General features: G+C 32.8%; 16 protein-coding genes and 1 long non-coding RNA gene across 22 annotated transcripts; 5 read left to right on the forward strand and 12 right to left on the reverse strand.

The window, feature by feature from the left end:
• Nucleotides 1–212: 212 nt before the first annotated feature.
• AAE1 (acyl activating enzyme 1) lies at nucleotides 213–2,218 on the forward strand. Its single transcript, XM_020374588.3, has 2 exons — nucleotides 213–475; nucleotides 653–2,218. The coding sequence occupies exons 1-2, from the start codon at nucleotides 251–253 to the stop codon at nucleotides 2,108–2,110; spliced, it is 1,683 nt and encodes a 560-aa protein (XP_020230177.1). The 5' UTR covers nucleotides 213–250; the 3' UTR covers nucleotides 2,111–2,218.
• A 962-nt stretch (nucleotides 2,219–3,180) lies between these two features.
• Nucleotides 3,181–3,848, reverse strand: LOC109810837 (ethylene-responsive transcription factor ERF020). The gene has a single exon (XM_020374410.3). The coding sequence runs from the start codon at nucleotides 3,777–3,779 to the stop codon at nucleotides 3,243–3,245; it is 537 nt and encodes a 178-aa protein (XP_020229999.1). The 5' UTR covers nucleotides 3,780–3,848; the 3' UTR covers nucleotides 3,181–3,242.
• A 4,771-nt stretch (nucleotides 3,849–8,619) lies between these two features.
• On the reverse strand, nucleotides 8,620–10,931 carry LOC109810931 (Rieske (2Fe-2S) domain-containing protein). Its single transcript, XM_020374543.3, has 3 exons — nucleotides 10,504–10,931; nucleotides 9,149–9,406; nucleotides 8,620–9,040 (listed from the first exon to the last, which is right to left on the reverse strand). The coding sequence occupies exons 1-3, from the start codon at nucleotides 10,861–10,863 to the stop codon at nucleotides 8,852–8,854; spliced, it is 807 nt and encodes a 268-aa protein (XP_020230132.1). The 5' UTR covers nucleotides 10,864–10,931; the 3' UTR covers nucleotides 8,620–8,851.
• A 3,719-nt stretch (nucleotides 10,932–14,650) lies between these two features.
• Nucleotides 14,651–17,081, forward strand: LOC109810938 (uncharacterized). Its single transcript, XM_020374551.3, has 3 exons — nucleotides 14,651–14,973; nucleotides 15,292–15,514; nucleotides 16,410–17,081. Exons 1-3 carry the CDS (start codon nucleotides 14,815–14,817, stop codon nucleotides 16,787–16,789), a joined length of 762 nt encoding a protein of 253 aa, XP_020230140.1. The 5' UTR covers nucleotides 14,651–14,814; the 3' UTR covers nucleotides 16,790–17,081.
• Nucleotides 14,791–27,018, reverse strand: DET1 (light-mediated development protein 1 / deetiolated1 (DET1)). Of its 3 annotated transcripts, none has more exons than XM_020374445.3 (12): nucleotides 26,858–27,018; nucleotides 25,667–25,770; nucleotides 24,636–25,063; nucleotides 24,288–24,516; nucleotides 23,392–23,535; nucleotides 22,477–22,545; nucleotides 22,261–22,317; nucleotides 21,413–21,499; nucleotides 21,161–21,325; nucleotides 20,927–21,022; nucleotides 19,144–19,243; nucleotides 14,791–18,765 (listed from the first exon to the last, which is right to left on the reverse strand). In XM_020374445.3, the coding sequence occupies exons 2-12, from the start codon at nucleotides 25,736–25,738 to the stop codon at nucleotides 18,626–18,628; spliced, it is 1,587 nt and encodes a 528-aa protein (XP_020230034.1). In that variant the 5' UTR covers nucleotides 25,739–25,770; nucleotides 26,858–27,018; the 3' UTR covers nucleotides 14,791–18,625. The 3 variants fall into 3 exon arrangements, with proteins under 3 accessions (XP_020230034.1, XP_020230033.1, XP_020230032.1); XM_020374444.3 differs by having other exon boundaries at nucleotides 21,413–21,493; nucleotides 23,392–23,565; XM_020374443.3 differs by having other exon boundaries at nucleotides 23,392–23,565.
• A 1,613-nt stretch (nucleotides 27,019–28,631) lies between these two features.
• LOC109810843 (alpha/beta-Hydrolases superfamily protein) lies at nucleotides 28,632–36,128 on the reverse strand. Its single transcript, XM_020374417.3, has 13 exons — nucleotides 35,684–36,128; nucleotides 35,233–35,367; nucleotides 34,817–34,843; nucleotides 33,783–33,873; nucleotides 33,306–33,349; nucleotides 32,843–32,941; nucleotides 32,225–32,282; nucleotides 32,089–32,141; nucleotides 31,136–31,237; nucleotides 30,422–30,487; nucleotides 29,487–29,608; nucleotides 29,026–29,197; nucleotides 28,632–28,887 (listed from the first exon to the last, which is right to left on the reverse strand). The coding sequence occupies exons 1-13, from the start codon at nucleotides 36,077–36,079 to the stop codon at nucleotides 28,831–28,833; spliced, it is 1,422 nt and encodes a 473-aa protein (XP_020230006.2). The 5' UTR covers nucleotides 36,080–36,128; the 3' UTR covers nucleotides 28,632–28,830.
• A 21-nt stretch (nucleotides 36,129–36,149) lies between these two features.
• LOC145953025 (uncharacterized) lies at nucleotides 36,150–37,479 on the forward strand. The gene is made up of 2 exons (XR_014430545.1): nucleotides 36,150–36,287; nucleotides 36,769–37,479. It is a non-coding gene; the product is annotated as an uncharacterized LOC145953025 (long non-coding RNA).
• Nucleotides 37,480–39,189: 1,710 nt separating this feature from the next.
• Nucleotides 39,190–46,245, reverse strand: LOC109810895 (uncharacterized). Of its 2 annotated transcripts, none has more exons than XM_083067104.1 (9): nucleotides 45,828–46,245; nucleotides 45,559–45,734; nucleotides 44,327–45,472; nucleotides 44,032–44,107; nucleotides 43,634–43,928; nucleotides 43,336–43,457; nucleotides 41,627–42,002; nucleotides 41,328–41,449; nucleotides 39,190–39,989 (listed from the first exon to the last, which is right to left on the reverse strand). In XM_083067104.1, exons 3-9 carry the CDS (start codon nucleotides 44,426–44,428, stop codon nucleotides 39,649–39,651), a joined length of 1,434 nt encoding a protein of 477 aa, XP_082923230.1. In that variant the 5' UTR covers nucleotides 44,429–45,472; nucleotides 45,559–45,734; nucleotides 45,828–46,245; the 3' UTR covers nucleotides 39,190–39,648. The 2 variants fall into 2 exon arrangements, with proteins under 2 accessions (XP_082923230.1, XP_082923231.1); XM_083067105.1 differs by lacking the exon at nucleotides 39,190–39,989 and adding an exon at nucleotides 40,035–41,038.
• Nucleotides 46,246–57,664: 11,419 nt separating this feature from the next.
• LOC109810887 (Tetratricopeptide repeat (TPR)-like superfamily protein) lies at nucleotides 57,665–60,201 on the forward strand. Its single transcript, XM_020374489.3, has one exon. It carries the CDS (start codon nucleotides 57,772–57,774, stop codon nucleotides 59,953–59,955), a length of 2,184 nt encoding a protein of 727 aa, XP_020230078.2. The 5' UTR covers nucleotides 57,665–57,771; the 3' UTR covers nucleotides 59,956–60,201.
• Nucleotides 60,202–61,897: 1,696 nt separating this feature from the next.
• Nucleotides 61,898–68,548, reverse strand: FKBP53 (FK506 BINDING PROTEIN 53). 2 transcript variants are annotated; one of them, XM_083066958.1, is made up of 11 exons: nucleotides 68,258–68,548; nucleotides 68,025–68,098; nucleotides 67,403–67,638; nucleotides 67,149–67,261; nucleotides 66,457–66,790; nucleotides 66,101–66,292; nucleotides 64,826–65,066; nucleotides 64,615–64,702; nucleotides 64,491–64,532; nucleotides 62,441–62,507; nucleotides 61,898–62,214 (listed from the first exon to the last, which is right to left on the reverse strand). In XM_083066958.1, the coding sequence occupies exons 1-11, from the start codon at nucleotides 68,268–68,270 to the stop codon at nucleotides 62,133–62,135; spliced, it is 1,482 nt and encodes a 493-aa protein (XP_082923084.1). In that variant the 5' UTR covers nucleotides 68,271–68,548; the 3' UTR covers nucleotides 61,898–62,132. The 2 variants fall into 2 exon arrangements, with proteins under 2 accessions (XP_082923084.1, XP_020230014.2); XM_020374425.3 differs by having other exon boundaries at nucleotides 62,441–62,489; nucleotides 68,258–68,537.
• Nucleotides 68,549–69,030: 482 nt separating this feature from the next.
• Nucleotides 69,031–71,173, reverse strand: LOC109810850 (Nuclear transport factor 2 (NTF2) family protein). Of its 2 annotated transcripts, none has more exons than XM_020374426.3 (5): nucleotides 70,747–71,171; nucleotides 70,490–70,604; nucleotides 70,288–70,369; nucleotides 69,945–69,996; nucleotides 69,031–69,255 (listed from the first exon to the last, which is right to left on the reverse strand). In XM_020374426.3, exons 1-5 carry the CDS (start codon nucleotides 71,092–71,094, stop codon nucleotides 69,193–69,195), a joined length of 660 nt encoding a protein of 219 aa, XP_020230015.1. In that variant the 5' UTR covers nucleotides 71,095–71,171; the 3' UTR covers nucleotides 69,031–69,192. The 2 variants fall into 2 exon arrangements, with proteins under 2 accessions (XP_020230015.1, XP_020230016.1); XM_020374427.3 differs by lacking the exon at nucleotides 69,031–69,255 and adding an exon at nucleotides 69,262–69,728 and having other exon boundaries at nucleotides 70,747–71,173.
• A 221-nt stretch (nucleotides 71,174–71,394) lies between these two features.
• LOC109810851 (Integrase-type DNA-binding superfamily protein) lies at nucleotides 71,395–72,959 on the reverse strand. Its single transcript, XM_020374428.3, has one exon. It carries the CDS (start codon nucleotides 72,579–72,581, stop codon nucleotides 72,048–72,050), a length of 534 nt encoding a protein of 177 aa, XP_020230017.1. The 5' UTR covers nucleotides 72,582–72,959; the 3' UTR covers nucleotides 71,395–72,047.
• A 13,329-nt stretch (nucleotides 72,960–86,288) lies between these two features.
• On the reverse strand, nucleotides 86,289–87,839 carry LOC109810897 (retrovirus-related Pol polyprotein from transposon RE2). Its single transcript, XM_083067540.1, has one exon. The coding sequence runs from the start codon at nucleotides 87,837–87,839 to the stop codon at nucleotides 86,289–86,291; it is 1,551 nt and encodes a 516-aa protein (XP_082923666.1).
• A 364-nt stretch (nucleotides 87,840–88,203) lies between these two features.
• Nucleotides 88,204–88,983, reverse strand: LOC145953563 (uncharacterized). The gene has a single exon (XM_083067541.1). It carries the CDS (start codon nucleotides 88,981–88,983, stop codon nucleotides 88,204–88,206), a length of 780 nt encoding a protein of 259 aa, XP_082923667.1.
• A 4,526-nt stretch (nucleotides 88,984–93,509) lies between these two features.
• On the forward strand, nucleotides 93,510–94,383 carry LOC109810945 (ethylene-responsive transcription factor ERF022). Its single transcript, XM_020374560.3, has one exon. It carries the CDS (start codon nucleotides 93,614–93,616, stop codon nucleotides 94,235–94,237), a length of 624 nt encoding a protein of 207 aa, XP_020230149.1. The 5' UTR covers nucleotides 93,510–93,613; the 3' UTR covers nucleotides 94,238–94,383.
• A 2,598-nt stretch (nucleotides 94,384–96,981) lies between these two features.
• On the reverse strand, nucleotides 96,982–99,999 carry LOC109810885 (cytochrome c). Its single transcript, XM_020374485.3, has 3 exons — nucleotides 99,681–99,999; nucleotides 97,946–98,079; nucleotides 96,982–97,349 (listed from the first exon to the last, which is right to left on the reverse strand). The coding sequence occupies exons 1-3, from the start codon at nucleotides 99,790–99,792 to the stop codon at nucleotides 97,254–97,256; spliced, it is 342 nt and encodes a 113-aa protein (XP_020230074.1). The 5' UTR covers nucleotides 99,793–99,999; the 3' UTR covers nucleotides 96,982–97,253.
• Nucleotides 100,000–101,508: 1,509 nt separating this feature from the next.
• Nucleotides 101,509–114,315, reverse strand: LOC109810865 (esterase/lipase/thioesterase family protein). The gene is made up of 13 exons (XM_020374448.3): nucleotides 114,110–114,315; nucleotides 113,928–114,012; nucleotides 113,778–113,848; nucleotides 111,868–111,982; nucleotides 111,712–111,791; nucleotides 110,497–110,581; nucleotides 110,328–110,408; nucleotides 109,443–109,537; nucleotides 109,246–109,296; nucleotides 108,866–108,946; nucleotides 107,842–107,914; nucleotides 107,668–107,745; nucleotides 101,509–101,901 (listed from the first exon to the last, which is right to left on the reverse strand). The coding sequence occupies exons 1-13, from the start codon at nucleotides 114,223–114,225 to the stop codon at nucleotides 101,863–101,865; spliced, it is 1,050 nt and encodes a 349-aa protein (XP_020230037.1). The 5' UTR covers nucleotides 114,226–114,315; the 3' UTR covers nucleotides 101,509–101,862.
• Nucleotides 114,316–117,178: the final 2,863 nt, after the last annotated feature.

Below are 117,178 nucleotides of genomic sequence, written 5' to 3' on the forward strand. Positions count from 1 at the left end.
ATGTGAACTATGAGACCATATACAATATCTTGTGTTATTCTCATTCTAATTTGTATCCACCAACGATTGATTAGTTGTTAAAAGTCATTAAATAAGGGATGAATTTGAAATAGAAATGAAATTTATATTTTGAATAGTAAAAAGATAAATGAATAATAATGAAAGTGTAGAGTTTGTTGTCCTTATATATTGATCGGGGAAGATAAAGATAAGTGAATAATATATAGTTTTTGTGTAAACATACATATGCATGTATGAGCACAGGAAAGAGGTGAAGATGGAGGGAAGTATCCGCTGCTCCGCCAACTACGTTCCTCTCACTCCGATCACCTTCTTGGAGCGCGCCGCCGTGGTGTACCAGGAAAGAGTTTCTGTGGTCTTCGGTGACGTCACCTACACGTGGGCACAGACACACCAACGCTGCATCAAACTCGCTTCTTCCATTTCTCAACTAGGAGTTTCTCCTCGCGATGTGGTTTGTCTTTCTTTCTATGCCCTTTTCATCAATTAGTGTTCTAGTGCTTTCGATTGGATCAAAATTAAACATTTTTATGTATGGATTGGTACTTATGGTTTGTTCCCTTTTTGTTAGCATATTGGTACATGATAATGTAATTATGTGATGCTTTGTGCTTGTTATGAATTTGACCAGGTTGCTGTATTGGCCCCTAATGTTCCAGCTATGTATGAGCTACATTTTGCTGTTCCCATGTCAGGGGCTGTGCTTTGCACGCTAAATACACGTCATGATTCTGCAATGGTTTCATTGTTGTTAAAACATTCTGAGGCCAAGCTTTTTTTTGTTGATTACCAATTACTTGATGTTGCTAAAGGGGCACTAGAAATCCTCTCAAAAACCGCCTCCAAGATTCCCCTTTTGGTGTCAATTTTTGAGTGTGGTCACCCATCACCTTCCACTGCTAAAGGAACCTTGATATATGAGGATCTTATAGCTAACGGGGATGTTCAATTCGAGGTGAGGAGGCCAAGAGATGAATGGGATCCGATCTCACTCAATTACACTTCTGGAACTACATCGAACCCCAAGGGGGTAATCTACAGCCATAGAGGTGCCTATCTTAATGCTCTGGCTACAGTTCTTCTTAATGAGATGAGGTGTATGCCGGTATATTTATGGTGTGTTCCCATGTTTCATTGCAATGGTTGGTGCCTCCCTTGGGGCATTGCTGCTCAGGGTGGCACAAATGTTTGCCAAAGAAATGTAACTGCTGAAGGGATATTTGATAATATTTTTAGGCACAAGGTTACCCACATGGGCGGTGCACCAACTGTTTTAAACATGATCATTAACTCACCCCCTAATGTCCGGAAGCCACTTCCCGGAAGGGTGGGGGTGATGACGGGTGCTGCACCTCCGCCACCAGATGTGATTTTTAGGATGGAAGAGCTAGGATTTGATGTGACTCATTCATATGGTTTGACAGAAACCTATGGTCCAGGATCAATTTGCACCTGGAAACCAGAATGGAACAATCTGTCTAAAGATGCACAAGCAAAACTCAAGGCCCGTCAAGGAGTGCCCCATGTTGGAATGGAAGAGCTGGATGTTAAGGATCCTCAAACAATGAAGAGTGTACCAGCTGATGCAAAAACCATGGGTGAGGTTATGTTCAGGGGCAACGTAGTGATGAATGGATATCTGAAGGACTTGAAAGCAACCCAAGAAGCATTTAAAGGTGGATGGTTTAGGACTGGTGATTTGGGAGTAAAGCATCCTGATGGATACATAGAGCTTAAGGATAGGTCAAAGGATATCATCATCTCAGGGGGAGAAAATATTAGCACAATTGAGCTTGAAGGAGTGATTTTTAGTCATCCAGCAGTTCTCGAGGCAGCTGTTGTTGGGAGACCTGATGATTATTGGGGAGAGACACCTTGTGCATTTGTGAAGCTCAAGGAAGGGTGCAGTGCTACGCCACACGAGATAATACAATTTTGTCAGAATCGTTTGCCTCGGTTTATGGCTCCTCGAACTGTAGTTTTTGCTGATCTGCCAAAGACTTCAACCGGCAAGACACAGAAATTTGTTCTGAGGGAGAGGGCAAAGGCTTTGGGAAGTTTGTCTAAGAAGAACACTAGCATGTTATAAACTGCATTTATTCTGAAATTTGAATGCAATGTTCTTAATGTTATGTGCTTTCAGGTTGTTATTTCATTTCCGCTTGCAAATAAAATAAAATTTGTGTATTTGCCTGAATAGACACTTCTTTAAAGTCATTTGAAGTATCACTTATCTTTTCTTCTCAACTTGAAGTTTGAGTAGATTTATAAAAAAAACTAAAGAATTAGTGGAAACTCCAAAACTGGTCCTTCAGATTTTTGTAACTAAATTAGTTTATCAAAAAAAAAAAAAAAAAAATTCAAACTCATCTTCTGGTGATATAAATTTGGTCTTCCATAAAAGCAAATTAATGTGGTGCTGTTTGTTGCACATCTGTAAAGGACTGGTTTAGTGATAAAATTGTTAAGAGGATTAATTAAATGCGAATACTGTAATCTTTGAAAGGCCCACTGTAATCTTTTAAGGTCCTCATGTTCTGGAACTCCATGTTGGCTGTGATCGTGATTGCATTCAAGAGCCTATCACCGAGAAGCCTGTAACAATGATAGGTCTCTGTTACTGATAAATTGACATGTATGCTTCTTTATTGATTGCTTCATGCGGCAAGGACAAAATGTACTTTTGGAGCTCTTTATAAATTGTGAATAAGAATTTAAGAGTGACATTGGCTTGCGAAGATAATTCCATTCCATATCAATTTTGTTTACTCTTTTACGTTTGACCTACCCACTTGCAAAAGATTTTATTTATGTATGCAATGCTCATTTGCCTTTTTATATGTATCACACTGATTGATTAAAGAAGAGTTTAGCTATTCCGCTGATCAGACGGTGTGATGCTTTCCATATTTTATGATCTTACGTTGACTTTTTTATATTTAGAAGGATAAAATAGTATTTTTGATCGTGACTTTATAGTTAAGTAAAAATCGAATTCTAGTCTTAGTTAAAAAGGACAAATGCTAAATCATCTACTGCGCAACTTTTCACAGGAAAATGAAAGCAACGTTCATAACAGGAAATGGGTGTCAAATCGACCAATTTCATTTTTTTTTCTGTTTTTAGAAGTTGTAACCAACTAATCTATGCACATGATAGTTAAACAAGAAGAGTAGTATATGTATATAATATATATAGTTGAAACTAGAAAGCTTGAAGAGCTAAAGATAATCTTGAATGGAAACGCTCAAATTCTCCCCTTCGCTACAATCTTGAAAACTTGTTTGCCATGTCCCAGACTCATCATTCCCGAATCCATCCCACCATAACACATCACAATGATCAGCACCTGCTCCAAAGTGATCATCACCATTAACAATTTTGTTCTGACTCTCGAAAGTGTCTTCGACGGCCATGGATGAGGTTTTGTCGGCAACAATGTTTCTGGCGTCCACATCCATGGCAACATCGGAAGCCACCTTCTGAACAGACCTCGGAGACATGTCCCTGAGTTGAACACGGTACGAGGAGAAAGTGTCGGGGAAGTTAAGTTTGTCCAACGAAGAGGGCCTCCTGAGATAATAAACGGCGACGTCGTGAGCCACCGCCGCAGCCTCCGGCGTGGCGTAGGTTCCGAGCCACAGACGCTCCTGCGAGCCGGGAACGCGAATCTCGGAGACCCACTTGCCCCATTTCCGACGGCGAACGCCCTTGAACTTGTTTCTGGTGGTTGCATGCATCTTTGAAGTCCAACTCATATTTTGGATAATCTTAGTGAGTCTGTGTGTATTGTCTTAGAAGAGAACTCAGAAGCGTGTGCTTTTATAGGTTTGAAGAATGTCAAAGTCAGAAGTGAAATGGGTTCGTAAATATTGAAAGAGGCAAAGGTGGGTGGAAGAGAAGAAAGTCAAAATTTTCAAAGGTCAAAATTTAAATTAGTATGCAATGCACTGCACTGCACCAACCAATAATATAAAAAACAAAGCAAAACTTTGTGATTGCATTTAAGTCTTACCAAGTTGCAGGGACAACCAAATACCAACAAATTACCAATATCACGTGTTAATCCACAAGGACAATGCATTTACAAAGAGCCTTTAATTAACAAAGATTAATAACTCGTCTATATATTATTATTTCACATAATATATTTTTTATTTTTTATTTTTAAAATAAATTTATTTTTAGTCTCTTAAATATATTTGACTTAGATTCATTTAGTTTATGTTTTTAATTATAAAAATATTGCATAATTTTTTAGGCAAAAAAACCTACGCAATAAAAGTTTTTTTTTATATCATTATATAATTACAAATTGTTTAACATATTACAATAACTACCTTAATTAAAAATTATCTATTTTTAGTTAATTAACTTACACACTAATGATCATTAAACTTATTTTTTAGTTGTTGATATGATGATTGTTTTTTCATTTAACAAAAATTATTAGAGAGTAATATTAATATTAATATAATTTTGTCATAATTAATTTGAATAAAAGATTATTTATTCATGACCCTGATAATATTTTGATAAATCTTGTTATGTTATTATTATTATTGAAACGGAATCTTCCATTTGTCGACGACAAGTTGAAGAGGAATTTCCATTAGATGACTATAGTTTAGTTTTGTATTTATGAATTCCAGACGCAGTTGAAGGGAATGAAAGTCACGCGCCTGCGCGGTGCCTGAGATTGTTGCGGGGTGAGATAACTCGCGCGTGGATACAAATATCGTATTACGTCGTAAGTGACGTTATGAAGTAATATTAAAGTTTAATGCTGCCTTATAAATGTGTAACGTGTTCAACCCTTCTAAAGACCTCTTCTTGTTCTACTTCTTTGGTATGACTAGATTTATAATAATAATAAGCACGTGCTCACTGTACATGATATTTAATAATAAAAATATGCTAAAGTGTGACAATATTAATTTATAATCTCGGTCTAGTCATCTATTTCTTTACAACTTTTTCATAATATAACGGTAACATTATTTTTATTCATCAAATTCTTCTAGTAAATATTTAGTCTTTTTTCTTTTCTTTTTTTTTTTTAAATGAGAAGTCTATTTGGAAGAACGTGAGCAAAATATTTCATGATTTTAGATAATTCAATTGTGGATCGGAAAACGTAATTTGCCAAATCAAGGGAAGTTTACAATTACATGTCCATATATATGTTATTTCACGGCATACTCATTTATGTTTTGCTCTAGCGCCATTAATCACACACTATTCCAAGGATAATTAATAAAAGTTTTGACTTTTTACAGATCCATTTTCATGCAAAGATTCGTCTCTTTCATTTCTTTCCTCTATCTAAAGATTCAACATAATATTAATTACCATCCTTTCGAGTTTTAATGAAAGAAAAAAACCGTAATTAATAGAGAATAATTATCTGCTAAGTTGGTAAAACGATTGTGATGGTATATGACTAGCTAGCTACGAGGCATCATGTTGAGAGTCATAGTTGCTACCACTAGAGCCACTTGTGTTGAGTGTTAAGACTAATGAAGAGAATGGTTGAAGTGTTCAATCCGAGGATAAGAACCACATCTAACAACAAATATCAAAAGTGCATTATGCCTTCCAGTGGGAACTTGGACCACATCTGCACAAAGTGTTCATTTGTTCTTTCATTGTTCGCAGTTGCCACTTATTTTCATATTTCATTTAAAGCCTACCCAACAACCAAGCATAAATATTGATTACTTGCGCTTCATGGATTCTATTTGCTCGACTTTCGACGATTCTAAATCCTCTTGTTAGTAGAATGTATTATTCAATAAAGTGATAAGATTATTAATTTATATAATACTTGAAATTATAGAATCTCCTCACTTAATTCATTATATATACTAGTAGAGAAGAGACCCGAAATGTCTTTGTATATTTTAATTAAATAAAAAAGAATAAAAGAAGTTATGTAATTAGTGAGTGAAAAAGTTCCTTTAAAAAAGTATAAAAGAAAGACAAATAAACATTTATAAGAATAAAACCGTTTTAATAAAAAGGAGACTAAAATAAGTTATAATTCTAATATAAATTTAAATATATATTTCAAGAGGGATTCTTTTTTCCATATTTTATATTATTTTATCTATATGTAATCATATTTATTTTATATCAAGCCTAGCTAATATTAATATTTGTTGACTATTAAAAAAAATTTAAGTTTCACGTCAACTAGAGATAAGACAATTAAGTAATATATAAGTGGAGAGCAACCCTCACCTTACAAGCTGATTTTATAGTGTTGAGTTAGGCTTAAATTTACTATTCTAAGATGATATCAGAGCTATCATATATTCAGATCATTTAAAAGGATCACTTATCGTTTATCCACGTAGGCATGGCAATCTAACCCGCCCCCGTGAGTACCTGCCCGAACCCGCCCCGATTTGGATGAGAAAAACTCGTGTTTATCGGGTTCGGGTTCGGGTTTTCCTCGATTGATAAAATCGGGGGCGGGGGGCGGGAGCGGAGATGTTAATACCCACCCCGCCCCCGCCCCCATACCTGCCCCGCTTAATAATATAATTAAATTTTTATTTATATATATATATAAATCAAAATAAAAAATATTTATATGTAAAAATTTATATTATTTTACTTTTCTTTTATTTTTTTTTAAATTGTTCATATTTATTTAAAAGAAAAAAAGAAGAAAAGAAATAGGAGCGGCGGCGGGGGCGGGGAGGGGAAACTCGAACACCGCCGGGGGCGGGAATGAGGACCCAGATTTTATCCCCGGCAGGTATCGGGAACGGGGGCGGGGGCGGTTTAAATTTTCGGGGGCGGGGGCGGGAAACGTAAAACCCGCCTCCGCCCCGCCCCGTTGCCATGCCTATATCCACGTACCAAGCCCAATAGTATTGGACGTAAGAGAGTGTATTGGAAAAAACTCAAATCCCACGTCGACTATAAATAAAAACAATTAAAGAATATATAAGTGAAGAACAACCATCACCTTACAAATCAATTTTGTAGGATTGAGTTAGACTCAAATCCATTATTCTAAGATTGGCAAAACTCTCTCTCCAATTATATACATATTTAACTTGAATTTGATATTATTGATAAAACTATAATAATTTTGTACCAATTCATCTACATGTTTAATGATATATGTCTAATTTACTTATTAACTATTCAATAAATAAATTGTTTAATAATATATTTAAAATATATATATTTATGAGTATTAGCAAATACATTAAACTATGAAAAAACACATGCAAGTAAAAAGTATTTTAAATTTTAGTTTATTGTAAATGAATTTATAATTTAATATCTAAATATGCAATCAATAAATAAAAGTCAAAGGAAAAATAAGCCCAATTTAATGAGCTAACTCAATCCATCATTTATCCCGTTGGATTGATGAGTAAATTCTTCATATTGAAAATTTAAAAAATACAACTCAATTCTATTTACACAACCCATTCGGTTAAACCCTTTTTAACGTCCTATTTACATTATCAATGTATGTCATTTTTATCATTTATAAAAACATTTGTAAGAAAATATAATGTATTTGGACAGTAAACCAATTAATTTTGATAGACTCTATCTTCAATTTACCGGACCTGATAACATTTTATTTTCCAAATACATTCTCTCTGCTACTATCTCAAATTTATTAAGATACAAAGATAAGGGTTTCACTATTCACTACTATCAGATAGATTTCCCTCACAATTTTGTGTACTTTAACAAACTTCACCTATTAGTAAAGTGCAGTCGTATATATTTTCAAAAACATGTTAAAAAATTATTGCTCAGTCTTCCCGTGTCAATATAATTATTTCTTCCAACAAACGGTGACTCGAAAACAAGGACCGTTTGTCAATATTTTTCGAAATTGTTTTGAAAATGTTTCGAAAAATTTCGTTTAGAAAATACGGATTTGAGCAGCCAAACAAATTTGATTTTGTTCAAATTTCAAAATGAAAATTTCTCCAATGTCTAATTGAGTTACAAATTCACGAATGAAGTACCTAAAAAATTTAAGCTGCCTGAAGAAATCTTTATAATACATATCTAGCACACCTCATACAAACAAGAACTCATTGGGCATTTAAGCGTGAATAACGCACAGAGCCACAGACTAACCTATAATGTGCTGAAATTAACTTTTTACTCAAAAAATAAAAATGGGAGCAACATAGATCGAATTCTGAACTACTTAGATAATAGACTAATAGTGACATCCAATACCATAACATAATCTTCAATGCTAAAAGCTTAAACTGATAGTACTGAAAACACAGACAATTTCATATTATATCTCTATATCATAACACAAGTTGTAGGTCCAAGCAGAATTGGATTTGTTCTTCTTAAATAAGATTTTAGATTTGTGTTTTGTTGATAAAAAAATGTGATATGAAGAAAAGACCTTACTAAAAAGTGATCAATCAAAATCAACAATGGAAATAGATCATCAAGACTGTTAGATACTTCGCACCAAAACATGATAAGTCAAGAATATCACAACACAAACCAAACAAGAACTTGATAATCAGCTATCCTATGAGAAGAGATACCGTGGTTGAGCATCCTAATTGAAAAGCCATAAGAAAAAAATGAAGACCAAATTTTGGAATGTCATTGTCAAATGTGAACTTAAAAAATGTGTATGGTATACAGAGTAACATGAAAACACAAAACCAAAGGTTGTAAATTTGCCACGATCTAAACTCACGATATACAATATTAGATACAGAGAATCCAAAGAGGAAATGTAATTACTAAGAGGTCATATTATGGTGCTGAGGATCAGAGGAATGTTTTCATGCTGAAATAACAGAGATGATACCTAATTGAAAGCATTGGTCACTGAGTATAAGAAGTCCAAGAAACCTGTTCCCTTTAAAAGACCCTTACCTGTTAAAAGCTCAAAATCTAACAAAAGAAGGAAACCAATAACAGCTGCTTTCCCGTTTATTATTTCGTTCTTCCCAGTAAAACCAAATCCCTCTAGTTCCTCATCAACCACCATTTTAACCTAATCACATCATATAACAAGTCAAGACAAACAGCAGGATGTAAATTATGCAATGTAATAGCATTGTTCCAAAACTAATTATCAGAATGTTAACGGTTGTTTTGTTACCTCATCAACATTGACATCAGTTGCTGTAAAACCAGGTTGTGCCTTCCCACTAAAGACAATTTCAGCAGAAGCATCAGATTTCACACCTCTCATGCTGATATAAATATTCTGTTCATCTGTTTTCACTGGATAGGTAAAGAGTTTCCTCAAAGCGGGTGTGAGAACTCTCAGAACAGGATTTTTTGGGTACCATTCCTTGATCTCTCCTGTTCGCAGATCAAATGTGCTGTCAGTTGTTGGGCAAACTATACATCCATCCTGCATAAGGAAAGGAATTGTAAAAGATCTTCCCATTTTCAGTCAAGCTAGACTAGTGAACTCATTTATTATTGAACTTTCAAATATGGTAAACAATTACCCACTTAACCCAATGGCCATTTGATTCAGCATAATGCTACAAGAGGAAAACCTCAATAAAAAAAATAAAAAAATAAAAAAATAAACCGTGTTGATAATAAAGCAACACACTGGAAGCAGAAGAAGAACTATCTCACTATCTCACGTTTAATGTTATCACCACATTGCCAGGGCACAGAATTGAAATCGCAATTTCCAAGCAAGTTATATTTTAATATATTACATAAAAAACGGATTTTTTTAATATTTTATTTTATCATAAGTTCATTGCTGAATGAGGCTAATAATATTTTTCGTGAGAAATGGGAAAGTAGATATAATAAAAACTGAAAAATCTAGTTTTTTTTTTTTTTCATGACATGGGTATCTCTTAGCCCATAAGACTAGCTTTTAGTACTATTATTATTGCTGATTCGACGAGTGTTTGCACATGGTGAGTATCAAACATGGATTCCCGCTAAATACAACATCTCCACAATGGTGAGTATCAAACATGGGTTCCCCTCCATAATTTGTGAGTGCAGGGTACCTAAACACTACATCAACCCATCGAATTACTGAAAAATCTAATTTAATCAATCAGTTTGGGGACATACCATAACTATTAACTGCCGGTTTCAGCATGCTTTCATGAGATTGCAAAACCCCTGTTATTTTAACGTTTACATCAACATTCTTTATAAGGAGACACAAAGCAATATCTTTTAAACAATTAAAGAAGTTAATGTAATATTCAAGGAGTAATGGTGTAATGTTTTTCAAACAATAAGGGGTAAGTGCAGTTATTTCTAAAATATCCGTAATCTTGCCAAATCTCACAAGTGACGGTGTAATTTACTTAATACCAAATTCCTAAATATCCGTTCCCCAATTCACAATGCAACAGTTATTTCTTTTTCCCTGTTTCCTCGTATAAAAGACAATCCTATCTAAATGTGGAAATGTTTGTGAATGAAAAGCGAAACCTAGTTTGGTAGTTTAAGGAAGTGAAGAGTAACCTGGGTGAGTTTGGCATTGAGCAAGCCTTCAGAATAGGCACCTTCAGCAGGGGACCTATTCTCAATGGCGAAAACTTGATCTTTGTACCATAGCAGCAGTATGGTCTCTCCCTCCTGAATTATGACGCGCCGCTCCCCTCTCGGCAGCGCCGACAGAGGAACCACCGGAACCCAGCTGTCACCGGGAGCCGAGGAGCCCTCCGCCACCGAAACTTGGGCTGCCCTGCAGCGGAGTGGCGGGTAGCGGTGGGAGAGCAGTGAGTTGGGGGCAGAGTGGCAGAGAAAGAAGGGTTTGGAAGGGAGAGAGAAACGGAGAATGTGGGTTTTGGGGCATGAAAGGGGCAAAGGGTTGGTGGCCATGGAAGCTGTGAGTTGTGAGTGAGTGAGTGATGGTGCATTGCAGTTGGCATTGCCATTGCCATTGCCATTGGCCTTGCATGTGTGGATGCATCAAGTCCACACAAGAGGATAATGAATCTCACTTTTTTAGCCACATCTTTAATCTCTAATCTCTAATCCCTAATCTCTAATCTCTAATCCTGATCTAATATATAACTAAAGCCTAAAAATTTAAATTTATTTTAAAAATTTGAGATTTTTAATTAAGACATCCATAAATGAATCATTCATCCCAAATATTAAATGATAATTTTAAATATAATCAAATCAAATCTAAATAATCTCAAATAGATAAATATAATCCAAAATCATCTTAAACTTCAAATACAATCTAAAATCATAAAAATTACAGATCACAATCCAACATTAAATTATTATTGTCTCATATTAGACTGCACCATGACCCAATAATTATTGTATTTTTTCAAAAAAAAAATTAATCACGGGTTGGTGGGCTAGCCCGGCTCACCACGGGTTCAACCCACGTGAGCCGGGTTCAAATTTGACCCGCATTGAAATTTTCAAATTTTTTTTAACCCAACCCGGCTCAAACTCGTGGTGAGCCGGGTTGACTCACCGGGCCAAGCCCATTTTAACAACTCTAATTTTTCGTTATAATTTCGTGTAAAAAGCCCTTTAATTTGATTTTCACAATCGAATACAAATAAACTTTTAAATAAGATTCAAATTCTTCTAAAATCATGTAAATTCTTTTTATTCGAACCAATAACATAAGGGGGAGGAGAGACGGAGGCATGGAGATTTTGCAAAATTATAAATAATAAGAGTTTAGAGAAGAAATTGAGATTATGAAGTGAAAAAATTAAGTTTAGAAAATGCCGCTAAGATTTAAAATATATAAGGTATTTACAAGTTTTAACCCTTATGACATAGTGCAAACTAGTATTTATAAAAAATAAGTTCTAACTACTCACAATTACCAGTAACTATCAATAAATCTTAAGTATTAATAATTTTTATCTTTAATCTTGATCGTTGATGATGTCCATGATTTTAATTATCTAAATTATCGAATTCTCATCATAATTTTGTCATAGTAAAATTATTTGAAAAATAATATTCTGACATTGAAAATAATACACAAATAATATAAAAATAATAGAATCTTCAAATGCAAGTTCCGAAACTCATTCCGGAAATTAAAATATTAATTTAAATTATAAAATATTAAATTAAATAATTATTTTATAATAAATTTATTAAAAAATATTAATAATTTTCGGAGGATGATTCAGACTCTGTTTTTTTGGAGAATGTATCGTTATTCAAATAATATCTTCTAGTACTTAGTGAAAATATTTTTAGAATATTAATTTTTTGATATTATCAAAAATAGATTATTATAACAACCTTCAAACTAAACCAAAAAAAAAATTAAAATTGAGAAATAAAAACCTAACCTAAAAATTTTAGAGTAAAAACATGTTAAAAAAAATGATGAATTTATGGTATGGAATAAAGTCCGAAGGACCCAGTGATCCAGCGACCATCTGAAAGGGTCATTACGCCTTTCGTTTATGACCATGGATACTTAGAATTTACCTTGCTAATTAAATTTCAGTATTTGTTTATTGGACTAAAAACAAAACTTACATGTTTAAAATAATCCGAAATTAACTTTAATTGTTTATCTCCATAATACATTTTAGAGAATAAAGTATATTTTGTAAAGTATATTTATAGTTGTTAATTATTAAATTAATATTTAAAAATTGTTATAAAATTAAATACATGTATAATAAATTTAAAAATTATTTATAATATTTCCTGTTAAGTTTTTAATCAATGATTATTATCATTCTTTATTCTCTAAAATGAAGTTTTCTAACTTAGGACCAAAAGTTATGTAAGGACAACTTTATCTTCTTAAACTAATTTCTAACTTGACTTAAACCGACGAGGCTAATTTTATTTTTGAATGTTAAAAGTGAAAAGAAAAAAAAAGCGAGAATTTTAATCAACCCATTGATTATGACCTACATATAAAAAAGTAATATTATACAATTTTATTTATGAGTTAATCACTTATATATTGTTAATATAAATTTTTTTTACATTAATAATTAATTATATTTTTTAATAGTATCATGTCAGTTGCTTATTTAATAAAATAAAAATAAAATAAAATAATTTAAATTTTTTGATTAATTATCGGTGTAAAAATTTTTACACTGAAAATGTAGGGATGATTAACTCTTTACTTATTTTTATTATTATTATTATCATTGTTTGGGTCGGTGAGGCAGGGACCACTCTTTAATTATTGTTCCATTTTCTTCTTGATATTTATGTATTTTGACTACGACAACACTGCATATTAAAAAACTTTTTTTTTCTTTTTCTTTTTCTGTTTGGTGGCACTGAAATACAAAGAAAATGGAGAATAAAAAAATAGAAGAGAGATAATTTGTGTTTTTGGCAAGAGAGAAAACAAGGAGAAATAAAAAAAAGAAAAGTCTCTCACATTTTTATTTCCTCACCAAATTAGACTGAAATTTAACACTATTTACAATAATCAACAAAAATAATCAATTTTTTATATAAAAAAGTTTAAATTAACACAAAACACTACTTCATGTAAAATTAGAATTAATTATTAGTCCTTTAGAATATTTTTTAGTAAATTTACTGTTCATCTATTGTATTCTGATGCAAATATAGTTTTCACTCTAAATTTCATTTATTATATAAATAATGCTTTCATTTATTATTTTAGGATATTTTTAAAGTAAGAGCATTAAATTAAATAAAGTTAAATTGTTTAATTTTTAGGGAATATTCTATTTCTATCCTAACAAAGATCTGATTAAAGTGGGGTGCATTAACGATCTATTCCTGATCACGCGCAATTCCTTTTCCACTGTAACAGTGGATTAACCATTAAAAATAAAGAGTTAAATTACAAGTTTTTTTTAATAATTTTTTTACTAAAAATAAAGAGTTAATTTTGATAAAAAAAAATCTCTAATTAATAAACACTTTAAACTTATATATAACAAAGGCTAATGCAACAAGATGAGAGATAGGTCTTTGTTTTCTGAGAAATTTGTTTATATATTTTCAACCAAGGAACAAAATAGAAAAAGGTGCCGATGAAAACTTGAAATGATGAAAATACCAAACAAATTATTGGGTTAACCTGTTTTTGGAGTTTCGAAAATAGAAGAGTGGTCTTTTCTTTCTTTTGATTTTTGAAGTTGAGATTAGTAGAGCAGATATTTTGGTTTATTAATTGACGGTTGATACTTGATGATAACTCTCAATAGCAGCACCACACGTTAAATTGTGGCACTTTCCACAATCAATTTAAAGCCACCCCTTTACAATTATATCGATGAATACTATTTCAAGAAAATGCGTAAATGAAGAAGATATTTTCTTCCTTAAATACTTTTACCGATTTTAGAGGGAATCAAAAGCAAGAAAATAGAATAATTTATAGCCCAAGAAACAACGTCTGAGAATCACTAAACTAGTTCAAGTTATTTGGCTAATAATAATTAATTTAACAAAAATTTATTTCAATTGTCACGGACGTATTATTCTACCTCTAAATTAATAAATACAAATTAAAGTCTGACAAATAATTACGTAGAAATTTATTAAGTATGGAATTAGAGTAACCTAACGTGATGCATGTCTATTATTAATATTTGATCATCCACATGTCACTGATGGCAAAACCTATCCCTATCCCTATATATACTTCTGCGAGGATGTTCATTTTGTTGTAAGAAGAGCTCTTTGTTTTTTTTTATCTCTTCTTCCACCAACTTTCGGATTTTTCTTTGGTTAATAAATAAAATCTTCCGTGAGTTGTCTTTCGAAACGAGTGACATAGAAAGTATTGTGTTCTTGAAGAGTTAAAAAAAAAAAAAAAAAAAAAAGGGCATGGACAGCCTCGAAGAAAATGTGTTTATGTTCATGGATGAACAATATTATTATTCCAATGAATCAAATGTGGAAGAGCTATGGTGGGAAAACAACACCGACTCTGAGCACTCACCCGATACAACTTTGTATTGGGAATCTCAGGTCACACTGCTTCAGGTACGTACCTACTCTTCATCATTCAATATTTCATAAACTTGTTTCATTTATTTTGCTTTCTTCTTATTCACACAATTAATCTTGATTAAGGGATACAACATTGAATGAATTTGTTTTCAATCTGCGTCATCAATCCAGATATTCATTCTGATGATTAGCTATATATATAGATTTCATTACTTGGTTTGATGTGTCAGATTCAATTTTAGTCATGAATTATTTGTCTTTAATTCCAATATGTTGAAATGGAAAGGATTTTATCATGTGTATGTCTAATGTTTTGGTGACTAAAAGAAATTTGATTTGATTTGTGTTAAGGAAATATTGGAGAGGTACCATTTAAATGGGTCAAAACTGAGACTAGACGTTGGTCGAATCATAAAAGAGGTTAAAGATTCGGATTATTGCAGCTGCTTGAACCCTTTCTCTTCCGATTGCACCACCTGTTTGAGAAGACAAGTCGTTTCTGGCCTCTCCGACAGAGGATTCAGCACCAACCTTTGCATTTCTAAATGGGGTACCACTAAAAAGTTTCCAGGAGGTACATAATTTTTATTCATAAGAGTAACATTAATTATACAAAGTTAATACTCATGCATTATCTGTGTAAAAACTTTCACATTATCAATCAACCAAAGATCATTGTTGTTATAACTTTTGAAATATATATGGTGGTTTATGAAAGACTAATCAAATGACTTCATATCATCTGTATCCTGTGTTGGTTACTTACTAATTTAGTCTATAAAAAATTCAATTGTTTAACATCTTAATTTAAAATAATTAGGGTCAAGAGTATTTATGCATGTGTTTTCTTATCATCTCCTGAGAGATTGAGATTTTAAAATATTAGACATAATATTGATCTAAAACTGTTAAACACATTAAAAACAACATATTTTGATCAAGTGGAAGCAGAAAAGAAGAATTATAAAAAATTAACTTTCAATTATTACTATCTACTATGAACTCAAATCTTGTATCAAAATCCTTTTGGAATAATTTCAAACTCTCACTCTTAATATACGATTACTCAAAGGAAGAGTAACATATTTTTAAAAAGTTTTGACCATCACAAAATTCAACGAAAAGTTCTTTGTTTACAAGATAGTGGGTATATCCCTTCAAAATCTAAATTGATAATGGATCCCATTAAAATAAACTTCCTTGTAAAAATAGGAGTATTTTCAAATCCAAAATATTTTTTCTCAACTAAAGGGCATATGTGTAGAAGTGTAGAAGGAAGTAACCAACATAAAACACCCAAATACAATTATATAATTCTGTTCCTCGGGTTACACTCTTTGAATATAGGATTTTCTAGAAGCAATTCTTTTGTACCAGAAAACTATCCATGCATGAACTATATGTATATACCAAAATTTAATGTTGTTTTGAGAGAAAGCCTAACAAATTTAATTTGATATGTTTTTTAGGGTGTCACGAATATATTGAGGTGATTGCGAGCACATCAACAAGGAAGAAGAAAATCCATTTTCTGGTGGAATTGGAATTGAGGGAGCAGTTTCAGATAGCAAAAGCGAGTGAGAATTACCAGAAACTTGTGTCCTGTTTGCCTGAATTCTACATCGGAAAACCGGAGTACTTAACTGCCATTGTTCGAGTAATGTGCAATGCTGCAAAAAAATCAATGAAGGAAAAGAAAATGCACGTGGGGCCGTGGAGGAAGAGCAGCTTCATGCAGATGAAGTGGTCAGGGTTCAATCAAACATACAACAATGGAGGTCACTTTGCAAAAGCAAGTGAATCTTACCTCAGAATTTCAGGGGCTCATACACCAGTCATAGTCACCTGAAAAACAAAATGAGAAAAATTACTTCAATTCCAACACTAAATTTTGAGCTTAGGCTTCTATATGTATATATATATATAGTAGTAGGAGTTGATGCCCCTGTGGTCAGCGGAGCAATATATATATTAGATCAATTCAGTGTCCTTTACTATAGGTCCAAGATCATGGTGTAATATATTCGCCTAGCATAGAATAATATCATATATATATATATTTGTAAATATCCTTGTTGAGTCATGAATGTATTCAAGGTCAAATGTTAATACTTAAAAGCATCCACCATCAAATTTTGTTATCTTTTTCTTGTTTGTCAACAGGATTTTGCAGAAATCTTCAATTCCAGATAGAACTTGAAGTATCCAAGGATGCTTACCAGCTTTCAGAACGTGATTTTGGCAAATTAATTATGCCCAAAGAACAAAAAACTAATAAAATGCATGCAGTTAATAAAAGAATCGCATGAAATTTGAAACCGTCCCCTATAAATCTGTATGTACGCACACGATAACAAAAGGTGATAGCTTTCTCATAAAAGTTTCTGTTAAAAATAACCTTCTCATAAAATGATAAATCATAAAAGCGAGGCAGTTTTCAAATTTTAATTTCAGATAATCTCATCATTGAAATCATGAATCAACAACTCAGAATCTCTGAATTCATTATCTAAATCTCATCTTCAATATATTGTACTCTGCCACTGATGCAAAGAATCAACATAGCATTGGATTCTTTTAGTAGATCCAAAATAGTCCTAATACTATCTTAGATAATGAATTATATATTTTATAAGACTTCACTTATAGTAGATCAAATCTCTGACTTCACTTATAGATTTTTATAAGACTTGAGTTTTTTCAATAATAAAAAATAAATAATTATATTTTTTTTTTCTTGTTCTAATTAATCATAAAGAATAACATTGATCAGATTTTTATTGGATTTAGTAAAAACCTTTCGCTGTACTATCAACCGCAAAATAACTTGTTTTGATTTAATTTGGCAACAATTCCCATGGTATGAAGGAATAAACTCGAATTCAATCTTAGAGATTTATTTCTCGTACAATATGAATACTAAGATCTTACTCTTTCTCTTGTTTTCAATTCAATTTTCTCTTTCTCCTCTCTGAATTCTAAACATGTGAGATTGCAGTTAACCTAAATTTGATCATGATTAAAATCTCATTTCAAAATTGTAATAATGAAGCTAGGATCGATTGAATTTCATTTATGTTTTTATTGATATTCCTTCTGATAATGCTAAAATAAACTTTTCCCTCCTAAGTCTTCTGAAATGATTGATGAACAATAACCAGACGTCGAGACCTAAAGAAAAGAAATAAAAAATAAAAAAATAAAAAACTGAGCAATATCTTATATTATAATTAAATGAGAACTTAATTTTGTCTCCAGTGCTATGCCTAAGTCACCCATTATATGGTCATTCCTTACAAAATTTATGCCAACAATTCCACATACATAAAAATAAAAATCAATTAATTAAAATTTTGTACTTAATTACTGTTATTGACTGAAAATTGTAAAAGATTGACACCGCATAAAAATTAAATTCTTTTTTTAAAGGAAAAAATTAATTCTTAAACATTGTAAAAGCTCAAGTTTAATTGAGAGTACATATAAATTAAATTCAAAAAAATTAAATGAGCAAAATTTAAGCGTCGATTGGCACAGCAATCATCAGAATGTAATTGACAACACATTTTGCAAGTACCCGACTGAATATACACCTCTTGATTCGCCAAAGACGGTTAACAGTAGAAGACAAAAGTAAATCTACGCTAATCTTTCTTACTTAAATCTATAAATGATAAATCTACGCTCATCTTCGAAAGTGAATATTTACAACTGAAGGCTGCAAGAACAATGTCTGTTGAACGGAGAGAGCAAGGGGCAAAATTGGATGAAAAAGAAACGAAGAGATCTTTTTTGCACGACCATCCATACTACCAGCTTCAGGACCTAAATAATAAATTTGAAGCATGTAAGATATTCTGTTTAAGTTCAAGTTCAAAAAGCAGATCAGAGTTGTATGGGTAACTTGTCAGAACTAGCATAAGAAAACTATTATTACTAAGTGCCTGAGGTAACCATTGATGAGAATATCATTTAAGTGTAAATTCTCACAAATCTATATAGTTGGTCACCCAAGAAGTTGTACTTTATAAAAGAAACTCTTGTTGATTTTTCTCGGAAACAGTTTACCGCATGCATTTCACTCTCACCCATCCTCCACATTAGAAAACCCAGATCCCATCCCTCATTTACTCTCTAAAGTGAAGGAACCTTGTCATTTTGATGTTTAGAAAGCAACAAGCTTGAAAAAGAGAAAAACCGCACCTGGTTTGATCTTAAATTTGAGAGAATATGGATGCCTCCTTAAAATGAACTTGATTGGATGGTCAGTTGATTGCCTATGTCTATCAGTGGCAGAAATCAGCTGCAATGATGGGGGAAGAAATAAAAAGTACTCAGGTGAAAAATCTTGAATTTTGTGTGGACTATAAAGGAGAGATAGAAAAGTAAATTAAACGACTGAGAACTTTCTTCCATTGTTTAGCAGAGATCTTGCAGATATATCTGCATATACGTGTATGTTTAATGTACGTATGCACGACAAACCCCTTTTACATGGGGCGCCGTCAACAACAAGGAGCATGTCAAAATTGCTCCCCTTCAATCTCTTCTTTGCACACGAATAACCATATAAAATCATTCTTCTAACAGTAATTCAGTTTCAGAGTAAAATACTACACATCTAGTCATCCCTCTTTTTCCAATGAAACTGATTTCTCTACCAGTCATCAGCCTTTAGATCATTGTTCTAATCAGTGGCAGATCCAAGACCCTAAGTTAGTGAAGACAATTTTTTTTTAAAATAAAAATTAATAATAATAATTATCATATATACAAAGAACAAAACATGAATGTCAAAAACAATCATTAATAAGTTGAAAATATTAAATTAGGAAAGCAAAATATAATATTTTTAAACTAAACTAATAATCTAATTGAAGTGAGGGAGTGCATCTTTCAACTCTCATTATAATGTAGTTTGTTACTGGTTCCCACTATATCCTTTTTAGACACCAGTTGTCAGTCAATGTCAGTGTTGCGAAGGTTGCCCCCACCTCCACCTAATGATCTGTTTGGGAAGGATGAAATAGAAGAGAAAAGGAAGAAATTATGAAGAAGTGTGTGTTTGAGAAGAGGAAAGAAGAGGAAAGTGCAAAGAAATTAATGTGGGTCCTACTAAAAAAAAACTTTCCCTCTAAATGTAGAAAAGCTGTACAAAAATGGCCACTTGATCCTTGACGTATATGGGTGGTGTCTTATATATATATACATAAAATAAAAATTAAATATGAAATAATTTTTATAATAATTTAATATATAAAATAAATTTATGTTGAAAATAAATAAAATAATATAATAATTTTATTATTTAATTATAAAACTATTTATATTTTTAAAATAAAAATATTTTAAAATAATATAACTATAATAAATAAATATAATAAAAAATATTTATTATATTTAAATAAAATTATTTATAAAAATATATTTGTTTATTTATTTGGAAATTTATTATTATTATTATTTTTAGACAAAATTATCTATAAAAAAAAGTCAACTTCCACTTTATTTCTCTTTTATTTCCTTCCTCACACTTCTCTTCTTTCCTTTTCAATTCTTTTCCCTTCGTTTCTTACCCTTTTTACCAAACGTGTAAAGAAACTCAGCTTCAAATTTCTTTCTAGATATCTAAAACGACAACATTGAAGAAATGGGCGTTCAGATTGACATGATACCCTCCCAACCAAGTCCCAACAGGACGAAAAGACAGGCCTTAAGCAGTAAGTTCGACTGATGTTATGTCCCGGCTGCAAAGGAGGACCCCAATTTGATTCCCCATTCCTGCCTACTTATTATGTACTAACACTAATCTAGCAGCTGGAACTCCACTTTAACCAGTATTTACCCCTCGTTGTCCCAAATATATTGAATTCAATAAAAGAACCTCTGGTTACTGCATGGAAAATAGACAAGCAGACAAACATCTATAAAAAAGTTCTGGTCACTGCATGGAAAATAGACAAGCAAATAAACATCTATAGTAAACCTTATCATCAAACCGGAAAAGAGATTGGTCAAAGTAAGGAGAAGGACTCTGTGACTGACAGCTGAAAGGCAAAGAGGCAAGCATCTTCTTCACAAACTGCAAAACAACAAACAAAATTTATACGCACAACACATTAGCACACCATGTAAATTGTCCTTTTGATTTTCCTTTTATCTAGGGAGAGGGGGCAAGCACCAAGCAATTATAAGGATACAACTAACAGCACCATTTTACCTGTGAAGAGCTGCTCGCCTTATCTTTTATGCTACGTAGCTGTTCCAGTGCATGAATATTATTTGAATGAGAAGATATAAAATTCATATACATTGAATTCCTTGATGTTGCATGGAAGTGGTCACAGAACTGCTCAAACAACAGATAAAGCTCGTCTGCTGAATTCTGATAAAATGTAAAATGAGTCAAAAAACACCAAGACACTAACACAGAAAACCCAAGAAAATAAAACAGGACGAAAAACAAATTCACCTGATAAAAAGATACAATTTCAGTTGTATCCATGTTATAAACAGCAACAAAAGCTGGGTGGTGATCAGCGTTTCGTGACACCTGAGGCTTGAAACCATAAAAAATTAACACATTTGTCATATTACTTCAATAGAGAACATAATGATTCCACTCCAGTCTCGAGGTAGAAATTTTCTGAATGCTTAATCAGATAAAGGCTTAAAAATAAGCCCTGTCCCATTTTTACTAGCTGGACCAAATTGAAAGATATCAAAAAACATTCTTGGACCCACCTAACAGCTGTAAACCTTTTAAGAGTTAGTCCCTAACATGGTATGACTGCATGAGATCTCCATGCCCTAGGGTTTAGGGTAGAAAAAAAAAGTTATACTCACGAGCATGCATGTTTTTTCGTTGAACATAATTTAAAGCTAGTATCCAAACATACAACTAGTGATCAAGTGTTCAATCTTTGGTGCCCCCATTCTGATAACTAAATTAAATTTCAGCAATAGGTTGGTGAAACTAAGCTTTGAGGGGCAATTTAAAAGATAATTACTATTAAAGTTATCAGCTTCAAGCTTTAATCCTTGACACTAATTATTTTCAATAAGACAGGTGACCCTAGTTTCAACCAAGGTTCTCCATATAGTGAGGCCTACAGAGAAACTAGGACTCTACTTCAAGGAGCACATCCAAATACTCAAGTTATAGGAAATGACAATGCTTTGCCTTCTGATCTTATGTTTGGGCTACGGCCTATTCCTGAGGTTCTTGTAATTTTCATTTTATACTTACTTTAGGGACTGTGAATGGTATAATTAAAAGGAAAACAAAAATTAAACAAAAAAGACACACAGAGAACTCACCCCTCCATCTACACTACCAAACTTGATTAGCAAATGGTGTCGGTCCAGAAATTGCACCTGCCCATGAGTTGAATAGATGTAACTTGTTACATAATTCCTTATTGTAAGCCCAGGAAAAAAACTAAAGGTTTACACCATTAGTGAAATGTTCTTGAGATGACAAAGCTGTGACAAAAAAGTCATTTAAGATGCATAAAGCTTCCTAAAAGACCCTACCTTCCAGATAATCAAATCAACATAATCTTGAAAGTGGAAGTAAAAATTCTTCCTAAGCCTTTGGATCCTCTGCAGATGAAAAAAAAAATTAATCAAAACAATTTATCATTACATATTAAAAATAAAAATTCGAAAGATACAGAGCTCAGGCCATATACGTAACAACTGCCAAAAATATTGTATACCCACAACTTAAAAAACAGTAATCAGGAAAAATGGCAGGGGTAAACATTTGACAGGGTACATATATGCATGACTACACACTCATACTCATACATGAAGACCATTTATTTTGTCATTACAAAATGCATTGCTGCAATATATTAGCCTGCCATTTCAGATTTTAAAATATTTCCTTTTCCATGCATATACCCATGCTTGACAATCTCCTAATAATGATAGGATATGTCGAAAGGCAAACAACGGAAAATTACAACGTAGGAAGAGTAAAACTGTTTCTAGTTCAGGAATCATTAAGCATATAAGTGGTTAATTAAGTCAATAGGTGATTATAACCACTCCTTGAACATAATTAACTGGCTCTGTGGCTAATTATTTTTAAATTGGAAATATTTATACCAATAAATAATAATTCCTTCATTTCAATTTCTCATTTTAAATTATTGCAGTGTTTGTGTTTAACAGTGACTGTTGGACAACAAACCCCATGCATTCCCATTCCCCACACAAGTATATGCCTGTGAAGACACAGAAATATGCATGTACAGAAACAAATAATGTCCGTAGTTTGCTGTGGAGAACAAAAGAAAAGAAACCAAGATTATGAAATAGGGGCTATGTTCCTATGTCCTTCCAAGATAATACAAGAACTGTACACATTAAGCAAAAATAAGAGCCATATAAAATTCAGAAAGAAATATTGTAATGCAATAAGAAGTGAATTAGAATACCAACCAAGGTATCATCTCTTTCTTCATTCCATAGTCCCCGGAATATGAATGAAAGTAATCGCTGCTTTATACCACTAAGAAAAGAATGCCCCAGATTAGGCTGGTCTTGATGTATGTGATTTTCAATGTGGTTCCCAGGCAACTGATGCTGTTTATTTTTGTCAGACAATGCCATGCCCTGTCAGGATGATTTTGATTGGCCTTTCTTTTTGTGAGTTTAGTTCTTTAAAATTTTAAATATGCCACAAAAACTATCAGAATTATCAATATCGATCTTCTTGGATGGCTACATAATTGATAAAGGATAATTGGGATGTGGTGTCAATAAAAGATGCTCACAAAATTATTAGTTTGAACTTTGAACCACTGAAACAGAATCGAAAAGCATTCCTAAGGTGTTAACCACCCCACTGATTTTTAAAAAATGAACAGTAAAAGCATTAAAGGCTACCTAGCGTACAAAGGCTCTCACCTAGTGGGGTCTAGGGAAGTTAAATGTGTGCAAACTTACCCTACAAGAGAAGAGGTACGCCACAAGGCAGCAACCTTACTCTGTCATCCCAAGGCTTGCACTCAAATTGTAAAAGCATTCTTAAAAGATTCTTTTAGTTCAAGGGAGGGCCCACTATTGATGTGAACCCTAGGGGAAGCCCCAAGGGGAGGGAGAGGGTAAGGGAATAGGAAATGGAGTGGGGTGGAGTGAATTGTGAAGTTTGAACCCATGCACTCTAGTTGCATGTTCCACAGCTCCACCAACTGAGCTAACACAAAAAGATCTAGAAAGAATATTTAATTAGATAAAAGATGTCAAGATTTTTTCTCAAAAGCCAACAATAATCTATGTAATGATATGCTCAACAAAATACATTTCAATAAAGTCAATACCAAAAGCTTACTGACCTGAGCATTTGAATTGAGGAAAAGCTCATCATCTTCACGGCAGAATTCCCCAATAGCACGTACATCAACAAGGTTCCCAGAGTCTCTAATTTGAAGAATGTGTATAGTTTGATAACGAAGTGATACAATTGCCAATAGGTCATCATACAAGAAGACACCCATATTATGGGTTAAATTAACAAAGTCGTTACAGAAGACCTTCTTGTCCAAGATCTCTCCATCTTCCAGTCTAATATAAGAGGTGAGAAATGACAAAAAAATATAAAAATGATCGATTAGAATATGATTTATCTTGTTATCTTGAAGGTTAGAAAAAAAAACAAATATAAAGAAAAAATGAGTAAGCACCTCAAGAGGTGGAAAGTTATCTTCTCGATTGAAGGAACACCATGGACAGCTCCTCCAACAGCAGGTGCATCATGAATTTGGGCCGTTGAAGTAGCAAACAGTCCAAATTGATTACTCTCCATGTAAAGAAAGAAATCTTTACATATAAGTTCATTACAAGAAGCAAGTGGTACACAATATAATTGGGAGAAAAAACTGTCAAATTTCTTTGCTTTTGATGGCAAATCATGTTTATCACAATCTTCATCATTGCATGAAAAAGAAAGCCATCTAGGTCTAAAAACTATCAACTCTTGATGATTTCTGCTGAAACTAATAAGGTATTGACCATCATCAGTGAATTTACGAAATGAATGGTCTGGGCATTCAACCTCATATACTGTGTAACTAGGTACCAAATTTTCATAGAACCGCCGAGCATGATGGACCTGCAAGAATTAAATTACACCTGCAAAAATTAAATTCAATTCAGGTTCCTTCAACAGAGGAACAAGAAAACAAGTTTACAAATTTCTCACTAAGCTAGTTTTTCCATCTGATAAAATGAAAGCAAATTTTCCAAAATGACACACCATATATATCTTCTGCATTTCAAGTTTCCACTTCAACAACAACAGGTTATACTTGACATTTGACACAGATTAATTAAACAAGAATCAAATAAACTGTTCAACCCCTCTAAACATGAAAAAATGCAACAAAACAAAACCGTATTTATCTTCCTTCACTCAAGTTCTTGATAGTTCACCAGGGATATTCCCATTTCCTACAATTAACACTTACAACCCAATCATTGTGCCTTTTATTTTTAACACTCCTGACCCCCTACAAAAACTAGAACACAATTCCTGTTTCTGAAGTGCTTAAAAACTCATGTAGTTAAGCATAATTTGTTTGCATCAATTATTCTACACCTTAGCATTTAAAAATAAATTATTGCACTGAACATGATATTAAAAAGAGAAGAAAACCACATGTAAAAATTCCCAGGAAAAAAATTGCAAATATAATTGATAGTGAGAAGAAATTACACTAGTGCCAGGAGCAGGAGTGCAAATTTGACGATCAAAAATCCTGGCCACAATATTGCTGCTTCTGTACATTAAAGCGTATCCACAAACTTGAAAAGTTCACCCTGAAAAACGAAGAAAAATGAATTTTTCATATCAGAGATTTTATCTCTATACTCAATAGAATTATTATTTTCAATATTATTTCCATGCAAGTGTTATTAAAAATAGATGGTTACAGGCTGCATTTTCAAATAAAAATTACCAATCCAATTCCATATTAATGACTAAATATGTAACACAAGTAACTAAATCTCTTTGAATGTGGAAATGCTTGATTAAGAAATAAAAGAATTAAAAAACTGAAAATCCTTCAGGAATTCAAAATGGAGACCGAATAAGACTCAAGATTTTTTGGTATGAACAAAATTGACATCTATGTTACAAAATGGCCTGTCCATAATTGATACGTCACATCAATAACCTCAGCATGTCATATTAATCCACACTAAACAAACTCAAAGCCTGCAAATATAATATTCCTCACAGACATACACTAAGTTAGGATAAACTTCTCAACAAACACGTATCAAAGAAATAGGGAGGTAAAATCAATCAAACTTCTCTCATACGTTAAAATCAAGTTATGCAAGTCCAACTTTTGGAGAAGTTAGTTGAGAAAGCTTCTGAAAAAGTTAGGATGCATAAGTTGATTTTAACTTATGATAAAATCCAATTCATTCTACTTATTTTCTTCTCTTATACAAGCGTTGGTTGAGAATCTTATCCAAAATGGACCACAGTGGTACACAGAAATGAGAACTAAAAAAAGCAGGATTAGAAAAGGTTAATGAGTGAGCGTGTGAAACTCGTGTCAAGAGTGTTCAAAAATTTTACAGGCTTGTTTCATGTAAACCCTAGTGTGCAGTGTACAACGCCACTATCATTCAAATTCTTCCGCTAAAAACAATACGAAGATGCTAAATCGTAAGATTAGTATACGCTATTTACAACATCACATAGATAGATCTAAACAAGATGAAACCTAGGTGCAGTTCACAATTCAGTCGGTATTGTTACTATACGATTACATGTTCACGCATTAAAGAGAAGTTAAGCAGAGAAAGAAAGTAAATTAAGCTTGGGGAAAATTCAAGCTATGAAAAAAGTAAGAGAGGAATGGAGAGTCCGAAGGGAGAATAGAGAGGTTACCGGTGGCCACAGTGGAGAGCGCCGTTGACGGAAAGAGAAGAGCGATGAATGGAGAGAGAATGAGAGTGGGGAATTTGATTGCGTTGAGTGGGGGTTTGGGTTTGGGTTTGGGTTTGGATAAAAGTGAGTTTGGAGGTGCCACGTCACCTGCATGCCTTCACTATTTCCCTTTCGCACACTCTACCTTGCAACTTGCAAAAAATGCGTTATGCACCACAAAACTATCTTTTCTTTTCTTTTTTAAATTTAGGATAAGGTCATACCACAAATTGATATCATATACTCCATAAGATTTCAGTGATAAATTTCATTTATTTTTTTTTCGTTTATTTTGTTTAGCATAAAAATGAATATCGTAGTAATAAGCCCAATGTAATTACAAATAAAACCTTCCTAATATTTAAAAGGATTTTATGGAAGAAAAAAAAACTTGCACAGTGAGGAATAATTTAAATTTTTTTAGTGATATTTAAATTAAGAACAATGACAATTGGAAAATAGAATCTTGCTCTAAAATGAAGAAAAAAAGATCTACAAAATACATCCTAGTCATAGAATAACTTAGAGACTGTTTGTTTGTATTTTTAAAAAAATAATAACAAAAAGTTAAGTTTAAAATTGTATAATAATTTGATGATTTGTTAAAAAAAAAAAAAAAACTTAAGCAATTGTTTAGTATTTTATTCAAAAGTTAAAAGGGAGAGAGAGAGAGAGATTTATGAAAAGAAAAACCATATGTAAATGTACCTTTAATTTTAGAATCGTTTTAAAAGAAATGCATTTCCGTATATTGCATCAAGGAATATTTCATATATTGTTTAAGCCAGAGAAGGGATGAGAATGTGGACGTATTAAGATGAACTAGAGACAAGATGGGGTACCTCTGCTGGATGAATTATATGAGCTCGACACAGACGTGGCAACATTTTGGAGAAGTCATTCTAGACCATGAGAGCTACGTTCTAGCTGTTGCCACCAGCGTTATCCACATGGAATTCAATGCAGCCGTTGTGGAAGCGACGACAATTAAGGACTTCGATTTATCTTTTAATAATTATTGTCCACCGAAATTCGCAGGTAATAATCATGATTTAGTCTGAATAGAAAAGACTTCCCAATTGTATTTCATCTCTAGTATCCTTGGACAGTTGTCCACAATCTGAGTAATTTGTTATTCCCGTAAAAAGACAAGATAAATATCCTAATATACTAATTCAAAAATAAATCATTAATAAATAAAAATATTTTTACTAATTTTGTTCTAATTTTATTAATTTCATTCCCATGAGATACAAATCAATGTATACATCATCCCCAGTAGCTGACTTCTTGATTACTATACAATATTGTGGACACAAATTTCTAATAATAATGCTTAGTAAAATATTATTTAACAAATTTTTTGGAACACAGTTTCTATTATAAACTAAAATTTATTAAAAATGACAAATTTTACTAATCTCACTTCGTAATGCATAAATAAAAAATCAATCATGATTTTATCATTGTTAATAAATTTTAACTAATAAATGTGTTGAAGAAAGAAAGAAAATACTAGCAATCCACATTTCAATTTCCAATAAATAACAAAGATCTTAGAGGCTTAACGAATAATCAGAGATATTCGGTCATTACACAAACGAAAGTTGAATACATCAATATGTTTCGTGTATTATCTGATTCTAAGCAACTAAAAGTAATGCTCATCTACATTTAGGCATCAGCGCTACGACAGAAACTTAGTTGCGGGGAGATTTACTGAATAGAGTAACGATAAATAAATATAAAAAAAATATATATATAATTTATGGAGATGTACAAGAAGATAAAAAACAATAGCATATACAATAGGGACAACAAGGCAAAAAAATGGGAAGAAGGAATAGCATCAAACTGTGAAGTGTGAAAGGCAATCCCATCTCGTATAAATATAAGTTACTAGAGAGAACACACATGTAAATTCCGGTCTTGCTTCACTTGAAAGATGATGACAATATCCTGAAGAGTCCATCTGGGTTATCAGCATGTACCTGTTGATAGACAAAGTAAATCCTTTTTTAAATAGCGTCACAAGCAAGCTCCACAATACACAATTCATCCTCACTCCATCGTTAATATGAGACAACATGAAATAATTCCAAAGAAAATAACCAGGTGACATAACGTACCCAGTGACCAGCATCTTCAAGGACATGCATTTCAACCCCACCTCCTTCCTCAACAGCAAGCTCCTCAGCGGCATGGATCCGCTGAAGATCTTCAAGAGCCCATCTATGTAAACTTCTTTCTGCTTTCAAAAAGTTCACATGTACACCCCGAGGTACATCTTCAACAATTTTCCTATGAAAAGAAGCATAATTCATTATTGGTTCCACACACAATCTTCTGTATGGAAAGATTTATTTCAAAATTAAATGTGATTGCATATATCATTAAACCTGGCATCAGTAAATACACTAACAATGGAGTTATTTCTTCAACAAATATAAAATTAACAATCACACAGGACCTGACTCTATCTATCATTCTAATTCATACTCAAGGCGGGAACCATCTCAACCAAAGAAGTAAGGCTCGTAAAAATCAATATATTACAGCTAGCATTGTTATCATAGATCACAGAAAGTACCACAAATTTGTTTCTTCATAGGATTGATACATTTCTGCAATCCCCCTTAGGTCAAACACCCATGAGAAGCCTGACGATTGTGAACCAGGAGAGCTGGTAGGTCGCAGGTTAGTCACAACCCACTACATGGAAAACAGAAAGGAAAAAAAATCAAAATGTAATAGAGGGAGAAAAATTGACAAAATATTTATTTATTTTATCTTCATTAATTTTAGTGTGAATTATGTTGCTTTTGTAACATCCAACTTATTTATCAAGGCAACAAAGATCTTTAAAATTTGTTTAATCAATCATCTGATCAAACAATCATAGATGTGTGACGATTCAGATAGGCAAACAAACTGAAATTGCCTAAAGGAGTAAAACAAAAGTTTTCATCTATGAATATTTAATATAAATATGTTCATCATATACTAATTACTCCTAATTTAGATTTTTCTAAAACAATTTATGTCTACTAGGTTATCAGTAGACTGTTAAAGTTTTCAGTATTTTGCTGCAATTTTATAAACATCTTTCGTGACTTGATGCCAATTTTGACTTCTTGCTCTACTAGTTCATCACTTCATCCAAGAGCTGGCTGCATGACGAGTTTACGATATTTTTTTTAAACTTTTCAATCAGAATTTAACGATTTCCTTAAGGGCACTATAGTTTACCACGAATCATGCATTATATAATTTTTGCGACGGCATTGTAGCATAAAATATCAGTGAAGAGCAGAGAGTAAATGGGATAGTAATCAAATACTTTCCTCAGCATTAGCTTCACCAATCATTGAACCAAGGAAAAGTATACAGTATCCAACTATCAATAAACGCAATTTCTAACCTGTATACTATCCATGAACACGAATTTCTAACATTGTAAAGCAAGCAAGAAAACACGCACAAATTGAACGGCGATTGGCATCAAATAATGTCATAACTATATACCTGTGCCACATCGTTGGAAAATCCTTGTTGAATAAGAGCTTTGACAACATCCCGCTTTGAAGAGACCTTCGTTGAGGAAATGGTCATAGAAATTTAAAAAAAAAAAAAAATGGTCATATCATTCTGTCAATTTAAATAAAAGCATAAAAAAAACCCAAATTTAACATGGTTCAACCTACTGTGCCTACATCTACAAATGAGAAGAGATCAAATATACTATATATATATATATATATATATACAAGGTCACAGGATAAAATTTTGTGGCACTCTCAATCTCCATCTACAAATGAGAAGAGATCAAATATACTAAACCCTTAGAGGGAGAGGTGGACCTCACAAGAAAATCTTTGTCACACTCATCCTCATTTTCATATCTATAATTATTCCCTAAAACCCTAATACAACTACGATATTTATAGCCCACAAAAAATTGATTGACAAGAAACCACCTTTATTAGAAACAAATATTCCATATAACACCATATCTTGATATTAATTACAATTCAAACTTTGAATTTAATAATAAAATAGGAAAGTGTCAATAATTTAGATCAGACCCAACAACCAAACCTTGAAGTTTAGGAACCAAAACAAAAGCAACATATTGAATCAAATTAACGTCAATGTTACATTCTTTTTCTCAAAAAGACACATTAATTGAAAGTGGGGGGGGGGGGGGGGGGGCGACAGAAGAATCAATTAAAGATCTACCTCCTTTGGCAATGTACTTAGAAAGGATATGAGTTCTGCTGGATGGTCCTCTCCATCTCCACCTGCTCGAACTTTTCCAGGGCTTGCATCCAGAATCCAAGCCTTCAAATAGCAAAGAAGCAAGTATGAAACAATTTCAGAAGCACTCAAATAAATAAAGGGAAACAATAAGACAGACCCTATAGTTACAAATTTACAATCCATGTCAACTCCGACTTTTCCTCCCTACTGAGTTTTTAACAGACTTAATTTGTTATGAAGTTCGGGTTACCACTTTTTTAATATACAATATTATAAGTTTAATTTCTGGGACTTAAGGATCCAATCTTAAAATAGATCCCCCTATGAACAAACACTATTTTCTGAGAACTCCTTAGTGTCTAAGACTCTAAAACTCTAAATATGATACGCAGTAATGAGGCGTAACTTCTAGCACCTTCATCTACCCCTAGCAACATTTTTGTCATCTTCGTTCCTTGCTGACTACCTGTAACTGGATGCGGGAACTTCACCCCCCCTTCCCCCCACAACACAAAGACTCATGACCTCCTCCATTTGCATGTGCCCCCCATGTTTGCATCTTTCCTCTGCACATTTTTTCATGCAGAAGGACATGTAAGTGTACGATGCTTTTTCCAACCACCAAATTCTGCCAGCATCATTTCCAGCCATCTTGTCATACTTTTCCAACCTCACCTCCCACTGACACTTAACCAGAGCTGTCTTTCCACTCTCAGGTGCCACCACACTCGTATGATTAAGATTTAAGGGAAACTGCTATACATGCTCCTTTATACATATTTTCATCCGTAAAGCCATGTATGGATTCAAAACATCACCAAAAAAAAGTTCAAACCAACATGTTGCATATTTTTAACACAAAGAACTAAACAGTTTATAGCTAATCCTTCGTCCAGCAATACCAAAAAAGAAACAACTGAATTTGAACTTACTCTCACTGGCCGAGCAAGAGGCTTTGCAGCTTGGTCCACCATGCTCAAAACAACTGAGAAAATTAAACAATGTAAGTAAAATTGGCTACTGAAAAATGGTATATAAAAATTAAATTAAAAAAGCTCAATAACTAACCTTTCCCCCCGAAACTATGACCAACTAACACACGAGGTGTTATTCTTAGATCCCGAACCTATCAGAAGAACAAAGAGGATGTTATTAAAAGAAAGGAAATATAAAATAAATGAAAACACAACTGTATGTATCTATTCAGTTCTCTTAAAAAAATTATTAACTATAATAAACATGTTTGACTTAAATTTCAAATATCCCAAAGTTTTCTATCAATAGTAAAATATTCCATAAACACAGAAAACATACTTCATTTTAAAAAATCGCAAGGGATTTTAATTCCCACTATTGGTATCATCTAGCATTTTATAGTCAAAGAAGGAAAACAAAATGCAACTAAAATTAAGGGAGCAAAAGTGGTAAAGCCAATAATTTGAGGAATTCACCCAAATTAGAGAGAAATCATAAATCATGAAACAAAGGAAGGGTCAAGGTGGGGTGAGAATCCTTAAGAGGAAACCCAAATGGTTGAACACTGGGCATTCCATGTTGCACAACCAAGGTTTAAATCCCTTTAAGAGTGGGTTGATTGGAATTGATATAGATCCCTGGCTCCATTCTTTAGCAAGCCCACCACATAAATATGATAATGATTTTGGAAACATGGTAAAGAAAGCGCACCAGTTTCAAAACATCAAAAGCAGCAGATGCAACGGTATTGGGGCCTCTCTTTTTTATTGATGTTGAATCACCATGACATCGCAAGTCTACCAAAAGAAACTGTCAATGCAAACAAAAGAAGCAAACAGGATTCAGATATATGTAAATCCAAAATGTTCTTGAATTGGACAATTGAGGATAGCCAGAAAACAAAATATTACCTAATTATAGAGTCTAATAATTTGATCCAAACTCATAACACAATCAACAAACAAGAAAGTGATACATCATCCACTTTAAATAATATATTTTAACCGAGTTTTGAATTCATGGTATTAATAGTTTGTTGATGATGTAACTATTCCCTTAGTGGATCAATATTAAATTAACAAATCCATATGTGTAATGCTTGATATAACTAAAAGAAATTTATATGGTAAGTAGTACCTAACAAAGCTTAGGACAAAAATGTAAAGTAAAATACCTGCCACGTAGGAAACTCTTGAGCCAATCTCCTAGCAAAAGTTCCTGCAATATCATCTTTCAGCAGTGAATTATGAAACTAACAACACATTATTTTCAATTTATATATTCCTCAGCACTAGATATAGATCCTTGCTAATACAAAACATATCCAACCCAAATATCAGAAACCACAAGAAAACTACTAAAAAAGAAAAGTGCTATGTCATTGTCACCTGAACAAAAAAAAAAGCCTTGAAATGCTCAGTCACAGATTAACTACAAAATATAAATATCCTGGTCTGCAACTAAGACCAAAGCTACTCTAAAATTCTTGATGAGTTTTGGGAGCATGTAGAAGACAACGGTAGTTTGATCAGGGGTAATACATTGTTACCACATGATAATCATGCACATAACATAGAAGCAATTCAGGTCATGCATAAATTTTATATTGCAAAAGGCTTGTGAAAAACAGTATGTACACAGTAGCACAAACCCCAGTTTTTCCTGCAACCAAGGATCCCATGAAGAAAAACAGCAGTTGGTGGATCAGGTAAAGATCTGTCCATAACAGAACTCCATCTCACCTGGGCATAGTAAATTATTTGTGTATTAGTCTTTTGTAGAATTACATAAAAAGCATATCAATGAAATTCATTAACTCTGTATTAAAAAACGTGATGTTTGCATCGATCCAGTGTCAGGCTACAAACTTTCATCTCAATACTTTCATAAAGTTTCAACTCTATTTTGTTAAGAAGCCTTTTGAAGTTTGAACATGTCGATAAATTATTAATAGGTTTGTATGGTTAACAATTTTTTGTTCCATATTATTATTTAATATCACTAAGGGTGCATTTGTGTAAACAACTTAATTAAGCATAAATTTATGAGCTCTTATCACATGAGGGCTTATGACATAAATTTAACAATGAAACTCATTGGAATAAGTTCAAATGTATTTTCATAAGCCCAAACAAGATCCCCATCAAACACCCCTTCAGCCAACCCCACCTAGTTTTTGTTGTCATCCTCATCCATATTGAGTATGATTGAACTATTGGAGACAATAGTTTGATAGATACATTTCTAAATGAGGGAAAATCCAAGAAAAAGTGAACCATCTTCTTTCAAGGACCAGTATAGTGAATTCATAACTTTGGTTTCTATAGCGAAGAGACAATTTAATTTCTTCAAAAGTATGTTCCCTTGTTATTATTATTCTTCTTTTTTATATAAGTTGTAAGCTTAAATAATCTATGTCTAACATTCTGCCATAAATCAGCCCAACTAAAAACGCAAAGTTTTGTTTAGCTTTAGCCTAAAGCAACGTGGTATGTGTGACATAAAGGCCAGTGAGGAATGATCTTGCATTGTCAGCTAAGAACAACTAAAAACGAATGTCCCAATACGTCCTATTGGACTGAATGGAACACTACGAATCTAGAAAGTGAGCAGATTAATTCAATGCAAAGTGATAACAAATTCCTCTTAGATGAAATTGAGAAGCAAGAAATAAATAATACTTACAAGTGCCCCCTGAATCAAATCATATGCCTGCAGTCACACATAAAAAAAAAAACTCAGTTATAATAAATAAGGACAAATTAGACATTTTGCCAATACTCCCTCTGGACCTATATAAGCAAAAAAAAATGCTTAAATTTCTTAAACTGAAATACATGCAAATTAAGTTTTTTTTTTTTTTCTCTTAAATATAGGTCCGAAGTAGTAATTGAGAACTTCTTCTTTTCTCCTTATCTGCCTACTAAACACATTGAACAAACTTCATGGTTGGCTTACTTTCCATCTAAGAAATCACAAGAAGCTTCTCTTCTCTATTTTAAGTGCCAAGTGTAAACACAAAATAGAAGCAAATTAATAAATTATCCATAGAAATGCATGCAATTGCAATTTGCAGTTTTCAATGAGCAGAGTGAGATTACCAAGATGCTAGATGAGCTGGCCACTTCCCCCTTTTGTCCAACAGCGTCGCCAACTAATGCCATTGATATAGTCCGCTCTTTAACCGCTCGCCTAGAGTGGCCAAGAGCTAACCGTGACACATTGAATTTGTCATTCTACACCAAAAAAAAAAAAACCCATACAAAACTAGTGAGGCACACAGTGTGAACGCAATGAACGTATCGCAGTAAACATTGCTAAAACTAACGCAACTGAATATGAAGCTCAAACGGCAAAATTAGCAACCGATCATATATTTTCTTCGCTGATGTCATACAAACCGATTTAACAGTAACATAGACGTCGCGCCGGTTGAAATACGCAAAGCGAAGCTTAAATGCGAGCGTGACGTATACCAAATTAGCACAATGCATAGGAAATATCGAAGCAACAGTAAAGCGAAAAGAAAAGGTTAAGAAATAAGAAATGCACCTCGGAGAAACGCAGAGTTGGAGACGTGAGCTTGCAATTCCTCCATGAAGGAGAGGCGAATGTCGCCTTCCGGTGGGAGGAGTAAACGACGGCGGTGCAGCATGGCGCGGAATTGGAGAGTAGCGGCGGCATCTGATGAGAATGGAGAATGCAGATCGGAGACGGAGACGGAGACACGGAGAGATGCGGTGGTGGTGGCGGAGAAATAAAGAGAGAGGCGCGCGAATATAGCCTCCTCTCTCTCTTGGTCGGTTGATAAATATGATAATAAAGCGCTCTTGCTTTTATTGAGGACAAAGATGCAATAGTGTTGTTGGGTTGGGTTGGGTAGGTGCTGTTTGCGTTTGTGGCAATTGATTTAATGAAGGGAGATGATAAACACACCTCCACTCTCATATAAACACACCCTTTTTTTAAAAAAAATATAAAAAATGTCTAAATTACCCTTAAAAAAATAAAATTTCTAAATTTGCACCCCGCACTCCCTTACTCGCACCCCACACCCCCTTCCCCACGATATTACTTCTCACCTAACCTTCTCTTCCTCCGCCCGCCATGACCTTCCACAAGATCACTGTCGCCAACCCCATCGTCGAGATGGACGGTCCGTTTCTTCCCTCTCCGATCTGATCTCTTCTCCTTCCATTTCTTCACTTTCTTATTACTTTTTTTCTTTCACATTTCATCTCTTATCATTTCTCTAATTTTTATCTTTCTGTTTGTTGTGTCTTGTCTCTTGATTTCCTCCAATCAGATATTTTTCTCATCATATTATTATTTGGTGGACCACTCTCTTTCCTTCATTATTCCAAACGTTACGCCGTAATAGATTTTTTTTTCTTCCACTCATTTATTTCTATTTTCATTCGTGTGCGTTTGTTGAGGTCTCAGTCTCGGGACTTCGAATTATTTTTACTTGTTATTATTGCATGCATTTGATCTGTTTTCTTCTTGTGAAAAATAGTGTGTGGTGGAGTTTTGTTCATTTTTTTTCTTTTTGAAAACGTTGACATGAATTTTTGATGAAAGAAACAAAATCAAATTATGGAAAATAAAGAGTAGGCTTTATATTGTGCTGTTCCCAGGAAACGCATTATCATCGGATTTACCGAAGTAGTGAACATTGATGGGAAATGATTTTTGGAAAAGTAGATGCGATGACAGCTGTAGCTTGTTTGTATTGGAGTAATGATATTCATCCACTCAAAATTGGGAGTGGAAATAACAGACAGAGAGAAAGGAGAGAGGGTAGAGAGAGAAAGTAATAGAACCTGTGATTGATGTGATAGAAAAAGAAGAGATATTGGAAAAAAGGGGTAGAAGTGAGATCGAAGAGAGAAGAAAGTAGGGGTATGATGAGGATCTATTTTCCTTAACGAGGCTGCGGGGTGCGGGAAGGAGGTGCGGGGTGCGGGGATGGGAAAGGGGAAGGAAAAGGGGGTGTAAATTTAGAAATTTTATTTTTTTTTAAGGGTAATTTAGATATTTTATATATTTTTTTTTAAAAAGGAGGTGTGTTTATATGAGAGTGGAGATCTGCCTTTAATGAAAAATAAAAATGACCGCACCATCCATTATGAAATGCCAAACAACCCAATTGTCAACGGTTATGGGGTGCTGTGTGTACCTTTGGGCCTTCTTCGCCTGGATCTGGTTGTTGCACACGGATCACCTACACACATCTTCTCAACGAGACAACGACAGCGTATTATAAATTTATAAGTTAAATTACATTTTTAATTTTATTAATTTGTAATTCTAATCTTTTAAAATAATATAGTTTAAATTCTAACTTTGATTTATGAGATATTATTCTATTAATATTTAAGTAATGTGATATTTAATTATATGATATTTAGAGATAAACACATTAAAAAATTATACAAATATATATTTAAAAAATATAATTATTTAAAAGATAACAATGTTAAAGTGAATTCAAACATCTAAAATATGTGAAAGACCAAGTTAATGAGACAGGACATGTCTTAATTAAACTTTAAGATTAGTTTATTTTTTTATAAAACTCTCTTAATCTGTGTTTAGTTGCATAAAAATAACTTGCATCTGTTTCGGGTACAGGTATCCATTTGTTGAAAGTAGCTTTATTCTGAAATCTTCATCCGAATCATCCTTCAACTATTAAAAAATTATTTTTTTTATAGTAAATTTCTTATAAAATAATTATTTAATTTAATATTTTATAACTTAAATTATTATTTTAATTATTCGAAACGTATTTCGGAATCTCATTAGAAGATTTTATCATTTTCCTTGTTGAAATAGAAATGAATAGTGTATATGAGATTGGTCCAAATCTAATTGGTTTTTCGTCACTTGTTTATTGTTTTGGCACGATTTCTCTGTCGAATATATATTCTCTCTTTTTTTAATTGTTTTTTTTTTAATTATTATAATTTTGAGTGTATAAAAAATGCAAAATTAATATTTAGTGTTCTTTAAATACTTCAAATCATAAAAATAGATTTTAAAAATTAAGAGAAATAAATGGAGAGGATACTTACTCCTTATCTTTCTTAATTGACTCTAAAACATATATAAAGAAATTGTTTTTAAAAATATTTATTAAAAACAAGTTGTATATTTAGTTCAAAAAAATTATTAAAAAATCTGAAAATTAAGTTACTTGATATGTATAAAAATTTGAAGTTAAAGTGATTTTGCTCCTTAAAATTAGTATATCATATAAAAGCTATTTTTTTTATTATATTTCAACAAAATTTAAGTTTAAAATTATTTTCAAAAAAAAATTCAAACAATTATTTATTTCAATTATAATTAATTGTAAGAAAAATTAGTAAGTATAATCATTATGGATATCATCCTAAAACTTTTAAATTCTCAAATATCAACTAATAAAAATTATCATCGATATAAATTTTATGGTAATTATCATAAAAAAAAATTATATATAACAAAAATAATAATAATAATTTGTATTAACGTGATTTTGACTTAATTGTAATTTTATCATCAAAGTTTTATGATTTTTTTTAAATTTTAGTATATAATTTTTAAAATTGTACATTTAGCAACTCATTTACAAATTTTGGTACATTTTATCATTCTATTATTAAAATTAGAAAATTCTTCTCTTTCTATTAACTCATTTATAATTCTTCTATTTTCTTCAATTTCTAATTGCTCTAGTTCTTCTATAAAACAGTCTTCTATTAATATATTCATTATCTTTTCTCTTATTTCTTTAGGAAAAGTCAATAACCGTATTAGTATTTTTTCTATCTCTGAGTAAATATTTATCTAAAACATATGTCATCATATTTTTTTCAGCAATTATTTTTGCAAGGTTTTTTACTTGTATAAATAATTTATTTATTTCAGATTCTTTGTTTTTATCTGTATTTTCTGGTTCTGAAAATTTTATTATATCAGGTATTAGGCGTAATAGATGTAAGTAATTTTATTATGTATAAAACCTTTGGAAATGTATTAAAATATTTATCATCAATAGAAAATGAACAATGATATAATATAGAGGAAAAAAAAGAGATAAATACTGCCTAAGACTTAGTAAAAATTATAACAAATTTAATGTATCAGAATTTTATTGATTATAATATGTTTGAACATTAAAAAAATGAGTAAATAATTTTTTACATAAAAAGACAAAATCACATTCAAATAAAATTCAAATATGTAACATGTGTAAAATAGATAATTTTATTTTTGAATATCAAAAATATTATTATCGGCTAAACAATCAAACTAAAGAAATATATAAAGAAATATTTATTAATAAATTACAATATCCATTAAATACCAAAATCAAAAAATAAATTGAAAAGAAAAAACTATGGAAGCTCGATGATTTATACCGAAGAAGATAGGGAATAATTTGCTAAAGATATTAAATAAATGATAAATAAGAGATTAATAAGACCATCAAAAATCAAACATTTTTTACCAGCCTTTTGTCAAGAAAATCATAATTTAGCCATTGTAATCAAATCTTGAGAGGCAGCTATGTGAAGAGGTGTACGTTGATCGTAATTTTTGGCATTTGGATTGATTCCATAAGCCAAAACCCTTTTTAAAAGGTCCAAGTCCTTCTTTACAACAATCATGCCGAGAAAGTTACCAAAATCATCAATAGTAAGGATCGCTCCCGAATTAACAAGTACAGATGCTACTTCTTCATGTCCATTCTTGATGGCTTCAAGCAAGGGAGTGGCAATGTACTTAGAAAGGATATGAGTTCTGTTGGATGGTCCTCTCCATCTCCACCTGCTCGAACTTTTCCAGGGCTTGCATCCAGAATCCAAGCCTTCAAATAGCAAAGAAGCAAGTATGAAACAATTTCAGAAGCACTCAAATAAATAAAGGCAAACAACAAGACAGACCCTATAGTTACAAATTTACAATCCATGTCAACTCCGACTTTTCCTCCCTACTGAGTTTTTAACATACTTAATTTGTTATGAAGTTCGGGTTACCACTTTTTTAATATACAATATTATAAATTCAATTTCTAGGACTTAAGGATCCAATCTTAAAATAGATCCCCCTATGAACAAATACTATTTTCTGAGAACTCCTTAGTATCTAAGGCTCTAAAAGTCTAAATATGATACGCAGTAATGAGGCATAACTTCTAGCACCTTCATCTACCCCTAGCAACATTTTTGTCATCTTCGTTCCTTGCTGACTACCTATAACTGGATGCGGGAACTACCCCCCCCCCCCCAACAACACAAAGACTCATCACCTCCTCCATTTGCATGTGCCCCCCATGCTTGCATCTTTCCTCTGCACATTTTTTCTTTCCTGGAAAAATAAATTATTAATTTAAGAATGAAACATAAGCCTTTCGCAGTGGTGAGATATACATTTTTTGCTAAATAATTGGTTTGTACTAACAACAACTGCAGACATACAATGCAAATTGATTGAACATAGTTTTTGAATCTATTTTCCACACTTTCTGATATGGAATAGAAAACTTTGTGGGCTGAGGAAAGGTATTTTAACCAACTAGTCGTAACTACGTTTACAATTTTTGATCCTACTTCTGTGTCTGGACACTGGGATAACCAGAAATTTTCACCCCATTCTGTGCTACATTCACCAGAAATAGCTTCTCATCATTGTAAATCATGTCCACATAAAGAATTTTTCCACCTTGTTATGATAAAATACAGGAACCATTTGGAATGTCCAAATGTTTCATCGCTTCCTTTATAAGCTCTTCAATGCTTTGTGGAACCCATAGGACCACTCCCTATTTTCTTTCCTCTTTCTGATCCCATGGGTGGAAAGGAAATACTATACACCTCTTTCTGGGAATTTCATTTCTTGACTGCAACATTGGTGTTGCTGCAAAATTGTTGAACGCGTATGATTTGTTAGAATGTACATGGGGAAAAAAATTATGTTTTCAGTAGATGTTGGGTATCCCAGTAGTTAAACTTAAAAATGAAAGATACGATTCTAGGACATAATGTGAATGGTTTTAATGAATTTTAATTACTGACCAGACATAAGAATCTTGACATCCCTAACATTCAAAATGCAGAGTATCTAACAACCCAGGTTCAAATGCCAACGTACCAAACACCTAAAGATCGTCTAAGATCGTATTCTGTGCTCAGAAACTTAACCATACCTTGAGTTTCATGAATACTACTGGACAACTCAGCCAACTGAGAAACTTTAGCAACTTCGAGCATTTTGATCATATTTCTATTTCCACCGGTATGAGCTTCAAGAAGAGGTGTATTTCCCCATCTGCCAGAAGGAAATATTAAAAGATGCTATTTTGCAATTCAATAAACAACACAAAAAATACTATTCTAAGATCCCCCCAAGTTAGCAATGAAATAAGTTTACATTAGAACAATGAAGGTGCTAATGGAATAAAAAGTATTGCCTGATAAGAATGCTAACTCAATATTTGGTCCATACCTGTCCTTAGATAAAACACTTGCTCCTGCTTCTAGTAGTAATTCAGCCATTGTAATCAAACCTTGAGAGGCAGCTATGTGAAGAGGTGTATGTTGATCATAATTTTTGGCATTTGGATTGATTCCACAAGCCAAAAACCTTTTTAAAAGGTCCAAGTCCTTCTTTACAACAATCATGCAGAGAAAGTTACCAACATCATCAATAGTAAGGATCACTCCCGAATTAACAAGTATCGATGCTACTTCTTCATGTCCATTCTTGATGGCTTCAAGCAAGGGAGTGGCAATGTACTTAGAAAGGATATGAGTTCTGTTGGATGGTCCTCTCCATCTCCACCTGCTCGAACTTTTCCAGGGCTTGCATCCAGAATCCAAGCCTTCAAATAGCAAAGAAGCAAGTATGAAACAATTTTAGAAGCACTCAAATAAATAAAGGCAAACAATAAGACAGACCCTATAGTTACAAATTTACAATCCATGTCAACTCCGACTTTTCCTCCCTACTGAGTTTTTAACACTTAATTTGTTATGAAGTTCGGGTTACCACTTTTTTAATATACAATATTATAAATTCAATTTCTAGGACTTAAGGATCCAATCTTAAAATAGATCCCCCTATGAACAAATACTATTTTCTGAGAACTCCTTAGTATCTAAGACTCTAAAAGTCTAAATATGATACGCAGTAATGAGGCGTAACTTCTAGCACCTTCATCTACCCCTAGCAACATTTTTGTCATCTTCGTTCCTTGCTGACTACCTGTAACTGGATGCGGGAACTACCCCCCCCCCCAACAACACAAAGACTCATCACCTCCTCCATTTGCATGTGCCCCCATGCTTGCATCTTTCCTCTGCACATTTTTTCTGTCCTGGAAAAATAAATTATTAATTTAAGAATGAAACATAAGCCTTTCGCAGTGGTGAGATATACATTTTTCGATAAATAATTCGTTTGTACTAACAACAACTGCAGACATACAATGCAAATTGATTGAACATAGTTTCTGGATCTATTTTCCACACTTTCTGGTTTGGAATTGAAAAATTTGTGGGCTGAGGAAAGGTATTTTAACCAACTAGTCGTAACTACGTTTACAATTTTTGATCCTACTTCTGTGCCTGGACACTGGGATAACCAGAATTTTTCACCCCATTTTGTGCTTCATTCACCAGAAATAGCTTCTCATCATTGTAAATCATGTCCACATAAAGAATTTTGCCACCTAGTTCTGATAAAAACAGGAACCATTTGGAATGTCCAAATGTTTCATCGCTTCCTTTATAAGCTCTTCAATGCATTGTGGAACCCATAGGACCACTCCCTCTTTTCTTTCCTCTTTCTGATCCCATGGGTGGAAAGGAAATACTATACACCTCTTTCTGGGAATTTCATTTCTTGACTGCAATATTGGTGTTGCTGCAAAATTGTTGAACGCGTATGATTTGTTAGAATGTACATGGGGAAAAAAATTATGTATTTCTGTAGATGTTGGGTTTCCCAGTAGTTAAACATAAAAATGCAAGATACGATTCTAGGACATAATGTGAATGGTTTTAATGAATTTTAATTGCTAACCAGACATAAGAATCTTGACATCCCTAACGTTCAAAATGCAGAGTATCTAACAACCCAGGTTCAAATGCCAACGTACCAAACACCTAAAGATCGTCTAAGATCGTATTCTGTGCTCAGAAACTTAACCATACCTTGAGTTTCATGAATACTACTGGACAACTCAGCCAACTGAGAAACTTTAACAACTTCGAGCATTTTGATCATATTTCTATTTCCACCGGTATGAGCTTCAAGAAGAGGTGTATTTCCCCATCTGCCAGAAGGAAATATTAAAAGATGTTAGTTTGCAATTCAATAAACAACACAAAAATACTATTCTAAGATCCCCCCAAGTTAGCAATGAAATAAGTTTACATTAGAACAATGAAGGTGCTAATGGAATAAAAAGTATTGCCTGATAAGAATGCTAACTCAATATTTGGTCCATACCTGTCCTTAGATAAAACACTTGCTCCTACTTCTAGTAGTAATTCAGCCATTGTAATCAAACCTTGAGAGGCAGCTATGTGAAGAGGTGTATGTTGATCGTAATTTTTGGCATTTGGATTGATTCCACAAGCCAAAACCCTTTTTAAAAGGTCCAAGTACTTCTTTACAACAGTCATGCAGAGAAAGTTACCAACATCATCAATAATAAGGATCGCTCCCGAATTAACAAGTACAGATGCTACTTCTTCATGTCCATTCTTGATGGCTTCAAGCGTGGGAGTGGGTCCAAATTTATCTAAAACAAACGGGTGTTTAGAATGTAACACTATTTTTTCTTCAAAGAAGCATTTTCAATAAAATATTGTCCTTGATTTGGGCTTTAAAGTTCAAAAGCTAACCTGTGGAATTGATATTTACTCCTTGTTCAACAAGAAAGGAAGAAATATCTACATATCCTTTTGATGCTGAGATATGCTGTAATAGCAAACATAAAATCAAGTTAATAAGAGGGAAACGGGAGGAAAAATCAAATCCAAGTATTTGTTTGACGCTACTGTGTTGAGTAGATACTAGAGACAAATTAAATTACAAGCAATGGGAGAATATATAGATAAATTATCTATATGTAATTATGCATAACGAAGAAATGGAAATGTGTTATAAAAAGAGTTGATGAAAATAAGTTGTTGATACCAAAGGTGTTCTGCCATCATAATCAAGCTTATTGGGATCTACCCCAAATCCAATCAAACGTTTAACAACGTCGAGGTGACCATCATGAGCGGCACAATTCATCCTCGTAGCTAGCCCTGTTTCCAGGTTTCCAATAGTCTAGTTGAAGTCTGATAACAAAAGCTTACATTGAACACTCAAGTTTTTTACCTGTCAGCCAAGTACAAGCATGTATTATAAACTTAATTTAAAATAAATAAAAAATAAGGAGAATTAAAAAAAAACACTGCACCTCTTCCCCCAAGTGTTGCTACTGGACCACCTCCTCCATGTGTTCCTGCTGCTCCAAATTTTCAAAATGCTGCAGTTCACAATGAACAAATCAACCAAGGATAGCAATGTTAAATATGAAAAAAGAATAATAAAAAACACCTAAAAATCATCAGAAACTACCAATTCTAATGCTCCAATTTTGCTTTCGTTACTTGATACATCAGTCTTTCCATCAAAATCAGCCTTTGAACCAAATGTCTCAGAGACAACATTTATTTTCAGCTCGTGGTCAAACGGGGACAATGTTTGAAAAAGCTCAAATTCATTAAATTTTTGCTTCAACTCCTTATCCGTAAAGTAACTTTTATTCAACCACTGTAACACTTGGGGGAATTTTTCTGTCTTTGGCCTCTTAGATGAGCATAAATGCTCAAAGACCCATACATTCAAAACAGCCACACATCCATTTAAATCAATTTAAGTTGGAGAATGAGTGAGTCTTTTTGATGCATAATTCAAGGAAGATACTAATTTTCATGCATAACTTTTGCCCAGTTAAAATTTCATAGATGATTAAGATCATCTAGGTATTTTAATGGAAAATCAAGCAAGGACCCAGACGTGGGAAAATAAAATTCTAAAAAAGCAACAGCAATATACAACCTACAAAATTTCTCCACATCATCATCACATTTCAGTGTTTCCATCACTGATACTAATTTTTCATAAGAAACTTTTTTATCACATAAATTATGGACAATAGAATCATCACCCGTCTGTTTCAAATTTATGTCAGCACCCACACTTGGCAAGCCAAGTATAACTGTGACATCTTTAACAGAAAAATTTATCAAGTTGTCCTGAATTAGAAAGGATTCACTTTCTGGCTTCCAACTGTAGTAAAAAAAGGCAAAAAAAAAATTCATTCAGCAAAATAAAAAATTTAAAACAAAAAAAAAATATTCAATATAAATTATTACCTGCTGACAAGCTCTAACAGCAATAAATTGCTGATACGAATATTTTTATCATCCTCCCTCGTCAACATCAAGCTGAATGGAGTATTTTTCAGCTTCTGTTGCTATTTTTCCGGTAACCCGTGATTCAATGCACATACCTTGGCCCAATGCAAGGCATGTCTTATCCGAACCTGACCCTAAAAACAAGAAAAGAGATACGAATACAAGGAAATATTATATAGTTAGCCTATTAAAGTCAGAATCAAGAGAGAACACCATACTATATTTACCTTTTCAGATTTTATATTTGTTTCTTAGGATGTCGCCGACATGGTAGTAAGAGGCTTCGCGATTTGAATCGCAAGTCGTCTCGTTTTTTATCAAGAATCGAATGTGAATCGTGCGTATCATGGCGTGAATCGAAAAAATCGCGATTCTGGACTAAATTGCACGATTTCAAAATAGTGGGTCGCGCCTCGAAACCAGGTCAGATCACGTGAGTAGCGGCGGCATCTGATGAGAATGGAGAATGCAGATCGGAGACGGAGACGGAGACACGGAGAGATGTGGTGGTGGTGGCAGAGAAATAAAGAGAAAGACGCGCGAATATAGCCTCCTCTCTCTCTTGGTCGATTGATAAATATGGTAATAACGCGCTCTTGCTTTTATTGAGGACAAAGATGGAATAGTGTTGTTGGGTTGGGTAGGTGCTATTTGCGTTTGTGGCAATTGATTTAATGAAAAATGAAAATGACCAGCACCGTCCATTATGAAATGCCAAACAACGCCCAACTGTCAACGGTTATGGGGCGCTGTGATGGCAAAGGAAGGAGAAGTGGTAGGTATTCCTCTCCTTAGCTTCACCTATGCACGGATCCTCTTCAAAGAGACTTGAACCGAATCTTAGAACACTTGATTGGAGGAAGATTTTCGGAACTAAGATTTCCTAGGCTATGGATGGAAGTATCCAAGCTTAAGGAGCAAAGGAAAGCTCACTTCAAAAGGTAGGATTAAGGTGAATTATCCTAGGGTTTTGAAGTTAGAACTCTCGGTGACTTTTGGAGGAAACTTGGCATAAAATACTCTCAAATTTCATTAGCTCAAAAAGTGAATACAATAGATAAGGAGGGAAGCTTATATGTCATCCGGATTTAGGTCAACTTGGCGCCAATGTGGAGGCTTCACATGTGGCGCCAAGTTTTGAATTCAATTTTGAATTTTGAATTCAAAACTTAACCCACATGTGCTTCACCGGTCCCATGTGCTAAGTATACATTTAGGTTGGATTTAAGTTGCATTTAGGGTTGAATTTGAGTCACACATGTTCAGCCAAGGTGGCGCAAACCATGTGACTTCAAATTCAACTTAAATGCAAGTTAAATTAAACCTAATGTTGCCTAATCCTTTGAATTAATAAATCCTCCTTAAATCCTAATCTAATGACCTAAATATAATGGTCAATGAAATACAATGAAAAGGAAAAATTACAAGAAGGAGAATGAGCCTAATATTGGGTGTCAAAAGCCCAAAAGCCCATGAAGCCCAATTATAAGCCCAAAGTGTACAAACCCTAATCTAAGGTCAAATACAAAACCAAAACAAAGTAAATCCCTATTCTATGAAATTATAATTTAAACATGGTGTCAATCTATTAAAGCCCAAGTGAGAAGCACCCTAGGCCCACCAAGCCCATTGGGCCCATTAAGCTCTGAAACAGACAAGTCTTCAAGTAATCTCCTGGCCATAGCTCTAGTGGTTGGGCCTTTAGCCCATGCTCTTCCATCATTCCCTCCCTCTTGAAAAGGATTCGTCCTCGAATCTGAAGACTCTTCCTCGTCATCACTAGCACCTACAAAAGGTTCTAAATCACTTACATTAAAAGTAGGGCTTACTCCATAATTAGAGGGTAAATCAAGTCTATAAGCGTTATCATTGATACGCTGTAAGACCTGAAAGGGACCATCTCCTCTAGGACTGAGTTTGGACTTCCTTTGTTTAGGAAAACGATCTTTTCTTAGATGAAGCCAAATCCAATCTCCTTCCTCGAAGATCATAGTTCTTTTGCCTTTATTGTTTTGTTTAGCATATTTCTCGTTTTGGAGTTGGATATGAGTTTTAATCCTTTCATGTATTTTCTTAACAAATTCAGCTCTAGATGCTCCTTCCTTATGAATGAAATGCTCAACATTAGGAAGGGGTATCAAATCTAATGGAGTTAAAGGATTAAACCCATACACAGCTTCAAAAGGAGAAACATTGGTAGTTTTGTGAACTACCCTGTTGTAGGCAAATTCAATGTGTGGCAAATACTCATCCCAAGATTTGTGATTGCCCTTCAGGACTGCCCTAAGCATAGTAGACAGAGATCTATTAACTACCTCAGTTTGGCCATCTGTTTGAGGATGACAAGTAGTTGAAAAGACGAGTTTAGTTCCTAGTCTTGACCATAAGACACGCCAAAAATGGCTTAGGAACTTAGTATCTCTATCTGAAACTATTGTCCTAGGAAGTCCATGGAATTTGACCACATCTCTAAAGAAGAGTTTTGCAATGTTGCTTGCATCATTTACTTTGTGGCATGGAATGAAATGAGCCATTTTACTGAAATGGTCCACAACCACAAAGATAGAATTCATTCCCCTTTGGGTTCTAGGTAAACCTAGCACAAAATCCATGCTAATATCTACCCAAGGGGAAGAAGCAACAGGCAAAGGTGTGTATGTACCATGAGGCATCACTTTAGACTTGGCTTATAAACAAGCCAAACATCTAAAGCAATGCTTTTGGACATCCTTTCGCATATGAGGCCAATAAAATTTTTCTTTAAGCAAACTAAGGGTTTTATCAACACCAAAGTGCCCCATAAGCCCACCTTCATGACTCTCTTTAATTAATAGTTTCCTAATGGATCCTTGGGGTATACATAACCTTCCTTCTTTGTACAAATATCCCTCAGCCATATAGAAACCATCAAAAGCTTTTTGTTGGCATTTTTCATAATTATCACCAAAGTCAAGATCTTTCTCATACAATTCCCTAATATTATCAAATCCAAGAATTTGAGTGCCTAGAGACATAAGCAAAGTATACCTTCTAAATAAAGCATTAGCTACAATATTTGTTTTTCCTTTCTTGAATTTAATAATATATGGAAATTGTTCAAGGAATTCTAGCCATTTGGCATGCCTCTTATTTAACTTACCTTGACCTCTTAAATATTTAAGTGACTCATGGTCACTATGGATGACAAACTCTTTGGACACTAGGTAGTGTTCCCAAGTTTGTAAAGCCCTAACCAATGCATACAACTCCTTGTCATAGGTTAGGTAATTGAGGGAGGCACCTTTTAGTTTTTCACTAAAATATGCAATGGGGTGTCCTCCTTGCAATAACACAGTTCCTATGCCAACTCCAGATGCATCACATTCTAGCTCAAAAGTCTTTTCAAAATTTGGCAAAGCTAGTATGGGTGCATTTGTAAGTTGATCTTTAAGAAGTTGAAATGCATGATCATGCTTTGAAGCCCATTCAAAAGAAACATCTTTTTTTACAAGCTCATTCAAGGGTGATGCAATGCTAGAGAAGTTGGGAACAAATCTTCTATAAAAACTTGCAAGTCCATGAAAACTCCTAACTTCACTAACATTCTTTGGTTTGGGCCACTCTTGAATAGCTTTGATTTTCTCGGGGTCCACACGAACCCCATCTTTACTCACAATGAACCCTAGGAAAACCAAATGATCTACACAAAAAGTACATTTTTCAACATTTGCAAACAAGTGGTTTTGCCTAAGGATCATCAAAACTTGTCTAAGATGTCCTATGTGATCATCTTGAGACCTACTATAGATTAAAATATCATCAAAATAAACAACAACAAACTTTCCTATACATTCTCTTAAGACATGATTCATAAGCCTCATGAATGTACTTGGTGCATTGGTTAAACCAAAAGGCATAACTAGCCACTCATACAATCCAAATTTGGTCTTAAAAGCAGTTTTCCACTCATCACCCTCTTTAATTCTTATTTGGTGATAACCACTTTTAAGATCAACTTTAGAGAAAATAGTAGCACCATGTAATTCATCTAGCATATCATCAAGTCTAGGGATTGGGTGCCTGTACTTGATTGTGATATTGTTAATGGCCCTACAATCACTACACATTCTCCATTTTTCATCTTTCTTGGGCACTAACAATACAGGCACAGCACAGGGACTCAAACTCTTTTGTATCCACCCCTTGTCCAACAATTCTTGAACTTGGTTCTCTATCTCCTTGGTTTCTTGTGGATTTGTCCTATAGGCTGGTCTATTGGGTAGACTAGCCCCAGGCACAAAATCAATTTGATATTCTATACCCCTAAAAGGTGGAAGGCCCTTTGGACCCTCACTAGGGAATACATCATCAAATTCTTTTAATAATTGAATAACACCAAGAGGTAAAGAACTAGGTTCAAGAATTAAATTATGAAAACTAAGCATACCTCTACAAAGAAGAAGGTAAGAAGGCTTTTCAACAAGCAAAGTTTGTTTTAAAGTTTCTTCTTGTTGAATTCCTTCTATTGGAAGAGGTTTCTCTCCCTTCTTCTTCTTTCAAGATTTATGCTTTTTTTTTATTAAGTATTTTTTTTCTTCTTCTCTTTTTAGTTTCATTTGTACTTGATCCTCTATCACTTGTGAAGGAGACAAAGGATGAAGTACAAACTTCTTTTCTTTATGAGTGAAAGTAATTTCATTGGTAAGGCCATTATGCATAGTTTTCTTGTCAAATTGCCATGGCCTTCCCAACAAAATATGGCAAGCTTCCATGGGAACTATGTCACACACCACATGATCTTCATAGTTACCAATGGAAAACTTGACTTTCACTTGTTTGTCAACAATAATATCCCCATCTTCATTAAGCCAATGAAGTTGATATGGTTTCGGATGGGGAATTGGAGTAAGATCAAGCTTTTCCACCAACCTTGTGCTATAACAATTACAACAAGACCCACTATCCACAATGAGAGAACAAGCTTTATCAAAAATTTTACACCTTGTGTGAAAAATATTCTCTCTTTGTAAAATGTGAGACTCATTAGGTTGGCTTCCTAGAAGTCTTCTAATCATCAAAAGTTGACCATCATAAGGATATGCTCTTTCAATTGGATGGTCTTCCTCACTTGTTTCACTATCACTTGAAGGGGTAGAACTAGATTCATCAACACTACTATAAATGTCTTGTCCTCTCAAAATCATGACCTTTTTAGTTGGACATTAAGAAGCTATGTGGCCTCTCCCAAGACATTTAAAGCATTTGATGTCACTAGTTTTACTACTAGAAGTGACAATATTTTTATTTTTATCTTTTTCTTTTTCTTTTTCTAGACCCTTGCTAAATTTCTTAGAAGAATCATATTGACCCTCCTTCTTGTAGTCCTTCTTGATATATGAGTTAGCTTGAGTTTTGCCTTTGAAAGAATTTTTCCTCAAATTTTGTTGTTCCACCCTTATACAAAGTTGGACCAAATCATCAAGGTCCCTATAAGGGAGTAACTCAACCTTATCTCTTATATCAAAATTAATACCACTTAGAAATCTAGCAATGGTCAATCTTTCTTCTTCCCTTATCCCAGCCCTCATGAGATATAACTCCATTTTTTGTCTATACTCCTCCACACTCATGTTCTTTTGTTGGAGTCTTTGGAGCTTATCCATAAGCTCCCTACTATAATAAGAAGGTATGTGTCTTCTTCTCATAGCACTCCTCAATTCATTCCAATACACAATAGGAGGATCATTATGAAGTCTTCTCTCTCTCTCCAAGGATGTCCACCAATACATAGCTTGTCCTTGGAAAGCTAAGGTGGCCAAGGGAACTTTTCTTTCCTCACCTACTTGATGACAAGTGAAGATTTGCTCCACTTTCATTTCCCAATCTAAGTAGGCATCCACATCTTCTTTTCCATGAAAGTAAGGGAGATCAACCCTTGATTCCCTCACTTTGGGTTCCTTAATGACTCTTCTAGGTGTAGGTTGGTAATATGCATCAACATTCAAACTACCTACATCCTCTTGGCTTGTAGAGGCATTATAACTTTTGGTAGAACTCTTTTGACTTTTTCTTTTATTGATTTTTTTTTAAAGTTTTTCTTCTTGTTGCTTAATTTTGTTTATCTTTTCCTCAAGAGCAACAAGTTGTACTTCTCTTTCAATCAATTCTCTTTCTTTTTGAAGTACCTCTTGTTGTTTCCATAGTTTTAATGCTTCAACCTCCTTAACAATTTGATTAAAACTTTTAGGAGATTCAATGTCACTATCACTTTGAGAAATATGACTCATGGTTAAGCAATAAGAATTTTAGATGCTATGCAAAAGAGATAAAATATATTTGGTATTTTCTAGGAACAAAAATAGCACTTGGAAGTCTAAGTGTACAAGTTGCACTATCAAGGGAGGTGAGCTACTAAGAGCCACTTAATAACCAAGCCTTTTCAAGTGGAAATCACTAAACTCCCTTGTGGTATTTTCAATTCCACAAAGATTTTCACAAAAAATTTTACGTTGGATGCTTTTCTCAATTGTTTTGAACTATCTAAACGTGAACAAGTAAATGCTACACAGTGCTAGTCGAATGAAGGCAGCAAAGTAAACAATTTAAAGATCAAACAACTTAAAGGAAGCAAGGATAAGCAACTAGTCGGTTTGCCCTAAGTGGAAGCTTGAAACATATGAAATTTCCAAGCCACTTCCACTAGCACTACACGTGAGTAAGCTACCAAGGGTTAGATATACCTGACCAGCTTCTTAATACTCCCTCCAAGCTTTACAAATTGATTTAAAATACAAGAGAATTTGCAAAAATTTAAACTATCCTAGAAAACAATTAATGGCGGCTTTAGTGACCAAATTAGTGACGGATTTGTTGTCCAATTTTTCTTACACTTGTTTAAGTGTTCCAATCCGCCACTAACCCTTGAATTGATTTGCTCCTGGACCCTGCACAATGAAAACAACAAAGTGGTTAATGTAGGCTGCTCACAAGGTTAAAGGAATGATCACTCTTGTGAAGGTAGTTTAGGAAAATTTTGGTCACTAAATTAGGTCAAATTTTGAAGTCTTTTAATGTCCAAATCTTTTCCTACTTTTTGTTGAGTCAATGTTTGATCCTTAAGCAAGGATTTGAGGCCACTTCCAACACAGAATGTTTAGTCAAAGAAAACAAGACAAGCAACAAAAGCACAATTTATAAAGCTTATACCAAAAAGTGAAGAGTAAAGTGTTTATGACAAGACTCAAGGATATCCAACAAAGAAAGCTGAAAAATAAGACTCCAATGAAAGCTAGCACTCAGTTAGGAAGGTTCCTAGATAGGTACTAGAGTAGATTAACAACACAAAATTTTTTTGGAAGCAATTGAACAAGAACAAACAAAATAGTAGTCCAAAGAAATTTGAGGAATCTAGTGTAATTTTCTTGTTTTTGCTCTTCTCGGCTTTTACTCTTAAAAATACTTTATATATTTTTTTTTTTATTCTTTTCTTTTTCTGAATTCAAATTTAGATTCCAGAGAAGACATTTGCCTTTTGTTTTCAAAATTTTCACAATTCCAATGTATAGAAACCAAGACTACTAGTTTGTCAAATTTCAAGTAAAAATGGTGGAACTAGTGCACTAGTTTTTAGGTTTTTGATTGGATTCTTTTGTTCACTTTTTTTTAACCATTTTGAAACATCATGCTCTGTATTTTTCTCTGTTTTCCAGCCACTACACTTTTAAAATTTGAATCCAAAGGAAATAGTGCACTAGAAGTAGGATGAATCACTTGAAATTTTAAGTAACACAAAATTGTTTCAAGAATTTTTTTATAGAAAGTGATTTGAAAACTTAAGTACACAATGAAAACCTAACTCTAAGAAATTTGCTAGAACTAATAGCAAATTATGAACTCAATAAGGTAAAACAAAAAGCACATATAGGTAGGCACAAAGATTAAGCAATCCGAGACCACAATATAGACAATCAACTCAAAAGAAAACTAGGTTAAACATGTTATTCAAGGAATTTGCAACTTACTAAGACAAAACAAGGATTCAAAACAAAAATCTAATGCAAATGTATGAAGTCCAATCACGGACACATGCTAGGAATTGAGAGACTCAAACAGATACAAAAATAAGCACAAGCAAATAGGTCCTAAACATATTGATTGTGGAAGAAATTTAAATACAATCAAACAATGGATCTATGGAACAAAATTAATTCAAATCAAATAGATCCGAGTAGAAACTCAAACAAGACAACAAGAACACAAAGAACAACAAGACACACGGTTCAAACACAAGAAAACTTATCTCCTTGAAGAACCTTGCTCTTGATACCAAAAATGATGGCAAAGGAAGGAGAAGTGGTAGGTATTCCTCTCCTTAGCTTCACCTATGTACGGATCCTCTTCAAAGAGACTTGAACCGAATGTTAGAACACTTGATTGGAGGAAGATTTTCGGAACTAAGATTTCCTAGGCTATGGATGGAAGCATCCAAGTTTAAGGAGCAAAGGAAAGCTCACTTCAAAAGGTAGGATTAAGGTGAATTATCCTAGGGTTTTGAAGTTAGAACTCTCGGTGACTTTTGGAGGAAACTTGGCATAAAATGCTCTCAAATTTCATTAGCTAAAAAAGTGAATACAATAGATAAGGAGGGAAGCTTATATGTTATCCGGATTTAGGTCAACTTGGCGCCAATGTGGAGGCTTCACATGTGGCGCCAAGTTTTGAATTCAAATTTGAATTTTGAATTCAAAACTTAACCCACATGTGCTTCACCGGTCCCATGTGCTAAGTATACATTTAGGTTGGATTTAAGTTGCATTTAGGGTTGAATTTGAGTCACACATGTTCAGCCAAGGTGGCGCAAACCATGTGACTCCAAATTCAACTTAAATGCAAGTTAAATTAAACTTAATGTTGCCTAATCCTTTGAATTAATAACTCCTCCTTAAATCCTAATCTAATGACCTAAATACAATGGTCAATGAAATACAATGAAAAGGAAAAATTACAAAAAGGAGAATGAGCCTAATATTGGGTGTCAAAAGCCCAAAAGCCCATGAAGCACAATTATAAGCCCAAAGTGTACAAACTCTAATCTAAGGTCAAATACAAGACCAAAATAAAGTAAATCCCTATTCTATGAAATTACAATATAAACATGGTGTCAATCTATTAAAGCCCAAGTGAGAAGCACCCTAGGCCCACCAAGCCCATTGGGCCCACCAAGCCCATTGGGCCCACTAAGCTCTGAATCAGACAAGTCTTCAAGTAAGCTCCTGGCCATAACTCTAGTGGTTGGGCCTTTAGCCCATGCTCTTCCATCAGTACCTTTGGGCCTTCTTCACCTAGATCGGGTTGTTGCACATGGATCACCTACACATATCTTCTCAACGACAGCGTGTTATAAGTTAAATTACATTTTTAATTTTATTAATTTGTAATTCTAATCCTTTAAAATAATATAGTTTAAATTCTAACATTGATTTATGATATATTATTTTATTAATATTTAAGTAATGTGATATTTAATAATATGATATTTAAAGATAAACACATTAAAAAATTATATAAATATATATTTTTCAAATATAATTATTTAAAATTATTATATTTAAAAAATAACAATGTTAAACTGAATTCAAATATCTAAAATATGTGAAAGACCAAGTTAATGAGACAGGACATGTCTTAATTAAACCTTGAGATTAGTTTTTATTTTATAAAACACTTTTATCCCGTGTTTAATTGCATGAAAATAGGTCAAAAATAGAAATGGATAGTGAATAAATCTAATTAGATTTTCGTCACTTGGTTGTTGTTTTGGCACAATTTCTCTGTCGAACTTATATTCTCTGTCTTTTGTTATTGTTTATTTTTTCATTATTATAATTTTGAGTGTACAAAAAATACTTGATGAATATTTAGTGTTCTTTAAATACTTCAAATCATAAAAATAGATTTAAAAAATTAAGAGAAATAAATGGAGAGGATACTTACTCCTTATCTTTCTTAATTGACTCTAAAACATATATAAAGAAATTGTTTTTAAAAATATTTATTAAAAAAAAGTTGTATATTTAGTTCAAAAAAATTATTAAAAAATTCTGAAAATTAAGTTACTTGATATGTATAAAAATTTGAAGTTAAAGTGATTTTGCTCCTTAAAATTAGTATATCATATAAAAGCTATTTTTTATATTATATTTCAACAAAATTTAAGTTTAAAATTATTTATAAAAAAAATTCAAACAATTATTTATTTCAATTATAATTAATTGTAAGAAAAATTAGTAAGAATAATCATTATGGATATCATCATAAAACTTTTAAATTCTCAAATATCAACTAATAAAAATTATCATCGATATAAATTTTATGGTAATTATCATAAAAATAAAAAAATATATATATATAACAATAATAATAATAATAATTTGTATTAACGTGATTTTGACTTAATTGTATTTTTATCATCAAAGTTTTACGATTTTTTTTTTAATTTTAGTATATAATTTTTAAAATTGTACATTTAGCAACTCATTTACAAATTTTGGTACATTTTATCATTCTATTATGAAAATTCTTCTCTTTCTATTAACTCATTTATAATTCTTCTATTTTCTTCAATTTCTAATTGCTCTAGTTCTTCTATAAAACAGTCTTCTATTAATATATTCATTATCTTTTCTCTTATTTCTTTAGGAAAAGTCAATAACCGTATTAGTATTTTTTCTATCTCTCTGAGTAAATATTTATCTAAAACATATGTCATCATATTTTTTTCAACAATTATTTTTGCAAGGTTTTTTACTTGTATAAATAATTTATTTATTTCAGATTCTTTGTTTTTATCTGTATTTTCTGGTTCCGAAAATTTTATTATATCAGGTATTAGGCGTAATAGATGTAAGTAATTTTATTATGTATAAAACCTTTGGAAATGTATTAAAATATTTATCATCAATAGAAAATGAACAATGATATAATATAGAGAAGAAAAAAAAGAGATAAATACTGCCTAAGACTTAGCAAAAATTATAACAAATTTAATGTATCAGAATTTTATTGATTATAATATGTTTGAACATTAAAAAAAAATGAGTAAATAATTTTTTACATAAAAAGACAAAATCACATTCAAATAAAATTCAAATATGTAACATGTGTAAAATAGATAATTTTATTTTTGAATATCAAAAATATTATTATCGGCTAAACAATCAAACTAAAGAAATATTTATTAATAAATTATAATATCCATTAAATACCAAAATCAAAAAAAAAATGAAAAGAAAAAATTATGGAAGCTCGATGATTTATATCTAAGAAGATAGAGAATAATTTGCTAAAGATATTAAATAAATGATAAATAAGAGATTAATAAGACTATCAAAAATCAAACATTCTTTACCAGCTTTTTGTGAAGAAAATCATAATAAAATAAAAAAATTATAATAAATTATAAATAAATGAATGATGTAATGGAAGGAGAATTATAGAAAAATTAAAAAGGTTATTTTTACAAAAATACTCTTGGTAATTTGACTCATCATATAATTTATTACATTAAATAACGCAAGAATTTATAATGATCTTTAATAATTGTTTCCTCAAAAAAATAAAAATAAAAATTTCTATCATTTTAGTTTATTATTTTTGTTACATCTTTCACATTCATGATTCTAATATTGAGTGCTTCTTGTTTGTAGTTGTCCTTTGAATACATAAAAAGGCAATTCAAAGTTATAGAATAATATCATGTCTTTTTCTTTAATAAATTTGTCAATTATCTTATTTAATAACAAAGTATTTGAATTTTTGTATAATAATTTGATAAAATAATTATGTGGTACATTTTATAGATTGTTAATTGAATTTAACATATAAATATTGACATAGCATAAGATATTATGTTAATAATTAACATATCACATTAATAATTAATATATCACATTAATAATCAATTAATAATAAATTAATGTAACAATAAAGTGTGTAAAAATGTAATTTGAAAAATAATTAATTATAAAAATGAATAAATATATTATACACATAGTAGCCTATTTAGTGAAATTGAAGAAGTATGGAAGTAGAAATGTTGGTAGGGTCAAACCCTGGTTTGCAATGTTGGAGAAGGAGAAGGAGAAGAGATGTGGTTGAGTCCTGTCATATGGCATATAGCATGATCATTAGTTTATGCCACATTCCTCATTCCCTTGTATACCCACACACCTCTTCTTCTCTCGCCTTCAAAAGTGCATCCCCAAATCATGGAAACAAACCCCCAAACCACTTTTCAAACCCATCATCGCCTCTAGCCATGCCCATGCATCTATGGTTGGTCTTCTCATTGCGTCCCTCAAGGACTTTGTCACTCATGGCCACTTATCTAACGCATTCAAAACCTTCTCCCAAATTCAGCACCATGCCCCTTCTTCCCATCTTCTCTTGCACCCCATTAGCTCCCTCCTCTTCGCTTGCGCCAATCACACCTCACTCTCACAGGGTAAGCAGCTTCATGCTCATATCCTCTCACTGGGTCTTCATCAAAATCATATTTTGGTTCCAAAGCTCATTACTTTTTACACAAATGTTAACCTCCTCGCCGATGCCCAATTTGTCGCCGAGAGTTCTAATAGTTTCGATCCTTTGCATTGGAATATGGTTATCTCGCTTTATGTTAAAAATGGGTTCTTTGCGGAGGCTCTTTCTGTTTATAAGAAAATGTTGAGTAGGAAGATTGAACCAGATGAGTACACTTACCCGTCTGTTCTTAAGGCGTGTGGGGAATCATTGGATTTGGATACTGGGGTGGAGGTTCATAAGTCCATTGAGGGTAGATGCATGGAGTGGAGCTTGTTTGTGCATAATGCTTTGGTTTCCATGTATGGCAGGTTTGGGAAACTGGAGGTTGCGCGCCACTTGTTTGATAAAATGCCAACTAGAGATGCTGTTTCTTGGAACACTATAATCAGCTGTTATGCCTCTAGGGGTATGTGGAGGGAAGCGTTTCAGCTGTTCGGAAGCATGCGGGAGGAGGGTGTTGAGATGAATGTGATCATATGGAACACCATTGCTGGGGGGTGCTTGCATTCCGGCAATTTCGGAGGCGCGCTCAAGCTGATTTCTCAGATGAGATCATCCATTCATCTGGATGCTGTTGCCATGGTTGTTGGGTTAAACGCTTGCTCCCACATTGGAGCCCTTAAATTGGGCAAGGAGATTCACGGTCACGCAGTGCGAACTTGCTTTGATGTGTTTGACAATGTGAGGAATGCGTTGATTACTATGTATTCCAGGTGTAGAGATCTCGGGCATGCATTTATGTTGTTTCATAAAATGGAAGAAAAAGGTCTGATCACTTGGAATGCCATGCTCTCTGGATATGCCCACATGGATCGATCCGAGGAAGTCACCTTCCTTTTCAGAGAGATGTTACAGAAAGGCATGGAACCTAATTACGTGACCATTGCAAGCGTTCTTCCTCTTTGTGCTCGCATAGCAAATCTGCAGCATGGCAAAGAGTTTCATTGCTACATTATGAAGCGTGAGCAGTTTAAGGACTACTTGTTATTGTGGAATGCCCTGGTGGACATGTATGCAAGGTCTGGCAAAGTTTTGGAAGCCAGAAAAGTGTTTGATTCATTGAGCACAAGAGATGAAGTTACGTACACTTCCATGATTACGGGATACGGAATGAAGGGTGATGGAGAAACGGCTCTGAAACTGTTTGAAGAGATGTGCAAGTTGGAGATTAAGCCAGATCATGTAACAATGGTCGCGGTTCTAACGGCTTGTAGTCATTCTGGACTAGTAGTGCAGGGGCAAATGCTGTTTAAAAGGATGATACATGTTTATGGGATAGTTCCACGCCTTGAGCACTATGCCTGCATGGTTGATCTCTTTGGGAGGGCTGGTTTTCTGAACAAAGCAAAGAAGGTTATCACAGGGATGCCATACAAGCCAACTTGCGCGATGTGGGCAACGCTGATAGGAGCGTGTCGAATCCATGGAAACATGGTGCAGGGGGAATGGGCAGCCGGAAAGTTGCTGGAAATGAAGCCGGATCATTCGGGTTATCATGTGCTGATTGCGAATATGTATGCAGCTGCTGGTTGTTGGAGCAAACTAGCAGAGGTGAGGACTTATATGAGGAATTTGGGTGTGAGGAAGGCTCCTGGTTGTGCTTGGGTTGATATTGGCAATGAGTTCTCTCCCTTTTTGGTTGGGGACACTTCCAACCCTCATGCATCTGAGATTTACCCTTTGATGGATGGGTTGAATGAGCTAATGAAAGATGCTGGTTATGTAAGAAGTGAAGAGTTTGTTTCATCTGAGGAAGATTTCGAGGAGTTGAATATCGTTGGGAATGTATACTGAATAGAAGTTAAAATAGATTTTATTCATTTATAGATGGCTATTGTTGTTTTAGAAGCAGAAACTTGCTACAGTTGCCAGATGAAGCAGAAAAATTGAACTCTTTACACTAAAATTATTACAAGTTATTTTCGAATGGTCATTTTACATCTTTGGCACATCGGATCTCATTGCTCTGTTCCCCAGTGCCAGCCATTTCAGTTACCAGATTTTGCATTATTTGTGATAAAATGCCTAGTCAACTTTTTACGTCGAGCAGGTCCTTGTGCATCATCTGCCCTGGGGTTAATAAAATTTAGGGTGATTTAAGTTTCGATACATTGAATAATTTTTATTTGTTTGATAATAATTTAAAGCATAACCATCTGCATCGAGCTCAAAACGTTTCCACTCCCTCTAAGTTTTTAAAATTCAGTTTGTCTTTCAATTTCTTTTAGTTTTATGTTGCTTTCTCTTATTTGAAAATGCATTGCATCCGATCCTTAAAATGTAGCTTAGATAATGTTTAAAAATAATTAAGCGGTGCATTTTCAGATGAGTAATATAATATTATATATATGTATAAAATAATAATAATAATTTGTACAATCCTATTTGTGTCTATTTTGGCCCAAACAAAGTGATGAAGAAAAAATGACATAAAAAAGAATTATTATACAATTTGTTACAGTTAACATTTCTCTCTTCAAATTAGAACTAAAATCGAATTTGAAAAAAATAATAAGAACAAATTTTTTACTTGATTTATCTATAATATATATAAAGACTAACTTAATTTGGTCCGCACATTTTTCTTAGATAATTTTATTCTTAAATTTTTAAATAATAAAAATAAAATTAAAAATTATTCATCCTTACAAATACAATATTTAAACCTAAGAATTAAATGACTAAATAGTGTAGTATCAATTAATCTAATAAATATTAATAATTTTTAAATACTTTTATTAAATAAAATATAAAGATACAAAACCCTCCATTCCACTATTATTTAGAATGTAAATAATTTGAGTTATTTTTTTTAATAATCATATTACATGAAGTTCCCATCGATTTTATCAATCACTAAACCTTTTCTAAACAACTTAACAAAGCACCTTTAATAAAAATTCTCCCAAACAATTACAGTTTTTGCATAACTAACTCAAACTTGATATCTTTAAAAGAAAACCAAATCTAATACGACTTAAATCAACTACTTATTTATTGAACTCTCATGTAATTATATAATTAAAAATTGTAAATTTGTATAATAATTACATAAGGTTAATTTATCACAATTGTTTAATTAATAATAACCTCCATACTAAAGAAAATATTAATAACGGTCCCTGCAAGAAAGACAGTGAATATTCCTTAGACAAACAGAAGTATAGATACTGTGAAATGATTTTATAACTTGCATATAAAATCAAGTATTACACACATTTTTTCTTTAAATAAAACTATAGATATACTTTAAATTTTTCTTATCCATAAAAAAATTTTACGACATCAATAAAGGTCCAGCATAATTCATTATGCATCCACCAATCTATTGCCATTAAAATCAAACAATTTAAACCCACTTTTAATTTAAAACTCATCATTATTTGCTAATCCAAACATTTAAAATTTTATAAAATTGTAACATAAATTTAAACTTTCAAAATCAAGAAATTTAATGAAGTTATAATTTAAAAAAAGTATAAAACAAATTAATTGATATAAAAAGAATCTAAGTTTAAAAAATAATTGAATAAAAATTCAAAATTTAAAATTTTAGATTAAAAAAATCAATAGAAAGTTTTAAGAATAAAAAGACTTGATTAGCTTTATAAAAAAAATTTTTTGAAGGGAGCTTTATAAATTTTAAAAACCAATATAACACAAACTAAACAAGGATAAAAAAAATACAATTAAACATAAAAAGAAAATAATAGGCATGATAATCGTACATCCCAAATGAAACCCACATTTGATGATCAGCATTATATTGATAATGAAAGCAATTACCAACTATATATTTGCATGTTTATAATCGTGAAGGTGAGAATTCCCTAATTCAATCCAGAATTTCCTACAAAACTTGAGGTCTAATGTGGTCTCAAAACGACCCAGTTTGAACCAAAAATGGTTAAAATTTCCTGAGCCAGTGAGGGATAGTAAAAGAATGCAAGGACTTTAGAGTTGGAAGCCACTCAGCGATCAACATTAACCAACTCAACATCAAATACAAGCCACGAATTTGGTGGTATACTCCCAACGCGCTTGTCCGCGTAACTGCGTATCAAAACCAAATTAAACCAATCGGCGTCATCCACACAACGAACAACTTACATCCAATTCAAATAGTAAATGTAATTTAATGTATTTCATAAACCAATGTTTAGCTCCTTTAAAGTGAGGTAGAGCAAGAAAGCAAAAGGTGCATATTCTGATGCTTTATGTTGGTTAAGTTTATGAAATATTTCAATTTCAAATAAAAGATGAAGTTGAGAATTCATACCCCATAGATGGTGGAATAGTGATCCTTCTTTTATCCCCAATCCTCATCCCTGACAAAATCAAGAAAACTACAGTTACAGATATTGTGAATATATTACAGATATTGTGGATACATATATTATGATTATTATCCTCACTATCAATTAGGAATATGATTAGATTAGTTTCCATAATATTAAAGATTAGTATCTCTATCATTTATTATATTCACTCTATAAATAAAATTGGTATGTACAACAAAACACAATTCCTGAATCACAACATGGTATCTAGAGCTTAGGTTCTTTTCTTTTAGAATATATTTTTCTCTCTTCTTGCAAAGGCCCTCGCTGCCACCTCCGGCCGCCGCCGGCCACTGTGCCGCCGGCTACTGCCTACGGTCGTCGCACCACCGACTGCCGCCTTCGGTTGCTACATCCAACCGCATCCTTCGGTCGGCGTGCTGCTGGTTGCCGCGGGTCGCCACGCTGGCAACCGCCGCCTCTGGTCGTCGCACTGCCGACCGTCGCCTCTGGTTGCTGCCTCCAGTTGTCGCCTCCGACTGCCACCTCTGGTCACCACGCCGTCGACGACCGCTGCTTCCTAACTCGCTTCTAGTCGCCGACTTCGACTGCCGCTTTTGATAGCCATCTCCGATCGCCGCTTTCAGTGGTCGCTTCCTCTGACCGCCACATCCGATCGCCAACTCCAATCGCCTCTTCTGGTCACTGCCTCCAACCGTCACCTTGGTCACTGCCTCTGACAGTTGCCTCCGGTCACTCCAGTGACCATTTAGCAGATGTGTTCACAAAATCACTTAAAGGGCCTTAGGTTGATTACATTTGTAACAAGCTTGGTGCATATGACATATAAGCTCCAGCTTGAGGGGGGGTGTTACTGATATTGTGAATATATTACAGATATTGTGGATACATATATTATGATTATTATCCTCACTATCAATTAGGGATATGATTAGATTAGTTTCCATAATATTAGAGATTAGTATCTCTATCATTTATTATATTCACTATAAATAAAATTGGTATGTACAACAAAACACACAATTCCTGAATCACAACATGGTATCTAGAGCTTAGGTTCTTTTCTTTTAGAATATATTTTTTCTCTCTTCTTGCAAAGGCCCTCGCTGCCACCTCCGACCGCCGCCGGCCACTGCGCCGCCGGTTGCTGCCTCCGCTCGTCGCACCACCGACTGCTGCCTTCGGTTGCTACATCCAACCGCAGCCTTCGGTCGGTGTGCTGCTAGTTGCCGCGCCACCGACCGCCACCTTTGGTCGTCACACTGTCGCCATTGGTCGTTGCCTCGGGTCGCCACGCCGGCAACTGCCGCTTCTGGTCGCCGCACTGCCGACCGTCGCCTCTGGTTGCTGCCTCCAGTTGTCGCCTCCGACTGCCACCTCTGGTCGCCACGCCGTCGACGATCGCTGCCTCCTGACTCGCTTCCAGTCGCCGACTCCGACTGCCGCTTTTGATAGCCATCTCCGACCATCGCTTCCAATCGCCGCTTCCAATGGTCGCTTTTAGTCGCTACCTCTGACCGCCACATCCGGTCCCCAACTCCGACCGCCGCCTCCGGTCCCTGACTCCGACCGTCGCCTCCGATCCCTGGCTCCGACTGCCTCTTCTGGTCACCGCCGCCTCTGGTCACTGCCTCTGACAGTTACCTCCGGTCGCTCCAGTGACCAGTTAGCAGATGTGTTCACAAAATCGCTTAAAGGACCTTAGGTTGATTACATTTGTAACAAGCTTGGTGCATATGACATATATGCTCCAGCTTGAGGGGGAGTGTTAGAGATATTGTGAATATATTACAGATATTGTGGATACATATATTATGATTATTATCCTCACTATCAATTAGGGATATGATTAGATTAGTTTCCATAATATTAGAGATTAGTATCTCTATCATTTATTATATTCACTCTATAAATAAAATTGGTATGTACAACAAAACACACAATTCCTGAATCACAACAAATACAATAAGTATAAAGAATTTTATTAAACAGCATAAAATATAATTATAACTGTATATTGTATATTACCATTGATCCCAACCTCCCACCCTTTGATGACTTGTCCTACACCTGAAAATACAAAATGAAAATAGATGAAACATACATACAAAGGAAAATCACACAAAATTCAACACACCAACACAATATATACCCAGCCGAAATCCAAAGGGTGCTCTTCCCACATTCGAGTCAAATATTTTCCCATCTTTTTGCAGTTTGCCAATATATTTAACACTGACCTGAAATCAAACAATAAGTTCCTCTTTGAAAAAAATAACACTAAATATATAGCTTAAACAGAAATTATTCTTCAGTACACTATTTCAATTCAATCATCAAAAAATCTGTAAATGATGAATAACCTTCTTTCCAGGAGCAGCTCTTTTGCCATCAGGTTTACCCATATACAGCTCCTCTATAACCAATCCATTTGGAAAAGTTCTCACTTGAGATGGCTTGGTTTCAATTTGTTTTTTCCCCTTTTTCTCTGAGGTAGACAAATTCTGCTTTTCAGCAGTTGGGGTAGTTTGATTTGCAGCAGCTACCCCTTCAGACTCCTTGGTCTTTTTCTTCTTTTTCTTTTTTTTCTTCTCAGCAAGGACCCTGCCAACAAATACCCCAAAAACAGCTAGAACACCGGTTCATAAAAATAAGTGCACAACAAAAAGGGAAGGAAACCCAGCTTCCTAAATTTCCAAGCTTCAATATCCCAAGCAAAGAGAAGAAAAGGTAATTGGAAATCACGCTACTGGTACAAAATTTACCACAAACCAAGCAAGACCTGACAATTTGACATCTTATTGAGCAGAATTCCAATCTACTGAAGGTAAAGGTATCAAATGGGAAGGCAAACTAAGTTTCCATCATGTTATTTCTAATGGCGTGTTTGGATAAGGAATTTTAGAAATTCAAGAAATTTGAAATTTTTGAAATTTGAATTACTTTGATTTCAATTTCCATCATTCTTTAAATGTTTTATTTGTATAAATCAATTTAAATTTCTAAAATATCAAGTTCTTACTTTGGATATGATAATTTGATTTTCATTATGGGTAAAATTTATTTTAAATATATATATATATATATATATATATATGTATGTTGAGATTTTAAAATTAAATTTTATACAAATAAATATTATTCATTTTTAAATATTTAATAGTTTTAAAAATTAATATTAGATAATATTTAGTAATTTAAAACATATTTACAAATATTTAATAATTAGGAGATAGGAGAGAAATAAAAAATATATAGGTGAGATAAGAAAGAAAAATATGATGAATTTTAAATTCTCACTTTGTTGGGAGAATTTAAAATTCTACTATTTTAAAGAACTTCACAAATGCTTGCATTTCAAATTCTTTGTAAATTCTTCATCCAAACAAAGCATTTTCATCCCAAGGCATTTGAAATTCTTCAAAAAAAATGAATTACTTCATTCAAATTCCTCATCCAAACACACTATAAAAGAATTTTGAGTTCATTTGACTGGGGTTTCTGAGGATTTAGTAAACAAAAGAAATTTGGCTTTGCATATCAATAGAAAAATTAAATATAGATGTAATTTTAAAAAAACCATTCACACCAGTAAGACCAAAATGCCTGTGAAATGTAACTGATTTGAAAGTTCTTACTCCGTATTGGATTGCTTCCCATCATGTTCATCCCCTGAATGAGAAGGATCGCTCAGGTTGATTGTAGTTTTAACGTCCTTGGGATGCTTTGCATCTGGTGTAGTATTATTTGTCCCATTGCTATTGCCAGATGCAGGAGCACTTTCCCCTTTAATATGTTCTTTCAACTTGTTTTTTTTCTTCTTCTTTTTCCTGAAACCATTTACCATAATCAAAAATTTTCAACACAACATCCAGCACAAATATAGATTAAAAATCAAAATTATTTCTTTCCTAAAAAGGAATAGGTTGTGCAAGGGAAAATGTCAGCAAGAAATCCATTCTCGGGAGTAATTAAACTGGTAAATCTTTCTCACCCATCCTGTGGCTCATCTTCATCAGCACTATCAACTTTTCTTTTTAAGTTAGCAGAATGCTCAGCATCTTTTCCCTTCTTGTTGGCTTTCTCAGTTTTCTTACTGGCTTCTGCCTTCTGAGAGACAGACAAAGCTTTCTCTGCAGTGGAAATTGGAAAACCATCTTCATCTTCACTTTCCACAAGTTCAACCTCACCGTCAGAGACAATTGGAAGCTTGGAACTTTTGCTGTCTTTCTCTTTTAACTGAGCTACCTGTTTCTTATTCTTTAATCGCTTAATTGGATCATCTCCACTATCAAGTTCATCATCATCCACTATTTCCTCAATTATAACTGAAAGAAAAGGGGGGGGGGGGGGGATACTGTCATTCATGTTGATTCCAATCAAAAAATCTTTTTAACTACAAAGCAGTGGAACTTCATGTATCTGGGTGTTTACAATCATATGAAAATTTATCGGATCATTCTTGATTTTTACAGGAAAAAGTCATAGAATTTGTGTATTGGATAACATTTCGTTATTTATTTTAATAGAGATTTAATATTTGTATTTCTGTGAATGTATAAAAACACAAGTGAGCGCCAGTTAGAAAACAACATAATAACACGAAAACGAAACATAAGAAAAGATCAGAAAATATATATAATCATTTCATGGATTCAAGAAAAGTTGACAATAGAATGAAAATACCTCCCCTATTTGGGACGGGCGAAGATGGGTACATGTCAATATCATCATCTTCACTGTCAAATTCAGATGAATCGTCTGTCTCAGTTCCTTCAATATCCTCTCCCCATGAATCACTTTCACATTGTAGTAGGAAATCAAGAAGATGATTATTAAAAAAAGGTACACCAAGCACTATGTCTTAATCACAACTATATGAACAAAACTTAAATTGCAATGCAAATAAGTCAACAAATGGAAGTTATTCGGAAGGATACTATTCATAGTCATCCCTAAGGGCATCCCCATCAGTAGCAGCAAAAAAACCAGAAAGGTGGACGCTTCTTGGACCAATCACTGAGAATGCCACCAAGTCATCAGCATCAAACTCGAGATTCAAAGGGCATGACTCAATCTTATCCGGAATCAGTGAACACAAGAAAACTGGACTTTTGTGTCCAGAAGAGCACTGAAGAATGGTTTTCTCCGATGATGAGCCAGCGCCTAGAGTAGCCTGAAATTTTAGGACAAGAAAAGAAGAAGGAAATAGTTATTAACTTATTACTTACCATAACATTTTATCTAACTCGATAAATATGAACAGACTTGAGACTCCTTGAGTGCCATTTTATATATGAATGCAAATGTTATATTGACAGATAAACCTAGACTCAAATGATGAAGATATAAAGCCAAGCAAAATTATCAAGAATCCAAATTAAAACCAACGCGGAAATTACATTTCAAACATAAATGCAAATTATCAAAGAAAGCCAGCAAGAATAAAAAGAAAGCGTTTCTTGCATAACAGAAATCCAAGATTAAAAAACAAGAAACCTCTTAAGAATCTCAAGTGTAGTGATTAAAAGGAACAAGAATTGAGTTTTCGAATGAAAGAACCTGAGTAACATGAAGCTTCCCTTGCACATTGTCTGCGTGATAAGGATACGGTTTGCGAGGTTTCACTTCAATCCCTGAGCTCAGAAGAGGGAAAACGCAAAATGAATAACACGAAGAAGAGTTCAAATTTCACAGCGATGTTAATGAAAGAACTGAAGCACTACAACGCTTCTACGCTACCAAACGCATTTACAAGTAACATGAAGGGAAACCAGAGGATGGAGATGACTCACCCCAGAACCCCATTGTCAAATGAAATCCACGTCACTTCTCAGGGTTTCAACTTCCGTTTTTAAACCCTAAAAGTGATTGCCGTTTTGGCTACAAACCTGTCGTTCATAAACAAACCCTAGCTACCACGTGACAGTTACTCAATTTGAACAGACACGAATAACGAGGATTTCGCAAACTGGTCCAAATGCATTCTCGTATCGTTTAAATGGGCTCTGGGCCCAACCCACTCTTCAAAATAAACTGCACTTTATCCATTTTAACATTTTTTTGCCATTTTATCTAATTAGTTTTACATTAATATTTATTGAGAAATTTTAATACTTACCAGTAATATTTGGTTTATTTGAAATTTTTTAATTATTCATTCATCACTTATAATTATATTTTAGATGATAAATTATTGATTTCTCTTCAAAAAGATTGATATAAAATTTTATTAGTATAAGACGATAAAATTTTTAAAATTCGTGTTATAAAATTGGTTTCAAGTTTATTTATTATCTTTCTAAATAAATTTTCAATTAAATAATTTTAAATATTTACGTAACTAATTTTTTTTTACAAAATCTATGAAAGAAACAAAAATTATATCATAAATTACATTTTTTTAATTTATATACAACCAACTTTTTTCAAAGTTATTCAAAATCAAAAAAAATATATATTGTTTTAATTTTTACCGGTATTTTCGTCATCTGACCCAACCAAAAAATAAGTAAAATCTAGTCAATAATTATTTATACTAAGAATTGAATTTGGTCACTGTCCAAACTATTCAACCCTGAATTCAATACATTAATCACCGTGTTCCATTCCTTGATTTTTGTTCAATTGTTTAATGTTATTCATCCAACTACATACAATATCAAACATACTAATTCTGTAAGGGAGAAAAGAGAGACATTGCCCTTTCAAAATAATGTATATTTTTTCACTATAACCACTTTGCCAACTGAGGAAATTGTTGCAGAAGCCATGTCACGCTCCTGATCACTGTCTGCATATAAATTGTTTTCCAAGAACATAGAACTCAGTTAATGGATAAACATGAACACACTCGTCCACACCATTGCACATGCGTTCACAACATTTAAGTTTTTCTTCATGATCTGTGTGTTCTTGCTGTTTCCCAATAACAACATCGAATTTTAAATGATGACCAATATGAAAGCTACGCCAAAACTGTTTACTGGCAACCACATTACAATTAATTTACCAAACGAAGTACAAAATGACCCGAGAAACAGATTCAAAGAACACAAGATATAGATGGGATGGGAAATTTAAGACTAAGAGATGTAACTTACTAACTTTAGTGATTGCCATAATTTTGGTTTATAATTAAGAGGAAGGATTTTGAGACAAGATTTGGTTTGACTTTGCGCAATTATTTCTGGCTCTTGTTAGATTATTAACTTTTGGTAGTTAACTGGCTTGTTTAGAATTTGACTTTTCCTTCATCTCTTATCCCTGTGCCATATTTGACAACAATAAAATCAATTTAATTCTAGTTTGAAGAAAGAAAAAAAAGCACGTAGTTCTTAATCTTCTGTAATAGTACCAGTCTTTTCATGTTTTCTTCTTCCTGTTTTTCCTTATACACACAATTGCTTTTCTTTATCCCCAATCCCCATGATAGAATCATTGTATGAAAAATAAATTAAAAAAAATGAAGAATTCACATACCAAAGTTGCATTCCCGGGCTTGATTGCAGGTTCAACACAGTCTCGCCCATATCTGTTTTCAGAAAATTTCAAGACTTATCAGTAGGTTACTAGTGTAAAAAGAAAATTATTGTTATAACCATCGCCTAATCATGGATCTCATAGAAAATCTTGCAAGCTATTTATATTGAGATATTAAGAGTTTATAATCGCCAATACTACATTAAGTTATTTATAGGCATTAATCAAATACCACTATTGACTAAACTCTAGCTATTTATATCTCTAATAGAGTTTAACCAGTTACTTAGCTTCAGATCAATAGATGTTAAAATGAATTCTTATAGTTTAAAGTATGACTTACGTTATCTGTCTCTTGCCGTTGATCACCTCTAGACGATAAAAGCTGCACCCTTTGCTAAATGGAAAAGGCTTTCCCTTCCATTCTGCAGCCATTAATTTTCCAAATGTTAATAATAAACTTTTTTTCTAATCTAAAACAATAACAAATATTTACTAACGATATAAAAGGTGTATATAGGATATATATATATAGAGTGATGCACCTAAATGCCATATCACCCCAACGGATGAGGAGTCCTTGGTAGACAAATCATCAATAACAAACTGCAGATCTGTGCTTGTAGCATTAGTGAATTTTTTGAAGAACTCTAGAATTTCCTGCACAATATTATTAAAGCTAAAACTAATGAGTTATATATTCAAATTCAACAACAAAAAGAAACTAATTTCTCATACTTCCCTGGTTTCTGGTTTTGCAAGAGGGAGATGAGAGATGGTGCAAGTGTAAAATGTAAATTACCTTACGACCCACAAAGGGTTGGGGAAAGACAAGGTCTTCGTACACACAATTCTCAGCAATTAGATACTCTACAGAATCCACGTCATGCGCATTGATTCCTCCATAGAAATTACTCACCACCGTTGAAGCTGAGTCAACAACGTTATCATCGTCAAAGCTTGCTACGGTAACTGATTGCTTCTCTCCACTCCCATCAACGGCTCTCCATTTTCTTCCAAGCTTGGGAATAGCATTTACTAAATCAATATTAGCCATTTTGAGTGACGAATATGGACAAGACAGACACAAAGGTGAAGCTGGTGACTTCAAAAACAACCTAGTGGAAGTGGAACAACTGATCACCAACATTTTATTGTCCCTTCCACTTCCTTTTACACTTTTTCCATTCTAGCTTCCACTTTCGTTCCATTAAGTATTAACTACCGAGAACCATTGGTTTTATAGATAGATAGATAGAGTATCTTAGTACTACAAATATTTTCTCTCTTTTCTTTTTATGGTTTGGGCCAGCCCATAACAAGCATGGAGAAGCCCAACTAATTGGAAAACGAAAGCCCGTAAAAAAAAAAAAAAGGTGGAAGCGCACAACCCTCTAGAATCTACATTACATCAGTTGCCATATCTTTTACTCTACTCTCATTCAATCTCTTTTGGAGGGTAGAAATAAAGAATGTTATTATAAGAAGGAGTTGGATTAATCTTACAAACAATGATATGAGACAAAAGGAAAACATAGCTGAACTTGTTCACTTCATCTATATCTGCTTGACAAATGGACTTCCAATACATCAGCTGGATTTATTTAATCAATAAAATAAAATAAATCACACCACACTCTTCCACAGCCTATAAAACACAGCCAATAAACAGAGTTCGTGGCCCATTTGGTACACAAAACAAATCTCACCCACTCTACGAATAAACTCTAATTAAACAAATGTAGCCCCACAATAAGCATGGTTACACTAATGACTAATCACTCATGGGACCCACCCTCCCCCATGAAATTAACAGTAAGTCCTTCTCAATCCTCCATTGCTTTCAGAATTCATGATAATTTGATTCCTGGAATAAGAAAAGGAAACAATGACATGTTCCTTGAATTGTTTTTTGAAAATGTAAGAGTAGAAGAGTGAGGTGCAGAGAGAGTGAGAATCCCACCCGTCACGTATATATCATCAATATGTCACCTCACCTCAGCATGAAACGACAAATAAAAAATGAAATACTAGTATATTGTATTGTAGTGGTATACCGTATGTATGTATGTATGTAAGTATATATGTATTTATATATGTATCTTAAGGATCCCAAAGAGAATCATTCTGAATATCCTCCCACTCGTTATCCTCAAAGGAATAGCCATTGGAGAAGATGATGGATTGATCATGCATCATGAAGGTGTCGGGCATTTGCATCCACGTGGGGGAGTCCATGGGGGAGTCATTGATGGCCTGAATCTGCGTGGGGGAGAGTCTCACCGTGAGCGGCGGCGCCGAGGCCGAGCTCTGGGGCGGCGCCGGGTTGGTCCGGAGGCGGAGCGCGGCCTCGTGCGCCGCCATGCGAATGTGGTCGGCATTGTTGGTGAGGGGGCGTGGTAGCGTGGTGGCGAGCTCAGGGAAGTTTAGCCTGGCGTCGCGCCCCCTGAAGTGCAGCGCAGCGACGTCGTACGCCGCCGCAGCCATTTCCGGCGTTTCGAAGCTCCCCAGCCAGATTCTGGTCTTGGTTCCCGGCTCGCGTATTTCGGAGACCCACTTGCCCCATTTCCTCTTGCGAACGCCTCTGTATGCGGATGAAGCAGCACCACTCGAAGACGATGAACAAGGCATGTCCATGCAACTATGACTGATTAATTAATTAAAATGTTTGTGTTTGTGTCAGTGTTGTTAGTAGTAGTCGTATCGTAGTAATGAGAGAGGAACATTGTCGTTGCTATTTATAGACGTGGAAGTGCGTGCCAAGCTTTCAATTGAAACGTGGAACCATTCCATACAAATACAACGTTATTGTTGGGGAGCGAGCTTCCTCGTAGCTGCTTCACTACTCATACTGTGCTACTACTATATTGCTATGCCCTTTGGTTCCAACATTACAAAATATATAATTTTTCTTTTAATTTTGATTGGGTGCAAGGGAAGTAACTTTTTGCTTTATGAATCTCTGTTTCTGACGTGCTACTTAAATTAAGGAAATGGGCAGTGGTGGGGGATTTTTGTTTATTTATTTGTTTTCAAAGAGAAGGAGGGGGTGCCATGTGTGTTGTGTGTCAACTTTTTATGAACTCGAAAATTGGGGGATTGGATTGGCGCAGAATTGATGGAGACCAGATAAAGAAATGGATTAAGTGACAAGAGGGAACTGTTGAGGACGCGTTTTGGGAACTTAGGTGGCATTTTTTCTTTTCTTTCTTTTTCCAACCACATATCCAAATTCGTAGAACCTAATACAAGGTTTTGGAAATCTTATATCAGCATGGCCATGGAGATTTATTTATATTTTTGGTTATGTTACACACACAATGGGATCATCTGCTTTTAGTTTATTAGTTTATTCGTGCTATGTGTAAAAGAAATATCTTTGGAAAAGAGGGGGGCATCTAAAATTTGTCACCCTTTCCAGAAATAAAGCAGTGGTTAGCTTTTCATTTCTGGTAAATTAAAATTTATACAGTAGCTGCAATGCTGTGTACGTGCAAGTATTAGTTGATAAATGTGTTGGAACTTAGAAGTAATTAACCATTGGGATTGAAAATGTGTAAATGTAAATCATTGTGGATTATAAGGTGAAAGTTACTATTTTGCACCTTTTTTCCTTTTATATATCTCTGGTGTGCTTTTATATATTATATATGCTTGGCAGCTAGACGGTAATAGCACATGCATCCTCGTATTACAAACCACTTGATACATAACTTGACCTAGTGTGACTTGACATATATGAAGCTGATTTAATATTTTTTTATTAAACTAAATTTTTAATTAGCTTTGAGCTTCACCTAATCATGGTTTGCTAAAAATTAGGCCAGGATGAACCGACTCATTATTTAGATAAAAAAAAAAAAGTTATTAAAAGTTGTATGTAATTTTAATAAAACAAAAAAAACATAATTTATATCGTAACTTATTAATATATATATATATATATATATATATTAAATGCATAATATAATATAATAATATTATCTAAATTGATATTATAATATGCATCTAACACTATATATAAATAATGTTTATATTATATTGTTTTATTTTATCTCTCACGTCATATTTTATCATGTATTTACCTCTCAACTAATCTCAAAATTTTTAATTTTTACCATATTTATTTGGATTTCCTTTCTCTTGTCTACATTTTTAGTTTTCTACACTGTCAAACTCATTATTATAATCTATTTGGTTTGAAAGAGAAGAAAAATTTTAATGGAAGAAAAAAGATGAAGAAGAGTTTAAAATTTTCTTTGATTAAGAAGGAAAGAAAAACATTTATTTTATTTGGTTCACAGAGAATTTTAAATATCAATTTTTTATATATCTTTATAATTTTAAATTTAAAAATATAAATAAAGATATTTTATATATTATATTAAAAATATTTTAAAATTTGTACCTGTTTTTTTTCCATAATACCCCAATATTAAAGAGAAATTAAAATTAATTCAAGAAGAATTTTCTCTCCTCGATTACCCTTTTCTCATCTTAAAAATTAAACCAAATAAAAAAAAAATATAAAAATATCTATCCTTTCTTCTCCTTCCCCTCGATTCTTTCCTACAAAATATGATGTTAAAGTGTCGGATGAAAGAGGAGGGGTTAAAGAAAGAAACTGTCACCACTATTCATTGATATTAAACTGAATTGAGAGATTAAAATAAAGTGTTGAGGAGGTTGAATGAGTGTTATAGCAATAATTTAGTGTTGAATTAGTGATTAGTGATATAATTTAAAATGAGAGGGTTGTACCCAATATCCATCCCACGTGAAACGAAGCAAAAGAAAAAGAAAAACACTGATAGTAGGGACACAATAGATTTGAGATTGACTGATTCAAAGTCCGAATGCCCCACCAACTGTCTTCAAATGACCATTATAGCATCCGTACTTATGCTTGCAATCCAAACATTTTTCTCATTTGTCGTCCCTTCCCTTTTCTAGTGCCTACATCTCAATATTATTATAATATTTTAACCATCCAAATTCAATTCAGTATTCAAAAATGTAAATCATCAATTAGGTATGTCTCACTCAATGTTATTTTGGTTTCTGAATTTAACATTTAACAAAAGTTTTAAAATTATAAGATGTGATAATTAAAAATTAATATAAGTTTATGTATTATCAGATTATCTCTTGTATCTTAAAATAGATTTTACAATTATTATAAAAAGATATTTAATTGTGTTATACGATATTTAACTCTAATGTAATGTTATTTTAATTTATAAAATTATAACACAATTATATTTATAATGTAATTTAAATTTTTATCATTTTTTCTTTATTTGATATTATATATTTTTTCTCTATTTCAATAGTGTTTATCACATTATATGCTCTTACAAGTAAAATGTAAATTCTTTAACCATTAAGATTAGCTTAGTGGTTGAAAGAAAAGAAATTTGGGTAGAAGTGAGAGGATTGATATTTAATCATTGTGAAGTCCTTGTAATTTTTCTTATGAACAGAAAAAATATATAATTTCTCTTGTCGTTACTACATCATGAATTGCTTTTGTCAATTTTTCATCTGGTTATTAAGATGTTTTAGTTCACCAAATTATCTATTGTCTGTCCATGGATTCAACAGTACTTTAAAAGGTTAAACTATATCAAAAATTATTATATTTATGCTTATTTTCAACTTCACAAAGTATTTTGTTGCTTATTATATCTTTCATTATCTTAGAATACCTAAGTATTCACCATAAACCTTTCTTCATTGAACCTCGCCATGATCATTTCAAATTATGATATTATGTGTACATTTATCTTCTTAGTTAACTATCACTTTTAATTTGTGTTCATTTTCATCTATTACTAAATTCATTTTTAATAGTCAAAACTATCTTTAATATAGTTAGTGACAATATTATATTGAAATTCATTAAATTTAAAGTATAATTTTTATATTCAAATATATTTATTAATTAATATTTTAATTTGTATCACTCGTACAAGACAAATAACTTTCTTAAAAAATTATAAATACCTTTTATAAAAGCCAACTTCAATTACTTATTAATTATTACGATGAAATAATTTCACATGATTAAATTCAACTCTAGAAGTAATGAATATACATTTTTAAGCATATAAATTTGATTTATCCTAAAAATTTATAATATGGTATTTTTTTTTTAAAATATTGATAATTTATTTTAAAATATATTATAAATTAATTTAGATATATTTTATTTTTATCAACTACTTTAATAAAATAATTTTATCAAACACTTATAATTTAATAAACTATAGTATAATAACTTACATGACCTAACAACTTTCAGCTTTCGATTTACCTTTATACTTTTTAGCTATATTATTCCAAACGTGGTGTTTAACTAAAGACGAAAATGCAAAAATATCTTCTCAATTTAATTATAGTTTCCCATTTGTGAGAGTTGTTATCCATTAAGAATTATCTAAACTTATACGTAACTAGGAAATTCTCATGCGTTTATGTGAAGCATGGTTTTCAGAATAAGCGCGTTAGATATTTATTTTCTCCTCGTCCATATAGAGTGGAACTCACATCTTAGCATACACTCCTCTTCGACGCATTTACATGTGTAACAATTTTATTTGGAAAAGAGACAAGACCTAACCTTAAAATTATGAACTGAATTAATTTGTGACCCTCAGAAAGGAATTCCAATAATAATGTGTTCCACGTCTACTTATGTATGCTTCAAATGATGAGTACAACTAATCAAGTTCCATGTAGCTTGTGTTATTGGTTTCTAAGAATGTCAACTTTTAAGATAATGAATATGTGATTAAAGTGAATAAACGCACTCAAATCAGTGGACTACAACAAATGACCATTTCTTATTATGCGGGTGTTATACATAGTTAAGTGATCATATGATTTATAAATATATATATATTATTGTTACATTATTACTGGAGATTATCGATGTTCTCAATGCAATTTAATTCGGTTTTTTAATGATGTAATTTATACATATATGTTATTGTTACTTTATTAGTAGAGATCGATGTTCTCGATGCAGTTTAATTCGTTATATAGAAAAAATATTTATAGGAATAAAAAAATAAAATTAATTAGTAGTTTGATTCTGAACTCATATTGAGGTATATAGGTAATTTCTCCTTACTTTTATTCTTCCATATTTAAGTTTTTTTTAACATTTTTAAACAATTATTATAAAGAAAAGTAGTGTTTACTTACCAATTAAACTAGAATTCAACTCCAAATAATAAATAAATGTAATAAATGAGAGACAATTGTTTTTGCATATTCACATTATACAAGGATCAATTGTATTCATCTTAAGAGTGTGTTTGGATGAAAATTTTAAATAAAGTAATTTATTTGTTTAAAAAATTATAATTTTCTTAAGATAATGCTTTATTTGGATTAAAAATTTACAAAGAATTTAAAATTTAAACATTTATAAAATTTCTTAAAATAGTAGAACTTCAAATTCTTCTTAAAAAAAATTTAAAATGCCTCATTTTTTTTCTTATTTAATTTATTTATTTCATTTTATTTCTTATTTCTTCGTGTTTTTAATTATTAAATATTTAAAGATATTTTTTTAATTATTAAATATTATTTACTATTAATTTTTAAAATTATTAAATATTTAAAATTTGGCTAATATTTTTTTTATAAAATTTAATTTAAAAGTCTTAACATATGAATATATTTTTAAAATCAACTTTATTATAATAGAATCAAATTCAAACTAAAAATTTAGAATTTTAAAAATTTAAATTAATTTATCTAAATAAAATATTTTTAAAATGATGAAAATTGAAATTAAAATAATTTTAATACCAAAAATTCCAAACTTTTTAAATTTTTAAAATTTCTCATCCAAACACACCATAATAAATTTTTCAATATATAAGTTTTAATCCACAATTATTGATTAAGTCATTTAACTTTAATGGTCATCTAGTGTCTTAAGTTTTAATTTTTTTTATTACTTCTTGTTTTTTTCCGGGAATAAAATATTTTTATAAGTTTTTTATTATTTTTTCCTTCCAATAAATACTTATCTAGAATATTTTTTATAAACACAAAACAAACTAGTGCAGAAGACAAATGAGACAAATATATATGTATATAATTGGGCTTCATATATATACTATTCCCAATTCACCCAAATAGTTAAAGTGTGTATGAAATTATTTTCAAAACTTATTTGAAACCAGAATTATCTTTGCCAGATCATAGCTTTTCCCGGCAACCTAATTTTATTTTATTTATAAATAGAAGGATTAAAAATAAAAATGTTGAATAGGTGGGGGGTTGATAGTGGTGAAAGCAAATAAATATGAGTGGATAATAGGAAAGAGAGGGTTCCAGTGAGACATTATAGAAGTCAAAATGTACATCTTTAAGAAGCATCAAGTCATGTATACTTAGATTAGATAGTAGTAATTAATTTTTTTCATATGATTAGTGGCCATGCGTAATATATATGAATGTGATGATGGTTGCAACTGCTAAAGTTTGAGAACAGCTGGATCATGCTAAGCCTCAATAAATTAATTGACACTTCCTTTTCCTTCCAATTGCCACAACTTTTCTATGTCTCTCCATGCCAATATCCATGTATACACTTTTATATATACGAATTCCGCGTTTCCTTCGGATTTTTCTTTGACTTGTTCATCAACAACCTCTATGTAGTATTTAGTCAACTCATAAATTGAGTTGCAATCCACATCTTTTAACCGTCAACTAGTCCTTCTTTTAAAGGATTTATCCACCCATATCTTATTGTGGATTAACTTATTTTTATGTATGGAAACAAAATTCAATTAATTTATTAGGATACATGTCTTTTTTTCTATAAAAAAAAAAAAAAGTTAATATGAGAAAGTTCCTATAATTTGATTTATATAAGTTAAATTTAGTTTATAAAAATATTGTTTTATTTTTCTTTCTTATAAGTAAAATTTATTCGAATAGATATTATTTTTCTATATATATATATATATATATATATATATATATATATATATATATATCTTTTTTTTAAGGCAAAATTTTATTCAATAAGTATAAATTCTTTTAATTATAAGACGTGATCAAAAAAACTTACAATATTATCGGTATAAGTTAGAGCACTTGCAGCACAAGATAAAAACATAATGAGTAATACAAAAAAAATAATCTCACCCCAAACTTTACGAATAGATGAGTCATTAGGGATTAAGATCTCCTTCTCCTTAAAAGACTTTTGATACAATAATTTTGTTGCGTAATCTACTCATAGAAAGAGAAAATTAATTTTCTGCAAAGACCTCAAATCCATGACCAAGATTTATGCAAGGCTTCTTGTCACACTGACTCCAAATGGAATATTCTTCCTCTAAATAGAATCGCGTTCCTTACTAACCAGATAAACCATAAGGTTGTCAGCCAAATTATACACAGAACCTTACTATCTTTATTCCCACTCCCCAACCCAAGATGATGTCACAAATGTGAAATACGGTCTAAGGGCATGACCACCAAATACCCCAACCAACAATAACAGTTCATCTATACCTAATAACTTAACAGATAGGAAAACAGTATATGTGAAACAATTTTAAGCTCAGTAGGCAAACAAGACAAACTTGCCATCAATAGCTTGAACATTCCTTTTAGCCAACTCTACTTCTTCTTAATTACTTTCAAAGATAGGTTCTACGAGAATTAAACACTCTTGAGTGCTCCTATAGTATAAACCTCTTGGGTGCAACTCAAATTTTAGTGTGTATTATCGACTACAGTAAATACATTATTAGGTAAATAAATAAATAAATAATTTCCAAACATATATATATTTTTCAACTTTTGATTTTTGTTTTAATGTAATAACAACTGTTTATGATTTATGAACACAGTGCTATTTATTTTGATGAAGGCATGACTTGTTCATTTTTCATAGTTAAATTACTAATACAGGTCTAAATACTGTTTTGAATAAATTTAAATAAGTTATTTTAATTTAATATTTTCGATTTAATTCTTTTAATTTTTAAAAAAATAACCTTTAAATTTATTTGATTTTTACCTTTTAGGTATAAAAACTCAATTAAAAATACAAAATACAAGATTTATTTAGATATTTAAAAAATGAATGAAGTTTTAAAGTTGAATTTCAATAATAATTACTAAAAAATTATGTTTCTGGAAATATTTAAGAAATATTTTTTTAAAAAAAACGTGTAGACAAAAGCTTAATCACTATTAAATTTTAGGGCTCAAGTTCATGATACATTGGGCCTGTTTGTTCAAGTTTTTTTAAAAATAAAAATAAAAAACTTTTAATTCTTATTTTTTGAAGCAATTCCTATTAACTTCTTAAAAAAAAGCATTTTTATTTTAAATTTTTAAACTTATTTTTTAAAATTTTAAACAAATTAGCCTTTATAATTTTCATATATTAATAGTAAATATATTACTAGTATTTTTCAACTTATACGAAAAATTTGCTTTAAAATAATTTCATGTATTTTTGATACATGACGCATTAGTTCTTGGTAATTTGCAAAGTGTGAAAGAAAGATGAATTAAATAATGCAGTCAATTAATCTGTCATGATGTTATGTTCAAATGTTAACTGAATGAAGGAAGAAACTTTTGTCCTACCGACAATTGCTGCTTTACGATTAGCAATAGTGTTAAGATTATAAATTAACTTTAACCAAAGATTCTTAAACATTCCTTAATATTCGTTAATATACTTTATAAACCCACCGTGAGTAACATCGATCTTACATGGAATCTCCAATATTATATTCAACCCAAATATCTGCCTCGGAAAGAAAGATATTACTTCATTCCATTTAATTATTTACTATATTTTAACAAATTTCTCCAATACTCTTTTACAACAAAAACCTAGAATCAAATGTTAACATTTATTAATTATCTCTAATCTTAATTATACTCTTAGTTTTAACTACCGTCATTCTGTGGATCTTTAATTCTTTTTCAAAAATTTGATCCTCACTATATATATAACAGACTTAAATACTCATTATATAATCCTTTCGTCTCATTTTATTTGTTATTTAATATTTAATTGATATCATAAAATAATAACTAAAATGTGACAACTTTATTTTAATAAACCGTCAATAAAACAAGACCCATGCTAATCTATGTCTAGTGTCAGCAAAATTTTTTTTATGAAGATTCAATGAACTAATACAAAGCGAAATCTAATTTAAACAGGACTAAAGTGAAATAAAAAAGATTATCCCTTTAATATATATATATATAGAGTAATAAAAGAAATATATAAAGGGTTGATTTGATTAGGAATAAGATGAATGTAGCGAGGGAGGAAAACAGCTGCAATGCATATGCAACACAGATAGTAGGAGTAATTAAGAGAGTAAAAATTAATGAGAGATGATAAACGACATTATTTAACTTTTGACTAAAGATGATTGGAGAATGTAGCACGGTGGTCATAGGCAAGATCTTGTGGGGCCCAGTGCTGGAAATGGCGGTGATGGACATGACTCATGAGTCTCCCAAGTATTTGACGGACAAAGAAAGCAATGGCTATGCTGAAATCAAAATCTTCACTTTCTTCATCAATGCTCAATCTTCATCTTCCTCCTTTTCCCACTTCATGTTCATCCTGTTCAATTCCCACAGTAAATATATAAAATTACATAAATATCTTTCTCTTCCTTTCTCTTTTATCCTCTCTACTTCATGAATAGAAATACTCTTTATTTTTTATTCCCTTCATTTCTTTTATTATTAAAGTTTTAAAACTATAAATATCATTTTTCATAAAACATGTATTATTTTCACTTTATTTATTTTCTCAAAAGTTTAAAAAATAACAAATAAATGAATGCTGAGGATTCAAACAATATTTTAATGTTACTTTAATTTTTGTTTATATGTCAAATTAAGTGCATGTTTGTTTGGACATCGCCTCCCATCACCTTGATCAACATCTTTTATGATACACACTAGTGTTATAGTTTGTGCTACTTTAGAGGATTTAACATGTTTTTTGTATCCTTTGTAAAAAAAAATATATATATATATTTTTGTATTAAACGTTTAACGTTAACATGTGTTCTTCCAAATATGCTCTAACTGTGATAGTATATCTTTTATTTTAATATTATTTATTATAATTTCCCCTTTTTATTTAATTTGATTTTTAATTTTAAGTTTCTAGATTGTTATATTTTTTTTATCAAAAAAAGTAGACTCCAGGCAAAAGGATTAATCCCCATATCATAACAAATCAAGGTTCGAATTTTCGCTAAACTCACTTTTAATATTGGGCTATATCTCAAAAAATATTATATTTAAAAAAAAATTACGAGAACACAAAATATATGTATATGATTTTTTTAGAAAAAAAAAACATTTTTATAACCATATTGTACGTGTGATGTATATAATAACGTCTATATATGTCAACCTATTTTTAATGGAGTCCTCACTTTTAATTATATTTTTTTATTCACATAATTCTAATTTGAGATTTTGTTTTAAAAAGAAAATTGAGCGTAAAAATAAATAAATTAAATTTTAAAATGAAAAAATATTTTTTGTATTTAATAAATATGAACTCATGACATAAAAATGTTTATATTATTAATTAAAAATCATCATTAGTATATTTAGTTTTAAATATAAATTTTTTTCTTATATATATATATACGTGACAATTTATAATTAATTGAAATGAGAGTGTAATAATGATTCATATATTTTTTAATTTAAATTTTAAATTCTTTCTCTGTTATTTTATTTCCTTTGTAGCAATTAAAGGTAAGTTGGAGTAACTAAAAAAAGAGAAGAGAAAAGAAAAAGAGTCCCTAATGAAATTCCTAGTAGCCAAAAAGTAATGTAACAGTGATACTGTTGTCTCACTTCACGTCACCCTCTCAAATCTTTCAATCACTCACTCACATGCAACTTTTTCTTCCTGCGCGTGGAGGCCATTCCCATTGTGAGATCATCACTATTATTATTTTCCTTCAAACTTTCATATATTCAAAATAGAAAAAGCTGTAATATAAGTTAGTGAGGGCAACTTGCCTTAGTATTTAGCTACTATATATAATATATATATATACGTGAAGCATTTTACTGGCATTATTTGTAACTATTACTAATATTCAGTATATAGATTGATATGCTTTGTTTTAATTTTTAGATAGTGGAAGGTTAGCAAGTCTAGAATTTTTTGTGGTTGATATGTAGTCAACACAAGAGTTGAAGAAATTGAGTTTCATATGTTGTCCATTTTTGTTGTTGTTGTTTGTGAAGGTCAAGAGTACTAAGAAAAGGTCAAGAGTACATAACAAAGGATCCCCTAAGATTATAGGATTCTTGTCTCCTCACAATGCATTAATTGGTAAGCACGTGCATGTTGCACTTCAGACAGCAGTACTATCAGAACTAAGAAATGTTATTTGCTGAAAAATGATCATCTGTTGAAGAAATACTGTTCCATTTTGTGCAAATGGAAAAGGGAAAGTAGGGAACAGAAAAGGCCTAACATATATTGTACTAGTAGGGCCACTCGATCACCAGTTAGCCGACACCCAATCGGCACTTGTATGGCCGAATCAGGTTGTTGATACCTAATCGGCACCCAGATGGCCGAGCCAGATGGCCGATCAGACATCGGCCACTATAATAACTCATATCCTTAATCAGGAGTGTAAGATTATCCCTAATCAAGAGTTAAGACATAATCATATCCATAAGCTGATTAAGGGCGTGTTACCTAATGCGATAGTCGTCACGGGGCCCAAGGACACCAGGGCCCATGGATGTCAGTATAAATAGTTCACGTCAAAAGGTAACGTCACTGTTCATTAATTGTCATCGATATTTGTGCTTATTCTGACTTGAGCGTCAGAGTGCCTTCTGCAGGTATCTCCACCCCCAGCTTATCGGAATATTCGATCGGAGTACTCGTTCGGTCCTCAGAATACGAGAAGATTACCGGTGTATCCTTTGTCAAGTACATATATTATTGATGCTTCTTGAGTTAATTAGAACAAAATTATCAGAATTAATAACACTTTGTTTGAATATGAATGGAACTGAAATTGAGGGGAGAAAATTAATGAGAAAATAAATAAAAAATATATTATTTAAAGAAATTTTTATGAGTTTTTGTACAATGCTTAGATAAATGGAATTAATAAAGAATAATGTAAGGTGATTTTTATTCATTTCCTTACACGGAAAAGTAGAGGGAATATTATGAAAATATGATTTTACCTAATTTTGAATCAAATAAAATTTAACTTTTGAAATATGAAAATATACATGATTATGATTATAATATTAAGTTTTTGATTTAAAATATCTTCAAATAACTTTTTAAATAACAATTAGTAATTATTTTTAAAAAAAATATTTTAATATATGCTCACTGTTCAGCACTCTCCACGTATATATTTTTTTTCTAATATAAATATGGTTTCCTAGTATTTTTTCCACGTTATTAAAAAAAAAGAAGCCAAATCCTACTTCCCCTTTAAAGAGCAGGGAAAATATTTTATAATTTCGTATTAAAAAACAAAGGAAATTACTTTAATCTACTTCCTAAATCTCTCATCTAAAATATCAACCTCTTAAATAAACTAAAATTGGGATTTTTTTTTTAAATTTTATAAAAGGGCTTCTTTGTCTTTTAAAAATATATTTATTTAATAAATAATCATGTGCTTTGTGCACCTAGTGTATGCATTAAATTTATGTTAAAATAACTGTTAAATAAATTATAAATATCTTTTTTCTCATTCTATTATGTTTAAATTTTTTATTATCTTGTTATAATTACATTATTTTTATCAATTTCTATATATTAAACATGGACTATATTGAATGAAAGTGCTTTCTAAAGCATTTTTTAACAGAAGTATTTTTAAGAATTTTTATAAATTTTATTTATTTATGAATTTTATTTAAAAAATTTAAAATAAAATATCAATAATTAAAAATGATCTTATATCATAACATGAATTATATTTTTAAATTTTAAATCTAAAATATAATTTATATGTTTTGCAAAATTATTTATACATATTTTATATATATTTAAATTCAAGTATGATATTATTTATATATATATATAATTTATTGTAAAATTTAGTTTAATATAATAGAAATTTAGTATGTGAAATGTACATGCTAAAATATCACTTATTTATTAATTTCTTTAAATATTTATTTAAAATTCCCTTAAGTATATATAACATAAAAATCTTATGTAGGATTTAAAATTTATTTAGAAATTTCTAATTGTTTTTTCAAACTTAAGACACTTTTTTTAAAGAAAAAAATGGACTTATACTTTGAGCTTTTGAAATTTTAAATGTGATTATTTAAGTCTAATCGATTAATCAATCATTTATTAAAAGATGGTAAAAGGTCTGGACTTGGGCTCCAAGGACACAGCACAAGCCAGAATTTTGGCCCAAAAAGAGTTCTCCTATTTGCAAGTTGCCGCTAAACTTTCAACTTTTTAGATATTAGTCATTTTTGTAATTTACATTATAACTCTTCAACTTAAATATGACAAAAAGACAAAAAGAATAGAAAGTGGCGAGTTTGTAAAAGAAGAAGAAGAAGAAAAAACCCTTGCTCATCCTCTTGCTCCTTGTAGTTGTGTGAGAAAGTGGATACTTAAAAAAAATATAAAAAATAAATTTGTTATTTATTTGCTTGAGTGGGACAACTACTTGAAAAAAAAAAAAAAAGAAGGAAAAATAGTATGTTATATGTAAACTAATATTTTGATATAAAGTTAATTATCTCGTCCATGGGTTAATTTTTTATAACATTCTTTTGTTGATAAGGAAAAGAAACAAAAAGCTTAAACTTAAATAGACTTTTGTGTTGGTCACTTTTGATTGATTATGCTAAAATGTGTTGTTATCGCATGATTGGTTAAATTGATAGGTTAAATAAAGTGGAGATGATGAGAGGGAAGTGGGTGGCACACTTGAACTTACACATCCTTGTAGATTCTAAAAGGATAAATGCTAAAATAAATAGTTTAATTTATTTAAGTATAAGGATTAATAAACATAAACATTAAAACAGAGCACGATAAGAGAAAAATGAGAATAGCAATCAATCTCATTCTGCTACATTTTTATTGATAATGATACGTATATATACAAAGAGAATGAGAAGAGAAAGAGGTTACAAAAAGGGGATGACGGATGGAAAATGAAAATCATAAAAGATATGCAAGGATTCTAACAGAAAGATATGGTAATAACAGAAGGAAAAAAAAAGGTGCAACAAACACGTGGAAAGTGTATCCGTAGCTGCAAAGGGAAGAACGAATCAAGGAGCTTTGGGCTGGGACTCTTGGGCTGAAACATTTTTGGGCTGATGATCAAGTTGAGAGCCCCCCTCAAGCTGGGAATGGATATTGCACATTCCCAGCTTGCCATAAGATTCTCTAAAAACATGGGGGTGAAGGGCTTTTGTCAGTATATCTGCAAGCTGCATTGAGGAATGTATGGGAAGAAGCTTAAGAACACCACGGTTAACTTTCTCCCGAACAACATGGCAGTCTATCTCAATATGCTTCGTTCTTTCATGAAAAACTTGATTAGAAGCGATTTGAATAGCCGAATCATTATCACAGAAAAGCAGAGCAGGTTTTTCATATGGAACCCGAAAATCTTCAAGAAGGAATGTAAGCCATTGTATCTCACATGTGGTTGAAGCAAGTGCCCGATACTCAGCTTCTGAAGAGCTTCGAGAAACAATGGCCTGTTTCTTAGATTTCCAAGAAATTAATGAATCACCAAGATAAACTGAAAAACCAGTAACTGAACGACGTGTTTCAACACAACCTGCCCAATCTGAATCGCTGAAACCTTTCAACTGTAAAGAACTTGAAGAAGAGAGAAATATACCAGCTCCTAAAGATTGCTTCAAGTATCTAAGCACATGAAAAGCAGCTCTAAAATGAATGTCAGTAGGGGAAGAAACAAACTGACTCAAGTTCTGAACCGCAAAGGCAATATTTGGACGTGTTGACGTGAGATAAATGAGTTTGCCAATCAGTCTTCTATATGGTGAAGGGTCAGCAAGAGCAGTTCCAGTTTCAGAAGTTAATTTAGTTGTGTAATCTGTGGGGGTTGAGACAGGAGCACAAGCCAGCATGCCAACATCCGATAACACATCATGAGTATACTTCCTTTGAGAAAGGTGAATACCATCAGCAGAACAGGCTACCTCAAGGCCGAGAAAGTATTTAAGATCTCCAAGGTTTTTAACTTTAAACGCTTGATCAAGTAGGAATGTGACATGAGTAATTTCTGACAAGTCATTCCCAGAGAGCACAATGTCATCAACATAAATTAATAATGCTGTAATGTTGGGACCAGAGAACTTCAAAAACAAAGAGTGGTCAGCTTGAGAGTGATGATAACCATGAAGAAGGAGGAAACTAGATAATTTTGCATACCATTGTCTACTGGCTTGCTTAAGCCCATACAAAGATCTCTTTAAAAGACAAACCTGCCCAGGTTGAGCTGTAAGCCCTGGAGGAACATGCATGTAGACTTCCTCATGAAGCTCTCCATGCAAGAACGCATTGTTGACGTCAAGTTGCTTCAAATACCAATTGTTTATAGAAGCCAAAGCTAACAGCATATGAACTGTAGTTATCTTGGCTACAGGAGAAAAGGTATCTAGAAAATCAAGACCCTCAAGCTGATTATATCCTTTTGCAATGAGACGGGGTTTGTATCTCTCAATGGTGCCATCAGCATTGTGCTTAACTTTATATACCCATCTACATCCAATAGGTACCTTGTCGGGTGGCAAATTAGTCAAGGTCCAGGTATTATTCATCTCAAGGGCAGTAAGCTCATCCTTCATTGCCTTAACCCAACACTCTAGCTTAGAAGCCTCATAATAGGAATGTGGTTCAGTGATCACAGATATGGAACAAACAAAATGGCGAAAAGAGTTAGATAAACGATTATAAGAAAGAAAAAAATGAAGAGGATACCTGACAGTTGAAGCAATGTTACAATGAAAGTCCTTGAGATAGGAAGGAGGTAAGTGAGTTCTGGAAGATCGTCTGATCTGTGTGGGCGGAGGAGAAATTATAGGAGAAGACTGATCAGAAGAGCTAAGTTGATTATTTGACTCTGAAAAGCTTGGTTGAGAAAGAGTCAATTCATTACTATTTAGATCAGGCTCAATTTGGTCAGAGGAATGTAATTCAGGCTTAGGTTGATTAGAAGTATGATGTGGTGCACGAGTTAGCATTCGAATTTCTTCCTTCGACACTGATATTTGCAGCAAAGTTCTTTCCTTGTAGTTGACGTTCTTGCTGGACGACGTAAGAAAATATTTTAGTGATTTGAGGAAGCGGTTCCATGAGAAGAATGTGGGATTGCACGTTACTATATTGGTCATTCAAGCCACGGAGGAATTGCATGGCTTGGTCTTCGACTCTTCGCTGGGTAATACTGGGTAGAATGTCACATGAGCATTTGTTTGGGTACTTGCAGATCAACTCAGGTCTGTAATTATCTAACTCATCCCATATGATCCGAAGCTTGGTGAAGTATTCAGTGACTGAGAACTCTCCCTGCTTGATTGATGAGGCTTCACGTTGCAGCTCAGAAACGCGAAGGAGATCACATTGGGCATACAGTGTTTTTAAATCTCTCCATATATCTTCACCTTTATTCATCCAAACTATGCTATGTCGAATGGGAAGAGAGACAAAATTAACAATCCATGATGCAACCATGTTGTTGCATCGTCTCCAAGCATTGTAATGTTGATCATCAACGGGTGGTTCTGTGGCACTATCGTCAATAAACTCTAGCTTATTTTTAGCACTGAGGGCCGTTCCCATGGACTTGCTCCATGTATGGTAATTGTTGAGTTCAAGAACAGGGGAAACAAGAGGAATAGATGGGTTCTCACTGGGGTGAAGATAAAGGTAACTGTGTATGCCAGTAACGGACTCAAATCCTTCATTCATGATTGAAGAAATAGAAGCCATGAAGAAGGAACAAAGAGAGTAGAGTGGCGCAGCAGAGCTCTTCCTTCAAAGGAAGAGCTCTGATACCATAATAAACATAAACATTAAAACGGAGCACGATAAGAGAAAAATGAGAATAGCAATCAATCTCATTCTGCTACATTTTATTGATAATGATACGTATATATACAAAGAGAATGAGAAGAGAAAGAGGTTACAAAAAGGGGATGACGGATGGAAAATGAAAATCAGAAAAGATATGCAAAGATTCTAACAGAGAGATATGGTAATAACAGAAGGAATAAAAAAAGGTGCAACAAACACGTGGAAAGTGTATTCGTAGCTGCAGAGGGAAGAACGAATCAAGGAGCTTTGGGCTGGGACTCTTGGGCTGAAACATTTTTGGACTGATGATCAAGTTGAGAAGGATTTTCCTATTTTAAAAAAAAAAGTTTTATACTTTGGAAAAAAACTAGTTTGATAAGAGCGGGTTTTGAATGTCAATATCTTCTCTTCAATTTTTAAAAATATATATGAAGAACATTTATTTCATTTGATTGAGAGTGTCTATATATTGTAAATTTTTTTTAGTATCAAATTTGATTCTTGCATATAAAAGAAATAAAGGTTAAATTATATTTTTAGTCTCTTTATTTATTTTTAAGATTCAAGTTAGTCATGTTATTTTAAAAAATTCAATTTGATCATTTTATTTTAAAAAAATGTTGAATGTTGTCTTTCCGTCTAAATTAATATTGTCAATGAAATTAAGTGAAAAAATAACATTAAGTTTTTTTTTTTTAAATTAGAAGATCAAATTGAACATTTTAAATGATTCAATTTGATCATCTAATTTTTAAAAGGTGTTCAATATTATCCTTTTATCATATTTCATTAACATAATTGATGTTAATTTAGACAGAAAAAGAACAGAATATTTTTAAAAAGTTAAAAAATCAAATTGAACCATTTTAAAATAATAGAATTAAATTAAATTTTAAAAATAAATAGAGAACTAAAAATATAATTTAGAAAAGAAAAAAAAAATAACATGACATCCCTATTCCACTAGCTTGCTTTTTGTACTTTCAATTTGCTATTATTTATATTCTTCCTTATTCTGTTTCATCCTCTTTATGTAGTTCTATTTTCTAAAAAAATAGTTTTTTTTTTAAAGTTGTTTCATAGAATAATTTTTAAAAGGTTAATAAAAATACAGTCGAGCACACCGCTAACGATTTTTTTTTTAAATTATCTTATAGACATACTGAGAAATTAAACTAGTGATACAATTCTTGAAATTATTTGAAAATTTTCAATTTGGTTAATGGAATCTTAGTGAAAATGTGTCAAAGAGCCCAATTAAAAATGATTTAAAAGTTTAGGGATTTAATTGCAAATTTTTAAATTATAAATACTTATTTAAGATATTCTCAAATAGTTTAGGAATTATTTTATTTACACCATAGTTTAGGAATTTTTAATATTTAATTTCATTATTTAATGAACCAGTGATTATTTTTCCTCAACTATTTTATGTTTTTCCGTTAAGACTTTTACTATTCAATTTGAAAGCAGTAAGTTTCAATAGGCTCCTGAGTGACGGTTCGGGCCTATCGTTATTAGGGTTTAAATGATCTTGGGCCTTTCCTGTTTCACTAAATCATTGTATACAAATTTCTTTGATTAACTTTAACGTTCAACAAAAATAAAAATAAAAAAGAAGATGAAAATACTATAGTCTTCTTCGAGAGAAAAAGACTAATAGCATGTTTGTATTCTTGTTTAGTTTCGTTCAACGTCAAAATTACAAGAGAGTAAAGTTATATTCAACGTGACTTTGAAATTCAGGAATAAAGCAAAACAAACATGTTCTAAGTGTGTGTTTAGATTACTGTTACAAAAGATATCAAATATTTGCTTGCAGATTCCAAAACACAAAAAAGATAAATAACACTAAATAAAAAGTGAGTTATGTTCAACAAAACTTTTTTAAAACTTGAAAAGGATTTATGGAAATACAAACACTACTTAAAAGTGATTATTGATGTATAATAAGATGGACAAGTGTTCACTCTAAGGAAATGCTTGGTACACAACAATTTTTTTTGCATAGGAATCATAATTTATGAGAATCATAAATCTTGAAAATTATAATTCCTAAAAATCTTGAAAATCATGATTTCTAGAAATCATGAAAATATATTTAGTTGATCATAAATGATTCTATAAATGTCTTAAATGTTACTCAGAGTCAAAGATTTTTCATGTAATAAATAATCAAATAAAGATAACATGACATTTTTATGGATTAAAGAAAAATTATCTCAAAAAAGTTAATTTTCACCTATCATGGAAATAATTTTGTAGAAAAATTATGCAAAAATAATTTTCGAGAATTAATGTTTCATAAGAATATTATTTTTTAAATAACAAATCAAATGCCAAAAATTAATATTTTCCATGTCAAATATTCGTAAAAACTTTTTTTATGTACTAACATCTCTTAAAAAATAAATTTTTTCAATATCTATTAGTTTAGTTAATAACTAATTTTATTAAATAAAAAAAAACTTAAGATCAACATCTTGAGGGGGATCTTTTCTTTCCCATAATTACATGTCCTATTCTATTATCCATATTAAACTGTAAATGAAGAAGGCTAATTAAAAATAAAGGAAATGAGTGAAGAAGACTTATTAAAAAAGTGGGATTGATAACAAGTGACAAAATATTATTGTTTTGACAGTAATGAAGACATTATAGATATAATGTTGTAAAATATATGTAGCTTGACTTGCAATCTAGTTTTGGAAGCAAATTAAAATGTTTAAATAGCACGTGATTGAATGGCACGTATCACTGAATTCAAAGACTCGTGTAATAGTAATATAAATATCCATATCCATGACTCTGACCATCACCACCATGGCTAACAGCTGGATGAAGCCATGCTTTCTAAAGATAAGATAACAGACATTGCCACCGTCTCAAACCGTACCTACGCGTACACACCGTCAACACCCTCAATTGATCAGAATCAATGTTCTAAAGAACAAAATTGTTTTATCATAATTGATTAATTCAAAAATAATGTTAATATTTTGGTAATTTCCAAAACTATTATTATATATACACTTGTGTTTCTAATATCCTATCCAAAACAAATCCCATGTTTCCCTGAATACCAAAATAGTATATATCTCAAAAGTTAATATAACAATTAAAATTGAAAGTTCATATCGCGACATTTAAAATACTCGAGAATAAAAGTAAAATTGTTATTATAAAGATGAAATATATTACGTTCCTCGTGTATAATTTTTCACCCCTTCTTTTTCTCATTGTCGATTTTACCTTAATTATTCGTGTTACTAATTTTCATAATGTGTGACTTAAACCGGATTAGAAACATCCTTAAAAGCATCACGCAATTGAATGTTGCCGGGGCCTATTTAAGATGAGGTACTGTACTCTTCAACAAAGTCAATCTCTATCTTTGTCTTATTTTTTATCCTTTGCTTTAACTTTAATAATTTTGGACCCACATTTTCTAGCTCATGCTTTCTCTATATTAAAAAATTAATTCTCAACTATCTTTTTTTTTTTTACACAAAAATTCTTCACTATCAACCACATTTCTTTTTTTTTTCTTTGGACACATTGTTTTCTTATATTAATTTTATGCTTTAATGTTATTTAGAAATCGAAGCATAAAGCTTAAGTCCAAGTCTTAAAAACTCGTTTTAACAGCTATGTTGTTGTTGGGAGTGAGTGACTTTCCCCTAATACTAATTCAGCGATTGACTAACTTGGCAGTGAAAAAATTTATATATTCTAGAAGAAGAAATTATAACCATAACCACCGTGTGGGTTTGGTGGTAGGTAAATGGAGCACCACTGCACCAGCCACCGCCATATCTCACACATAAACATATATATATAGAAACATTGCATTAGGAGGTCATGGGAAATTCAAACTCAGACACAAAAAATTAGCAATTAATTAGTATTTTTTTAATTAAAAACAATTTAAAAATCTATAATCAGACTAAATTGCTTTCATACTTCACTTTTCAAGTGGAATTTGAATCTAACACCGGCATCTCAGTAACCTTTTTTACCCTACTTTTCTGTTTAGTTTCAATCCCTTTATTTTTCTTTTATGCCAAGCTCTTAGCTTCATTTACACTCACCAACACTTTGACAACAAGTTTGGACTATATACACGATGCCCTTATAATAACTTTAAAAAAAATGAGCAAAGATGAAAAGAATATATAATGTTAACATCATTTAAAAAACAATAAGAAGGAAAAATAGAACAAATCACGTGAAAAACTGAAGAAGAATATTTATTAATTAATCAAGCCACTGTTTAAATTAATCCAAGTCTTGGTGTGACATCACACATAGATTCAATAATGCAAAAGGGTAGTAGTAAACATGCCCCATTGCTCTCTCACTGACAGCATGTTCCCCACTTACGTGTAACTACGAGGAACCTCACCTGTGTTCCCTCACATAATTTCTCAACCTTATATAGTCACACTTATATATCGATATATCACCACCACCATCACTCTCTCACTCTCATCAACCAAATTGCTTTGTGTTACAACTTACAACCCCTCTTCAAACTCTTCATTCAATGGAACAAACAACCACCACCATGCAAGAACATGTTATAGCTCCAACATCATCATCGTACCGTGGTGTTCGACAACGAAAATGGGGCAAATGGGTGTCGGAAATTCGCGAGCCAGGGAAGAAAAGTAGAATATGGTTAGGGAGCTACGAGACACCAGAGATGGCAGCAGCAGCATATGACGTGGCAGCGTTGCACCTTAGAGGACGCGCCGCGAGGCTCAACTTTCCCGAATTGGTTGAGACATTGCCACGGCCAAAGAGTTCGAAATCCGAGGATGTTCAAGTGGCAGCACAAGAAGCAGCATTGAGGTTCAGAAGAACACCAATGATGTCATCATCATCATCTTCATCATCAATGTCTGATCAAGAATGTCGTAATGATATTAAGGGTGGTGTGGTTCCTGTTAGGGTTGGACTCTCACCCACACAAATTCAGGCCATCAATGAGTCACCATTGGACTCACCAAAGATGTGGATGATGCATATGGCAGATGCACTCAGGTTTGGCTTTGATGATGACTCCATGATGATGACGCATCATGGTCATAATTATGCTTTGGAGTTGAGTGGATGGGAAGAAATACAGCATGAATACACCTTATGGGACTCTCCTGAATACGTGTAATTACGTAACAGTTAATTAATAATCAATGTACCCTTCATTTTATTAGGGCCCTATAAATATAAATATGCGAGATTGATTAATGTACCCCCATGTGGTTTTGGTAAGACTAATTCAATGAAGCAAAAGGATTATTTATTTATTATTTATATATTTGTCAATTTGAGTATTTTATGACCAATTTGTTTCTCCTTTGCTTCTGTGTACTTGTATGTATTCATTTCTGAATGTTTCTTAATCATCCAGTTGCTTATTCATTATAATGGCGCTTCTTCTTCATTTACTAACAAGAAATTGGACTTTTATATACGAGAGTAGTTCTCCTTTGTAGCATATTAAATTATTAACTAAATTAATTAAATGCATAAGACTGTTAGGTGAGAATTTTGCTATGTTTTTGGGGCTTGTAGAAGTTCATGTATTTTTCCAGTTAATTTTTATTTGACAAATGTAGACCTTGCATGAGTGAATGTCTTAATTTGATAGGAAAGGGAGGATGCTTTTTCAAATTTTGTTTAGATGTAGCTTATATGTATAAAGAATTTGTTGCATATGAAATACTTTTTATTATAAGAATCTGTACTTTTATATTGTAATTATAATTTTTAATGTCAGTAAAATAATTTTTCATCAAATGTTTTTTTAATTTATACTTTTCTACTGTTGATGTGTATTTACAAATACAAATAAGATACATGAGATGTTTTCAGCTTGTTTGATAAAGTTTATCTGTAAAAAGTAATTAATTTCTTATCTTTTAAAAAACATTTTCGCAGCAAATAGATTTTTTCTAAAATAGCGTGAACTAAATATGCACTTAATGTTTAATCGATTAAATTTCTTGAGCACATGATTAAAGACATGGTTGTTAATTAGTAGTTTATACAAATCTATTTTATGAAAGAAAAAAAGATATTTTAAAAATTATAGTTAGATTTTGTTTGAATTACACGTGTAATTGTGTGTGAAAATATGATGGGCTTTAAGCTCAATGTATTACAGTGTGTCTCTTTCCTTTTGAGATGCAACCAAAAGGACTTTGTCTCAAATCGAATTCTATTTATAGGTTATTGTCACATTCCGGCAATAGAAATAAAGTTGGCATTTTAACTTGCAGTAACTTTTCCCCCCTCGGTACATCTAATTATCTAAATTCCCGAATTCATTGACGTCGTCGTCTTTACTTGTGCGTGACCAATTAAAGAAGTGTGTTTAAATAAAAAAGAGTAGAATTATTATAATAACAAGGGAATCGTATTCGTAAGCCGGTCGAATCTATTTGGGCATGACTTTCGTCTTGGGAATTTAATTTACCATTGACATTTGACTGTTACATTTCTAAGTTCTAACCAAAACCACTTTTGGAACTACCTATTTGGGCTAGGTTGCGTGTGAGGTGTGCCACCTGCTGCATGCATAACACAACACGTTTATTCACCCTGCACCCTTCAAAATTGTGGAGACGTGTCAACTCTTTCTAAAGCCTCTACATGCATAATAATCATGTATCATAAAGGAGGATACACTGTCACGGGTCCAACCACAAAGGAGGGCATTTTCTCAATCCACTCCATAGCCTTGTAAGGAGAAGCGTGGGGCGTGGAGAAGGATTTTGGAATGACAAGTGGTGATTATGAAGGATTTGCAATAATTGAATGAGGAAGGGAAGGAGCAAAAGGGGCAAGGTTGAGCCATTTTCCCTCTCATGTATAATTGTTCGAGAATGGTGATAGGTCTTGATGAAAACGAAAGACAAGTCTCAGATAGAGACCAAATTTTCACGAGCCAGTTCTTGACAAAGCTTTTCCAAAGAGCTGGGAAACAACTAAAGATCAATACAACTTGCCATCCACAAACTTTGTTTATAGGCATATCTTCACAGTTTGGAAGGTACCGAACAAAAGCAGCGATCGGGATTACTTAGATTGGGCAGAATATTATTACAATACCAATTTCAGTGCTCTAGTAAGATATCACCATTGGAAGCTTCGTATGGTCAAGATCCTCCTTTACTTTTGAACGGTACCACAACCCTTCTAAGATTGAAGAGGTGAATAAATAGATTAACAAAATAATACAAATAGTAGTCATTAAAGAGCTAATTTACTTGAGGCTCAAGACCAAATGTAACAAGAAGGGTTGAAGGGCTTATAAAATGGCGGCAACTACGAGTATATGAAAATAGTTAAACATCATCAATTCAAGATGTCTATACTCCACTTCCACCTTCAAGAGAAGGTGGATCTTACATGGACACCGTCCTCCTAGAATAAAGGAGGCATATGTTCGGAATAATACAGAGAATTACATCTCTGGGATTGGACCAATGCCGATAAGGTAGGAGACAAATTATATGTTATATCTAGCAACTAACTCTACTTACAACGGAGAGAAGGGAATAAAAGGAGAGAGAAAAGTAGGTAGTTAGACATTCGAAAGGGGAGTTTGAGGTATTGAGAACCAGAAAATTTCTTTCAACTCAGTAAAGATTCCTTTATTTCTGATCAGATTTTTTTTTACAAAATCTATCACACTTTTAATATATTCTCTCATTCATTAAAAATTACAAAATCAAGAGTGAGAGGTAGGCTAAAGTTCATGCAAATTTTGATTTTGGGATGAGGCAGTCTTGAAGAAAGTATGGCTGAAACATCTTTAGCTATCATAATATTATTACATTTTATATTTTAAACAAGATGTTGGATATATGATCTAGGCCTAGCAACCCACCATTATAAAAATTAGAATACAGCTAACACAGTACTGAGCTGTAATTCCAATTAAATCAAATGTTTATAAGAATGTTTTAATTTTCAACAGATAAATTGTTACACCAGCCAATAATCAGCTGCTTTCTGAGAAGCAATGCAAAATGAACAAAATAGCATCGCAGACCAATGTAGCCTACATTATTTGCCAAAGATACGGCACTTCCTGCACGGCAGAACTAATCGACCGAAAATTAAATCAATAGAACTCTGAAAGTACACTGCAAAATTGAATGTTTGAAAACATGATATCACTGTGCAGTGGCTTCTTTCAGATATGCAATCAGATCAGCACGTTCCTGGGGCTTCTTAAGACCAGGAAATACCATCTTTGTTCCAGGAATATACTGCACAAGAGCGCCAACACAAAACAGGCAGATTAGTGACATAATGTGGGGCGGAAAAGATTTCTTAAAGTCAACCATGCAGAATTAGCTTATAACTGAACAATTCAACATAATAGAAAACATTAAATTACAGAAATAAGTTGTGTGAAACAACCATTAAAATGTTATGATGTGTCAAAATTCTTTGCAAATTTATAAATATAGAAAATTTGGATTAATATTTACAATTAACTAAATTTAAGTAAAAATGTTATAAAAAAAAAGGACAACTTGTGAGATGCTAGATATAGACAAAGTCATATGACAAATTTGAGAGAGAAGTCCTTACTCTCGAGTAAAAACTCAAAATTAATATATAAGGATTAATAATTTAATAAATAAATTATAATATTAACTTTTTTGTATAAAAATAAAATTGATGCACAATTTTTAAAAGATATATTTTGTGGGAGGGGGCCAGGGCCAGGGTCCACCCTTGCCCATCTCTCTATCTATCCCAGTTCAGACTTCAGAGAGAACATTGGTAAAGCATACCTCACATTTGGATGATCAGTAATTAATAGACAATCATTATAGAAATACTATTTTCGTGGTACCTTTTTGGGGTTAAGCAAGTAATCATATAGTGTCTTTTCTTCCCAAGTCACAGCCATGTTCTTGTTAGCTGCAGAGTAGGAATATCCAGGAGTAGTGCCTGATTGCCTTCCAAACAAACCATTCAGATTGGGTCCTGAAATTGTCAAATAATAGTGAAATAATTATATTACTGGTACCAGAGATCGTCATCATGAGTGCCAACCAATATTTTGGGGACAAGGAAGCAATGTACAAATTAGTGAGTAGGGAGCCGAGTGAGATTTCTTTCTTGAACACAATGAAAACATATAATAACATAAAAAAAATACATAAGAACATAAACCAGCATTAAAAATTAGAATGCATTACAAAATTTTATAAAACATGCATGACCAAGAACACAAATCATGAAATTTAAAACATTTTATGATGGAGGACTGATTAAAACCTCCAAAAATCAGTAGAAACAATATTATAAGGAATCACAACCTCAATAAAACTATGAATTAAATACTGACAGAAGTATCGCTCACATGAAACTGCTAAAATTCTAAGCATTAATGTCTTTCAGCCGAAGGTATTTGGTAAATGTTAGAGCATAGCTATCGTTACCGAATTGATCAAATTGTTTAATTAGCACAATTCACGAGAAAAGAAATTGGAAATCAATTCACAATTTGGTCCCTGCAAATGATTTTATTATCCTTTTGTATAAAGTGAAACATTACAAGAATAAATCACCTAAAGGTCCTACGCTACCAACTAAAATCAAATTTGGTAGTAAAGCTACCGCATGAACCAGAGAAATTCTTGGGTGGGAACTTCTCACCCAAGGCATGTAAATCAACCGTTAACATGTGTAAAGCTGTAATAGCAATATGTGCATTTTTAACATAGCCGACAGCCAAACCCAACTCTAAACATGTCAGTCAATGGTTGATTTGTATGCTTAAGGTACAGAGTTCCCTCCAAAAATTTCTCCACAAACCAAAATACATGTTTTGTCTTGGCGTCTGAAAAAAAATGTCAATCTTATATGTTTAATTGTCTTGTTCTAATAACCATTAAATTCTTAAATTGATAATATTCTCTCATTTCAAACAAACTTTGAATTGTGCTTCTTCAAGGAAGGATAATTCTCTTTGTTCAATCATTGTCACATGAAAGGACAAAAATAACAGGAACATTTAACTTCAATTCCAAAGCATCAGATTAGGTATCTCCGTCGATTCCGTTGTATTATATAGGCAGTCCATATCCAAATCCAAATACACCGAATCTTAGGATTTAACAACTTATTAATTGCGGATCCAATGGAATTATCGAATCTTAGCGGAATTAATATCGAACTGAGAGAGCTACTAAACAACAAACACTCAAATTTCAAGCGCGCATTGCTTTGACACAGTTTCAGCCAACTTATCCACAGGTAAACCAAAATCACGACACGAAGACAATTGGCAGAATCAATCCGAGTATTAACACAAACAACTAAACAATATTTAGCCAGATCATACAGAAGAAGCAAAGAATCTGCGCACGAACAAGGCAAGGCATAATAACAATTTCAAATTACACAGCGTCTGAAAATAGAGGAATTAAATAACACATAAATCAACAACATGATTCCTAGATCTACGGCTTATTATGCTTGCATTCAACAAAAGAGGTAGAGATACAAACAATATTCATACGAGAAATGAAAAAACGATTCAGTATTAACAATAAGGAGGAATGGCGAAAAGGAGAACGAACCTTGCTTATGACCGGCACCTTTTTCGACGGTGTGGCACTGAGCGCACTTGGTCCTGAAGATTTTGTCACCGGATTTGACATCGCCGGGAGGTGCCTGATCGAACGACGCCATTCGGAGACGGTGTTAGGTTAGCGACACAGACACGAAAAGGTTTTGCGGAGAAAGAGAAGGGAGAGATGTGCGGAAAAGTGGCAATGAATGTGTGACTATTCAGAATGGAGAATATATAAGCTAGGGCGAGGCGGCAGGGTGGGAAATTGGAACGCGGTCGCCACGGGCCTCTAAGCCTGCCCTAACTTTTTTCGTTGACGTGGACCGTTTATGGCGCTACAATTTTTCTTTTTGCCTTTTTGGGTCAGTTGCGTTAGCTTGAGGCAAAAGTCAAGTTTGGCAGCCATGTGATTTGCGTGAACGTCCTTATTATTATTATGTGTGCATGCGAGCGAGGAGCTAGAGAGAAGAGAATATGTCTCTCTCTAACGTTCAAAAGACCCACGGAATCGGAATTACACAAATGTACAACGCCACGTCCAGTTTTGCTCAAGTGTTTTTGTGTAGAAAGTATTATTGAAAATTATATGTAAATTTATTTTGGACTTTTTAATTAGTGTCTTTAACATTTTCCTTTCTTTTTAGACGATCAAAGAAGCTTAAAAAATTTAAAGCTTAAAACAGTCACCTAAATTGACATTTTGATACTCATCATTTCAACAAGGTTAAAAGGTTTTAATGGTTTTTCAACAATTCCTTCTATTGGAACTGATTTTTTTATAAAAAAAATAAAATTAAAAGTAATATTTAAATTAGATTTAATTCCTCTAAAATGAAATAGATAAAATAAGCAGTATCAATTGATAAGAAAGAGAGAGAGAAAAAATCAATGATTAATATTCTATATTCATAATTTATTACACGTTTACACTAATATCAAACGTTAATTTTCTCACTATGAGATTATTTACTTTACCTTCTAAAGTAATGCTGCTAAATCCTTGGTTTTCTTAGAGCATCTACAGTGAAGGTTGCTTATAAGCAACTCCCTATACCACATCATGACTCATTAGCTCTTTTCATTATTTATGCGTTACTTAAATTTTAGCAAAATTACTTGTAGAAACTCCGGTACTTAAATAAAAGTGAAAAGAAATTGATGTGACATGATGTGACACAAGAAATTACTTATAAGCAACTCTCACTGCAAATGTTCTTGATATAATTCATATGCATGCATGGAGCTAGATCCTTATGCTTTAATGACTAGGGTAATGATTGTTCAAAGATTTAATTGGTAGCTTTAAAATTTTAAATAAGCATCGTAGTCCCAAAATTTAGATAATGTATATATATCACTTGGATGGAATTTAGTACTTAGTTGGAACATGAAATTTTCATTGAATTATGAACAACCTTCGTTATGGTGCTAACTGCTAAGGTTCATAAGGGTTTGCTATTTTTTTTAACTTCATTTGAGAGACAACCAAAAGATGTGTTCAACAATTAACGTAAGGTCGAGGTTTTTGAGAAGCACCGTTATACCTAAGTGACATTTGTATACATTTTTTTTTCTTTTTTGAAAATGCTAAATTTAATATATCTTAATAATTTTTTTAGATTCGCATATACAAATGTGTAGAGATAGTGCCCAATATTTTTAAAAAAATATATTAAAAGTAAAAAAGAAAAGAAAAGAACATTTTATCAGGTGTAAGTGGAGGTTAAATAAAAATAAAATAAAAATATACAGTTAAAGGGTAATTTAGTTCAATAAAATAACTAAAACTTCCTATCATCTTTATTATTGTTCTTGATTATTGATTATAGATAGAGTGGAAACTAAAATCACATATCGCATTAACATTTCTTCCCGGATGCATAATTTTTTCATGGCTTGCCCTTTTCGGGAGCATTCCCTACTTTAAATGCGAGATGCCTAAACTTTACTATGGATAATATTGATGGAGACACTAACTTCGCTAACAAGTGCTCAAATCCATGTCCAACCTCATCTTCCCCACTGCTCATTACATTTGATAATAATCTGAGATATATAATCGTTTCACCTACCCTCCCACCAAAACATAGAAGTATACATAATAATATTAAAACTAAAGGAATATCGGCGTAAAAAATTCATCATCATCTTGCAGTGGGGGTCATTCTTGATTTATCTAAACACCGGATTCAAGATTTTGAAAAGGCTGGCTTGCGGAGGCCAGGTATCTGCAAAAGAATTTATCAAGAATCATATAAACCAAATACTAAGCAGTGTAATAATCAAATTAAATCTAAAATATCTATATTGAAAAAAATTCAAGTCCCACATCGACTAGAGATTAGGCAATTGAATAGTATATAAAGTGGAAAGCAACCCTCACCTTACAAGCCGGTTTTGTAAGGTTGAGTTAGGCTTAATCCACTATTCTAAGATGGTATCAGAGCCATTTAGATCCACTTTAAAAATGGGTCACCCACCATTGATGTATGTCTCATAGGCATGAGGGGGTGTATTGGAAAAAATCAAAGTCCCGCCAATCCTAGATCATTAAAAATGGCCACCTACCATTTATCCACGTACCAAGCCCAATAGTGTTGGACGTGAGGGGGTGTATTGGAAAAAACTCAAGTCCCATATCGACTAGAGATTAGGCAATTGAATAGTATATAAAGTGGAAAGCAACCCTCACCTTACAAGCCGGTTTTGTAGGGTTGAGTTAGGCTTACTCTGGTCCAGGAACCCTAATCCAGCCGCCAACATCTAGGGTTTTTGACTTTTGTCCGCGGTTGCCGGAGTTGACACCGCCTGTACATTCAGAGGTCGCCGATCGGCCTCTCCGTCGCAAGCCACCACCAGCCGCCGTCTCACGCACCCTCACGCGCGATTCTTGTTGAGAAAGCTCGCCGGCGCGTGGGGTTCACGCGCCACCCTCCAGGCCTCCGTTTGCGATGCGGTTCACTCCGTTGGACTCGTCGGCCCTTCCTCTTCTCGTTTTGACCCTTTTCAGGTTGTGGGTCACACTCTAGGTGGTCTGTTGGTGGTCGTTTGGTTGCTGGCTCGAAGTTCCGTGGTCGTTTGGTTGCTGTTTCGGAGCTCTGTGGTCGTTTGGTTGTTGTCTTGGAGTTTCGTGGTCGTTTGGTTGCTGACTAAGAGTTCCGTGGTTGATTGGTTGCTACCTCGGTGTTCCGTGGTTGATTGTTTGCTATTTCTGTGGTTTTTTGATTGAGATTTTCTTTTGTTATTTTTCTCCTTTTTTCTCTTCATGGCTCAATCTCCAACTTCGGCTCTAGAGCTCAAGATTGAATCTGAGGGCAATCATCCAATCTCATTATCTACCGATTATTACAAAGAGTATCTTCAACTGAAGGCAGCGCAACAAGCCTCTTCCTCTGTCACTGTTGCTCACACTGGTAATTCTACTGTCTGTCTCTCTCACTCTACGTCTATTGGACCTTGGGTTTTGGACTCTGGTGCTTCTGATCACCTTACTGGTAATGTCTCCCTTTTCCATAGCCTATCGTCACCTAAAACTCCACATCATATCACTCTTGCAGATGGGTCAAAAGTCTAAGCCACTGGTATTGGCCAAATATCACCTACCCCTTCACTACCATTAAAATCTGTTTTACTAGTTCCTGGATGTCCTTTTAATTTGATTTCTATAAGTAAGTTGACTCGGTCACTAAATTGTGCCATAACCTTCACTTCTGATTCTTTCTTGATACAGGACCGGAGTACGGGACAGACGATTGGAGTCGGATATGAATCACATGGTCTCTACTACCTTCAGTCTTCTTCCTCTACCATATGTGCACCTGTTGAGTCTCTTAGTTTAATTCATCGTCGCCTGGGTCATCCAAGCTTGAATAAATTAAAGAAAATGGTACCTCATCTCTCACGCTTGGAATCCTTAGAGTGTGAGTCATGTCAATTAGGGAAGCATGTTAGAACTTATTTTCCTAAGAGTATTAATAATCGAGCTGTGTCTCCCTTTGATGTCATTCATTCTGATGTTTGGGGCCCTAGTTGAGTTCCTTCTCTTTAAGGGCATAGGTATTACGTCACCTTTATTGATGATTTTTCTAGATGTACTTGGATATTTTTAATGAAAAATCGGTCTGAGTTATTCAATATTTTTCAAAGTTTTTATTCGGAGATCAAAACTCAATTTGGCAAAGTAATTCGGATTTTACGAAGTGACAATGCTAAAGAATATTTTTCAGATTGCTTCAAATCATTTATAACTTCCCATGGCATTCTACATCAATCTAGTTGCCCTCATACACCTCAACAAAATGGTATAGCTGAGCAAAAACATAGACATATTGTGGACACTGCTCGTACTCTTTTATTGAATGCCAATGCACCCCCAAAGTTGTGGGGAGATGCTATACTTACTGCAGGGTATTTAATAAATCGAATGTCATCCTCTGTCTTGAATGATCAAGTACCTTATTCCCTATTATACCCATTGGATCCCATTTACCCTGTTCATCCTCGTGTCTTTGGTTGTACTTGTTTTGTCCATGATCTTTTCTCAGGACGTGCTAAGTTGTCTGCTAGGGCTATCAAATGTGTGTTCTTAGGATACTCCCGTGTTCAAAAGGGGTACCGTTGTTACTCTCCAGCTACACATCGATTTTACACTAGTGCAGATGTTACTTTCTTTGAAAATACACCATATTTCGTTACTACAGATGTCTCTTCGGTTGACTCAGATCTCCTTTCTCAAGTATTGCCTATTCCTCATTTTGATCCCAGTGTGCCTTCTACACCTACTACTTTAGAGGCACCAGAGATTCCTAGCACACCACCAGGGTTTGATCGTCCTCTACACCGATTTGGGATAACCTATGAGCGTCGGTCACATACTATTGTTCCTCCCAGTACTTCTACAACTGAGCCATGTGATTCTGCCCCTGCTCCAGTCTCCTTACCTACTCTGGCCCCACCTACCTCAGTTGACTTGCCCATTGCTCTTCATAAAGGTAGTCGTTCTACTTGTAATTCTCATCCTATTTATAACTTTCTTTCATATCATCGTTTGTTTCCTACCTATTATTCTTTTGTCTCTGCTATTTCCTCTATTACCATTCCCAAGACAGTACAGGAGGCCTTAACCCATCCAGGATGGCGACAAGCAATGATTGATGAGATGGCAGCTTTAGACTCCAACCATACTTGGGTACTTGTCCCACCTCTGCCTGGAAAATCTATTGTCGGTTGTCGGTGGGTATTTAATGTGAAAGTGGGTCCTGATGGACAGGTGGATAGATTGAAAGCTCGTCTTGTGGCTAAGGGATACACGCAAGTATATGGTTTGGATTACAGCGACATCTTCTCTCCAGTTGCGAAGATGGCCTCAGTTCGTCTCTTCTTAGCTATGGCTGCTATGAGGCATTGGCCTTTGTTTCAATTAGACATCAAAAATGCCTTCTTACATGGTGATTTGGAGGAGGAGATTTATATGGATCAACCTCCTGGGTTTGTTGCTCAAGGGGGGTCTGGTCTTGTATGTAAATTACAAAAGTCCTTGTATGGCCTCAAACAGTCACCTCGTGCTTGGTTTGGTCGGTTTAGCAAAGTTATACAGGAATTTGGAATGATCCGCTGCGAGACAGACCACTCAGTCTTCTTTAGACGCTCATCGACACATAGATTTATCTATCTTGTTGTTTATGTAGATGATATTGTGATTACAGGTGATGATCAGGAGGGCATCAAGGCTTTGAAGCAACACTTATTTAAACACTTTCAAACTAAGGATTTAGGTCCCCTACGTTATTTCCTTGGGATTGAGGTCGCTCAGTCAAAGTCCGGAATTGCTATTTCTCAGAGAAAATATGCCCTTGATATTCTAGAAGAGACCGGGCTGACAGATTGTAAGCCAGTTGACACTCCCATGGATCCTAATGTAAAGTTTATGCCTAATCAGGGGGAGCCTTATCCTGACCCAGGGAGATATCGGAGATTAGTGGGAAAATTGAATTATCTCACCATGACCAGACCTAATATATCCTTTCCTGTCAGTGTTGTAAGTCAGTTTCTTAACTCTCCCTGTGAGAGTCATTGGCTTGCAGTTGTTCGAATCCTTAGATACATCAAAAGATCACCAGGAAAAGGACTTGTTTACAATGATAGAGGACATACAGACATTGTTGGATATTCAGATGCAGATTGGGCAGGTGATGCAAGTGATAGGCGATCAACATCAGGCTATTGTGTCTTCATGGGTGGTAATCTTGTCTCATGGAAGAGTAAAAAGCAAAGTGTTGTTGCACGATCAAGTACAGAAGCAGAATATCGTGCTATGGCTCACACCACATGTGAGCTCTTGTGGCTAAAATTCTTAATTCAAGAGTTGCAGTTTTGCAAGGTTGGTCATATGGAACTAGTTTGTGATAACCAGTCAGCTTTATACCTCTCCTCTAATCCAGTTTTTCATGAGAGAACAAAGCATATAGAGGTTGACTGTCATTTCATCAGAGAAAAGATTCTCTCTGGTATCATCAAGACCTCCTCAGTTTGCTCCAAGGATCAACTTGCAGATATCTTTACTAAATCTTTACGAGGTCCTAGGATAACATATATATGTAACAAGCTAGATGCATATGATATATATGCTTCAGCTTGAGGGGGAGTGTTAAGATAATTCTATAAGATATAGTTTAGATATACTAGTTTATCTTCTCCTATTTTCTAGTTTAGTTTCCTTAGTCAGTTTTATCTAAATCCCTAAACTTTAGGGATTGATTATGTTTTATGCCTATTTATTTTATTGTACCTATTCAGATTTAATAATAAGAAATTATTCATATTCAAGTATCTATTTAAAGGTAAAGTGCATGGTACAATGAATTTTAATTTTTAATTTTATCTAAAATTTAATGAATTGCAAACTGAAACTCTATCCTCATAGTGGCACGGGTAATCTCTGTCAACAAAATACGAAATTTATAGAGTAGGAAAGCAAATTACTGAATTTAGGACAAACCAACTATTATTCAACAATATACCCTCTTTGTTTGCTTGCTTCTTCAATTATTCATCATGTTATAAAGTGTATATAAATATACCTTGACAGTTATAGGGGAAAAAAAAAAAGAAAAAAAAAAAGAGAGATACACCTTGTAAAAGGTGAATGTTACAAGCATGCGTGTAGGATCTTGATGCTTATAATTGTAGTTTTTATAGAGTAACAAATGCAGGTTTTTGATGCTCATGATTTTGAAAACTTACAAATCTCATGAGCAGACAGAGGGGCATACATATTGTCAAATAAGAACCATTGATCACAACTAAATCTACTTTCACATATGACAGGTAATTTGTGTTGAATCAAACTATAAGTGGACCAGAACCGAAGAATGTCTAACTTTCTACCAGATAATTTGAGTGGACCAGAAAACCTTTCCCTGAAGGTTGTTTCACTACTAAAAGTGCATACATGCTTCTTACTGGAGACAAAAGAATTAAAATGTTCTTGTGACTCACTGTCCATAACATTCTTAAGGCTTTGAGAAATTATAGGGGAAGAGGAGACAGGCCAAAATGTCTTCTCTGTTTAGATGTTGTCAGAACAACTCTGCACGTAACTTGTGAGTTGTGAGTTGTGACTACCCTATAGCTTGCAGGGTTCACATCTGTCTACATCTCATATGATTACTTATAATTATGAAACTTCAGGGGCCTATTTGTCCAATCTTACTCTTGTAGCTACATAGTTTTTTATTCATTTTCCCTCCAATATACCCCCACCCACCCCCATGGGGCAAAAAACCTCTACTTTCCACTAAGTTGAGGTTGATGCTCCCAATTGAAGTGCCTGTTTCCAATGGAAAATTACAGACTTAGAAATTGTATCCCAAGTCCTGATACAATAAATACAAAACAAAAGCCTTCTCGTTATAGGGACAAAACCCTCTCTTAAACGTGCAATAATATTAGTACCATCTCCAGGACGGTTGAAAAGAGATCAGAAAGAGCAATACCTCAATTCCATGAGGGCCTATTCGGTTACGAGAAATGAAGTTGACAATCAGAGTTGCGAACTCATCAGGTACATCTTCCTAAAAATATTAGGATATAAGTTGTTAGATTACAAATTAAAGAAGAAAACCAGAAACAACATAATGAATGCAGAAAGAGACATGGCTAGTACAAACCTGAATGGCATGCCCTGTATGCCTTACAACTACCATTTGAAACTTCCCTTGCATTTGACCAATGGTGAGAGACCTGTTACAGGAATAATTCCAAAATAATATTAGAACTCCACTTCCATTTTCTCACAACCTCCAAAGAGAAAGAATAGGAGAAACAAAATTACACGATATACAAAACTATTATACCCTAATTATTATTCATGTAAAAAGTTTATATTAGTATCTCAATCATATATTACCACCATATTAAAGTTACATAAATCCGTTCTTCACAACCCATTGTTAGGATTGCATCAATAATAGGAGAAACAGAACTACAAGATATACAATGCCATTTATACTCAAATTATTCATGTAAAAAGTTCATATTAGGATCTCAATCATATATTACCACCATATTAAAGATATAAATCGATTCTTCACAATCCTTGGTTAGGATTCCATCAATTCGGCTAAGTTAAAGACCAAATCTCATGGGATCCCTTTTAACAACTTTGCCCAATGTCCTTTTTATTCTCCCTTGCCTTGGTTTCACGAGACTTAAAATCCTGCAATCTCCTCTCTTCCTTGGTGTTTATAGTGACATTTTTTGTACGAGTTCAAATCACCTTAACCAATTTTTTGTTATCTCTTCCTCAATTGGTGTCACACCAATATCTCATTGTATACAATCGATTCCTATCTTATCCTTTTTTCTGTAGCCACACATCCAACTTAACACATCCTTGCTACTTTCCTTATTGTCCCTTAAAAACTCAACATTCGCTACCGTAGAGAATAGTCAGACGTACAGCTATTAATGAAAGTAACTTAAAACTTGAACCAATTTCTTATCACCATCTGCTATGCTACTTGGACCATACAGTTATCAACACTGATAATATATAAAGCCAGAATAAAATTTGCATCCAACTGTTTTAATTTATATTCTAATTTTGGAAAAACTACAAGAGAAGTTTTCATTAGAACCAACAAATAAAATTTATGATACCACTGAAAATTAATATAATTCAAAGGAAGTGACCTGTCCAATCTATCTGTTCCTGCTAATAACAACAGCTTTGGAACAGGACATGACAAAAATGTATCTGAGAGGCCTTCATACCTGTAAGAAAAAATATAAACTGTTTAATGGGATGATAAAGATACCATGAAAGTTACTTTCAATTTGACCCCAAAAAAAAAAAATTGGGAAAAGAAAGAGACAATAGTCATTGTTTTATGTGATTGCTTTGTATACACTATACAGACCCATAGCCATTAGCCAAAATCCAAATACATAACAATCACAAGTGAAGCCCCAACCAATCCACCTCTTACTTAGAACACATATAAAAAGTCATTGGTTCATTCAAATTTAGTATTTGTAACTACTGTTAGCAGAAAAATTAAGATAAAACATACCAGCCTTTCCAATATTGTTCAGTCTTTTCCAGCTCAGTTCGGTAAAGATAACTGCAACATCAAATCAATACCACACCAATCAAACAATAAACTAAAAATACAGTCAATATAACCAGCTTGTTTAGAATGGAAAAAGGAAAAACAGTATATTTTGAATTATTCTACCAATGTAATGAAAGGCTAAGAGAAGCACTAACCATTTCTTTGAATCATCATACTTTAATGTGGCAGGGACTGATACACGAGCAGAATCAATATTTCTTAAAGAGCCACCCCTGACACTCCATTCAATCTTCACAGAAATCATTCCAACTCAAGTCAAGATTCACCAGAATAAATGAAACAACAGTGAAGCATTACTTAAACCAAGAGCTTACATTACGTAGGTACATTAACCCAGCCATATGATATGCAATAATTGTCTCTCCAACAAATTCTCAATTGATTTTTTGCACATATGGTATGTCATTGGCCAGTGCATGGCAGAGGCAGATCAATAAAATAAAGCAAAATCACTTGGAAATTGGCATGTACTAATGCAATAATGTATGTTTGTAAACTTAAGCTACAGCTTATAACAGACGAGAGGTACACATTCTCTGTTTCTATATACTTTTTTTTTTTATAGTTCAAGACCTTCCTCGAGTTAACACTGTTGGTGTTCTTGGTTCTTGCCTCCAGGCACGTGGCTCCTCCAACACGCACCTTGTGCACTAACCAATAACTACCTTGCCATGAAGCTAGTAAATTAGTATTCTCAGCTGAAAAGTTGAAAATTTGCAGCAACTTAGCCTCTTATATCATTAAAAAGTAATGATTATATTATAATTTTGTTAAGCTTTTTCAAAAAAAAAATTCGAAGATCCAAATATTAATTTCAAGGACACTTCTAAAACATAACCCAAAATTCAAGGAGTGTAATAAATTAGGATTAGGATGACGTACAAAAGGAATATTTAAAGAATGATTTAATAAATAACGACAGAGGCCCAAAAAAAAGATCCAAACCAGAAACAGTTGTCTTGACCAGATAAGACAAAACTTGAAACACACATGAAAGAATGTACAGAGCCAGAGCTTACAGCTTTTTCGATGCTTGAAAAATGTTGCATCCTGTTTGATAGGATTTTCTGCATATGAATCAGTGAAGCCATAGCTGTTCCCTGAAATTCTTGAGACAATCAAACTTCTGTGCCAATGATGAATAAGTAATCGTGAAAAGCAATATGGAAATTAACTATAGAAACCAACCTCTACAACATCCACAACCACCAACCCAGCTAAGGTGGTCAATGATCTCCTTGCAGCAACATGCACAGCAATTGATCCACCCATGCTTTGAAAATGAAGCAAATTTTGATGGATGATAGTTAATAATATTATACACCAAAGTTAAATATAATTGAAATAAGTGAGAATCTAGTCAAGTTAGGTACACCAAATATTTTCATAGGAATAAAATTCACCATGAAAAATAGAGAACAGTTGGTGCAAACACAGAAAAAATATACAAAGAAATGTGAATTTCTGCAAGAGTAAATGCAGATGTGAAATCAAAGCAATCATACCTTACAGTTAAACAGAATATCCTTGAATTGAACTGAAGCTCACCAATCACATATAATGAAATCAAAACATGTTTTATGGCAAATGCATTATGCTTAGCAGTTATGAATCACGACGCATAATGGTTGAAGGATGTAACTCTAGTCAGATGCAGTGAAGCTGTGGTGAAGAGGCAGGTAACAAATATTGGGGGGAGGGTGGGAATGTTTTACCCTTTGACTAATGGCTTTTTTGTATCAAACAAAGAATATAAGGTTCTTCTTTTCTCAACTTAGGTAGCATATTATTTGGTTCTTTTAGAGCTCAAAAGCTATTTTTGAAGTTAAAATCATAGCTGTTTGGTAATTCAATAATTTTTTAAGCTTAAAAGTTACTGTGAACTTTTAAGTTAAAGTTTCTTGAATAATGTGTTCTTGGATGCTTGGATTTGAAATAATGAAAGAAAAAGAGAAGTAGAAACCAAAGCTCCATAAGCTAACCTTTTTTAAAAGCTCTTTTTTTATTCAAAGTTTTCTTCATTTAAAAAAAGAAGAAGATATTTTTAAAAGCTTCTATATGTGAAATTCTGTTTGCCCCAACTTCTCCTTTTAACAGGAGAAGCCCAAAATAATTTTTTTTTTTTTGGGGGAGGGGGGGTCTAACACTACCTTGGTCCTTGGTCCATTCTATTGAGTACTAATACCCAAAATCATTAAACACAAAGAACAAAATTATATTTCCTTCAATTAACATGGAAAGGAATCCAAGATTACTCCTGCGATTAACATGCTTAGCAAAGATAAAAGAGTTAATGAAGTGAAACATTACTAATTGATGCCCATTACAATTGTCTCATATGAAAACCCCTGAAGGTTATATAATAACAGAAATCCAAGAAAATTATTTAAGATAGACAATCACCTGTGACCAACAAGAATAATTGCTGGAGGAGAATCGCTATATAATTCCTTTATAACAGCCAATACATCATTGCACAAAGTCTGCACAAGAATATGATCAACTCTACAAGCAAAACATGGGTAGTATATTCAGCTTAGTTCATTTACTACTTTTCACCTCAACAGATAAGTCGAGATCATTTTCTGTCAATGATTTCCCATGACCTCTCAAGTCCATTGCAACTACCCTAGCTTTCTCCTTAATTTTACTTGTTGAGACAGCAAATGAGAGCCTGTGATAAAATATAATGTGAAGGCTTTCATCAGGTTGCAAATTGGAATAATTATTGAAAACAAAATGTTGATAAATGACATGTTTCTGAATTCATGTGTACTATCCTGACTAACATTTAGAGACTTTAGGTATAACAACAACTAAGCCTTTTTTCCCGTTAGGTTGGGTCAGTTACATGCATCATACTACACCATAAATTTGTCCTGTAAGTGTAAAGATAGACCACTGCAAAATCCCTATTAATGGTCTGATCTACATTTTTCTTTGGTCTCCCTCTACCTTGAACAATAGGACTATATTCTATTTGATTAAGCTTTCTTACTTACTGGTGCTTCTATGGGTATTTTCCACACATGCCCAAACTATCTAAGATGAGACACATACCATTTTTTCTAACTTTTTCTCTAATGATTGTATTCCTAATTCAAGCTTGTATTGTGTGCTCACTCATCCATTGTAACATGCTCGTTTCTACAGCATTGAGCATGCTTTCTTGTTCTCTAATTACCACCCAACACTCAGTTTCTTATAGTATTGCAGGTCTTCTAACTCTACAGTAAAATTTTACAGTGAGACTTTAGGAAGAAAAAAGAAAAACATTTTGAGTAGATATGATACTAATTTATGAGCACACACATATACCACTTATATACAAAATACAAAATAAGAAGGTAGAGATCACAACATCAGTAACAAATTTCTTGGTTCAGTTACTCTCCTTTTTAGATCAAACATGGAGTTCCAATGCCCTGATACCATGTCATGAACCAACCATCCCTCAAGGCTAAAGCTGAAACCAACTCCACATCTAACACCCCGCAGTCACTTCATTAATTAAATGGATATCAAATCTAGGGACAAAGAACAGTGAAGAAAGTACATCAGCATATAACCTTTCCCCCTTTACTGACAGCCCAAGGGCCCACACAAAATAACTGCTCCAAATTTAGAGGAAACACCCTAGTTACCAAAAAATTTCAAATAATCTACTCCAAATTCAGGGTAATAAATGTCAATAGTTACTCCAAATGTAAAAAATGAATGGGTGATTGTTTTTAAACTAGAACATACTTGGTGCACATATCCGAGAAATGACTGACACTCATTAGTCCTCCACCATGTTTGTTGGCAAAAACATTATTCCTAACCTAACATTTTATTCTCTAGTCTTAAGCAGCAGGTCTCCTTATAAAAAACCTATATTTCTTCACACCACAGTATTGATTTCTCAAGTCATTCTTAATTGTTACTTTTCACATTTTTATGCAAATATGCTAAAATTAACTATAGCCATTAGTCAAGCACTAATTACGCACTATCCCCTTCATTGCTCAGCAAATCCAAAGACACCACCAGCACATGCATCTTGAAATTATAAAACAATATATCAAATAACAGACCAGAATGCATACTGCAGTCCATGTTTAACTTGGATAATGTATTCTCTTAAAACAATGTGAGAACTACTACGATCGGCCTAGTAGTGGGAATTGAAGTAGTATGTACATGGTCTTAAGTTTAAATTTGTTAGCATCATTGTAATTCAAACAGACAAAAAAAAAAAAAAACAAAGTGAGAACATTTAGATTTCTTTAAAGATCGATAAATTTTAAATATAAACCAAAATTTAACACACTCCACTTCCAACGGTTTCAAGTGGGAAATACTTTTGGAGGTAGGTGACAATAATCCAATTCTAATAATACTTCATGGACCATGACTTAAAAATTAAGAGATAAGTCAATGAATAAGAGATAATTTAGCAATGAGTAATAACTAATAACCAATCATACCCAGAATAACCACCACCGTGTAAACAGAATACAACGGGGCCCTCAGTTCCTGCCGTGTAAACATGAAAAACCTGAATAAATGAGAAAAAAATGTTAGAAGAAGATTAATCTAAAGGGATGAAAAGCATGATTTTGATTTTGCAGACTAACATCATTCGATTCGGGAATTGCAACGTCCTCTTCTTTGTCAAAATACTGGGACCAATCTAGAGGTGCGTATTTTTCTGAAGAGCTCCTACAACAAATGACGGTTAAAATGAAAAGCGATCGTAAACGCAAGTGCAGATAGCGATCCCTTGAGAAGTGAAAAGAAGAAGATCGCAGAATCTTACTTAGTTGGAGGGAGATGAGGAACGGAAGCGAAAACAGAGGCGGGTTGAGTTTGCTGTTGTAAATGTTCTTCCGTCGTATCTTCGGGAAGCGAAGCCATGTGAGAAGAAGAATCCATGTACCTCTCTGTCTCTCTCTCTCTCCGATCTCGAAAGTCCAAACTCTTGCAGAATCCAACCAGCAACTGTTGCGGTTTTACTTTCCTCGGTGTCAAACTTTTTTATTTTAATATTTTTTTGGCCCAAAATACATGTGTTGTTGCGAATTTTTTTCTGAAATAATATTTTTTTTTAAAAAAATTACAAGAATGATCACTGTGCAGGATTATTTACCAAGATAGAACCATTTACTGTTCAAGGGAACCGAATTCTGAGCATCAAAATGTAATTTTTTTTGTTTTTTCAACTCAGAATTCGGTTCCCGGGGAACCGAATTCTGAGTTGGTTTTTAATTTTTTTTTTTTTTTCGTGTATGGGGCAAATGTGGGCTGATCTGGGAAGCAGAACGGGCCGTTCTGCTTAAAGAAACAGAGTGCAAATTCTTTAAGCAGAACGGGCCGTTCTGCTTTTGGAACGGGCCGTTTCACATTCAGAATTTGCACTCTGTTTTTTTAAGCAGAACGGCCCGTTCTGATTTTGGAACGGGCCGTTCCGCTTCCCAGATCAGCCCACATTTGCCCCATACACGAAAAAAAAAAAAAAATTTAAAACCAACTCAGAATTCGGTTCCCCGGGAACCGAATTCTGAGTTGAAAAAACAAAAAAAATTACATTTTGATGCTCAGAATTCGGTTCCCCGGGAACCGAATTCTGAGCTTGAACAGTAAATGGTTCTATCTTGGTAAATAATCCTGCACAGTGATCATTCTTGTAATTTTTTTTAAAAAAAATATTATTCCAGTAAAAAATTCGTGTTGTTGCAGTAACACTTGTATGTTTTTTTTTATATATTAGAGTTAAATGTGTTTACACACATAACATAATTAAGAGATATAATTAGTTGTCAGTGTAAAAAATTTTTTACATTAACAGTGTATAGATGATTACTTGTTTTAATATTTTTTTTTTTTAAACATTATCAACATCTAGCTGATAATAAAATACTTGTTTGAGAAGGAAAACTCATTTGAATGTAAATCAATAAAAATTAATTATAAAAAAAGTGATGATAGTTTCGATCAATATAAATTAAAAAGTGTAATAAATTTACAATAAATATATATACATTTTTTCTAATAATGGAATTCATCTCAAGGTTACTAATAATAAAATTATGAGAAAAAAGATAATAAGACCATAAAAAATTACACCATTAAGAGACATAAAATTGAGTAGTATCAACAAGCTCGTCAAGTGATTACATATAAAATATTTTTCTCTTAATGTATGAGAATAAGAGATGGATGAAAGGAAATATATTGTAAAAATTGTCCCAACTCATAAAAGAGCATAAAAAAGTATAAATGACATAGGTATAGTGGCTAATAGAGGTAAAGATTACAATGGAATCAATTTCAATACAAGTATTTAGGAATCTCTCATCAAGGATAAGTTGTTGAGTAAGATAGTTTCCTAAAATTCGAATCGGATAGAACTACTATAACCGATAAAACAAGAAAAAACATTAAGTCATCTACCAACTCTAATAACCCCCATCATTTTCTTTGAGATTAAGAGAGCTCTATTGACAATGGAGTTATCGACATTAACTTTTATGACATAAAGGTGACAACGATGTCATCTACTAAGACAATCAATAAATTGAGGGGGCAAATGATTTTTTTAGAATCTTGTAATTGGTCAACTCATTAAAAAAATTATATGAGAATGTTAGTCATGAAGCAATCATGATTTTCAAAGACAACAATGTTTTTAACCTTTCAAATACACCATAAAATTGTGCCAATGAACAAAGACCAAAGAGTTTTCACATATTTTGTTTGTTTACAACAAATCTATAAATTCTAGAAAGAATAAACTAGAGAAATAATTAATTTACATAAAAGAAGAAACTAGTTAGGTTTGACTTTCAAACAACCCTAAAAAATACAAAGGTCGGATTTAATATAGAGGTTACAAAGTAAACAAGTTAGCGAATAAAAAATACTACAAAGAACACAACAAAAAAAACACACACAAAATAATTATAAAAGTAAAAAGATCATATAAAATTTATTTAATTTGATTTAACCTCTTATACTCACATCTACAAAAAAAATATTAATTATCTCAAAATGTAAGGAGAATTTATGATGAAGATGTTATTTTTTATTATTTATGTTCATTTTAAAACTATTCATAATACATAATAAATTAAATACAATTAATGACTTATTATGAAATTTCAATTTGTTATAGTTTTTTTTAAATCTCTTGGAAAATAATATTATGAAGAGGAATTATTAGATGAAGATAATATAGAAAAAAAATTATTGCAAAGTTGTTGCTTTGACAAATAATACTTAAAAAATGGCTTGTTTGGAGGAAAATAATGCTTGAAAAGTTGTTCCTTTTAAAAAAATTATATTTGTTTTAAATTTGTCCATAATTAATAATTAATATTTTATTTTGCTTTTTATTACAATTTTAATTTACTATAATTAATATTTTTGTGAGAAATCTATGTGGGAAAATAATTATTGTATGCAAATAATATGGAAAAGAATAATGATTGTATGGATAATTTATTACAAAGTTGTTCACTTTAATACAAGTAATACTCAAAAAGTTGTTTTCTTTAATTTCTTTACTTCTATTTATTTTAAAATTATCCATAATTAATAATTAATACAATTAATAATTTTTTTATTATGTAATTACTATAATTATTTAAAAAAAATCACGGAGAAATAATATTATGAAGAAAATTTATTACTTGTAGGTAATATAGAAAAAAGAAAAATTATTTAATGGAAAACTTAATTTTATAACTATTAACAATAAATAAATATAATTAATAATTAACCTAACTAGTGATTTATCATATCATTATGATTTCAATTTGCTATATTTTTTTAAGATCTCATGAAAAATAACATAAGTAAGATAAGATATCATTTGATAGTAGAACAA

Source organism: Cajanus cajan, chromosome 11 (genome assembly GCF_000230855.2).
Source record: "Cajanus cajan strain Asha chromosome 11, NIPB_CcT2T_4, whole genome shotgun sequence".
NCBI lineage: Eukaryota > Viridiplantae > Streptophyta > Magnoliopsida > Fabales > Fabaceae > Cajanus > Cajanus cajan.

Bases quoted from the DNA above. Each gene is read 5' to 3' on its own strand.
- AAE1 (XM_020374588.3), top strand. From the start codon at position 251: ATGTATGAGCACAGGAAAGAGGTGAAGATGGAGGGAAGTATCCGCTGC. The intron at 476-652 runs GTTTGTCTTTCT...GAATTTGACCAG, and splicing joins GAGTTTCTCCTCGCGATGTG to GTTGCTGTATTGGCCCCTAA.
- LOC109810837 (XM_020374410.3), bottom strand. From the start codon at position 3,779: ATGAGTTGGACTTCAAAGATGCATGCAACCACCAGAAACAAGTTCAAG.
- LOC109810931 (XM_020374543.3), bottom strand. From the start codon at position 10,863: ATGGCCACCAACCCTTTGCCCCTTTCATGCCCCAAAACCCACATTCTC. The intron at 9,407-10,503 runs GTTACTCTTCAC...TTCCTTATGCAG, and splicing joins TCAATGCCAAACTCACCCAG to GATGGATGTATAGTTTGCCC. The intron at 9,041-9,148 runs GTAACAAAACAA...TGATGTGATTAG, and splicing joins CTGATGTCAATGTTGATGAG to GTTAAAATGGTGGTTGATGA.
- LOC109810938 (XM_020374551.3), top strand. From the start codon at position 14,815: ATGGACAGCCTCGAAGAAAATGTGTTTATGTTCATGGATGAACAATAT. The intron at 14,974-15,291 runs GTACGTACCTAC...ATTTGTGTTAAG, and splicing joins CTCAGGTCACACTGCTTCAG to GAAATATTGGAGAGGTACCA. The intron at 15,515-16,409 runs GTACATAATTTT...TATGTTTTTTAG, and splicing joins CACTAAAAAGTTTCCAGGAG to GGTGTCACGAATATATTGAG.
- DET1 (XM_020374443.3), bottom strand. From the start codon at position 25,738: ATGTACAGAAGCAGCAATATTGTGGCCAGGATTTTTGATCGTCAAATT. The intron at 23,566-24,287 runs GTCAGTAAGCTT...TCATCCTGACAG, and splicing joins TCCTCAATTCAAATGCTCAG to GGCATGGCATTGTCTGACAA. The intron at 21,500-22,260 runs GTGAGTTCTCTG...TATGGTTTCAAG, and splicing joins TTGGTAGTGTAGATGGAGGG to CCTCAGGTGTCACGAAACGC.
- LOC109810843 (XM_020374417.3), bottom strand. From the start codon at position 36,079: ATGAGAGTGGAGGTGTGTTTATCATCTCCCTTCATTAAATCAATTGCC. The intron at 33,350-33,782 runs GTTTGTGCTACT...ATGATATTGCAG, and splicing joins TGGTTGCAGGAAAAACTGGG to GAACTTTTGCTAGGAGATTG. The intron at 31,238-32,088 runs GTAAGTTCAAAT...TGCTATTTGAAG, and splicing joins CTCTTGCTCGGCCAGTGAGA to GCTTGGATTCTGGATGCAAG.
- LOC109810895 (XM_083067104.1), bottom strand. From the start codon at position 44,428: ATGAATTGTGCCGCTCATGATGGTCACCTCGACGTTGTTAAACGTTTG. The intron at 44,108-44,326 runs GTATCAACAACT...TTGCTATTACAG, and splicing joins ATGATGGCAGAACACCTTTG to CATATCTCAGCATCAAAAGG. The intron at 41,450-41,626 runs GTATGGACCAAA...TCCTTCTGGCAG, and splicing joins AGTGTTTTATCTAAGGACAG to ATGGGGAAATACACCTCTTC.
- LOC109810887 (XM_020374489.3), top strand. From the start codon at position 57,772: ATGCCACATTCCTCATTCCCTTGTATACCCACACACCTCTTCTTCTCT.
- FKBP53 (XM_083066958.1), bottom strand. The intron at 67,639-68,024 runs GTTCTTTCATTC...CTAAAATTTCAG, and splicing joins GGAAGCTTCATGTTACTCAG to GCTACTCTAGGCGCTGGCTC. The intron at 65,067-66,100 runs GTAAGAACTTTC...ATTTGTTGGCAG, and splicing joins GGGAAGCAATCCAATACGGA to GGTCCTTGCTGAGAAGAAAA.
- LOC109810850 (XM_020374426.3), bottom strand. From the start codon at position 71,094: ATGTTGGTGATCAGTTGTTCCACTTCCACTAGGTTGTTTTTGAAGTCA. The intron at 70,605-70,746 runs GTAATTTACATT...AATATTGTGCAG, and splicing joins AACCCTTTGTGGGTCGTAAG to GAAATTCTAGAGTTCTTCAA. The intron at 70,370-70,489 runs GTGCATCACTCT...TAATGGCTGCAG, and splicing joins TGGGGTGATATGGCATTTAG to AATGGAAGGGAAAGCCTTTT.
- LOC109810851 (XM_020374428.3), bottom strand. From the start codon at position 72,581: ATGGACATGCCTTGTTCATCGTCTTCGAGTGGTGCTGCTTCATCCGCA.
- LOC109810897 (XM_083067540.1), bottom strand. From the start codon at position 87,839: ATGAAGGATGAGCTTACTGCCCTTGAGATGAATAATACCTGGACCTTG.
- LOC145953563 (XM_083067541.1), bottom strand. From the start codon at position 88,983: ATGGCTTCTATTTCTTCAATCATGAATGAAGGATTTGAGTCCGTTACT.
- LOC109810945 (XM_020374560.3), top strand. From the start codon at position 93,614: ATGGAACAAACAACCACCACCATGCAAGAACATGTTATAGCTCCAACA.
- LOC109810885 (XM_020374485.3), bottom strand. From the start codon at position 99,792: ATGGCGTCGTTCGATCAGGCACCTCCCGGCGATGTCAAATCCGGTGAC. The intron at 98,080-99,680 runs GTTCGTTCTCCT...TGACAATTTCAG, and splicing joins AGGTGCCGGTCATAAGCAAG to GACCCAATCTGAATGGTTTG. The intron at 97,350-97,945 runs GTACCACGAAAA...GCTCTTGTGCAG, and splicing joins ACTTGCTTAACCCCAAAAAG to TATATTCCTGGAACAAAGAT.
- LOC109810865 (XM_020374448.3), bottom strand. From the start codon at position 114,225: ATGGATTCTTCTTCTCACATGGCTTCGCTTCCCGAAGATACGACGGAA. The intron at 110,582-111,711 runs GTGATTGTCTAT...TCATTTTCAAAG, and splicing joins ATTATTCTTGTTGGTCACAG to CATGGGTGGATCAATTGCTG. The intron at 108,947-109,245 runs GTATGTTTTATC...TTTTTCTTACAG, and splicing joins GAACAATATTGGAAAGGCTG to GTATGAAGGCCTCTCAGATA.